This window comes from Chenopodium album, chromosome 26 (genome assembly GCF_948465745.1).
Source record: "Chenopodium album chromosome 26, dcCheAlbu1.1, whole genome shotgun sequence".
In the NCBI taxonomy this organism is placed as follows: Eukaryota; Viridiplantae; Streptophyta; class Magnoliopsida; order Caryophyllales; family Amaranthaceae; genus Chenopodium; species Chenopodium album.
In genome coordinates, this window is record NC_137859.1 from 5,165,834 (window position 1) to 5,307,668 (window position 141,835).

Consider the following 141,835-nt stretch of genomic DNA (forward strand, 5'->3'; position numbering starts at 1 on the left):
ACACAGCAGGAATCATCGCAGCTAGTTTTGGAATGGCTAACTTATTTTCCCGCCCCTTGGGAGGGCTAGCTTCCGACTACAGTGCACGTTACTTCGGTATGAGAGGCCGACTTTGGACCCTTTGGACCTTCCAAACCTTGGGTGGTCTCTTCTGCGTGTGGCTAGGCTTAGCCACAACCCTACCCACTGCCATCGTAGCACTAGTCCTTTTCTCACTAGGGGCTCAAGCCGCGTGTGGGGCAACCTATGGGGTCGTCCCCTTCATTTCTCGACGATCCCTAGGGATCATATCCGGCCTCACGGGTGCAGGAGGCAACATTGGATCCGGAGTGACTCAATTTATTTTTTTCACAATGGACAATTTTAGCACCCATGAAGGTCTTATGTACATGGGAGTCATGACTATTGCGTGCACATTGCCCGTGGCCTTGGTGCATTTCCCTCAATGGGGTAGTATGTTCTTTCCACCTTCTAAGAGTGCTAATGAGGAGGCTTACTACATTTCCGAGTACGACGAAAATGAGAAGAGCAAGGGAATGCATGAAGGAAGTGTCAAGTTTGCTGAAAGTGCCCGGTCTGAGCGTGGAAGGAAGTCTGCTACACCAAGTCCCAACCCTAACAATATTTAATAAGTTACATACTTTCGTTTTTTATTTGCTTTTGCCTTAAACAACGATGATATGATGAACTCCTATAGTAAATTATTCGAAGTTCTTTATTTACTTTTGGATTTTTGGCTCATGAGTTATGGAGATAACCTTGTAGCAAGTGAATTTTGCTTGCCTTAACTTACATACATGTATACTATTGCTTTTGTATCTTCAACAGTTCTTGCTTGTTTTAATTTGGTTTCTATCTTGCACAAATTTTTTTTGCAAAATTCATTTGTCTTGTAAGATTAGGAACACATGACTACACAATTGAATTTAATAATACATTATTTGTGTTTCGCTATGCAACCTTATTGCAAAAGTGCTGGCTGTGTCTGTTTCACCGTGAGCCCACCATTCAAAAAGTAATATTAATATCTAATAGATAGCTTGATACAATTGCTTCAAAAAAAAAAAAAAAAAGATAGCTTGATACAATTTGCTAAAAAAAAAATTTAAAAAAAAAAAAGCTTTATATAAAATTTGCAACTTGTCAACATACATCCATTTCATCATAGTGAGTCTAAACTCACACAATACATTCTCTTTTTTTATCTGAAAGTATTTAATATAGTTAATGAGTAATTATTGGTTGTGCTACGGAGTACAAAGGATATACAATGGTTGTACGATATATTTCGTCTCTTCAATTTGCATAAACTAAAATTCATCTAAGAAAGTGTAACGGGTTGGCGCACTAAAACTGATAAAAGGAGATCTAGTTGACACTTGATCTATTACCGTCTTTTCCTCAAGAAACCATATATAAAATAAAAAATCTCCAATTTATCATAATAAACGAAAATGTTTATCCATGCCTCTAAATAAATTGATATCCTCGTACAAATCCAATAAAATTCGATTTCTTTCAAAAAAAAAAAAAAAAAAAAATCCAATAAAATTCGATAATTAAAATAGAAAAATAAAAACCTTCTTGTAATGACTAATGAGTAACCATTAGTCATGGTTTCAAAAAAAAAAAAAGTAACCATTAGTCATCCTCCCTCGTCTTCATCAATATAATAAAATTGGGTAAAAAATCAAGTCACTCGCAGTCGCACTGATGGAGTCAACAGCAGCTTCAAAGACCAGTGGAGCTAATTCAGAATCTTTAGTACCTCGTATTATCTCTCAGGTCAGATCGATCCTGCATTAATTTCTGGGATTTTATTTGTTCATTATGAAAATCAAAATCCTCCATTTATGATTTTTGTACATTAATCTGAGTAAATAGATTCAAACAAAATAAATTTTGCAGTTTAAAATAGCTCTATGTCAATTAATGGTAACTACTGATAAAGATACAAACTTGGATCGCGCTCGAAACATGCTCGAGGAAGCTGCTGATAAGGGTGCTAAGCTTCTTGTTTTACCTGTAACTTTCTTCACTCTCACTTAATTTCATTTTTGTTCTTGTTATTGTATTAAAGAAAGCCACTAAAATAATGATATAGATGAAATTCGATTTAATCAGTTATAAGCTTATTTATTGCACTTCTACTGCTTGATGAAATGCTGCAGATTTTTTTTTTTTTTTTTTTTTTTTTTTTTTTTTTTTTTTTTTTTTTTTTTTTTTTTTGTGTGTGTGTGTGAAAAGGGTGGAAAATGAATTTCTTTGTTGAAGAATAAAACTCGTTTAGTTTAGTATATTTTCCTTGAAACCAATATAGCACAGTCTAAGGTCTGTTCTCATACGATTATTTTCAATTCAACTCTAATAACTTAAGTTCAGTTCAATTTAGCTCCTAATTTCCTTTTCTTATATAATATTCATTTCAGTGTAGTTCAGCTCATTTCAGTCAATGAGAAGAGGTCCTAAGATTAATCATGTTGAATTCATTGTTAATACTTGTTGGTCATGAATATATAGGAAATGTGGGTGTGCCCCTATTCACATGAGTACTTTGCAAAGTGTGCTGAAGAGCTTGATAAAGAGGAATCATCACAGGCTTTTCGTATGTTATCGAAAGTTGCTAGCAGTCGTAAGATCACAATAGTTGGGGGGTCAATTCCAGAGAGGAAAAATGGTAAAATGTATAACACATGTTGTGTGTTTGGACCGGATGGAATGCTCAAAGCTAAGCATAGTAAAGTAAGCCCTCTTGTAATGATCATAATAATTAGCTAGGTGAACTGGTAGTTAAATGTGAATTTCTGTTGGTTTTGAATGTGCATTTGCAGTTGCACTTGTTTGATTATTACGAACCTGGATCTTTGTTTAAGGAGTCGGATTCCTTCACTGCTGGAGACACACCTACAGTTGTGGACACAGGTAGTATTGCAGTGTTAATTCGCTACTTGAGTAAAGGCTCAGATTGAGAATATAGCTCCTGATATTGAACAGAAGTTCCAGTGTATATCCAAATTTGATCCTACAGTAACATTAAAGTAATACTGTAATATCTGTTCTGAATGTTAATTGGTTACCCTATCAAATAACAAATGTTTTTTCTTGTAGGATTTCATGTGTTGCTACTGATGTATTCTGTAATACATTTCGCTTCTTCTTTAGGGTGTGATTGATCTATGCTGTTTATCATCAATGTTGTTTGAGCTAGCCTAGCAAGTAACATAAGTTGGATGATTGAGTATCCATTAAATTCCTTTTACATATGCTACTAAAATATTGAATTGTGTCAAAGAAAAGCATGTATACTTCTTGAAGACTTGTGATTCTGAATTCTGATGCATTTTAAGCTGAACAGCATGTATTAATATTGTATAAATGCCTGCAGATGTAGGCCGCATAGGGATTGGTATCTGTCATGACATACGCTTCCCAGAGCTTGCTATGATGTACAGAGCAAAAGGTTCTTATATTATGTCTCGTTTTGAAAGTGGCACTACTCAACTTAAAATATATATACATTATCCCGAAATACAGAGAGAATCAAATGATTCTGTTGATACATTCGAGTAAGTAATTATGTATGCAATGCCAGGTGCTGACTTGATTATTTATCCTGGTGCATTCAATATGAGCACTGGAAAAATGCTCTGGGAACTAGAAACAAAAGCCAGGCAAGTACTTAGCTAACACATCGAATTGAAATTCTGCCTTAGCAAATGTGTTTGATAATTATTGACCTTGAAAAAGCATTGATGACATTAAATTTGGAGCAAGGGGACTAATTTATACTAAAATCTAGTCATTTGTGTTGGAAGATGTTTGCACTTTATGCTTGTCTCATGATTGAAATTGTTGGTCATGTTGATCTATCTCCTAAATCTGTGATTTCGGGTTCTTTGACATGTACACCGTTTCATCAGGGCAATTGATAACCAGGTAGCATTACTAACTCTCTTCAATTCCTGCCTAGTCTCTTGTGTAATCGGTGTAAAAAGATGACAGTAAGAATGAATGTTTTTTGTTTCTTGTAGGTGTTTGTTGCTGTTTGTTCACCATGCCGAGATTCAGCTGGATCTTACACAATTTGGGGTCATTCCATGATTGTTGGTCCAGTAATTACTAATGATCCTAGCATACTATGTTATGTTTTGATATCAAATTCGGACAATTTAAGGATTATACTGATGTAATATACTGATTTTTATATGCATGTCTGCATGACAGAGTGGTGAAATAAAAGGTAAAGCAGAACATGAAGAGAAAATTGTAATAGTTGAGATTGATTATGCAGAAAACCAGCTTCAGAGGTACTTATTACTTCCATTGTAAATTGAGGGGAAAAAATTCTCTAATTATTACATTTTGTTATCTTGATCTGAATGTTTGCATGCTTTATTCAGAGAGCTCTTCCCTCTGCTGAACCAACATAAGGAAGAAATATACAAATTTCTGGATACAGAACAGTCGAAATTCGCTAAATATGCTGAGTCTTGTAGTGCTTCATGACTTAGCTTGTGCAATCAATCAATCACCGCCTTAATCCCATAAGTAGGGTTTGCTACATGAACCAAAATGATTATTCCATGTAGTCATCCACAAAAATCTTCCTCCTCCGTCCCTTGCGATCAAATGCCTCATGCTCCTGTATAAGTAGAAGCTTATTATACTCCATGAGATATTGAGATGTATGCTGATGGCCTGATGCTGGTAAAATTTTAGCCTGCAGAAGAGTTGTACTACTTCTATATAAAAGTGCTGTAATTTCTTTACTTTTGAAACAAGTGCTGTAATTTCTTCTCCATAGTATAATGATGATGTAACATCTTATTTTGTCATGCGTTGATTGGTTTTGACTAAATCATTTACATCAAAGAGTAATGAAGTTTTACAGTAGAATAACGAGGAATTTTAAAGGGAGGAAAGTTAGGCATTTGTAAATGCCTAACATTGATTAATATATTTTTAAAACACATGATAGAGAGAGAAAAGAGGAGAGAGATAGGAAGAGAAAGGTCTGTTGGTGGACCCCACCTATTTTTTGGTCGGATTGTATCACGTGATGGGGTACCACATGTTGATTGTTCCACGTATAGTTTATACAGTACCATTGAATCCTCAGTGATACTATTTATGCATAAATTTTGTACCACTGAATGCATATATAATATCATTATGTGTATATATATAGTATCACTGTATATTCAGTGGTACCATTTGATCATCCAATGATACCAGAATATGCATTCGTTGATAGAGTATAAAACATATTCCTGGGCCTCAACCATCAGCTTAAGCTTTTGGTTGAGTTGGTCCTCTAACATGGTATCAGAGCCAGCGTGACACAAAGGTCACGGGTTCGAATCTCATCCACCCCTTCTTCAAAGTGGAATTAATTCGCAGCAGGTATGGGTGGGCCTGTGTTGTATCCACATTTCAAGCCCAAAGGGCCTTTCCTGTGAGGGGGAGTGATAGAGTATAAAACATATTCCTGGACATCAACCATCAGCTTAAGCTTTTGGTTGAGTTGGTCCTCTAACATTCGTTTGTGCATATGCCTAATTACATGAATACCCCTTGTTACCATTTCTAGTTTCTCGTAGAATAACTACAGTAAAGTGCTAATTTTGAAATTTTTCACTTATATAATATTGCATGTATATATATTTTAGAATTTTACATATATATTTTATAAGTGGATTTACAAAACTAGTTAATAATATTGTTCTTCTTTGATTCATTAATTCAGCAGGACTCATAATGTCTCGTATTTAGATTTACTTAAGAACATATACATGAATAGAGTAAAAACTCGATCCAATTTATCTTGTCTCGTTTTTACCCTTAGTTATTAGATCCCATTTTTAATTATGAACGAAAAATCGAAAATAATTGTTAAATCAACTAGGAGTAAAAAAAAAAAGTCAACTACTCTTCATATATTAGAGAGATTCGGCGAACGGAATGAATTGTCCTTTGTACTTTTGGTACCTAGGTAAGCCACCCTCTTCGTAGTTACTTACGTGCGGCGTAACGTTTATCATTATTTTTTCATTTTTATCTACTTAATCAACACTCTTCTAAATTATGACTTAATACACCCTTTAATAAATCACCCTTTATTTTTTTGACGAGTGGGTTGCATGATGATCCAATGTGCATTATTTAAACAAATAATGATACATTTGTATTAGAAAAATTAAACCAATTCTACATAAAATGAGAGTTTGACTACGTAATACAGTACATATTAAACAAGAAAAATTCATTTTTATTTTGATGATCTAGCAAACGAAATGAGTTACTCCGTACATATTTGTTATTTAAAAAAGATCCGTACCAAATTCAAATTAAAGATGATGATAGTCTTGATCTACTTGTTTGTTATTAACGATTGTAAAACTATCTCTAATTCTTACAACATAATATTAATATAGTTTACTGTTTTGAACTAAACTACTCTCTCTAATTCTTTAAATTCTTCTCATTTCGCTTTCATCTAGTTGCTAATGCGAATTGTAAATATCTAGAATTACACGTTAGTGAAAAAATATATATATATATATGTTTGCTAATCTAAAATTAGTTATCGAGAAGAATCAAACAATACCCCACTTAATTATATTTTACCTTATAATTTGAATAAACTATACAGTAAAAGTTTTTTTTTTTTTTTTTTTGAGACATAGAAGATTATATATTTTAAGTTACAAATAGTGTTTAGATTTTAAATGAAAAGAATATGACCAGAAGAAGTACATAATCAAATATTCGAAATTTGGAATTATAAAGTATTCGAAATTTCAAAGTAAAACTAAATGAAGCAAAGTAAAATAAATTTTAACAAATTACACAATGGAAAAGTGAGAAAAATTCAAGCACGGCCTAGTAAAAACCCTCTGATATACTAGAGTTGTGCCAAACTTTGTTTCGTACCAAGTATTTTACTTGCTTAACAAGTATCCAATTTGGCCACTACTCGTGTATACTAATAGATTCCGTCTGGATTCCATCAATTTTTTCGATTCTCCATTGACATTGTAAACAACCCTTTAAATGATACACTTTTTAAATACCAATAAGGCTAACAAACTATGTTTAAACTTAAATTTATTTGATTAAGTCTTATTGCCTATTCTAATCTTCAATCCTTAACTTCATTACATTGTCAATGTTAAGTATTATAAATAGTGGTGTCACTTAATTAGTTATCCTCATAAAAAAAAACCCAAACAAGTAATTAAGCAAATACTATTAGCTAGGTATACCGCCTTAGCTAAATACTTACAACCCCCCCCCCCCCCCCAAACAAAAAAAATCTAAAAAAAAAAAATTCATGGCCGGAAGTGAGCCAGGTCACTCGGCGGATGGGGTGAATGGGAAGGACCCGTCACACGCCTTCTCTGTCACCCCATCCCACACGGCCAAGTTTGCTCTGCCAGTCGATGCAGAGCACAAGGCCACAAAATTCAAAATCTTATCCCTAGCCAAACCCCACATGACTACATTCCACCTAAGTTGGATTTCCTTTTGTACGTGTTTCATATCCACTTTCGCGGCTGCACCCTTGGTCCCAATCATAAGGGACAACCTCAATCTCACCCAAGTAGACATTGGTAACGCAGGAGTAGCTTCCGTCTCAGGAAGTGTCTTCTCTAGGCTTGTCATGGGCACGCTTTGCGACCTCATGGGACCGAGGTACGCTTGTGCATTCCTAGTCATGTTGATAGCCCCTGCCGTGTTTTGCATGTCTTTGATAGAAGATGCATCAGGGTACGTGGCAGTGAGGTTCATGATAGGGTTTTGTCTAGCCACTTTCGTGTCGTGCCAATATTGGATGAGTACCATGTTTAACGGACAAATTATAGGGCTTGTGAATGGGACGGCTGCAGGATGGGGTAATGCCGGAGGTGGTGCAACCCAACTTCTTATGCCTGTGGTCTATGAGATCATTTGTCGTATCGGAGCCACGTCTTTTGTAGCTTGGAGGATTGCCTTCTTCATTCCAGGGTTGCTTCATATTATTATGGGGATTTTGGTTCTTACACTTGGTCAAGATTTGCCTGATGGTAACCTTGGTGCCTTACAAAAGAAGGGTGAGGTTGCTAAGGACAAACTCCCTAAGGTAATCTATCCTTGTAGTATTATTTTGTTACATTGATCGTCTCTAAATTTTAATCATGAAAAAGATGTCTAGCTATTAACTTATTACTATACATTAGACATACATACAGCGTATTAGTACATACTGCTCAATTAATGGTTCATCATTTATCGTCTTTTCAGAATATTATTATTTATATGGAATGTTTTATCAATCTCATTTACATCTGTAAATTGTAACAAACATGCATGCTTTTGTATGATTTTGTGTACACTCTAATTTTCTTAGTTATACGTTATTTTGTATATTTATTTGGGTTTATAAGAGTATAATACCAATAATTGACATATTTTTTGCTTGCCAATCTATTTCTCTAATTTAGGTGCTTTGGTATGCTGTCTCCAATTACCGGACATGGATCTTTGTACTCCTCTATGGCTACTCCTTAGGTGTGGAGTTGACTACTGATAACGTTATTGCAGAATACTTTTTTGATAGGTATTCTTATGATACTTTTTTAAAATAATTTTTTATGATTTCTTTCTTTATTGTCTGCATTAATTATATTTTTTTTTGTTTTAGAATTTATGAAACCAAATCCAACATACACAACATGTCTTTGAACTGCAAAAATTGTGTATACGTGAAGCAATATTACTTTAGTAGAGTAATAGCTTAAAAAAAATAGTAAAATATTAAGGTTGAAGAATAACTTTGATAAACACATATTGACATATATATATATATATATATATATATATATATATATATATATATATATATATATATATATATATACACCATAATTCATAAAATGATATAACTAACTGCAAGATTTGGCTAATAGTATTTTTCTCATAGTTTTATCACTTTATGATCTTATAAGCTACGACACAATTATAACTTTACCTAAAGGTTATTTGGCTAAAAATGTCTAATCGTTGCAAATAATATGTAACGGTGGTAGTATGTCATGAGAAGATCCATATATCATAAATTCATAATCAATAATGCTTGCAAGCTGTTAATAACATGAGGTTCCTTAATCAAGCTGGTTAATTAATTTAGTCTCCTTAAATAAGTTGATATAGTAATGATTAAGGAATCTCTTAATAAGTCACCTATTTCCTTATGTTTAATACGGAGAACTACATAGAATCTGAATTGATTCCACGACCCTGGGGCCTGGGCACGTTTTTAGATCCTATCAATTACTCTATTCGATCAAGTATTTTCTATTTTTTTTTTTCTTAAATTAAATGGTTTGACTTAATATAATATTGCTACATACCCTTTAGATATTCGTGAAAATTATAAACAGTTGATATCTTGAAGTTACATATACTCTAGACACTATAATATAGATAGTATATACTCCATTTTATTCCATACAGTATCTAATCTAATATTAGAGCTAAGTCAGGAAATATACTTATGTTTGTGATCATGTCAACAGGTTTAACCTAAACTTGCACGTAGCGGGAATCATAGCAGCCAGCTTTGGGCTAGCAAACTTCTTCTCCCGTCCATTGGGGGGGTTAGCCTCGGACTATAGCGCCCATTACTTTGGTATGAGGGGGCGGCTTTGGACCCTATGGATCCTCCAAACAGCTGGTGGATTGTTTTGCGTTTGGCTTGGATTGGCCAAAGACCTCACCACAGCCATTGTATCCTTAATCCTATTCTCCTTAGGAGCTCAAGCTGCTTGTGGAGCCACCTTTGGGATAGTGCCCTTCATCTCTCGACGATCCCTAGGGATCATCTCTGGGCTCACTGGTGCAGGAGGCAACGTGGGAGCGGCATTGACCCAGTTTATTTTCTTTTCTGGAAATCGCTTAAGCAAAGAAGACGGTCTTCTCTATATGGGTGTTATGGCCATTGCTTGTACCGTCCCAGTGGCCTTTGTGCATTTCCCACAATGGGGTAGTATGTTTTTCCCTCCATCCAAGACTGCTACCGAGGAGGATTACTATGTGGCTGAGTACAACAAAGACGAGCAGAGTAAGGGAATGCACGAAAGGAATATCAAGTTTGCTGAAAGTGCACGAACCGAGCGTGGGAATGGCTTCTGCTCCTCTTCTCCTCCTACCGACGCCTAGGTTTTGCATTCCTATCAGCATATAATCAAACTTGTACTAATATATTTCAGCTGTTAGTTTTTTAAAACATATACTGTATGTATCTTACAATTTTAAAGAGTGCAACTCTGTATGAGCCAAAATATCATGCGTACCCCTATTGGTACTTTTGGTGCGTGAGATGATGGAACTTGAATCATCAAATTGCTATTCCCGTTCGAGTGGCAAGTGAACTTCATTTGTGATGAGTACTTCATTTTGTGTTACTATATCATTTCTTATGATATATAATCCTATTTGTGATCAGAAATATACTTCATCTTGTGTTATTTTATGATATAAACGTCTTATACTAGCCTAATGATAAATTATGCTTACTCTTACCCACCCTAAACAAGATAGATGCTTACATTTACATAATGCAAATGAGCACATACATTAGGTAGTGTGCTGCTATATTGCTATGTAACAATGTAACATATACTATAGTAATTTCAGAGTAGTGTATTATCTATCAATGTAGAATAAAATGTCAATTTACATTACCAGAAGTCGACTAACTATAGCTTATAATCTGAAATGGAGAGTAAAAGCCACAAAAATGCAATGAAATCTACAGAAAATACTTAGTTCCGAGTAAAACTGAGTAAAACCGCATGCAGAATGAAATCTATAGAAAATTCTTTTCAAATAACTATAGATGTATGAGTCACAAAGTTACAACAAATGAAACTGTAAGACATAATCAAATACTAACTGATGCGGACAAAAATGGGTATAACCCAGTTGTATTTGACTGAAGACTTAGAAGAGGATCTTTAAAATACCTCTTTTCGACCATGAAAAAGACCTTACAACCTGATGGACTCAAAACACAACATCATCCACACCACGAGTCCTACTGTTTCAGTGGTGCCTTCTTTTCTCTGTCCGCTATTCTGGCAGGGGCATTTGAGTGTGATTTGAACCGCCCTCTCCCTCCTTCGTCTTTCTCCTGCAGAACACAATTTATTGATCATTCATCAGACTATCTTGTGGGAAGGAACAAAGGACATACAACACAAGTACTGAATGCAGCAAAAGTTTTTAACTTCCAATGATTCAAAAATTCAAATAGTACAAGAGGTAAATGAAGCGTTCATGAAATAGCAGTAATGATTTAAGAAACAGCGAAAACCCACCTTCTTTTTAACAATTTGGACCACATCCTCATCTTGAAGGGCATGTGAGAGTCCACAGTGCTGAGGATAATGCCTTGCACTCGTGCCCCAGACAAGTGCATACTTTAAATCCTTCACTAGAGTTCTGTGTATATGATTACAAAAATCTTCGACTGTGCAACCACCTCGATCCTAGACAGAACAACAAAGATATAAACATGACAGGAGAGTTGGAAGCAAATCTGATACATAAATAGCTCTAACAAGAATCTATTATTGAATACCCTGGACTCCTGAAGAGAGTGAGAACAGAACATAATATGATTCAAAATGACATACCGCAGAAAGTACCACAGGCTCAGAAAAATCTGGCTGCTGTCCTTGAGGCTTTGTATAAGCTCTAACTAGTCCCATCTCCTCCCACATTCTAGCCAGTAATCTGTCTAAATTAAGCTGTTCAAACATAAATTGAATACCAGGGCAATTTTATTAGAAGGTGTACACACTATTTGCAGAAGAATCATGATACTTTAGATCCAACATGTAAACAAAAACCAAAAACACTCTAGTCAAGTAAGTTTTTTTGTGGACAAATAGAAACAGTATAGTCAAATAAGAATGTTTTCGAGCAAAACTAAAAAGGAGCACAATCAGTAAGAAATTGTTTTCTAGTGTTATTTAAGTTTAAACACAAGATATACATTATTCTTCTATTTCTTTATTAAAATGCAGAGATGGGAAGGACATATAGAGCAATATAATGTCTTTAGAACATTAACATACAAAGACTGTCGGTGCATCAACATTCCAGCTATGAAATACTTCATAGGAGTGTTTTGGTCCTAGTCTGCTGCTTTACAGTTTAACATTACACCAACTTTTTTTTATCATACAATGACTAGATTAGTAGCAAACTAATCATAGCTATAACTAAATTAGCCAATGCCAAAAAAAGTACCTTCAGGTTGGCACTAATGACAATAGAGTTCGGCAATCTTGCTAGCCTGTCAACATCATCAATACCAACAACATCTATCTTGTTGTACACGTACACACATTTAATGTATTTACGATTCCCTTCAATTACATCAATCAGATCGTCAACAGTGGCATCCTCACGGAATAATACCTGCAACCAGAGGAAACAAAACACCGTTAATAGGATGCTAAAAACACTTCATTTTACTCCATATATAGTTAAATTCAAGCAGGTTTAGCATCAAAGCCATGAATTTTGCTAAGATTAAATATGATGCATCAACTCCTATGGTCCAAATGAATCTTCTATAAGAAAATAGGTAATCAATTATTATAGTCTAGGTTAAGTTACGGATTCCAAGTTTGCAACATACTAGTTTTATATTATGAATATACGAGTCAATATCATCACCTTAATGAAATAAAGTCAAGGGTGAGATCAAGCCAATTGTATAATTATAGGATATCCAAATTAAAGAACCATAGTAGTCCTTATTCCAGAAACATTTGACAAAAAGTTGACCAAATTACTCAGAGCATCTCCAATGGCAAGCTACAATACTTTGTAGCTTGCTTTTTCACATTAATTTTTAAGCTACAACACTTTTTAGCAACAAAGTGTTCCAATGGTAAGCTACAACATTTTTAGTTTGTAAAAAATAAATTTTAAAAGATAAATAAATAATTATACACATGTTACAATATTAGTGGAATATATTTGTCTCTTTTACAATCAAGCATGTAGCTTGTTTAGGCTACAATTGCTAGCATGTTGCTCAATTTTTTGTTCTCCAATGGTAAGCATGTAGCTTAAAATTTTATTTATATTGCAAGCAAGTCCTTACAATGAAACCATTGGAGATGCTCTCAACAAACATACAGAGAGTTTCTGAGAATTTTATTATATATTGACATAAACTTAAATTGAACACCAAGAAATATTTTAGAAATTAGCCTAGCCAATCAACTAGGGTGGCTGTCAAAAAGACTGGAAATGGGATTTAATCATTCACCAAAGAATAATGAATTTGCCCCATTGTCACGTAGTTATATGGTGGTACTGGAACTAAACACTGATGTACCCCTAAAGCAAGCTTCATTTAAGCCTCTGAATACATTCTGAAACAACCTATTTATACCCTAACTGATTGGCAAGAAATTGGACATATGGCTGAACATGTGATCACACAAAGTCACAGAGACGTATGCCAAATTAATCTCTCACAAAGGCAAAACTGTAAAAACAAGATTTGCAAGTACTTGCTATACCACTGCCACATGGACAAGCAAAGCAGCAATGGGATATGCAACAAGCTGCTTGGCCATATGCATATCACACCCCCACTTGCCTCCATTTCCCCAAATATAAATCATAACCCAAGCCTTCAGCTCGCCTTAACCAAGAAAAAACCTCTAGGTTTGACCCATTGAAAACAATTCCACATGAAAATTAAAACAAATCTTCACCAATTGAAACCTAGGTTTGAAAACGGATGCTCCTGGCCTCCTAATTCCCACATCACAAAGCTTGGATGGATTTAATCCCACTTACAATGTACAAACCGCCTTAGACCACAAAAATCCAGAGAAAGATACCCTTCTTTATTTTATCCCTTTTACATAAGCCCTCCAAACAAAACAATGTTCATATTCCCTTATAAATAGAAATGAAAAGAGACAAGGGAGTAAAAAGGATAGAAGACAAGAACACTTCCAGCACTCCATTATTCTCTTCTCAGTGCCAGTGTTTGAAAAGGTGCAGGCATTAGGGGTCATGAGCGTTTTGTGGTTTATGCTCAACGATTTTGGTACCCCAAGGCACATTGAGGCGCACCCCCGAGGCACACAACAGTTTTCTCATAAATTTCTTTGTATAGTTTAATATATGCGCCTTAGGAAATCAGAAAGGCCTTGGTGTGCCTTGAGCTTTTTATACGAAGTACATTACCCAGTGCTTAATTGTCTCTTGAGTTTTAAAAGTCCAAAAGAAAGAAGAAAATAAATTTCTCCACATCATTAAGGCTTCAACAACATTTGGCCACGAGGTCCAACCTAAAGGTGGCCGAACTGGACAAGATCTCAATCTTCTCAGAGAGAGAGAGAGAGAGAGAGAGAGAGAGAGAGGGAGGGGGGATTCCGATTTATCCTTGGTACCCCTCCCATCCTTACCTGATCCTTTTTTACTCTTCATGAAAAGATACAGAATACACTAAGGTGGGGAACTTATATGACATGTCCCATTTCAGCCAAAATTGGTAGATTCAAACTAGAATTTAAAAGCTGGTCACAAGCAAAAACAAATACTACCTCCGCTTCGCATTATCTGCAACAAAGGGGTATTATTTGTGAGATATAAAATATTCCTTTGTTGCAGATAATGCGAAACGGAGGTAGTATATATTAACAAATACCCAAGCAAAGGAATTTTAATCATAAACATAAAAATTTTAAAAATAATTTTTTTTAGGAAAAAAAAAAGGAACTATAAATAAAAAACAATGCATTGCAAAATGTCAACTGGTACATCTTCATTTCTTACAAACAGTATAATACTGTAGTGCAGAAGGGAGATCACGATTCAAACCAAGAAGACAGACAAAAGGACCAATTTCTTTTCGTTAATTTAGATTTAGACTAAAATGCAGCACAAGAACAAAAGAAAATATACATATCACCTTTTGGAGCTTATTACAGAGATGAAGCTAATACCTCTGCATTGTGAATCTTATACTCATGAAGAATTTGATAGCAAAGTTTCTCATCCACATGTGTCAACGGCATTGTACTGTTGAAAGAAATGCCCCCAGTCTTCTTCTTCTTAAAGTAGATCTATTAATAGCACAAAGTGAGAACCAAAGGCAATAGAAACTAATATGAAGAAGCATTAGTTCACAAGTGTGAGGCATCCATTAAACAAATTTTCCAAATAAGTGGGAAAAATTATATCCAAAGATACATTGGAAAGAAAGTGAAGACTGGATTCATAAAGGAGAGGCAAGAATGGAGATTGCAAGAATTTTTTTTCTCTTTTCTACAAAATTCTACACAATAAACCAAGTGCCTACAAAGCATATTAAATCAAGAAGTGGACAAGAAAGTTAAAAGTATCTAAGCAAGTATATATAATGGAAGTTTCAGGATAATATTCATCATTCCATCTTGTGACTCAAGCAAGACTGCAAACACTCAACAAAGACTTTTACTTTCACAGATAACAACATAAGCACATGAGCTGGAAGAGTAGCTAGTAAAGGATGGGAGCAAAATAGCAAATTAAAGATAGCTAGGCAACAGAAAATCCTAAAAAAGGTGACAGCGATAATGTAAGTGATTATCACAAAGTAAAAGTTTTCAATAGTATGCATAGAAATCCATATATTAAATCCACAAAAACATCACTTAGATTTGCTTTATCAAATAAAACCTTACATGTGGTGGTCTTTTGTTGAGACGTAATCCCACAGCTTCCAGTTCTCTAGTCAATATTTGCCGATGTCCCTCACTCTTAAGTATTTCCCAAAAAGTCAACATTCAACAACAAATGAATCAGCAAAACCAAAGGAAGTTGACCTAACTTGCAAATAAAACCACTGAAAGACAATTACACAATTTTCTAGAATACTAGATAAATAACACGCCTAATTGAATAGTTTCTCTAGCTAGCTACCTCCCAATAAAAATTTGCATTGATGTAAATGAAATAGACAAAGAATTGTTTGCATATCAAGACAAATATTACTTACTTTCGAGGCATCTAGAACCATTAGTACAAGATCTGATGATTTGGCCACAGCAATAACCTGATAAAGATATAATGTAATCAAAAATTCTAAGATATGTGTAAACACAGGTCCAAATTAGAATTTCAGAATAGGAATACCTCAATTATGATAATTATCGGCAGAAGCAACTAATGATCAAAAATCACAAAATCACAAATCACATTTTTAAGCAGTGGCATAATTTACCTGCCTTCCACGCCCCTTCCCCTCAGAAGCTCCCTCGATAATTCCAGGAAGATCAAGCAGTTGAATCTTTGTATCATTATAGTGTATAATTCCCGGGATACAGGTAAGTGTGGTAAACTCATATGAGGCAGCTTCTGAATGAGTTCCAGTAAGTGTGGTTAGGAGTGTTGACTTACCCACACTGCAGCAAGAGCATATAATGAGCATTATACCAGCTTAAACTGTTACTTTATAAAAGACAATACACTTTAACACTAACGACAAAATTTGGCTGTCAAATTGTCATCAACCACAACTTTCATATACAGCACCATGACATGCCATGAAAGATGAAATCTAACAAATTCTTTTCGAGAAGTTGCATATTGTTTTAGAGAAACTGCAAGCCGTAAAAAAATGTAACAGCCAACAAATAGGAAATAACAATTAAAACCAACAGCAAAAGATAGAGAAGATAGATAACCTTGGAAATCCAATAAGTGCAACACGTCCATGCCCAAACTTCGTGACTTCAAAACCATCTCCACCTCCACTAGAACCCTGATAGAGAGTTAAAATAACAATTAAGACCAATTCTATAGCAGGCAATCTGGAGAGTACAAAACCAATGAAGACGAGAGATGACTCGTATAGAAATCTACAAACTACAACAGCAACATTCCAGGAAAGACAACAAGCAGTGAAACAACCTTAGACAAACAGTCCCATTCCAGTGTACACCTCACCTAAGATTGAAATTCTACCAATATACAAACAAATTTGTCAATTCTACCCATATGCAAACAAAAATTTCAATTCTACCAATATACAAACAAATTTGTTCAGCATATGTTTACAATAGCCGTGCAGAAAGGCATGACAACTTACATCTCTCCCTTTAATATAAATAAGTTTGTTTGAGGTACAAGCAAAGTCATATATGACAAGAAAATCTGCCACCAAATAGCAACTTACATGTATTGTAGCTTACTTTGCCACATCAATAATTTAAGCTATATACTTTATAGCAGCTAAACATTCCAATGGATAGCTACACATTGTACCTTTCCAATAAAATAAAACATATTAAACACATGTTATATTGTAAGTGGAGCTTGCTTTTCTTTTCTTCAATCAAGCTTATAGCATGAGCTACAACAGCTTGCAAGCTAAGCTACACAATTTATTTTAATTGTAAGCAGGTCCTTATTTATAATGTGAGTTGCTCTAATACTCAAGGAGCATTGTAGGATTTGGTAATGAATTCATCCTCATAGAATAAATTAACCAAATTAAATAAAAATTACACCAATCTCCTTAAAAGTTCAGATTTTGCTTGCAAAATTTGGTAAGAATTGGTAATGAGAAGACAATTTTACAAGATATCCAGGATCAGTCAAGTATCAGAAAAGGAAGAACTTCTCAAGAGATTACGTACTTTAGGAGGCTCTAATAGCTGTGTCCTGAGCTTTGCTATCTTTGCTTTCAATTGACCAAGATGATACTCTGAAAAAAATAACATATAAAATGCTCTTAGTACAACGAACACCACAAATAATCAACTCCAACTTCCCTAGAGCCTTATCAGGAAACTTTGTCGAAATATTTAGGACAGAAAATTAGAATTTGCAAGCAACATTGTACAATGAAACGCAACATAAAATCCATTTACACTTAACACTTAGGCAATTACTTCTTCTACTTTCCATGTATTGACTCATGACTAATTACCCAATCTCTACTTGGAAATGAAAAAAAACCCATCAAATGTAATGCATGTCCTCTACTTCAATCTATAATCCCTCTCAAAAGGTTATAACACACACCTGTAGCCTTGTTCTTCTGTGTCCGAGCCATCTCGGCTTCGATTTCCTTAATCCTTTCAATGATCCCCATGGTTCCTGAACTTCAATCACTGATAGGAACAGGAAATAAAAATTAAATAAAACTGGCATAGTGGCATCTTAACAATCGAATTCCAACTAAAACCACGGATGTTCAGCAATCAGCATAACCTTTTTTTTTTTTAATTCCAAATGTCGTAAAAGCACAAAAACTCCATTAAAATCATCCATAAGTTGAAATTAACCTTATGACTTTATGAGTGAGCAATTCATCCAGCTAAATTACGAAAATTGACATAATCGCCATTGATAATCAATTAACACCGGTGCAAATTTAGCATAAGCTCCCAAAATCTTTCAAAAGAGATGTGAAAGATTAAAACTTTATATAATTTAACCCATAAAAATTATAATAAGCATCAAAATCACCATCTATACAAGTGCACAGATAATAAAAGTAAACAATTACAGAAATCCAAACGGTGGGTAACCAAATTTGTTCTAACACTGATTAAGAAGTGAATAACACTAATCAAATATCTTCAAACGAATAATCAAATTCTCATTTTTATAGGGTAGACCAAAATTCCAAAATTTTCCATAAGCTACATAAATTGCAATAATTGATTATACTCAAATCAAATTTTAAAAAATGAAGAATTTTCCATGAAATCGTAAAACGAACAAGACAATGGATAAAGAGAGAGAGAGAAACCTGATGAGTGTGAATTGAATCGAATTGCAGAAGAAATGAGAGTGTCGGATGAAGATGTGAGGAATCAAAGGTAGTTCTAGGGTTTACCAGAATTATTTCCTCACCTTTTTTCCTCACAACTCAAAGTAACATTGGTAAATTTTCAGTAAGAAAGCAAAAAAGGGAGAGGATGAGGAAATTGTTTTTTTTTATTTAATTTTTTTTTTCTTTTAATTGATTTTCAAGTGGAATTACTCGATTTTTTTTAATGTACTCGTATGAGTGTATGACATATTTCAATGTTTGAAAACATATTCAATATAATTATGTCGTGTTTGAAACTATACCTAAACCGTTACACGAGTTAATTTACAACTTCATAAATTTATAAAACCCCTATTTGCTCGTCAAAATGAAAATGTAATTTTAGAGAAGTAAAGCTTCATAAACTAAAAATTGACCATTTGATGATGAGTTTTGTTTTTTTTAATCTGCTCAAGAAAAGGACTGTATGATGTAAGTTTTTCTTTGAATTTACTATGTCTTTCTAGTTCTAAATTATTAAGATAGTAACTCCTTGCGATCCTGAGTAACTTTCTCTTCCTTTAATTCGATACAAGCATAAGAAGCTTAACTAAAAATTGAACTCATACTAAATTGGCAGGTATACAGTAACGACAACATTCAGCCCACAGGCCACACCAAGAGACTAACCCCTCGAAAGCTGAGAGGCAGCTATGTGATCCTTCCACGGGTTTTACCAAGTGCCTGTATCCCCCTTTTTAACAAGTGTTTGATTCAGAACAGCTACTGTGATCATCAATATTCAATAATTTACAAGCTTCATGACAAATATACCAAACTATTGAACCATTTCTCAAAATAAGCTACATTTTCTTTCCCTTCTACTCAAAAACATGGAGCTGAAAGTACAGTAGATAACTCAAGGACAAAGACCTTGAACTAGCATAAATCGCAAAAGTTGTCATTTTACTGACATTCAGGTATATAATACAGAGACTGCAAGGCAGTCGCAAGGTGAGCACTCAGCACCATTATTTTTCTCTATATAACCTAGGTGGTGAAAGTATTTACAAACGATGTCACAAGTATCCTGATTTATTTTCATTTACACTTGACCCACTATTTTTGTTGCTACCGGCTTTCAAGACTTGGGGGGCCTGACCATTGAGTTCTGCAAGCTCCCGCACTTTCACCAGAATTGTTGCAGGAATTGGTAACGGTGCATTCTTACGAGGATTCACCTGCAACAATTAGTACAATTCAGCCAATTTTAATTTCACGACTAAGCTTTATACTTTATCTAGCAATGGCAGGTAACCATCTCTATATTAAAAATAAAATTGCTTACCCCTTTATCTGCTTGAGAATTAGCAAAACTAGCCTTCAAAAGGTTTCTCCACTTATCCTGCAAGATTAACTCTAGTCTTTCAGCAAAGATCTACTGTTGAATTTCATTGCAAACCCACAATATGTAGTTTTGTACTTTGAGCCCATAAATGCAATAATTACAGTTCCATACCTTCAGGTCAACAGAGGTGCGATGGGCATACGATGAAAAAGAAAGCCTTTTAATTTCAGACCAACGTCCAGCTCCAAACATAGCAACACCATCAACAAGCTTTGTAACTTCAGTTAAACTCCAAGCGCGATGGTGCTTTCTTCTCACTCCACCCTTTACAGTGGGAACAGTAGCTACATGATCATCAGAGTTGTTGCCGGATGCATTCTCTAGTTGAGTACTATCCACTGAATCCACACTTTTTGGCTCCCTAGTTTGAAAAATAGTATCTGACATACTAGTCAAGCATCGTTTATCTCTCTCTTCTTCTGAGGCAACCTGCAAAGAAGCATCCACAGGGAATGACCATATTTCACATATTTTTGCAATAAAGGTGTTTCAAATGCAGACCTGAATAACATCAATCCAGTTCATTCAAGGGTCACCAAACTATCTATCACTGAAAAAAATAGATTGATCAAACATTTTAGATTAATGGTCTGAAGAAAACATTCTCTGTGATTTTCAAAAAGAAAGACTGCCCAAATCCCCCACCCTGCTCTGGAAATGAGCTGCTCTAAATACATTTGAGGTAATGTTGATGATAAAATTTATTCAACGCCCATGCTAACTATGCTTGTAACACGTGAAATGACAAAGTTCCATCTATGTTCCTTATCCTCTAAACCAGTTGTCATGTATAGATTCAGGTTTTATGGCAGTTCCTGGACTTCCTGCTGGCCAAAACTTCCTCTGTTCCCATGATATTGCAACATGGCAGTATTGCACGGATTTTAAGATGAGGAGAGAGATAGTGTGAAATAAAGATAGAGACCCATGTGCTAAGAGATAAAGAGAAACCATGTACAAATTAGGAGATTCTAAAAATTTGTGAAACTTTTTAAAATGGTAGTTGCAATATTAGGGGAAGAGGAAACGTTTCAGGTTACTTGTTCCGTTTATTCAACATAGTATTAAACCATAACACAGTTACCACAACAGAAAATATACATCACAATAAAGGAAGAAAAGGACAGTAGAGTTTTTATATTGATATGTTATATCTCACATAATTAATGTTTGCTTACCGGCTCTTCAAATGGAATAAGCTTAGTCTCCATAAGTTTACCCCTACTATGAAAATCAGGCTGCAGCTTACTCACTGCAGCAGAACTCTCAACAGTTTTCCTATTCAACGCACCATCACTTGAATTGAACTTCTGCAAAACAGCACCGCAAAGATTATGAGAAACAGATGATAAAAAGAGACAGAGAAGTATGACAAACAGTTCAAACCTGTATTCCCTATCAAATTTTAATACCAAGAACACTGTTACACAAGAAATGTGCACTCCTATCATCCTATGCGAGCTCAAAATTCTAGTCCAAAAAATAAATTTTGCGGGAAAAAAAAAAAAAAAAAAAAAAAAAAAAAAAAAACACGGGAAGATAAATATGCATCCATGCAAACATTACTAATACCAGTAATGTAATATATCAGAAGTAGAGTCACACTGGTATTGTGGACAGCCTACAAGAGAAAACACAGCAGTACCAAGTAATCTAAGACAGGATATCAGTACACTGGCGATAAAAAAGAATTCCCCGATCACTCTGTTGAAGTAATATAGTCCTACATCAGAATTGTAAGCAGTTCTAATCTAACTGACAAATGTAAGGAGTTCAAACCTAAATGAAAAATGCAAGCTCAATGTTCTACTTTGAAACTTTTTCGTACCGTAAGGGCCATTATACTTTTTCTGGGACGGCATCTTCGAATCCGAGAGACGTATGGGACCTGAACACCAGATCCTCCAATGGAATCAGGTCTAGTGATAAAATCACCTGAATGAACACCCCATGCAGGTTTGACTGCTTCCTTGCAAGAAGCTTTATCCTGTCCAAAATGCTTGGATGGAGAGATTGACTTTCCACCAAAGTCTTTTTCTGTATCAGATGATTCTTCTATATATCGCTTTGTAGGCTTCCTGGCTCGTTTTGCAGCTCTGTGATCAAGATGGTCATCACTTCTACAACCAGACTCAGTAAAAGAATTCCCCAATTCAACATCTAAGGTATCCTCCCTTACATTTGGAGCAACTAAGTTCACTGGCTCACCATTCCCAGCACTGCAGACCTCTCCAGCTACTGAATTTCCACAATCCATATTTCTACCAAGTTCCTCTTTCTTCAGAAGCTTCCCATCATTGATTATAAAACTTGTCACAGTTACATCACAAGAATTAGTCAATCCCATTGCAATTCTTCGTTTTAGCCACATCTTGTCTTTGACAGAAGTTCTGCGCCCAAATGTAGCTCTGAATGTTTCATGAAGTTCTTTAGTAGTTAATTTGTCCAAATCGATCTCACCCTTTATCAAAGAAAAGTCAGGTTTGGAACCAGAAGATCCATTTTTGTTTAGTCCATCATGAGGGCTACAGCTTGACTCCTCTCCGTTGTTCACAGAACCCTCTACAAGTCTGTCTTTAGAACTTGATGCAGATTTAGGTAGAGAGTCCTGCTAGAAGTTCCAGATAGATGGAATTGGTAAAAAAAATATTTTCTCATAGGTTAGAACCATGCAAACACAGCAAACAGATGAGCTATATGCTAACTAGTCAGTAACAAAACAGAACCCACTACAAAAGAGGGTGTACACCATATAAGCACACATATCCCAGTTCGATTTCAATAGTTTTTTTATTAAAATTGAAGAAAACTACAAAACTTTCATTTGTTCCCTGTCTAATAGCACAAAAATTTAGAGATCCAAAGCAAGGTGCAGAATGAATACTGCAGATAGGTAACACATTTATCACTTCTGATTAGTTTCAATTACAAAAGACCAAAAAAAGATTAAAAACTCCTTATATTCCATTTCAAATGGCACAAAGTAATAAAGGAAACACAAAGGAGAAGAAGATACAAAAAAAAAAAACCACATATACTTTATACTCCATACTTTGGACACGGCAACCAAAAATGAATGTCAACAGTATGATGGTGAGAAACTGAGAATCAAGCCCAGTGATTAGGAATTTCATGAAAGAGAAAAGGAACTGACAAACTTCATTCGGGCCAATTGACCAAATTTATAAACTGAAAAAAAAAAAAAAAAAAAATAAAACTCCTCAAAATGCCCACTGTAATTGGTATTTGTGTGTTTTAAAATTTATTATTCCCATTTTATTACATATATCAGCAACAAAGCCTAGGTCCAAGTTTGTTATATTGCCCAATTGTTTTGTGTGTATCCAGTGTTTATACCAAACGACCCCATATTTTCTTCCATCTTCAGTAATAAAAGTCCGTTTTTAATAGTCAACTCTTGCAGACATTGTAGTGGAGTCTAGTACCATTTCTAACTTAGCTCTCTGTGGTTCTTTCTGTGATAGGGAGAATTCTTAAATGATTGTTTTGTCGATAGAATTCTCAAGGCTCAGCATAGTATTATTTTTTTAAAAAAAATTAAATAAAAAAAGAAGTCTACAAGTCCCTTAAAGAAAAGAAAGAGAAGGAAAAAAAAAAAAAACTTTTCTAAAATTCTTTCATTATGTATCGTAAAACCAACATCTAGACAGCACTAACTATATCAATTCATCATTTCATCGATCTAATGAAATGAAAAAATACATCAGCCAGCAATACAAAATCTCTACATGAAATGCCACAGCCAATGAAAGATCAAAAGCAAGGCAGCCTAGAATAAGTCACCTGACAACTTGTTTGGTACAAATTAAGAATTTGGGGAAATGTTAATGATAGTGTTCTACCATGTAATTTCTGCTTTTTGGTTCCAAACCACATCATTTTCGTAATACTTCGGATTAGCATAATACCAAACCTCATGCTAAAATAAGAAATTCAATGCCTTCGCATTTTTTAAGTGTTGCAAATAAGGCATATTGTAACTCAACAAATAAAAGAATACCTCAGCCTGAGCTCTTAAGTTCTCTTCATCAACTTTGGTGAGCTTGATTTCTGACAAACCTAACAAATCATGATTTCAGGATCAGACGCATAAAAAATAAATATACTTCCAAATTGAACCAACCTTATTATAACAACATGATTATCGTTATTGGATTGGGATAGAAGATAGGGATAGCCATGACAATCATTATTCTTGAAGATATATATTTCAAACTACAACTCAATGAGGTAGTCATTAGCAACAATTCTGCATTTTAGTTGCAACAGAAATGCAAAAATAATGGCAAAATAACCAAAAAGATTTTATTGCCAAGCTGAAAACAATTAGCTAAGATTGTGACACGGCAAAAATATTAAGTGGGTAAAATCTAACCTTCATGCTTCTCTAAGTCCGGCTTCTCAAATGATTCATCTAACTCAACTTTATCTGCAATTTGTGCTACTGTCTCTACAGCATCAGGTATAGAAAGCATATCACTCTTTTCCAACTCCAACAAATCCTCAACCTCCATAAGCTCATCATCAGTAGCAGGAACAAACCTTCCATCAAAATCAACCTATACAGCAGAGACAAAATAATTCGTTCATCTACAGAAAGGATTGTTGCTTTAAAATAAACAGGTTAGAGAAGAGCCAACAAATGAAGACACCAGCACACAAGCAAGTTAATATTGAGTATCGATTCAAAACAGTATTATAACTTGCAGTATTCAAGTGGATTGTTAAAAATTGGATAAGCATCAATCTACATACATCCCAACAATTGAACATTAACATAAGAACCAAAACATGATAATGACCTTAGAACTATTATAACCAAGTCAGGAAACACAGGCTAAAAAATTCATTGCATGTGAATATCGCTGATCATTTTGAAACAAAAAAAGATTTTCTATCTCATACTGATAAGGAAAAAAATTCTTCAAAACCTTTAAAAACACACAGTTGCATCCAGAATTGAACAGTGAAGTTCACCCTACAAACAAAAGGAGGAGGATAAAAATTTATGAAGTTTTTGAGCATAAATCTATCCAAAAGAAACTTTTAACAGCTAGAACAAGGTCGAGAATTTATATTGTGCCCTGGATGTGGCAGAGACTTAATTACTCAGAAAAGAAGCAATTTCAAATCAGAGTTTCAGCTCAGCTATAACCCGCTCATTCTGCAGATTTTTGAAAACCTGAAGATAGTATCAAATCCTCAAAAACATACGCGGATATGCCTAACCAAATAATTACACTTGAGCATCACAAAAGATAAGATAATCTAACTAATAGCTACCCGTTAGAAGCTCCCAAAAGATAAACAGCAACTTCCACCTCCGCATACAATCAATCTTTAGATAATTGCCTAATAATCAGCAAGAATCTGCAGGATTCTTCAAAAAGTTGATCAGCTGATACAGAGTCCGGGAATCAAATCAAAAAGTTGATCAGCTGATACAGAGTCCAGGAATTAAAGTACGACAGACCAAGGCTAAAATGACAGGCAATCCTAGAGAATCAATGCTACCACAAGCACTTAGTGACACAATTGTCAGCCAGAAATGCCATCTCACAAATATTACATTGTATTACTGACATTAAAAACTGTTATTATCTGCGTTCAGTATTTACATTCAGTCCATTGAACAAAAAACAATTGGAAAGACAGCAATGAACAACAAATATGACTAAAAATAGATTTGTGTTAAGACATTTACCCGAACAAGCTTATAAACAATAGGATCAGCTTCTTGCTTCAATGGAGCTAAGCCAGAACTAAGTTTGACAGCTGCACCATCCTCGATAACACCTTCCTCATTTCCCTTAATCCCAACCACCATTTTCATGGAACCTCACCACAGCCAACTCAAGATAACCTTGCTGAAAGCCACACAAGCAAACACAAAAAACCAGATTTGGCTTTTAAATAAAATGTTTCCTATTAAAAAAACTGAATTCAACAGTTAAAAACACGGAAACTGAGAACCGTGAATAAATTGAACGAGCTCTGTATGAATTATAAGCTCATAAAATTACAATTTCTATGGAAATAAGTCTATTTTGTTATTTTGTTTAAGTGCATGAAGAAATGAAGCACTGATATCAATAAAAACACACAAAACTATGAAATTCAATAAATAACAATCGAAATCACCCAAAATAAAGGCCTAATTCTTGTCAACCCAAAAATTTATAAGTTCAACCGTCAATAAAATGATCTGGGCATCAAAATTTCAGAAATAACACAGATTTCCACAACACACATAATTTGCAACCAAATGTTGATAAAACAGTAATTCAACAAATCAGCCAATTAAACACAAAAGGAAGCAAATTAAATTCAATACAATAGATAATGTGATCATGGTGATTAATGTTCAATTATAATTTCTCTAGAAATAAATACATCAAAGCCACCCAATATTCAATTTTTTCCCATATATAGCAAACAATAATTCAACAAAAAAGTTAATTTGAAAACTTCACTCAACCCCAATTTCTCCCAAATTCATGCCTTTTTTCAATACACTGAAAACCCAATTCTTCAATTGAATAACACACTACATTAAAAAAGGGAAAAGGGGAAAACAAAACTCCAATTAAATGTACAAATAATATCAACAAATAAACAATAAATACCAAAAAAATAAAAAAGGCAAATTTGATGAAAAATAACCCATAAAAGAGAAAAACAAAACTAACCCATATGAAAATTAAGGCCAAATTTGCAAACCCACTTCATAATCTGCGATTTTACCCGGAAAATTGATCAAAGGCTTCACAGTACAGTACAGAAAACAAAGAGAGAGAAAGTAGAGAGAGAAAAAAAAAAGGGTGGAATTAGCGGCAAAAATAGAAAAATGAAAGTGAAAGAAAAGGACTTTTTTTAATTATTGTAACAAAGAAATGAGAAATTTACTGGGTTTGTTGTTTTGTTGAAGCTTCGCAAGCAAGAAAATTTTAATCGAGCCAAGAAGAAAGAGGAGAGAGAAAGAAGAGAGAGAAACAAAGAGCTTTTTGACTACACTGCTCAAAGTCTTTTTCTGGCTTTACAGTTTCCCGGATTTCAAATTGATTTTGTTAGCTGGATTTAATTAATTTGGTGTAAATTCCGAGATATTGTGGAATTTTTTTAATTTTTTTTGCTTTTTTTGGGATTCAAATTATTTGTTGCCAAATGTAAATTTGATTCTAGTAGTTGTGACTTTGTGAGTTGTAATGGGTTTATGGGCTTTTGGCCTAAAATCTTTGTAATTACTATTGCTTCTTGAATTGGGAAAGGTTGTGATTTTAGCTCATAGATGGTTGGAGGAATAGATGAAGTGTGATGGAGAATTGACATAATGATAAGTTATCGATAATGATGCATTAACCGTGTCGTTTGGTTGAATAAAGGAAGTTTATATTTTAGGTAGTTTTCATCACATGTAATTTCAATTTCCAAGGTGTAAAACGTCATTTCTTTGGTTGATTATGGGAGATAAAACTCTCCACAAGTTTCTCGTGTATAACCGTGAGCCTACCCAGATTAATCTCCGATATTAACATTCAAGTTTATCTCATCTCACAATTTTATGCACTTGTTTTCGTGTATCACTTTAAAAATTATAGAAAAATATCAAATTGTGAGAGGAGATATATTTATAAGTTTATTTCAAATATTAACTTGAAATTTCATTTAAAACATTGAGAAGTAAACCATTCATTATTTATCATGGTTCAAGCGAAAATCACCCAATTATCCTCTGTATTGTGAATTTGTGATGGGATTAACAAAAATTTACTATAATTGCCTAATTTATATGAATATGATTTGATACAAAGTACATGCCAAAAGAAGATGATCAATAAATTTGACAAATTTTTTTATTTTATTATCTCAATTCAAGTATACAACAAATCTAATTAGACAATTTAAAAGACCTTTCAATGAACAACTACTTATATTTGAAAAACTACTTATATTTGAAAAAGAAAAAAAAATAGAAAAGTGGGATTCTCCCAACAACCATAAAATTTGGGGGAAAAAAGAAACGACTTCCAACAAATAGATATCAAGAAAAACTAGTGTTTATCCAAAATCCAAGTTCATGGCTCGTGTTATCCCCTCAACTTTCTCTCTTTACAGCTCTTCCACTCCCTCATTTTTCCCACGAAATCCAACTAAAACTTCTGTTTCTTACAATCTTATTCATAAATCTTCTCTTTGGCTTTGCAATGCCAGCAAGAAACCCGGCTTCTTCGATCAAATTCTCGACTATATTGAAGGTATAAGCTAAGTCCGAGGTTTATAGTCGCGTTGATAGTGTTATTTGAACTAGTAACGTAACAACTAAACTCGTGATTTTATTATGATGTTCAAACTTCATTTTATGTAGGTGGGCCTAAATTAAGAAAATGGTATGGAGCACCTGATCTCCTCCCAAAGGATGGATCAATAGCAGAAGATTATAAGGGTGATGATGCTGGTATACTACACTTGTATTACATTGCTAATTAATTAATTAACTTGCTTTGAATTATTCCTTTAAACTTGTATTAAGACTATTATCTTGCCTGAAACAGAGGTAGAAGAGGCCAGAGATGCAGTTCTAGTCACTGATGGCGATAGCGAAATCGGCCAGGTATGATATAACAAATGCTAACCTTAACTCCATAATCTTTAGTTTTAATATGTGACTGTTAATTAACATCATAGTTTTGTAATGTAGTTTAAATTAAGTTCTTATCGCGCAGACTGGCTGTGTATATGTTAAGTTTAGTTTAGCTTAGCTTGGGATGAATGAATACTGAACCTCTTGATTTCTAGCTTACTATATAGATGGTGATTTTATCCTTGATTGTAAAACGGACCCGAGTGAAAGCACTGGTTAAAGATAGGCGTGCTGCTCTAGAAGCCTTTGGAACCTATGTCGAGGTATATAATCTAGATCTTCTTGTATGCCTGCTGTCAGTTTGGCATCACCATTCTTCTGAGCTATATCTACCTTCCTATTAACATAATTTGTGGTGGTTTCGCGAAAAGTCATTAGCAGGAGATGCAACTAATACAGCCTTTTTGAAGAAGGCCTTGAAGGGTGTTCGTGCGATTATATGCCCAACTGTATGTACACTAGACCTATGTCTTCTTGGTTGCCTTTTTTTTCCAGTAAAGCAGCTTCTAAGCCTGCTGATTTTACACAGGAAGGTTTCCTGTCCAAAGTTGGGAACTTGCAAGGAGTCCAACATGTTGTTCTCTTATCTCAGGTACATATATCATTCTGACCTATGTAGCCCTGTAAATTGTCAGAAACTCTGAAGTACCAGTTCACATAGAATTGAACTCGAACTCGAACAAAACTCTTAAGTAATCTGGATTGCTGCTACAACGCTACGTTATCTGAAGTTACATGCTCCCAAGTATCATGGAGAAGAAGCCCTTTTTACGTCATTTTTGTTTGACTAGATTGCAGTTATCTGTGTACAAAGGTGCTGATGGTATTCAAGCTCTTATGACAAGCAATGCAAAAAAGTTGGCTGAACAAGATGAATCAACCCTTATGGCTTCAGGAATCCCCTATACTATTATCAGAACTGGCACTCTGCAAAATACTCCCGGCGGAACACAAGGATTTAGCTTTCAAGAGGTAGACAGACAATCTTACACTGCATACTGTTTTTTCATGCCAGAAAGATATTACAATCCATCAGCCATCTTTCAAGAGGAAAAGATAATCGTTGAGTTGTTGACAGGGTAGTGCAACAAAGGGAAGTCTCAGCAAGGAAGATGCCGCATTTGTATGTGTTGAGGCACTCGGCATAGTACCAGAGAATGGATTCATAGTTGAGGTCAGTCCAACAGATCATGATATACACAATTGATTCAATTTCCTCTTAAATACAGTTGTCACACATGTATGGCACATTTCTAATAAAACTTTTCCGGCTCCACCACCACTGCTATCATAGGTAGTCAACGGAGAGGAGAAGGTTTCAGACTGGAAGCAGCAACTCAGAGAGTTAATGGAGAAGAAGGGCAAAGGTCAAGGATGATGGCTAACCAATTCATGACATTTTAAGAATCAACCAGAACCTCAGAGAAAGGATGAAAATTTATTATATGATCAATTAAGTTGTATTAAATTATTTGACTTATTGCTGGTTTTATTCTATGTTAAAATTGCTAATGAATATACATCAATTACAAATTTGCTTGTACCATTCCCGAAAGCACACCATCATGTTGTTGTTCACCCCTGGCAGGCTATGATCCTTGCCGAAGGACGAAGAAAAAAAAAAAAAAAAAGACAAAAAAAGACAACCTTCTTGTACTTGTATATTTTTAAAATATGTAAAACATTGAGGTAGTTGATTTACAGGGAGAAAAAAAAGTAAAAGGCATTCTTTGAATTGCATAAATATTTTTGTGATCTCTCATCAATGTAAAAAAAATAAAAACCCTTTTCTTTGCAGAAAAAGGGACTCAAACTTCCTCCTCCCCCCTTCTCTCTTTCCGCCAAACTTCTAATTTATCCTTTTCCTCTTATGCCTGATGTTAGCATCACTAATACAGTTCCTAGCATTTGCTACTGTACAACATACATAAACACCATCGACGAAAAACAAATATGGACATGGCCAAAGAAGTCTATAGAAAACACAAAACTGTCCGCAAAGTACGATAATGGGTTAGTCAAAGCATTAACCTCCCCTTTTCTGCTATCTCCAAGCCTCATGCAAGTACTTCTGTATCCTCATCGCACAAATTCTTCTGCGTGCTATTTTGCTTGCACCAGCACAAAAACTCAGGAAGTGGACCCTCTTCCCCAATAACCCACGGATGCTCAGCGACCATATTTAATGTCAGCCGTTGATCAGGATCTGTCAATAAAGGATTTTTTTTGTAGTGAGAATAAATTGTATTTAGAATCTATACAGGTATTCACATATCATCAACCGGTCCGACCGTCCGATTACTCAAAAGAGCCAAGTCAAATTATTGATTTACTGTCAAACACTGAAAACAGTATAATATACGAAATCCCTCAGCCTAAACAAGCAAGCATCAATAAGAAAATTTAGAACACTAAACAGAAGAGATCAGAATGCTCAAGAGTAAAGCCCCAGGGTTAATAATATTAAATGAGTTGTAGTAACTTGCAGATGCAAATAAAAAAAGAGAGCAACATTTCAACCCCCCTATACCTCAACATCAACAACAACAACAACAACAACAACAACAACAAAGCCTTAGTCCCAGAAAAAATTGGTGTGCTAAAATGCCAAAATTTCTCACAAGACATGTAAACTAACATAGTACAAAGGTGAGCTAATTAAAAAATGGAATTGTAACAGTTCGCTCACCTTTGCACAGAAGCCCCTCTAACAAATTCCTGAGTTGCGGATTAATATTTTCCGGGAGATCAATGGGATCATTAACAATCTGGGGCATCAAAACAGTTATCAGAATAGAAAAGAAACAAACCCTGAACATTAAATACTCATTTTAAACTTTAAAGCATGTAGCTGATAGTGGATAAAAAACCAACGCACCTTGTCATAGGTTTCTTGTAGTGTCTCTCCGATAAAGGGAAACTTGCCCATTATCATACAGTACAAGGTGATACCCACAGCCCATGTATCAGCAGCTTTGCCACGATAAGTAAGACCTGTGACACAAAATCCCCAAGGATGAAGACCATGAAGGAATATTTCAACAGTCTCTCATATTGAAAAAACTATCGTAGAGGGTCATTTCCAGCACTATACTAACCTAAGCAACACTCAGGCGCAGTTATAACAGGTGTCCCAGGAGAACGGCGAAGCTCATCATTATCTTCCTGCAAATAAGATGATTGAAATAAAGGGAATAACATCAGGCATGAGATAAAAGAAATACACAGTTTACTTAGAACACAAAAATGAAAAATCAAAAGCACTCTGATAGAATGCAAATCTATCTTGAGTTTATGGCATCCAGCACACATCTCCTGGCTGAGTTCCTTATTGTAAATGCTGACAAATCAAGCAAGATTACATAGGTCATAGTTCAATTAATCCAGCCCCTTTCCTATGCATTAAATTATAACAGCTCCACTTGAAAAGATATAGCTTTTCAAAAAGAGCCTATTGACAGAAAATAGATGATAACAAGCTGAGCAGAAACTACAGAGCTCTTTTCATGCACAGTGAACAAAAAAATTAGGGGGTCTCAGCAGCATACAATTTCCGTGTAATAACACAGAAATTCCATGGATTAAAAGAGGCCATTAATTTTGCATGCCTTTATGACTTTACAACACAAACGGCAACTTGAGTCACTCAAACTCCTGACCAAAGGCTAAACTGAAGGTATAACTAAATCCAATAATTCTCATCCAGCGAAAGGTGAGAACATCCACAACATAATGGTCACACTCTGGCAATATTGAACTAGTTTAGAGCATTGGGTGATTATCACAGTTTCTTACTCATACTAGTAATGGCTTGTTTGGGAACACAGATTTCATTTGAAAATTTGGAAATGGCCCAAATATCATGTTTGGCAAACCAAGAATTTTAATTCTGGATTTGGGCCAAATTCCAACCCATCTAAAAAAAAGTCAAAAATCAGAATTTCAAAATGACACCTCAAACCAAGTCATTTCAAATTCTGAACTAAACTTCCACACTTCTTTCTCTTCGACAACCTCATCCTCCATGGTTTCTCTCTCCTCATCCATGGTTTCTCTCTCCTCTTCTATTTGACTACCCATCAACCGCCACCGCCGTCGCCACCGTCGACCCCCCAAAACACATCATTGTTTGAACAATTGTGATACAAATCTTGTTGTTTACAAGATTATTTTGCTCAATTGAAGCAAGATTCAGATTTTATAAAGCTGTAGTTTCATCTAAATTAAGCTATGTTTTCATTAATTTGGAAGGTAAAATATCATGATTTTCATTCTAATAATCAAATTTGGGGAAAAAATTAGGGTTTAATTTACAATCTTAAGTAAAAGCTTTGATTATGGTTACATAAAACAATCAAACTGTAATTATACGGAGTAATAAAAAAAGTAGAACACTATTACTGGAGTATTAAAATTAAATAGCATAATTTTTTTATTTTTTTTAAAATTGACGATATTTTGAAATCCAGAAATTGAAATTCTACTATTTCCCAAACAAATAATTTGGAATTGAATTATAAGAATTCAAATTCTGAAATGAAATCTTTCATTTGAAATGAATTCTGTATATCCAAACACAACCTAAAGGTATTTGCAGTTTAATTCAGCACATACCCTTGACACATTTTAGTTTCTACTATCGTTATAAGCAATTTCTAAATTTCAATTTCTCCAACGCATAAAAGTCTAACCAAAGGCACAGCATAAGTTATGCATGCATCACTTGCTATAGAATATATGAAACATACTATGGTTTTCTAAGCACTTCTATTCAAAGCCATTGGCAGCACCACTAAAGTGACTAATCAAATTCATTGCAGAGCCATTTTTTTGAACTTGTATTTGTTTTCAGACAGTGAATCTCCACTGTGCAAGACCTGAGGATTTCATCCTATGTATAACCAATCAGTATAAGAAATTCATTCTTCAACGCATCCTCATAATGCAACAAATGCAGGTAGTAGATGCTAAAAGATATGAAAGAATTGTATTTTCTTGTGCAAAACTTGGAAGCATAACATATTACACCATTACCCTAACACCCCTAATTAATAGATGCTTGAGAGATCAATCATTCAATCAAAGCCTTAATCCCATAAGTGGGGTCAGCTAACATGAACCAAATTTGATTATTTCGTGTAGTCATCGACATAAAGGTAAAAGTTAATTATAGGTTGTTTAAGGATACTTTGTTTGTAGTTAAAATTTTAATTTTCAGCAGAAAAACCATACTCATAATTGACAGTGTACTCAATGTGAACATGCTCCACCCCACACCCCCCAAAAAAAAAGGAAAGGGGGATGTTGAATTGATTACAGAAACTTAAATAACGTGCATAGAAGTTATGAGAATAATCTTCTAAAGCACAATTATCATTGAAAAGATTGAGCATGTTAAATCTCCTTCCCATATCTTCTGTCCACTGCATCTAGGTGTTAACATCTAATCTCTCTACAAATGCTACAATATAAATGCACATAAAACATAATCATCATAAGATTATAATTTGTATCCTCGAGCACAATTTTTATGGAACTCATCACATAGATATGGCTTCAAGAGCAAAATGAAGTTGATTTTTAACATTATGAGATACAATTCCGTTACCTCAAATACTTGGCTGACACTGAAGTCTGCAATCTTGACAGTGCCATTACGCGAAACCAAAAGATTTTGAGGCTTTATGTCCATGTGTACTATATTCTGTTGCTCAAAGAAAACAAAATCACTAAGATTCAGTAAATGCCAATCACCACGCGGAAAAAAAGATTTAACACGGAATGCCTCAAACACAAAATTAGAGAGATTATAAGTCTTGCTAGTCTAAAATCATTGTCTCATAAACACCTTTTCGCAAAAATACGCCTCGATGAAGAAAATGGGTATAACCAAAAGACCTCTCCAAAAAAAAATATGTGCGGAATAACAGAACTAGTTAGGCATAAAATTTAGCTGTCAATTCCATCGGTCTCCTTACTCCGGCATTTCCTTATGGAAAAGTATTTTAAATACATTTGTAAATAAATTAAACAAATCTTGGTCAGCTGTTATACTCATGTCTCACTCCTCGGTGCTTCTAGTGGTATCTATCATAGTTCATAGACTTGTGTTTCTAATGGATTGATTTTATTTTCTACTGCTTCAAATTATATTGCAAAATTATAAATAAGACGTGAATTCACAGCACATCTGTCTTATTGTAAAGTAGGAAACTGTAATTTTGCAAATAGAAAACATGGAGCCTGGGCCAACAAATTTTGAAATGGCACTAAAGTGACCTTACATGTGAATGAAGATACATCAGCCCAGAAACAATATCTCGCAAGTACTTTCTCGCTATAGCTTCCCCTAAGCCACCAGGTGGCCCAGCACCCTCGCAATCCCATTTGCCTTCAACGTACTCAAGAACTGAATTGAGAAAATTATAGATAAATTATGGAGTCCATTACATATATCACTAAAAGAATGAAAAAAAAAATAAAAAATCCAGGTCCCATTTAGCATCCTGTAGATATAAATTCAGGTATGGAGTGCGATAACATGAAGTAAAACAAAAAGGCAGTGCAGTAATACCCATATAGAAATGATCTGTGTCTGGGTCATTTATCACCTCAACAAGATTAACTATGTTGGGATGGCTCACTATTTTCATTATCAGTACCTGCAAGTAATAAATATAAAATTCAAACATTGCAATGAATGGCTGATATGCACTGCCAAACAATTTACAGTAAAAACTGCCAGGATTAACTTAGATCAATATGTAGACAATAAACCCAAATCAGTCCAAAAAGCAGTCTCCAATATACTATATAATCATCTTAGTCAAGAATTTAGATAGAATTTGTCATTGCCTCTCAAATTAAGCCTTGACAAGCTTTGGTTTTCTTAGAATTAAAATCTAAAACAAATTGTTGCACTCAACATAATGGTTATATTTGACATAAACTTCCAGATGTCCAGCTCAAAGATTATTAAGTCAAGCAATTTTATGAAAAAACTTAAACCTGAAGAGTGAATTTAAAGCTTACTTCCCCCGTCCCAAAATAATTGACACAGTTCCCATTTTCGTCCATCCCAAAATAATTGACACATTACTAACTATAGCATGGGACCACTAATTATAAGTTATTTTCCTATACTCTTCCATGACCCACTGATTTTTTGGAAACATTTTCAGCCACATAAAAAATAAAAAGGAATCTTTTTACATTAAACAAATGTATTAAATGGTCTCACTCAAAGTATTCTTAAACTATGTGCCCATCCCAACGTCCTAGATATTCTGGGCAGAGGGAGTACATAAAATTAGTCATGCAGCGGATATTTTACTAAAAAAATCTAAAAGGTTTAAGAAAAATCAGTACTATGCTAAATAGGATGCAAAGCATTAATATTAGCACAATAAACAAATTTGAACGTAGTACATACCTCGCGAAGAACATCTGTCATAGCAGTCTCAGAAGGTGCAACTCGTTGCTTCAACAAATGGGACTTGTGAAATGCCTACACAGAAAAAACCAGACATATCCCAATATAAGTGAGACATTTGGAATTAGCAAGCTTAGAGAGGAATGACATAAAGCGATGTAAACACACATAATGCAGAGTTGTAGAACAACACCATAGAGTAGTGTAATCACAAATAAACTTGACAAAAGAAAACATACTCCGTATTTCATTTATTTTCAAGTGCAAATAAGGTATAAAAACAATTAAAGAGAAATCATAGTACAATTAGCTGGTCTACATTATGTGGGAAGAAATTATGCTAACCATGTGTCATAAATCACATCAAGATTCCTTTTCAGAAAATATTTAGCTAGATATGTCCAAGCCCTATTCCAATAACAGACTTAGCAGCATACACAGACAAGATTCTTTCTGAAACTTCATGACCCGAAAAGCTAGTGTAAGTGTTGGTGTTGGCTTTAAGACGAGTGTTTGCAAGGCATACAAGTAGTCGCGTAGACATCCAATCACCATTAGTTACTTCTTGAATAAAGAAGTAAAAGTCTGAAGTGTCAAATGAATATATGAACTATGAAGTACACTATCAGCAGATAAAACAAGAGATTGGCCTCTTAGGCTCTTAGAGAAAACACCCTGATTGTTTACATTTTTTGAATTCTGAAACTCACAATTGTAGATCACAAATCCCAAAGTTTACAGACAATGTAGCTCACAGGACCAAACGAGGTATAGAAACAAACAATTACAACCCCCAAACCCCGAAAAACAAAAATCCCCCTTTTCTTATCCTTCAAATGTTTTCTTCTTTACTAGTAACTTCTAGCAATGAACTTTGAAGTTCTAAATTCTTCTATACAATAAAAATTTGCTTGAAAAACTTGATTCTTTTCACTGACCCCAATTCACATAAAACATAATTAACGGATGCCGACAAAGCATGATAATGATGTGTATTCTAACATATGCATGCAAGGAAAAATGGTGATAAAAAAAGAACAACCTTTATTGCATAATGATTTCCATCAATGCTGTTCCGGTATAGAACCTGTCATATTACAAGCTACACATCAGAGAGAAATCAAATCATATCATCATCAATCAGGAGTGTATTTGCAAAATGCTTACCACTTTTGCGTAACTTCCAGACCCAATTTTAAATTCGCGAATATACTCGTTTATCTTCTTGATCCCAAATTCATCCTAGTGATACAAAACAGGAATTATTATCTTGAACAGCGAAAAACAATAAATAAATAAAAAATTAAAATAAGGCAGTCATCGGGACGATCAGAAGTTGACTTGCATTTGACAAGATTAACAAAAAACACACCAGCATGGATTCAACATGTCAAGATTGCATGATTTGCATCTTTGTACGAAAATTATTAAACAACGGATGCTCACAATGTTATCTTCACCAAGTATATAAACCTTACAACAAACAAAATGAATATTTAACAAATAAATCCCAAAGCATCAAGCATATAAGTTGCAGCAAATTTAAACTCCATACAACAACAACAACAACTATAAGCAATCCTAAATGCAGTATCATTCTCATATTGCTCACCTCCGAACGCACGAGTTTGTGAGTTTCTTTGACCTCAAATTGCCTACAAATCAACCCATTTCTAATCTTATAATTAATAATCTCTTCAGCTCGTTGCGCCCCGCTAGTCACCTCAGTTTCATCATAGCCTTGTGTCATACTAGTATCTTCCCCATTATAAGAACCATCAACATCAACATCGTCATCATCATCTTCTGCATCATCTAGCAAAGGTTTATGAGAAGTAACAGTCGTAAACCCATCAATTCGAAACTTTGGCCTTGCAATCGATTTTTGCCTCCTCGAGAACCCAAAGCACCCACAGCAGCCCATCTCCATCAGTCTGAAAGTATAATTACAAGCATTGTTTAATCTCATACCATTGACTAATCCAAAAACATGATCAAATCAATTCAATTCTACTTAATTTCATTCAATTTTTCAATATAACATGACATTCCACAATAAAATCATAAAAACAAGATTTAATCTGCTAATCAAAGTACATACTATAGAAGTACAATTACAAGCAATGTATAATCCCATACCATTGACTAATCCAAAAACATGATCAAATCAATTCAATTCTAGTCAAAATCATTCAATCTTCAAGTACAACAACAACAAATTCACCCAATTCAATCACAAAAACAAGATTTAATCAGCTAAAACTGAAAAATAAAGAGAGAAAAAATTAAAGTACCTGCTATAAAAGTGGCATTACTTGCAATTGAATTGGGAAAAACAGCATCAAAATCTTGGTTTTATAACTGGAAAAGACAACCAGATATGGAAAGAAATCAAAGAATATAGGAAATAATCCTGATTTCTATAATTGTAGTTCGTCAATTTAGGGTTTGGGAAGATCAGATGAGAGAGAAGAAAGGCTGGAGTGCTCAACGACTCAACGTTATACTTTTTGACAAATAATAAACGAGATAGTGAGTGAACGTTTTGTCAAATTGAAGAGTCCTTGGCTAAAATCAATGGAACAATAATACTCGTATTTACCGATTTACGTCAATAATAGTGAAAGGGAGTTTTAGGCGATAATTTCATTTTCTCCTAAATACCCCTTTTATTTATATAAATAATACTCTTAATTGGAAAATGTTTCTCCATTTGTTTCAATTTTGGTAAGGCTACTGACAATGTTATTACGACCATCAAAGTTGATCTTGGAAAGACGAATTCATGTGTTAGGATGATCGTGTTGATATTATAGAGAATGATAAAGGGAATCAAATGACGTCGTATTTTGTAGCTTTCACTTATACTAAGCGTGGATTCGTATTGTTACTAAAAAGGTAAGAAAAAGGTCGCCATGAGTCCTACTAACATTGTTTTTGGTATGATTTCTATTCTTCTCTTTGTAATTAATTTAACTAAGGGCATGTTCTCATTGACTGAACTGAACTGAAGTGAACTGAATTGAGCTGAACTGAACTGAGCTTAACTGAACTGAACTTATTAATTAGTGATTTTTAACTATGGATTAGTGATCTTTGATTATATATTGATTATTTATTATTATACATATGTGTATATACAAATATACATATTAAAATATTTAAGAAAAATATACTATTGTTATTATTATTATTTATTGATTATTATTAATACTATTATTATTGTCGTCGTTGTAATAAGAGCTTAAAAGAATGAAATTTGGCTTTATATCATTAGCAATATCATTAGACATGAACTGAACTGAACTGAGCTGAGCTGAACTGAATTGAACTGAACTGAGCTGAAGTGAACTGAACTGAATTTCAACGTATGAGAACAAGCCCTAAGTCCTACTAACATTGTTTTTGGTATGATTTCTATTCTTCTACGACCACGCATTTAATTACTCTGTATCATGTTAGGGATATTGTTGCATTGGTTATTATGTGTTGATTATATGATTAATTATGATTTTTATAAGTTAATCAAGTGTATGAGAATCTATAGAAAATTACAGATTTAAAATTGTTTTGTTGCATAATAAAATAATCTTCCATTTGTGGATCAGTGGTAAGAAGTAGAAAACTCATAGGGAGGTCATAAATTCGAAACATCAAAATATGTTAATCGTTCATTTTTTCCTTAGAATCACCATTATAATGGTAAAAAATAGCAAAATGAGTAAGTTCAAATTGAATCTTTTGATGTATCTTTCATACATCATATTAATGATATTTTTTTCTTTTTATTAGTTATTTACGTACATGAATCATTTATATTTTCATGTTTGTTACTATATTATTTAAATTATATATTATCATATTTAGTTATCAACAAGTAAAATTATATTTAGAAAGATTTGATATTATATCTCAAGATATACATGGAAACAAATATAATAAAACATCACATCATTTTTTTTCAATATATCATCAAATTTAATTAATCCATGTAAATAAAATATACATTAAAGCACGAAAAGAAAACAGATTTTATTTTAGTTCAATGTTATTCTAATTATAGAGGACCCTTATGTCTTCTTTTGCCTAGAAACGAGCCTAATATGTGCCATATTGTTTTCACGTTATCAGGAATACTGTGTCACTTTAAATAACAATTAATGGCGAACCTAATATTTTTTTTAAGTAGGTTTATATAACATAATAAAGTTATATAGATTTTATTCAGTACGTGGGGTCAATTGACCCATAACTTTGACTTTAGTTCCTCTCCTGACAAACATCACATTAATTTAAAATATTATAATCAATTTTAAGCACGCAACTTAACTTTGGAATAAAAACTTGGTTAAAAATTCTGACTATTATAAATCAGAACTTATGGTATACGAACTTTTTGTACAAATTATAAATTCAGATTGGATGATCATATAATGTACAACAACAAAACTTCAATTAGATGCCATCTTTTTTTAAAATTAAAAATTAATTTATTTTGATAATTAGAAATTATACAAATAATCTTTTACCATTACCATTATGAGTCTTCTTCTAAAGGGGTTTCCCACATGAATTTAGGTTTGTTCGATGAGTCTAAATCGTGTGAGTCCTCACTTTCTAATTCATTCTCTTTGTCTAAATCAGAATCCTCACTTTCTGTATCATCCTCTGCAACATTCATTGTATCATTCTCTCCGTCACTCTTTGCAACATCCACTATATTAATAACAATTCTATAAAACAAACCATCAACCTTTGCTTCATCCAATAAATCTCTAATCACACCTTCATCTTTTCATGCTTGCAATTTCATATATTCAGTAAATTTAAAGCTATCCACCAGTACCCGTCAAAAAAAAAAAAAAAAAAAGCTATCCACCAGTAACTTACCAACCAAGTAATCTCCAAAATATCTCACTTCTAGTTCTTTTACATCATCTATTTCATGTGTTGGTTATGTTACAATAAGCAATATGTGTAGGAAAGAGTAGTGTAGAATAGGAATACCAAGTGACTTATATTTTTTAAGTGATTTGACATCGCGTGCTTGTTTTCAGAGTAAACGCTTGACCCTTTCAGTATTCTTGTTTGTTTATTTGTATTTGATCTTCGTTACAGCAATGATTGCATGGTTCCTCCTTGCCTTCTCCTCTATGATTGACGTATAATTATAATGGTAATTGTTGAGATCTATAATGAATTGTAATATATACTCAAGTGGGAAATCAACATATTTTATGGCGTTGTTTCTTTTGTCCAACTTTGTAGAAATAGATGTACATACAATTGTTGTGTGACATTCGGATCCATTCAAATTTTCACGAGCACCCAAATTTAATTATTTCCTACAAAATGCACGTAATCTTTACAAGACCAAAATTACATAAAAACAATTTACATGACCAGAATTACATAATAACAATTTATATGACCAAAATTACATACAAACTACGTGTTTATATATATCATAATTCTAGATTGAATGATCATATAATGTGCAACAACTAAACACTCCAAATTATGTGTTCATTATCTTCTATATTATACCTGCTCATTATCTTCAATGCTGCAATTTTTTTTTTTTGTAATTCCTCCGTAGCTTCTCCGCTTTGACTAATACATGATACTGGTGATGATGCATCATCGTACTTATATTTTCAAGTGTGAACTCCACTGGGAAATCAGTCATGTCCTTGGCGGCATTAAGTATAGCATTCAATCCTCGGAATATTGCTTTATAACTCAAATTATTAATCCTAAACGTTGCTCCTTATTGCTGGTATTGTTGGTGTTGCTGATACCACTGTACTGTTCAACAGTTGGCATATGGCACCTTGTGGTTGCCGATGCCTACTTGCAATATGAGTTTGATTTGCTATAGCTCAGCTTTGTAGATGCTCTTGCATTAGGCAATGTACAATTAAAACACCACATCTGTTGCATAGACGTGGTGACTCCTCAAGTGAACATTTAGGGTTTGTTCTGATACTGAACTGAACTGAACTGATTGAAGCGGAACCGAACTGAATATTTTATGAGAGAAGGAAATTAGAAAATGGACCGAACTGAACTTATCTGATTGGAGCTAAACTGAACTGAACTGAACATAAGCTGAAGAGAACAGACCCTTAGAGCAACGAAATATGCTACCAGATAAAGGATCTTGCCATGTATATCCAACCTTATTGTAAAGACAAATAACTTGTAAATTTCCGAGGAAATTTTGTCTGATAACACCTTTAAAACAGTTTTCTTATGAAGAACCACCATATATTTTTATTTTTTTTGTTGTTAAAACACACCTTAAACCAGATAACTTTTGTAAAAACAAACTTAAGGGCGATTTTTTTACTCGATATTACGACGTTGACTATTACGTGTGAGTCACGTGTTCGGTTTACCGGTTTACCCCTCCCTTTTAATTTATTTTACCCTTTTTTCCCCTCTAATTCAATTTTCTCTCCAAACCTCCAATTCTCAAAATCTAAGCATTACTTTATTATTTTCCTCAAAAAAAAAAAAAAAAACACATTACTTTATTATTAGGCAAAAGCTAATGAACATCCTGAGGGTGTTAGATAAGCTAGCTAAAAGTCGAATGATTAAATTAAAATTAACATTAATTACCGCAATCGACGCGTGTTTTTGTCATGCTTTCCCAAATTAATATCATATTAGGTAATATTTTAAATGCTTATCCAACGCTCCGAGACGTTCATTAGCAAGATTTTATAATTATGATTTTTATATGTTTTTGCAATAACTTTTAAATAACTTGTACTTTTTTTTTTATTTTTTTATTTATATTGCGGAGTAGAATAGAATAGATATACAGTAGATATATTGATCGAAGCTTCTTTCCCATGGCTTCCGAATCCCCCAGTGCCGTTCGAAAGGGTCACCATTTTCCTCAATTATTTGGATATTCTTTCTCATATTATTTTGATTAATTTGCTGTTTCTAATTTTTATTGGGTGTTTTTGTATATTGCAGTTGTTATTCACTTGAGGGCTACTGGTGATGCTCCCATTCTCAAGCAACAAAAATTCAAGGTCTTCCCTTTTTTCTTTTGGGTTTTTGAACTCCACTTTTAAATTTTCTTGTTAATTTTTTTGTTATAATTCCTCTGAATACCTAGAATTTGCGAAATCTGTGAATTGATGAAAAGGGTATTTATTTTTCTTTAATCCTCAAGTTTTGATGAATGGAAGTGTGACAATTAATAGAGTTTATTGTATTATGATTATGAATTTATTTAATTGGGGTGATCAAGATTTTGCTGAGTATGGTTATGAATTATGACCATTTGTGTATTTCTTAGGAGTTAGGACTAGGGGCAGGTTTATTAATGGTAGGAAGAGAGATTAGGTGCTGCAAAGCGTTTTACCAAATTCGTTGTTGTGATCACATTGTCGTTGAAAATGAGCTGATTGGGATGGGTTAGGGCTTCTCAATCATGATTATAAGGGCAAAGAACGGCATAATTAAAAAATCTTTTGGCATAACTGATTCCGTTTAGGATGTAGATTCGATCAAGATTGTATGGAAAGTGGATTATATGGGAGTACAATGGCAAAAGGAGTCTCGTGTAAGGGCGAAGAGCAAAGATAGCATTGTGTGTGAAGTATCAATGTAGCGTGTCTAGCCGAAGATGAAGGAAGATTATGTTAATTTATAGGAGTATGTTGTTGATGAGATACAATTCAAGTAAAAATTTGTTAACCTGTCTTTGAGAGACTTTGATATTCATTATTTCATTTACCTCTACCAGCGTTAAGAAATGGCGGATTACAGTTTACTTGTATTATTGTGTATATGATATGGTGATGAGTTGATGACTAGGGTATGAGTATGCTAGAGTATAACCTGAACAATGGCCTTAGTCCTGGGGATAACAACACAACAAAAGTTTGCTGGCAAAGTGTACTCAAGGAATCACCACACTAAGTCTTTGATTTTGGCTGAGTGATCATTATAAATTGTGGAGACTTCCTATTAATCAATTGTCATTGACAGTTGCCCTCAAAGACAACAATTGAGCGATATAGCATATATTGGGATCCCTGAAACCCTTAAATAGAACAATTAGACTGAGGGATGAAAGTGGACTTTTATTAATAGATTTCCACAAAATATCACTTGTCTATCAACTATGGTATTTTAGTGAGGTTGTATTTAAGTTAAAGGGGGAAGAAGTTGCAATTGGTGTCAGTTTATGACTGTGGTGGGTCGGTAGCAGTTTCTGTGTAGCAGAACATCAAATATTCTGGGCTGTCATAAGGAGCCTTTTCTGTTGCCACAACTTTTAAGTGAGACAATGCTACTAACAATCTTACATAATCAGATTGCTTGATTGGGCAAGGCGCAACACTAGACACTTTTAATTTAACTTAGTGTGAATGCAGGCTACGATCATCTAACTTATTAGTTCAAAAGATGGCTTGGTATTATTCATTAGCTCTAGTAAAGATCGAATTTTAAGTTCTTTAGTGTAACTGATGCTATGTGTAATTTGATTGAATGTATAGAAATATAACAGACCAGTTTACATAGTTTCTCTACCTGTTTTTTTTGGATGCTATATGTGAAAAGCTGACAGACAAAGTATTGTTGACAAGATTACATGTTTGCAGTTGTAACCAAATATGAAAATTTAAAAAGCCAATGCTCTCTTTCATGGTTTTTATAACTGGTTTCACTTTCTATCATAGCAATATCATACATGTATAATTGTTGTCACTTTCTGTCATAGCAGCTTTTGATGACTTCTCTGTTTCTCTCTATGTCTACCTTTGTATGAGATATCCTTCATTCCTGTATCTATTTATGTGGAATAACTTGTCAATCCGATATTGTATCTGAAATGTAGACAAGTGCTGCACTAATGGGAAATAATTGTTGTGCCCGCTGAATATTAAAGATGGTTTATTTTTTTTTGTTCTAAGAAATCATCTTTTACAATTTTTTGTGTGTTTTATCTGCTTGGTTGTTGATTAGTTTTTTGCAATAAAGAATGAGAAACAGTTTATTATATTTGTTCTTCACTCGAGAACTCTTTGTTCTCTGTTCTTTTTCCTAAACATTGTTTACTTCTTTCAGGTTTCTGGCACCGATAAATTTGCTAGTGTTATTGATTTTTTACGTCGTCAACTTCACAAAGATACCTTGGTAGGTGGCTTTTAAGTCTATATTTTTCCATGCCTGAAATTAATAATTAATCTTTTTTCCTTTTCCTTTTGGGTGTCTGTGTACAGTTTGTTTACATCAACAGTGCCTTTTCTCCAAATCCAGATGAATCGGTAATAGATCTCTACAATGTAAGTTGTGTTTTGCTTGATGGGAGAAAATGAGTTTAAGATCTTGATAGGATTAGAGATTGTTGGATATTTATTGCTCTATGGCTTCCTGTGCATTGAAGGTTTGATAAATATGTTTGCATTAGATTTCACTATTACTACAGTTTGGGAAAGAAAATTTAGCTTTAGATTATATAATTTCTACAAGAAATTAGAGTAGAAGATGTTTGTAATACTCTCTTGCTATTACCATGAAAAATGTAAGATGTTTTACTGCTTGCTTAAATCTTTCAAACTTTATTAGATATTGGTTTGAAATAATGTGAAGCTGAGTCCATTTCGATAATTAGGTCTTGTTCCCAAAATCCCAAGATCACCAACCTTATTTAGTGTTTACAATTTTGTAATCCTCTCCATTGGAATACTTTATGGGTGCCATTGTTTCAGTGTGTCTTAGGATTGTAATACAGGGAGTTGGTTTGATCTCATTAGCTTCTACATAATATTATAATAATTCACTTATGTCTGGTTATGTAGAAATGAGCTCTTGTATAGTGAGTAGCCTGTGGAGTTGACCTGACCTAATTGGTCAATTAGTGTGTCAACTCAATTTGCTGTCAAATTGGCAGGCCTCAATATTGAATGCCTTTGGTGTGTGTGTGTCCTTAGTGTTCTGTGTGGAAAGCGCACATGAGCTGAATGCCTGAATTCTGAGGGTTAGCTTAGTGCTCTTAAAAGTTTGATAGAATTTTGTTCCATGAAATTCTTAAGTTTATGGTCTCCAGGAGTCTATGTTGCCTGATCAGCTTGTAGATTGCATACAGAGTTTATATCACATGTGAACTTCTTTTGAAGCTCCTTGACAGTGTAGAGAGACCACCTGTAGAACAAATTTCTAATTCCCCCAACCTATTTGTGAAATCTTATGTCACGGTAAGGTAATTCAGGTATCTTTAGTTTTACTTAGCAACTATATCGAACAGTTGCGTGCACATCTTAGAAATTGATCAGGTGAGGCCAAGAGGGGTTTGTGGTGTTTGAGATAGTTTCGGGTGACTGATAATTAGCTGAATGATACTACATATTCAATCATACAAATACTGCTGAGTTTGATGGTATTAGGACCTCTGTAATGTGGTGTTTTTTTCTGTATCACTATGCCAATCTTCTGGGCTAGCTACCACTGCCTGTACCCGACTCTATCCCCTTCACCACCTGAAGAGGAGGGGGGGGGGGGGGGGGGATTAAGATGATTAAGAATTTGCTGTATTGAAGCAACTTATAAACAGCTAATTCTTGATATCATTGCAGAACTTCGGAATTGATGGTAAGCTGGTTGTCAATTATGCTTGTTCCATGGCTTGGGGCTGACTCTGGTGGTGATGTCTGATTGTTGTTACGGCTATATCATATTACCAGTAAGTTTAGATTCTCCATTATTATTTTCTAGAAATGAACCATGAAAGATAATTCAGTTCAACGTTACATGTATATTTATCATGAATATCTTGAATTGATCAGAAATGTACATTCAGCTTGCTTAATGAAGTTCTTCGCTGCTATATGGGGACACTGCAGATGGTAAAAATGTCAAGGTGATGGTTTAGCTGATAGATTTTGATTTGTTTCTTTCTGAAGCATGCTGGTTCTCTCTGTCTACCTTAAGTGTGTCATGTTGCAGCAATACACATTATTTTTTCTCTTGATTTCACTTGTAAAGTTGACATGATTTTTGTTAATGTTGGTTAAAAGGCAAAAATTTAGTTTTGTAAAAACTTCAGTCCTGCATCTTGTTCATTTTCCTTCTTCTTTCTTTATTTAAAATTAAATAAATGTCTGTAAAAAGCCAATTAGTTTGCTTTGTAAAAACTTCAGTTGTGCGTCGTGTTCGTTTTCCCTCTTCTTTCCTGATTTAAAACTCTCCAGTAAAGGTGTGCCCTTTTCAATTACTTGGATTCAACTAATAATCTGGCAGAATCTAATTTAACTGCACTATAATTGCAAATGAATGCAATTCAATTAAATTGATGTTGTCTCTGACTCTGGCCAAGGCAACAATTTAGGCAATGTTTATGCTAATAAGTTTTGTGAAATTGAACCAACCACCCACTTCTAAGCCTGAGATAACTCGATTCATGTCTTTTACAGTTCTGGCTTGGATAGTTGGATTCGGGTAGGCCTATACCAAGTTGAGTGACCCATTTGGCTAGAGAAGAACTATAGCTTTGAGTCCAAGTTAACTGACCCATTTGGCTATTTTTGAAGAGTCTGAGAGAAGAACTATAGCTTTGAGTCCATGATATATGAGGTGAAAAACACCAATTACCATATTATTAATTAGGCTGTTTATATTTAAATTGTTAAACGGGTGAACATTTAGGAACTATATTGAATTGAGAATTGAACTCACTTAATCAGTCATAGCTTTGCTATTGTCTATCTAAACCTTCATATCAATCATTTTGGTGTATCAATTATCATTGGGTTCTGACTAATTTCATATCAAGTTCAGTTTGTTTGGATTTCATTTAAATCCGGACCCCTAATTCAGAAAATTCAATTCAAATAATCGTGCTACATACTACCTTATACGTTAATAACACATGATATGATTTATTGAGTTGTATACCTTTTATGGAATTGGCAATTGGGTCGTTCAAATCGGGCTGTTCTCAGGTAAAACTAGTTCGGATTGAGTTTAAGTTATGTATCGGATCTTTGAGTATGGCTGAGAACAGTCCTCCCATGCCGAATTAAGTCCGAGTAGTTAATTCTATAATAGTAAGACCGAGTCCAATGACTAGAGGAGGCAACTCACCTCCCAAACCCATGTGTGGGTGTGGGTTAAGGTGATCCCCACACCATCCAACACCAAATTGCAACTCTCCATTGGTGCCTTCTTTTCCTCTCTTCTAACTTCCAAGGACTAGTAGTCGTAGTAGTAACCTACGTTTTCCCTTCCCTTTTTGGCTTCTTCCCATTTATTAATTTTATCATATCTTAATTTATGATAAAGTAGTGTGAATATTGGACCATCAAAATTATACAAGCACATATTTATTTGACTTCCTCAATAATATCTTATACTACATTATTAAAATTGATAAATTAAATTCGACGGTTTATACAAAAGAAGTGTTTCCTGCTTGATCATGGATCACCTATGTTTCATCTATTGTTTTTACACTTGACACCACCATAGTATATATATACTTATCAACCGTTGATTTATATGATATGATTTATTTGGATGGTCTAGATTTGAGGTGACAATAAGCTAAAAATAGATGCAAACACAGTGGATAAAATCCTCCAAGTCGCTCTGATCTTTGTTATTTGTTGCTGTCTGTATTAAGGCTACCCCTGCAACGACTGAAAGGGGGGAAGGGAGAGGGATATTTCATTCATTCAAGGAACGATACCCAAGAATATTTTTAATCTTGTTATTACTCCATTTTGTAGTATGATTTTCTTATTGGTTAACAAATTGGACATCCACTTCTTTTTTTTTTTTTTTTTTTTTTTTTTGAAGGAATTGGATCCACTTTGTGTAACATAGTTAATGACTTTTTCTCAGTATAAGAAGTCTATAATAATTAGCAAGTACACGTACTTGTATCAAACATTTTTGTGTAAATCAACTAATACAATTAGTTAACCACTAATTACTAATGTAATCAATTTACATGAACAAGAAAACAATTACTTCGTATTTAATCATCACTCGAAAAACCTATTAATACTTATTATCTCTTTACTTGTATAGTAATACAAATGCTTTACTTCATCTTTCGCAACTAAAGGTCTGTTCACATTTACTTAATTTCAGTTCAGTTCAGTTTAGCTTCCATCAGTTCAGTTCAGTTTAGTTCAGCTCCAATCAGTTCAGTTCAGTTTAGTTCAGCCTAATTCAGTAAATGTGAACAGGCCCTAAATTGTGAGGGCTCCGGTATAAGTTTATACCATATTCAAACTTTAAAGTAAATGATAAATCTTATAAATTGTATGTATGTACTCGACTAGTAAGTAGTACGAGTAATATAAACCAATTCACAAATAAGCTTATTCCCAAAGAAGGTTAGTATGAAAAAGTTATAAGAAAAAACGTCAGATAAATTGAAAGGTAGTAAGGACCAAGTTTGAATTTAATTTGTCTTTCATATTGTCTAACACTAGATTTATTAGTCCTGATGACAGAGTGAGTTGTGGGTCGGTTTCCCCTATTTCTCATTTCTTAGAACTTTGAGCTTCTTCCTATATACACTACTTGCACATTTTACTACCTACACAAACATAAACAACAACAACAACAAAAAAATGAGCAATTGGTTAGGATTTTCTCTCACTCCACACCCTCACCTTCATCACCATTTAGTTGATGATAATGGTTCTCATAACTCACAACACCAAGTGCAAGAGTTTGATCAAGGGAATTCGACACCGTCTTCGCCGCCACTCTGTAACAACAACGCTACTTCCTTCATGCCTCTTCGCTCCGATGGCTCCCTCTTTGCTACCGCACTTAACGATGGTCTTCACGACCTTCCCTTTACTACCTCCCACCCTCAACTTCAAGGTTCGTTCTTTTTTACTTGCAACACTTTTTTCGGATAAGTTTACATATGTCTATGTTTAAATCTTGTACACAAATCTTATGTTCGTTGTCTATTTTCATCGTTAAATAATTACCCATGTTAACCTTTGTAAAAATTGCCCTACCTAAATTTTTAGTAGTCTTATTTAATTCTATATATTGCATACTTACATGCTCATACATATGCATTATTTTTGGTACAATAAAAAAGTAAATTTTAAAAAAAAATATCATGGAGATTTATTTATTAATGATTTTATATTTTGGAAATTCTAGAGTGGAAGTATGAAAATGATGAGCAACCAAAGCTAGAAGATTTTATGGGATGTTGTTACTCAACTTCTCAAGACCAAGAAAACAAAATGGTTATCAACGTAAATGCACTTCCCCAAGACCAATTCTCCTCAAATAATAATCCGCTCTCAATCCAAGCATGCCCTTATCCCCCGGACCCTCAAGGCGTTTTAAAATACTCATCATCCCCTTTTGACGGGGCTGCCATCTCTCAATTCAAATCTTGGTTAAGGCAAACCCCGCCAACGGTTGGACACCCTACGACCGCCACTCATTTTAATGGCATCGACAATGGTGTTCAACCCCAACCACTATCACTATCCGTTAGTCCAATGGTAGGGCTCGAAGAGGTGACCGATGTCAAGAAACGAGGGCAAGCTAAGTTGCTTAATGGTGGTAGAGAACTCGTCCCTAGAAAATCTCTTGACACATTCGGTCATAGGACTTCTCAGTACCGTGGAGTTACTAAGTACGTTTTTTTTCAACATTCTCCGTCTCAAAAAATAATGTCACTAAATTTTTTTTATTTATTTTTATTGCGCTCATTTTAACACGAAAATATATATTGGACAGGCATAGGTGGACAGGAAGATATGAGGCCCATTTATGGGATAATAGCTGTAGAAAAGAAGGACAAACTAGGAAAGGAAGGCAAGGTAAGAATTTTAATTTTTTTTTTTTTCTCCAATTAAAACAATTTAATTGAGAATTTTATTGATTGGTGAAGGGTTTTATACGTTTCTTATGCAATTTCACGTGAAACTAACTGGTTTTTTTTTTTTCTTCTCACATTTCTTACTTTGTGGAATTTGGAATTATGCAATATTGCAGTTTACCTCGGTATGTGAAACTTCCTTAACTTTATTTTGACTTACTTTCTTCTGAAATTAGTACAGTACTAAAAGCTTAATTTTCATTTATTAGTGAATAATGTGTACTTTTTTCATTTTTATTCTGCTGATATTCAAATTGCATGCATTGAAATAATGAAAAGTTGGTTATAAACCAATGGTTTTAAATAATTTTGATATTTATAATCATAGTTGATCTTAAATTTACACTGTTGAAAGGGGTTATTGTAAAAGTCTATAAGAATCACATCATGGCATCAGAGACTTGGATTTGATACTTTTGCATCACATCTATTAGTCTTTCCTCTCTTGACTTCTTTTGTAAGCAGCATGGTTTAAATTCTTGTGCTCCATGACATTAATTAGTACGAGTACTCTTTTGTTCGGATTTAATTGTCATATTCGTTGTGATTTGGACTACTTTGTACTCGTAAGAACTAATTCCAAAGAAACATAAAGATATACGTGTTGATAAAATCTACTAGTCCGTATTGATTGTATAGGAAGTGAATTCTATGAGATAAGAGTAGTCCTCATGTAGACTGTAGAGTATATGAATGGTATAGAGAGTATTACTCGCACTTTTCTTCAAAAAAAAAAAAAAAAAGTATTACTCGTACTCATGTATTTATACACCATCATTACTTGTACTAATACTATTAGAATCATTGTCATATAAAGACGAGTTATTAATGGTTCATCTCCGTATATGACAAAATTACACGTCGTTCAATGGTGTTAAACTATGACTACTCGATCTAACACTATATTGATATGGAGGTAATGTTTGTATACATCAGGTGGTTATGACAAAGAAGAAAAGGCAGCTAGAGCTTATGATTTAGCAGCACTGAAATACTGGGGTCCAACTACTCATATAAATTTCCCTGTAAGTTCGTTGTTTAAGTCAAAACTCCTTAATTAAGCAAATGTACTGATTTTACTGTAATCATAGTTGACTTTTAACTTTTGATCTTTACTCCCTAACTAGCTAACTGATTATGAGAAAGAACTTGAAGATATGAAGAACATGAATAGACAAGAATTTGTTGCACATCTAAGGAGGTACGCTACTCATCTTAGCGTCATGTTTTACTAGTTTAAATTACATCATCAACGTACGTGACTATTAGTCTCGGACAAAGAGATCGAGTACTTAAAATGGTTATGACGTTTTTGACACAGGCAAAGCAGTGGATTTTCAAGAGGAGCATCAATGTACCGAGGAGTAACAAGGTATGTATGTGTGACAGGAGGACAATTTAAAGGCTTGTACAATAAGAGTAAAAGTCAATAATTATACTTAATAATAGTGCAAAGTTGGCAGCTTTTATTATCAATCATAAAATTCAATAATTGGGAAAAATGAATAATACATTGGATATTATTTGCATGTGACTATTGCATTGGACTTACATTTTTGGTAAATAAAATTTAAAATAAAAATTGATGTATCTCAAATTTGCTGTTATTTGCTAAGTTTATTTTTTGGTCGTTACTTTCAGACATCATCAACATGGAAGATGGCAGGCACGAATTGGAAGGGTAGCAGGCAACAAGGACTTATACCTTGGCACTTTTAGTAATTTTTTCTACTCCTTTTATTTTTCTATTATTTTTTCTTTATAACTTATTGGATATTTACTTCTTGACCTTGCACACTTCTCGGTATAGACTTAGAAAGAGACACGTGTTAAAATAGTGTAGACGAGGTTTAATTCCATTTTTTGGGTGTATGATCACCTCCTTAATTTAACTAATTGCTAATATCTTAGACTTTTCGCATTTTACTTTGTTAAGATACATACGTGTCTCTATTGTGCATCTTCGTGATCACAGTGTGCTTGTTTCATTAATACTTTCATGTGCATATGTTAGGCACACAAGAGGAGGCAGCAGAGGCGTATGATATAGCAGCCATCAAGTTTAGAGGCACAAGTGCAGTCACCAATTTCGACATAAGCAGGTACGATGTCAAGAGAATATGCTCGAGCTCAACTCTCGATCTCCTTGGAGGTGATCAAGTTAAGCGGCCATCACCAAATAAGGACTCATCAACTCCACCTCCCGCGATCAGCCTAGAAGACAACAACAATGCTAGTTCTCAACCACTTGCTATAACAAATGGCAATGAAAATGCCTCAAATGATGACTTGCCTAGTATGATGTGGAATCCTCAAGGTAATGATCAGACTCGATCTCAAGATTGCCCTAACACAATGTCATTGGTTTTACCTTCGAGTAATATCAATGAGAGCAACTCCTCTCCAATGTACTTGTCATCACAAGGTCAGAAATATGAAGAATGCGCGATTAGTAGTGATGGTGGTGGTGATCGGCTTAGTAAACATAATTTGGGTGTTGTTCCTCAGATTCCAATCTTTGCTTTGTGGAATGAATGAATGTGCATGTAACAAGGTTTTACAGCATTTTGGTAGAGGATCATATATTAACATATAGGAAGCTAAGCTAGTACTCAATAGTTTTTGGTGGAATTAAGTTAGCTACAGAAGTTGTCAATTACTGTGTAGGAATTGATAGTGCTGGATTGTAGGGCTAATTCAACTAAATCGGCTAATTCAACTAAATTGGCTAAATGCATGTTAGGTTTTGTATTTTGTTATAACAATTGGTGCTTTGGTAGTCTTGACATTGTCTTACATGAATCGGATGGTTGTAATGTGTAAACTCGTACGGACTATATATATATATATATATTCTGTTTTGATAAGTCTTTTATACAAGTGTATGTTAGTATATGTTATATGCTTTATATATGGGTTAAAATCAACTCTTCATTATTTGGAATGGAGGGAATAATGTCTTTCATAAAAAGAAGTTTTATAGCACTAATATAATCAGATTTTGATAGTTCATTATCCTACTTTAGGTAACATACTATTATAAATTGAAATATTTTAGCAAGCTACAATAAGGGATAACAAATTAACAATAACCATTTGTTGACTTATTACATTGTTTTCAATTCCAAACAAAACTGGAAAAAAAGAATTGAAAAAAAGGTGATATCTGACCAACTGAGGAAAATCTATTGATGGTCTCCTACTCTCATCCACATAATAAGACAAAGAAGACAAATAAAGATATCAAATACTGAGGCTTGGAATCAGAATTCAAAGTTGATAGTCACATTCATTTGTCTTTTTTGGAGGAGTAAAATTTCTATAAAGACAAGAAAATTTTGTTAGTACAAAGGATAATGTTTAGGCAAAATTGTACACATTAACATGAATTTAAGCCAAAACTACCACCATTAACAAAACTTGTTTATAGTATAATCAATTTGACATGAACTTCGTTGTTAAAGGGTTCAATCACATTACCTTAACTTAATAATGTCACTGAAATACTCTTTAATGACCAAATTTATTTCATATAGTGTACTTTATTTAGTAGTGACAAGCTCAAAATACTAGTGTATGCATGTCTTTAGTTGCAGTATACAATACATACAAATTCATTTAATGGCTATAATTTGGTTATAATTCATGTTAATAAGTGTAATTCTCTCTAATACTTATACAATCACTCATTAAACGACTAGTATTACTATCCATTCTGTTACACGATTTGCCTCTTAATTATTATGTCGATGCTCTAGCATGAGTAACAATGCATGGACCGTCCAAGGTGTGTGTTTTTAGTGTGAAAGGCTAGTACAGGGTTAATTGAGGTTGGCACATAGTGGCTCGAAAACCAAGCTAATTCTGGTGGCTAGTGAGCTAAAGTCCAACAGATTGATTTGATAGAACAATACTGGAGAAAGGAAGAGCTGTACCTCTTTTTGCAGATACAAAATTTAAATAACAAGGCAGAGAATAGAGCTAGAGAACACTTAAATAACGCTGCTCCTTTCATTTTTCCTTTTGCCTGCAATTGGAACTTTAATTTATTTATGCTTATCTTTAAAGTTGTGTATAAACCTTGTTCACCAATATCTTTGTCCTTGTACTCTCACTTCTATTGGTTCATTTCCACCAATACCATTTTACTAATTTTGAACTTTTACTTTGTTGTATTTTTTAACTTGAAAATATTTTACTCATTTAAGACCTGTTCACATTTACTGAATTAAGCTGAAGTGAACTGAACTGAGCTGAAATGAATATTTTATGAGAGAGGGAAATTAGGAGCTGAACTGAACTAAACTGAACTGATTGGAGCTGAACTGAATTGAACTGAAATTAAGTAAATGTGAACGGGCCCTTAGACTTATTTCCGAAAATAAGTGAAAATAAATTAAACAGTGCAAGTTACTTAATCGTGTGAGGTTAACAAAATTTAAAAGTGGGACACACTTCTTTATTAGTGTCAATTAGATAATTAGAAGATGTCTTCGCTAGACTTTTGGGTTGGTTATCTTTTTGAGTTTATCCTACCCGGTTCACCGTAATTTAGTTCCTACTACATCCGGATCCAACTCGGGTTGCACATCTTGGCTTTATGTTGGGTGAATTTCCCGATAAGAATTTTGGGCGTTCTACGAGGCTCGAACTCGAAACCTCCCTTAAACGACATCAAATTGCTTACCATTTGAACTAACTCTTGTTGGTGGGTTGGTAATCATTTATACCAACAACACACTATTTAACGCCAATAAGAGTCACGTGCACCCATTTTTAGACTTCTTTTTAAATAAAAAAATAAAAAAATAAAAAAATAAAAAATAAAATTGCATAGCTATTAGTATAGCGTCATTGATTTGTAATATTAGAAAGAATTGTTTCACTTTTAATTATCTTCACAATCAATGTTTAAATTGCAATTTAAAAAGCTTGAAGGCAAATTTGATAGGCTACTTAGGCCCTGTTCTTTAGAGTTGCTCTGCCCTGATCTACTCCGCAGTGTGTGGAAGCCTAGCCGTACGCGACTCTGCTCTGCTCTGCCCAAAGGCTCAAAAGAACAGGGCCTTAGACAATTAGGGAAAAATTCAAATTCAACCATCGCCACTTTGAAAAAAAGGTTTAAACAAATTATTTTTTACTTGGAGGTTGAAAAAGTTACTTATTTGTTAATTTGTTATACATTTAGTCGACTGTTGGTTACTTTAAAGTCTGTATATAAAGTTTTATAACCTTATATCAGTCATACTCCTACCAAGATCCCTAAGTCGTGTTGTTATAATAACTCATAAGACCCTTGACTTAAACCAATTATCTATGCAAGTGATAATCATGTTAATAATTTGGTGGGGTAACATGCAAAACCTTTTATAACCTCAAACCAAATAATTGATGAATTTAATTCTAGTTACATCTAAAGACTAAAGGCCTGATCTGATTAACTGAACTGAGCTGAACTAAACGGAACTGAACTGAATTTATTGGAACTGAAATAAACTGAATTGAACTAAATATTTTATAAGAGAAGAAAATTAAGAATTGAACTGAATTGAACTTAATGGAGCTGAATTGAACTGAACTGAAAATAGTCTGAAGAGAACATGCCCTAACCTATGTTCCGTTATCGTAATGTACAGGTCCAAGTATGCGTTATTCCCTCCTTTAAACAACTTGGCTATTGTGTAATCATTCCATTAGATCAACATTTTAAGTAAATCTCAATTCTAAAAATAAATAAGGTTTATGGTAAAAGATGGACCATAACAGTCTATGTCAAAAAAATAAAAAGTTATCTCCAAGAAAAAAGGGAAAATGTTATGAAATATATAGAAATTAGAGGATTAAGAGAAGAAGGTAATAAGAGAAGTATTACTACTTTTATGTATTACTCTTGGTAATATTTTTGTGCATCATACAAGTGAAATTACATGGCTATTTATAGTAGTAAGAACCACTATTACATTGTGGGCTATAACCTTAGAGGGTGGCAATTAGAGTTGGCTACTACATTAAATGCAATGAAGAAATTGGAGTGTGGACATTCACACCTTGACTAAATTAATTAACTCTTAACACTCCCCCTTGAATGTCCATACAGAATAGGGTATATGTTGCCTCGTTAAAACCTTGCTAGGTAAAACCCTTTAGGATAAAAGCCATAGCTAAGGGAAAAGAGTACAACAATATATTACTATATGCTTTAGTGTACTGCCTCATTAAAAACCTTGTCCGGAAAAACCCATTGGGATAAAAACCTGATCGAAGGGAAAAAGAGTGCAGTGCATATAATGCTCCCCCTGATTTTAACATAGTTTATGAAGACAACGCATCCCAATCTTGTGGACCAACCGCTCAACACTCTTCGAAGGTAGGGACTTTGTAAACAAGTCTGCAAGATTATCAGATGATTGGATCTGTTGGACATTTATCTTCCCTTCCTTCTGCAAATCGTGTGTAAAGAACAGTTTTGGGGATATATGTTTAGTCCTATCACCTTTAATATATCCTTCAGTTACTTGTGCGATACATGCAGTATTATCTTCGTAAATGATGGTTGGACTTTCAGTTACTTCTTTCATCCCACATTCTTCTTGGATATTGCCGATCATTGACCTTAGCCATACACACTCACGTCCTGCTTCATAAAGGGCAATCAACTCAGCATGATTTGATGATGTCGCAGTTAAGGTTTGCTTTGTTGATTTCCAAGAAATTGCAGTTCCACCATAGGTGAACAGATATCCAGTTTGTGACTTGGCGTTTTGTGGGTCTGATAGATATCCAGCATCTGCATATCCGATGAGGGTGGCATCTTGCCTTGATTGATAAAACAAACTAAGATCTTTTGTTCCTCGTAGATATCGTAGTAAGTGTCTTACTCCTTTCCAGTGTCTCTTCGTTGGTGCGTTGCTAAACCTAGCTAACAAATTCACAGAAAAAGCTATGTCTGGTCTAGTATTGTTAGCTAGATACATTAGAGCCCCAATTGCACTTAGATATGGTACTTCAGGACCAAGGACATCCTCGTTTTCCTCTCGAGGTCTAAATGGATCATATTTCATAGTCAAAGACCGAACAATCATCGGGGTGTTTGTTGGGGTCGCTTTGTCCATGAAAAAACGTTTTAACACTCTTTCGGTGTAGTTAGACTGATGGACGAAAATACCATTATTTAAGTGCTCAATTTGCAATCCAAGGCAAAATTTAGTTTGTCCAAGGTCTTTCATCTCAAATTCTTTCATCAAGTATTTTGCAGCTCTTTCAAGTTCATTTGGGGTTCCAATGATATTCAAGTCGTCAACATAAACTGCAACAATTGCAAACCCTGATTGTGATCTCTTAATGAAAACACAAGGACTGATTTGATTATTCTTGAACCCTTCTTTCATAAGGTATTCACTAAGACGATTATACCACATCCTCCCAGACTGTTTCAATCCATAAAGTGACCTTTTTAATTTTATGGAAAGTAAATGTCTAGGCTTGTGGTTTTCTGGTAATTTTAATCCATCTGGGACTTTCATATAAATATCTGTATCGAGTGACCCATATAAATATGCGGTTACTACATCCATTAATCGCATCTTTAGTCCTTCTGAGACTGTCAAGCTTACCAGAAATCTTAACGTAGTTGCATCAACTACGGGAGAATATGTCTCCTCATAATCAATCCCTGGAATTTGAGAAAAACCTTGGGCTACAAGTCTTGCCTTGTATCTAACAATTTCATTTTTCTCATTTCGTTTTCTCACAAATACCCACTTGTATCCAACTGGCTTTACACCTTCTGGTGTAAGGGTTATTTTTCCAAACACTTCTCGTTTTTCGAGTGACTTTAACTCTGTCTGCATTGCCTCTTTCCATTTTGGCCAATCATGCCTGCAACGACATTCTTCCACTGTTCTTGGTTCACTATCATTTTCGTCAGATGCCATTTCAATTGCAATGGAATATGCAAATATTTCATTTACGATAACATCATTTCTATTCCAATAATTCCTGGTAGAAACAAAATTTATTGAAGTTTCATTGTTATCGATGTTATGGTCATCTTGTTCATCCCCTTTCGGATTATCATCTTTTTCTCTATTCTCATCTGTACTTTGTCTTTCTTGACCTTCTGTAAGGGGAATATTGTTGATCTCATCAGGTCTTTTTAATTTTCTTGGTTTAGAGTCTTTTGAACCAAGTGGTCTTCCACGCTTTCGGCGTGCTAGAGATTCATTTTTAATGATCTTATCACCAGATGGAATTTCAATTCGTGCAGGGGCATTTTCAGCTGGTATATGTGATTTTGTCACTTTCTTTGCATCTATAAATGCATCAGGCAGCTGATTTGCAATGCTTTGTAAATGAACAATTTTCTGAACTTCTTGTTCACACATATTTGTTCGTGGATCAAACATTGACAATTGTGTTGCATTCCAAATGATTTCTATTTCTTTCTTTCGTGGGTCCACTTTCTCTCCCCCTAAGGCTGGGAATATTGTCTCATTGAAATGACAGTCGGCAAATCTGGCCGTAAATAAATCACCGGTCATTGGTTCAAGATATTTAATTATGGAGGGTGATTCAAACCCAACATAAATTCCCAGCCTTCTTTGTGGACCCATCTTTGTTCGTTGGGGTGGAGCAATAGGAACATACACCGCACAACCAAAAATTTTTAGATGTGAGACATTAGGTTCTCGACCAAAAACTAATTGTAGTGGTGAGAACTTATGATAAGCAGTTGGTCTCAACCTAATTAGCGTTGCCGCATGTATTATGGCATGACCCCAAGCAGATGAAGGCAATTTTGATCTCATCAATAATGGCCTTGCAATCAATTGTAGTCTCTTAATTAATGACTCAGCAAGTCCATTTTGTGTATGAACATGAGCTACTGGATGTTCTACAACAATTCCAATCGACATACAATAATCATTAAATGTTTGGGATGTAAATTCCCCTGCATTGTCAAGCCTTATTCTTTTTATTGTATGGTCTGGAAATTGTGCTCTTAGTTTAATAATTTGAGCAAGGAGTTTTGCAAAAGCAACATTTCTACTGGATAAGAGACTTACATGTGACCATCGAGTTGAGGCATCAATTAATACCATAAAATATCGGAATGGTCCACATGAAGGATTAATTGGTCCACAAATGTCTCCTTGAATCCTCTCTAAAAATGTTGGAGATTCAGTAGCAATTTTGTTCATAGATGGCCTTATTATTAATTTGCCAAGTGAACATGCAGAGCATGTTAATTCATCTGATCGAGGGATTTTAACATTCCTAATTGAATGTCCTACTGAATTTGCTATAATCTTGTGCATCATTCCTGTACCAGGATGACCCAAACGATCATGCCATAAATTTAGCAGATTCTTATTATCTAACTTCTGGTTAGATATCGAATTTATTTCAACTGGTCGTATATCTATATGATATAACCCTGAAGAATATGCTGGCAATTTCTCATACACATGTTTCTTGCCATGTTTTTCTGCCGTGAGGCATAAATATTCCTTTTGATCCACTATCATTGTTTCTAAATGAAAACCATTTTGACGCACATCTTTAAAACTTATAAGATTTCTTCGAGATTTACTCGAATATAAAGCGTCATTAATGATTAATTTTGTTCCATTTGGGAGTATTATGCAAGCTTTTCCAGAACCTTCTATTAGCTTGGCTGACCCAGAAATGGTATTAACATTTGCTTGAAATAATTTTAACTTTAAAAAATATTTTCTATCCTTCAGAATAGTGTGTGTTGTTCCACTGTCCAAAAGGCATTGAAATTTGGAACCAACTTCGGGCAGATCCATATCTTCATAAAATAATAAGTATAAGATTAGTTTAAGATAATTAAACTGGACTTACTTTATTAATGATGAAAAATTAAGAGTACATAACTTGAACATGAAAAAAAAAAAACATACAAGAAAAGTACATAATGAAAACATAATACATATCATAGTAATTGATGAATTATCTAAACATGATTATTCTCTCCAAAGATAAATTCACCACCAGCTTCACCATTGTCTATGTGGAAATCAGACACATCAAGGCTAATTCCAGGGACATTTTCTTCATTAACATAATTTGTTTCGGCATGTTTTTCTTTCCCTTTAATGGAAGCCTGGTATAGTTCTACTAGATGTTTGGCCGTACGACAAGTACGTCCCCAATGTCCAGTCATGCCACATCTATAACATGTGTCTTTTCCTTTTGTGGTGGCTTGATTTTTGTTTCCTTGTTGATGCCCCCTTTGAGTGTTGTTTCTAGGGGGAAATTGGCCTCTACCACGGCCATAACCACGTCCATGGCCACGTCCGCGGAAATTTCCACGACCTCTGCCACGATTATTATATTTTCCACGTCCACCTCTATGAGCAACATTTGTCTCGGGTGGATTTGAGCTTTCTACAGCATTTGTTTCATTGAATGCTTGGGACCCAGTTGGTCTTAGGTTGTGATTCTTCAACAGAAGATCATTATTCTTTTCAGCAACCAATAATGTAGAAATAAGCTCAGAATATTTTGCAAAACCTCTTTCACGGTATTGCTGTTGCAATACAATGTTGTTAGCATGGAATGTAGAGAGTGTTTTCTCTATCATTTGCACTTCAGTGACTGGTTGATCACAATATCTCAATATTGATACGATTTTATATAGTGATGAATTATAATCACTGACAGATTTAAAGTCCTGAAATCTCAGGTTTGTCCACTCAAATTGTGCTGAAGGAAGGAGTACCCTTTTATGGTGGTCATATCTTCCTTTCAAGCTATCCCATAGTTCTCTGGGATTTTCCACCATTAAATACTCAGTTTTCAAACTGTTATGTAAATGATGCCTTAAGAGAACTATAGCTTTTGCTTTCTCTTGATCAGTTGGAACTTTAACTTGAGCAGGGGCATCTTTTTCGTTTCCTGGGATGGTAATTTCTTTGATTGTATGTTCCAATCCCTGAGCCTTCAAATTCATTTGGGCATCAGCTGTCCATTCAAGATAATTATGTCCGGACAAGTCTAATACGTCAAATTGTCTTTTCATCAAGTCTCCCATTTTAACTACAATCAAATAGGTAATTATTATTAAGCCAATTAAGCAAGTGATAATTAAAGTAATCAAATTGTAATCATAATAATAATCCATTTAAAAACATATTTGCTTCTCCCCCTTGGGTTATTATTATGATTTACATAAAGTTAAGCTAAAATTAAACATGATAATTACTTTAGGTAAACAACGACAACAACAAATATAACAATAACAATGATAATAATAACAATAACAATAAATACTACTACTATTACTATATCACCGACAACAACAACAACAATAATAATAATAATAATAATATTAATGACATACATTAATGATAAGACAAAAGGAACATTTATTATAACAAAATGCACTTATAATCTACCTAGAAGACAAAAAAAACTTGAAGTACTACGGAGATTACATGCATGAATTCCCTTTGTCGAAAAACCGAGCGTTACTTATGTAAAATGATGAAAATCATCATTGCCATTAATAAAACTACTAGGGCCATAATTAAAACTAAATATAGTTTTAATTTCCTTAAATCTTCTTCAAAGGTAAAGGGGTGTGGTGGTTGTCGGTTGTCGACGGGGAACATGGTGTGTGACCGGTGTAAATGGAGGAAGAAGAAGAGGAGATAATTTGGGTAAAGTTTAAGGAGGGGATAAGGTTTGTATGGTGAAATAAGGGGGTGTAATCCGCCTTTTATAGGGGGGTAAATTATCCGTTTCAGCTTTACACTACTGTAAAAATATCATACAATGTTCTAGTAGACTGGTAAAATAATCGTAATCAAACTATAAATATTTACAAACGTAAATAAGTATCACACTGGGATGCAAGCCGTAGTGGTCCGAGAACCCTAATCTATTCATGAGGTCAAGGGTTCGAAAACTGAAAGAAACATAAAAGTGTGTAATCTAAAAATTAAATAAATATAAAGGCTGCATCATTTTTTTTTTCATTTTAGTAATTATGCACAAGTAAGTAAGTATAAACATGATTTGTGTGACCATGAAATTTACTCTATTAACATGCATACAACAAATATTTCCACATGCAAAAGTAATTATATATTACTTTCTATAACCATGCATGAGAGTTACCAAACTAAGTATCATAAATAAGGTATGTATTGATATCCTCATTTTTAATCAACATGGCTAATTATGTGGAGTAATTTTGTGGAGAAATATATTGTGAGTTTCTGGTATAGAGGATCCCATATGGGCAACTATAGAGCATACTCCTCAAAATATATTTTGTGAAAGAAATTGAATCTTTGTAAAAATTGGATAATCGGTATAAGTATACCTGATTGAAGATGGTGCTGATAACGTGTTATGAAATATATAGAAATTAGAGGATTAAGAGAAGAAGGTAATAAGAGAAGTATTACTACTTTTATGTATTACTCTTGGTAATATTTTTGTGCATCATACAAGTGAAATTACATGGCTATTTATAGTAGTAAGAACCACTATTACATTGTGGGCTATAACCTTAGAGGGTGGCAATTAGAGTTGGCTACTACATTAAATGCAATGAAGAAATTGGAGTGTGGACATTCACACCTTGACTAAATTAATTAACTCTTAACAGAAAAAAAAAAATGCTACGATCACTCAAAAAAAATAAAATAATACTGTAACAAAGGTTGGGCCCTTTCCCAAAACAAATCTTAAAAGCAAGGTTAATGAAAAATCTGGACCACATATATGACATTTGGGCTAACCTTAAACTTAAGCTACTACTATTATGATTTATCTGATGGGCTTTCTTTGCCAAATTGGTGTATCTTACAAGAACCCAAAATACTGTCTTCCTCTTTTTTCTTATTTTTGTTTTGTTTTCTTGTTTTCTTGGGTGTGTGTGAAAAAAAAAAAGGCTTTTAGCAATGCCCTCTCAACTAAAAAAGTAAATAAATAGGAATCCTTATCATGCAAATATTTTAAGATTCATTTGATTATGTGAATAGATATACGACAATATAAAATAATACTATAAGAAAATTCTCATGTCATACGTGAACGAGAAAGAGGATATATTATAAACTTGTAAGGAATGTTAGATACTTACATGTGGGCATTTATGTTACATTATTGCCAATGTGTGCATGTATATAATACTTTGTATGACATAATTTGAATCTAATCAGAGACCTTATAAGAAAATTTGAGGAATGAATTGTTGATTCGATTTTCGACCCAATTTCAAAATAACTTAATGGAATTTTATTCGAAAGTCAAAAATTAACTTACGCTCCGTGCTAGTTGGACATGATCAAGTAATATCATAATCCGTGATTCCATTTGCGAACAGTATAAGGGCCTGTTCACTTCAGCTTTATTTCAGTCTAGTTCAGTTAAGCTCCAATTAGTTCAATTCAGTTCAATTCAGCTCCAATCTGTTCAGTTCAGTTCAATTCAATTCAGCTCCTAATTTTCTAGCTTCTCTCATAAAAAATTCATTTCAGCTCAATTCAGTTCAGTTTAGCTCCAATCAGTTTAGTTCAGATCAGTTCAACTCAATTCACTAAATGTGAACATGCCCTAAGTGTAACCACTATGAAACCATATAACATTTTCTCGGTACAAAAAACAATTTGCAACTATTTAAGGTTGTGTGGACTTTTTGGGAGTATTTGCTGTATTTTCTTTTACAACATACCACAACACAATAATTAATCATCTTTTTTAGTACTCATAAATTATGCTTTAAGATTTTTTAAAATTTTTTTTTATTTTTAAAAAAACATGAAAAAAAAAAAAGAAAAGCAGAAAAAAAAAAAAGTCGTTCAATTTCCTTGTAGTTGCAGTCTCTCTCTTTCTGTTTCTCTCTCTAAAAGACAGCGTGTAATACTCTGTCTGTGGAAGCAGATCAAATCCATTCCCCAAAACCCATTTTTATTAATTTTATTACGTAGTATTATTATTTTTACCCCTTTCTTCTTCGTTGTTGCTGTTTTTGAAGAATTTCAGATTGACAACTCTTCTTCCTCAAATCTTCAATGGAAAGCTCTTATCTTTCAGATTAAACCCAATTCCCCAATTTCTTTGATTATTCAGAAACAAGAGCAAATTGATGAGTGGCAAATTCCTGAAACCCAGAAATTGTATTCATGCCCTAACCCTAGATTCCTCTTTTGATTTTCAGGGTTTGCTTATTTTTCCCGATTATCGAGCTGGAAATCAAGGGATTAACAAATTGGATACAAATTAGAGCTACCAATTTCGTCGATTTTCCGGAAATTGGTTTATGTTGTTGGATTTGAGAAGAGTATAAGATCAAGGTGATTGAAATTTTTTCAATTGGAAGCAAAATCGAGGTGCCCAATTCGTTGATTTTACAAATTTTGATTGAATTGGGGGAAAACCCATTTGATTGAAAATGGTGGGTATGTAAGAAATCTATGAAATTTTGAGAATTTTTTTCTTAAAAGATCTTGCAATGGAGCTCAGACCGCCATTAATGAAGCTGCTGAAATTGGGGCTTTTATTAACTTTCTTCATCATTGTTGTTGAATCTCAACAACAACAACAATCTTCCCAACAACAATCTCAACCATCACAGGCTGTGCAAGATACAATTGATCGACCACAACCACCACCACAAACACCGCCACCATTCGTTCTATCTCCTCCTCCACCACCAACACCATTGCTTTCGCCTCCGCCACCGCCTCGAGTGCCACCACCTCCTCCTCCTCCAATTTCTCCACCTCCTTCGCCTCCGCCGCCTCCTCGAATGCCTCCTCCTCCGCCTCCACCACCATTGCCGCCTCCACCATCGCCACACCATCGCCCGCATCGTGTGTCGAATTCGAATTCGGAAGCAAACGCTAGGAAAAGCAATAAACACAAGTCTAATTTGAATGTTGGTAAGAAAGTTGGGTTATTGTTTGCTGGAATTGCTGTGATCTTGCAAATTGGAGTGGTGAGTTTCCTAGCTTTTAAAAGGAGACAGCTTTATAAGATGCGTGACTAATATGATTGCCTTATGATGATGATCAAATAGTTTTAATTTTTTTTTTTTACCTTTTTTTGTTTCATGTATTCACTTGTTATTCATTACAGTACTAAATTGTTTAGGAGTTATAGTGATTCTTTTTTCGCGGTTGAGGCATAAAAGGAGGCGATTTGTCGTCGATTCGGTTTGGATTGGATTGGATTTGATTAAGTTGGTGGGTATAGCTGGTGAATGTGGTGAAGATGAGTGATAGGATTAATCAGTTTTCGGATGATTCGATGTCGAAATGGAGGTACTAGTTGAGGGATTGGAATTGGAATTTGAGCAATTGAGGATTAGTGATTTGGGGTTCTCCTGGATAATCTACTTTTCTGTAAATGGGGGTAAATCTTTGATTGTTTTTCTTTTTTCTTTCCTTGTTAAAATTTGTGTTGAGATTCATATATCTTGTTTGCAATACATTGACTTTACAGTTCATACTTGGGAATATGGAGATTTTTCTACTCTGTATTCATGTATTGGTTTTATACATTTTACTGACTTTGATCTAGACGGCTAACATTGTACTAATGACTGTAAGTAAGAGGAGTTATGGTATTTATCCTATTCAAATGGTTCCATTTATTGTTATTGTGTTAACTATATGTTGATTATACATTGATTATAACTCCGAATTTTCTTATTCATTGCAAATTTGCGATGATGGATGGATTGTGTGTATTGTTGAGCAATTTTCAGCGCTTTTTCCATTGTTGTTGATAGTTTTACTACATTTAAGTTATTGGATATCACAATTCACCACTCACGTCTTTCACACTCTCTTCATTGTTAAGCAAGAGTTTCAGAATTCACCGGTGCTTGAAAGAAATTAAGCTTACTACTTGGTTTAGGCAGTAATCACAGCAAAAGCATTTTCAACTGTTTCTGTCTATTTGCAATTGACGTTGGAACAAAGGCCTCTGCTTTCTTTATGTTGAAGAGCCATTTTGTTTGATATTAGTGTCACGGTGATTATTTCTTGGCTGCTGTTGCTTTCTTTTTGTGTTGATATGGATCTAATTTGCCATCTTCTTTCGTACGAGTAACGAGTCTGTAATCAGGTAGTGTACAATTAGCATCTCAAAACAGCACACTGAGTGCTAGTTTCTACATATGGTCTGTGACAATCTTATAGCTTATGTTGTAGCCTCATGGGACTTGGACTGTCTTATAGCTCAGATTAATGTTGCCCATTTTAGAATCTATTGTTTGGGTATCAGTTCTTAGAGGAAGTTGCTATGTAAGCATCAAGGCAACTTTGTTCGTGAAGGAAAATATTATCAACCATTCCTTGTCTTTGATAAAACTTCATGCTCTTTGCTTTCATGAGAAGAGCCAAACCCGTGTCAAGCTTTCTGTTTCATATGACGGGGCACGATGGATGGACGTGTAATGTTTTGGATGTATGCTTGATATGTGACTAGGGAAGTTGAAACTTTGGAGTAAGACAGTTCAACTTGTGATAGTACTGTCTGAAATTTGAGGAATACTAGTTGAAGGGTGATGCACAATTGTGGAACATCTTCATGTGGAAACTTTGGCTGATCTGTCCTTAATTTGCTTAGTAATTAAGGCTTACTGTATTAAGATTGTGAATTGAGTAATAGTTACTGTGACTTTTGTGTCTTCTTGGAACAAAGTGAAAAATAAAATAAAAAACTAGTCGTTGTTTTGTGGCATGTGCAGTGGTTGCTATTAAATAGACTTTTGGGTTTGCCTTTTAGATAGATCATCCTTTTGCCTTTTTGTTTTAATCATATACCAGATGTAAGACCATCCTTTAAGGTTTACAACGGGTAAAGGTGAGTCTGAGGTGGCAATCTGGTCATTTAGATCGGGCAAGTCTTTCTTGTGCAAGACTCGTTTGGGCAGATTTTGGGTTCAGGTTGGTTCTGTTGCCAATATTTGAAACATTGAATATCAAGTAAAGTATGGGTCACGGAGAAAGAATGATATCGGGTAGAGTTCAGGTCTTGGGTATGGGTTAGTTTTGCCAGGTCTGTAGTGGATGTCAATTTTTGCTTCTCGTATTCAATCCGGTTTAACGAGTATACAAACTACAGAATATCTCTGGTTTAACAAGATTGGATGTGATGGTGCTACTGGATTCGGTTTCTTGCTTTCGACTCTTGGATTAATTTTTGGCATGTTAGCTCACTACTTTCATAAATTTGCACCTTAGACAAGTCTGATATGTAAATAGACAGTCAGAGATGCAAAGATCCCCTAACCTAATATCTAAATATCCAACTGACTTGTTTGACGTCTTCAATTTGTGGAACCATTCTTAGAATTTGCAAAAGATATTGTTCTTAATAGATAATATCATTTATTATGGACGAATTACGCGTTATTCTCACTACTTTATAGCAAAGGGTCAAAGTCTCAAGAATTCAAGATAGATGTTGTTGCCCTCCAAAATAGCAACCTGGGCATTTAAGTATTGCTTGTACTTTGAAGTAACAACTTCATCTTTTACACCAAGTTAGGATTATTTCTGGTCTGAAAAGTTAACGAATTTGAGATGAAATTGAATGGTATTCATATGTACATTGAAGTAACGAACTTGATCTCTGCGTTCATCAAATGATGCTAATTGAGCTGGGATAACCCAACTATATTTTGTAGCAAAAGATTTGATGACATTCTTTAATGGTCAAATCGTTGAACAAAAGCAACAAACTATATGCTAGGCCTTGGCTGGGCATTGGCGTGAAAATAGAGTACTACCCCCGTTTCTTATTATTTGCAACAAACGGGTGTTATTTATGAGACATAAATTATTTATTTGTTGCAAATGAAAAGAAAGAGGAAGTATTAAAATTATAAAATCAAAAATATGACATCGTAAATGGACTAAATGAAGTCGCATGTAAAACCCAACGCCCAAAATTTCTAGTCGTTGAACAAAATTGTAATGTCCGAGACTCCAAGTAGCAATGGTAACTCGGCCACTAGTGCCAGCCATGGCCCATTTTTTGTGTCATGGGTCTAGTGTTTCTAGGTTCCAATCCAAACTCACAAGTTACCACCCACAGCCTACCCACAAAAAGCATCGTCCGTTGCCCGTTATGGGCCGTTCTGACCTCCAGGAGGGATCAGCACGGTGCAATGCACACTGTCAAGTATATGCAAGTGGTTATGTATCGTTAACGTACTTTTGGAAAACCTTGATTAATGAAATAACAATTGAGAAGAATGATCTAAAGAATTTAGTAAGCATGTACATCAAATAACACTGTTATAAACGCTATATACTCAATTCATTTACAAAGATGAGACTGAATATAGTGACATAAGCTAATACATTGATAATTTGCATCCTTATGTGGCTAAATAATCTAATCAGTGAGGGAATTGAAGTCGAGTCCACCAATGCCTGTCTTCTAATTCTACTATACCAAGTGCTATCTATGACATTGTCTGTCCTACTGTCGTTTCTGCCTGCTTCGACAACAGCTGCAATGGCCATGAGTCAGCTGGTGTGGGATATCTAGCATGAGGCTTGCTTACAGTTCTCGGTAGATTCGAAGCTGCATCAGCCTTTTGAAAATTTTGCAGGTCAGGATTGATGGGAATGACGTAGAGTGGGCCAAGAATTGGCTGTTGCTGTGAAGATGGATCAGTGGTCGCCAATGGTGGTAACTGGCCTTCCATGAAGTGTGAAGGTGTTTCTGCATGCCAACATTCAAGAGAAGGGCTTACGTTTAGGTCAGGCTTAGATTGGCCTAGTTTCTCTTCCACTTCGTTTCGCATTTTTCTTATCTGTACTTCAAGTGCAGAATTCTCCTCTTTAAGCTCGTTCTTCTCTGCTGTCATCTAGCCAGACAAGAAAGAAGTCAGGAAATACTGTTTATGGAAGAAGGGGACGATCACAAAGCCAAAGCAGTCATTCGGATTTTGTTGCTGAGTCATAGCAAGCATCCAGATAGTGTTTTTTTTCCCTTCCCAAATAAGTATTAACAGCACACAGTAGACATAGATGATATGCATAAACAGTACAACGGCCACATCAAGTACTCTAAATTGTTCGGAGAATGTAGCAATTCAATTTTGGTTCAAAAATGATTTCCAATATATTATCCCTTCTTCCTAAGTTTAGGCAATCAATCTGATGATACCAACAGGAAAGGCAGAGAAGAACTATCAGCAGTCAAACATTTTTAGTTTCTGCAATCACTTCAAAGTTCAAACAATTGTCTCCCTTTACATAATAGTATCTGTTTATCCCAGGACTAACAGATGTTAGGATAAGCATATGAGCGAGGTCATTGACTTTCTTGTTTGAAATTACATCACAATTTTGAAAGTTATGACCAGATATAAAAAAGTGGACGCCTCATATAAAAATCCATTTCAACCATCAATGATGAAGGCCAGAATCATTGCTAAAACAGAATGCCTAATTTCATGATCTTTAACCCTATAGCAAATATTAAACACAATGGATAGAAGTTAAAGAGCTTACATATTGAGATTCTGACAGCAGAGTTGCATTCTCCTTTCTGAGGCTTTGAATATGAGAAACCATATATTTCATGAGCTTAATTGTCTCGTTCAGTACACAGGCTTTCCCGTTGTTCTCTTGGTTTAAATCTGCATGGATTTTTAAGAATGAGTCTTTGGCCTTAGATATATCTATGTTCATGAGTCCAACAAAGCCAGAAAGTGAAATTACCGAGAACACCAGCCAGTTTATCGAAAAGCACATTCAGTTGTTCACGCTTCAATCTCTCTCTCTCTGCCTTCATAATTTTTTTTGGTAATTTACCGCGCTTTCTTTTGTTGGAGTGAGGACTGCAAATAAAACAACCACTTTAAGTAAAACATGCTTTTAATCACAAATAAAATTCCCATACAATTCAAATAATTGAAATGGATAGGAGGTAGGAGCTTGTTCATAATCCATGCAAACTCAAGCATAACCAAGCCCTCTATTCTGGTTCTAATTAAGGTAATTCATAATCCAAGCAAACTTAGAAAGAATATTTAAGTCTCATTTTCGTGATAATAACTCTTCTCACTATTAAGTTTTCCATTGTAATAGTTACATATTGTATATATGCTCCACCATCTATTTTATCTTCCTCATTACTGTCTACCTTTCCTGCTCTCTAAAAACATCGCAATATTCACGCAACATTTGCACTTGAACAGAACAAGAGTACCCGATCTCAGTTTAAATTAGTAAGTGGCAATGACATCTAGTATGAGCTGGGCATTTAGTCCCCCCAAAAAGACAAATCTTTCATGAAATGAACCACTACATAATACTAAAAAATCCCATGATGTTATAGCAATCCAGGAAACATAGTTGTAAACTTGTAAAACTCATACAAAGATAAGTACGATTCTCTTTTTCGCCGGAATTTAAATGAAATAGGAAAACTATTATGTATAATCACTAATCAGACTATGAAAGACAATAATCAATAACCATATAATACTGCAAAATGTTTCTACCACACTATCATAAGCTCAATCAGATTACTTACTCATCCACTACATCCTCCAAAGCATCGCTTTCCTCATTAACAACGGGATCATCGATAACATCCGAACCCATTTGTTTCTAGTCACCAATTACCAACCTTCCTCTTTAAAATTAGGGTTTGCTGAAAGTTTTCTACCCTGAGAAACAAAACCAATTTCAACCCAAATATCAAATTTAAACTATAAAGATTCAATTTGATCAAAATGCAATCTTTATCAATGGCTTCAATTCCATGTACTAACAGCTTGAAGCAGCAATTACCAAAAATTTGAACATACAACCACATAATCACGCAGTATAATTTAGCATAATCTTCCAACTTCAATGAAGAAACGTATCAATAATTTGCAAATTTTTGCCGTTCAATCAACACAACTCAATTAATCCGAAATACAAATTTTAAAACTAGACAAATTCAAGAAAATTGAACCCATAAACATCAAATTATATACCCTATTCATAATTAATTGCTTTCCAATCCTTCAATTCAAACATAAAATCACACAATTACCCACAAATTAAACAATAAAACCATGAGAATAAAAATCAAATCACCAGAATAAAATTAAAAAAAATCCAATCTTTGAACATAAAAAATCAAAACCCAATTCAAATACCCAACAAATTTGCAAACCCAACTAATTAATAATCAAATTTACCTTGAATTCAATTTCAACAAAGAACAAGCAAACAATTGGTGGGGTTAATCTTTTCTTGCTCCTCCAAAAATGAAATTGAAGGGGATTAAATTGTAGAAATTGTGTAGAAGTTCATCAACTTTTTTATTGTTTAATTTCAGGGAAGTTTGGGTTTTTTTTTTGTGAAGAAATAAATTTCCAATCCAAATTATAAAAGCAAATACTAAAAATTGTGATTGCATAGTTCCACGTGAAATTGGGCAACCTCCCACTAGTAGAATGTAAAGAAGCATACGCCAAACACACGCCTTGGTCATGCATAATGCTTGAAATCCAACGTGTAATTTCAACACCACGCAATCCACCATTATATAAAGTGTGCTTGTCATAATTCGTGTGTTCTCCATAAGTATTAGAAAAGGACAACTTTTGACACAATTTTTTATTCAATAAAAAGGGTTTTCAATTCTAAAAATGTTTGGTGGATAGAGCAATAATAATAATATGGTAGTTTTATTAAAATGTTATTTGTTAATAAGAAAAAAAGTCTAATTATAAGCGAACTTTTTTAGGTAACTTGATTTTATAGTGGTCATAGACTCATAGCTAGACATATATCACATAATATGATTGATAAAATAAAAAATAAATATGAAGTATATATTTTTAAAGTTGACCAAAAAATATTTAGCTAAGCTATTACTTAAATTATGCATAATGTAGTCTGTGCAGATTTTTTGTAGTAATTAAAATTTTATTATATTTTAGAAATATCAAGTTTGAGATATCTAATTTGTTAGTGTAATGACATGATCAACCTAAATTTGGATCATTACACCTCAATTTCGTCCGTAACATGAAATTAAGTATCAAATAGAGATGATGAAAGAATAGAAAGTTAAATGTTTTAAAAGACTAAGAGACCCACTCGAGAAATGGATTTTCTTTTTTTTTCTTTTTTTTTTTTTTTTTTTTTTGGGGGGGGGGGGGGGGGGGGTCTAAGGCTCCTATTTTGTGACTTTAAAGTAAAACAAATACTATTTGTACATCATTGGATACAAACCAGATGCATTAGCCTTTGGTACATTATGCAGTAATTTTGGGGCCATGAATCCATGATGCTGTGTCCAACTTAACGGGTCGAATTTAAAGTTTATAGCATGATGCTCTGCCCAACCCAATGGGCCAAATCTAAAGTTTTTGAATTATGTCAAATCAAACTTATACTATTGTATTAAGAGTGCTTAAATGTACCAATTCGCATGATGTATGTTCTATGTAGAATTAAAGAGTATGAAGGATTGTAGTTGAAAATTGGAAAAAGTAGCATTCTTGTTCTAATAGAGATTATGAACATGATCAAACTTGTACAAAATTATCGTGATTTCAAATTACTATGGATCGGAGTGCCAAATCTACACCATTAATTAAACTTGTACACTCCATAAGTGTTGAAATTGTATGAAGGCGCGCACTAGGTCATCGAATAAGGATTATTGACAAAACATGGAACATAAAAAGTGGTTGCTGCATAGGCTAGATTGAAAGCATCTACATACAAGAACGTACAGTGTCACAAGATCAAAAATGTTCTACTTGTGAAGTTGTGATGCATGCTTATAAGGTTATTACTTCGTATAAACTAAAGATGATCATTTGTTCCTTTTTTTTGTCCTCCTTTATCAGATGAGGATTTTCATTACTAGTCGCGATCTCTAGTTAGTTAGTCACGAACAATCACCTAGGAAGTGATGGGATAGCTTATGAGTCCATCCTCCCTACGATGTCTTCGTTCGTACAATTGATCTTGAGATGGACACCATTTGTTTCCCTAATTGCTTCTTTCATCTACAAGTACCTGCAGCATAAGAAATCGATGTTTACTATCATAAAATTATTAATCAAAACATGTTGCAATAAAAAGTAATTATTCTTGTGTATGTGTGTGCTACAAAAGTAAATAATGCCCCCAAAAATTGCATTTTTTTACTAATAACCACACATGAGAAAACAATCTTAAAAAATAAATTATTTTTAGCCCTAGATGATTTCCTTAATAGTGAGTGACCTCTCAAGATAATTTTGCCACCCTAACACCATCAAAACGAAAGAATTTGGATTAGTTTATCTATCAATCTAGTGTGCTCTTTCCACCTAAAATTCCGACCTATCCAAATTTACTAATTTCATCGATTCATCAAAACTTATTTGAACTTTTTATTCCTCGAACTAATTAATTTCTTTTTTATATATAGAAACAAACATAGAAAACTCGAAAAGAGCCTATCTACTCGAAGCAAATGTACAAGAATGAAGTGAAGTAAAAGTCAAACCTCATTTCTTTCTTAGGGTGATCATAAGATTCAGAGTCCAAAAGCCAGTGAGGGGCAGTAAAATTTTGTGTTGACTGAGTAAAATTAGGAGAATCAGATTGAGAAGACATAAAGGGGTAAAAAGTTGTGGGTTGATAAGAGTGAGCTTGAGTTTTTTGACCCATAATATAAGGATAAGTTGTAGCAATATCATTATTAGATGAAGAAATTGAGCAAGAAATTGCAGGGGAATTTGGGATACAAGTTTTTAGATTAATTTTGGGTGATGATGTTGAAAAAGTTGGGTCATTTGTTGATGATTTTGGTGTTGTATTGGAAAAAACTTGTTGAATTTGTTTCTTAGTTTTGTTCTTTCCTCTATGCATGTGCTTCTCACAGTACTTTGAATCTGAGCATGCTTCTTTTGAACACCTCCATTTTTTACCATCTGTTCTTCTACATCTTCCTGGCTCTGGGTCTATTTTTCTTCCATATCCCATTTGAAAACAACCCCATCCAACTGCAGCATGCCACAAAGATTTCAACAAACGTGTTAGCGAATAATGGCACCGGCTATGTACAATCCCCAGGTCGTGGGGAAAACTATGTAACTTTCAGTAACCGACGTAACAAATGTATGTGATGCACACACTGATAGATGCACGTTATCCTATCTTTTATGATCCTATCCATCTACTCTTACAATAATTTCATAAGAATTCAATGAATACTTTTGAAGATAAGGTTTGACCGGATTAATATAGATCTCTAAATCTCTAATATTGAACCCAATCAAAAATGTTGTACCACAAGACACAATAATGTTGGCCTAGGCCAAGGCATGACCCTTCATTGTCTCCATAACACTTCACAATTGATTTATTGAACAACAAAATTGAGCCCACCACCAATAAACGTTGACCCAAATCATAAGCATATAAACCAAAACATTAAAATCATAAACTAGAATATGTTTAGCCTAATTAGGGTTGGTGACAAAGATTTTCAAGTGAAGTGATATTTCCTATTTTTAGCCCAACATCAATTAAACCAATAAATAGTGTCTAACCACATCTATAATAAAAATACACATGTCCAAGATACTTGTATAGATACATCAAAATATATTTACACATATCAACGTTATAAAAGACATGTACCCGTTGTATACAAGACCTATTATCGGAAAAACAAGATAATAAAAGGGTGAGAAAAAAGCTAACTTACATGGAATAGATTGTTGATTAGAGAAGAGGGCAGAAGAAGAGGATGTAAATGGGTTTCTGATAACAGTAGAGAAGAGTTGAGGTGGGACAGGAATTCCTGACATAATATATTTGAAAGTAAGAAGTTGCTGCTCTAATTCTTGCCATTGACTTGCTGTGAAAGGGAAAGGAGATTTATGGTTATTTCTTCCAGATATCATCATCTTTTCTCTTTTTCTTAAGGAGAGAATTTTATAGTTTGAAGATATATAGTCTTTTTTTTGAGAGAAGCATATAAATAGTGGGACTGAATTGAATGATTTCTGAAAGTTCTTTTTTATCAGTGGAATTTTTGCAGAAAAGAATTATTTGGTTTACTTTTTTTTTGCAGATATTATTTTTGAGTGAATGATGAATTGTTATGAAGATGTATGTAATAATAATATTTGATGTTACTAGTATAATATAGGTAGCTGGCTGGCTGTGTACTACTAGACCTCAGAAATATAAGATGTCTGCATTCTGCAGTCTGTTCTTATATTTATGATGAATTTTTTTTTATTTTTTTTTTCATGTACCACTATTAGGTTTAGGGACCGGGGATGGATTTACTTGGGATAAAATATTTAAATGTTTCGTGGAGATAAAGATATAAATTTAATTTATGCTTAATTAATTTCTAGAGGAAAAATATTTGATTATTATAAATTTCTATGTTATAATTAGAAGGTGTCGTGGTTTTGGCTTGTGGGGTGGTGATGTGTTCCGCCCCTTATCCATATTATCAAGGGATTAACGAACCAATCTTAGAGATAAACAAGTATATAGGAAGGACATTTTGGATATTTCAAATTCAAGACGAGGTCATTAGGACTCATTATTGCCCCTATCTATGAAAATATACCTTACATACAACACATATGATAAACGTTACCCAAACTAGCTAGACCTAGAAGCCTCTGGTGCCTCAGCAATTTATTCCCTTCACTTTTTATTGTTATCATGCATTTTTTTTTTTTTCTTTTTATGTTCCAATACTTATCCTCTCCTCCCCTATCTTGTCTTCTAAAATTGCTTTTCACAAATGTACACAAAGTACAACGTTTACATTATTGTGCAGATGAATGGAGGTAACAAAGCTATAAAAATAAATCTACAACACTTAAATAATTTGATGATTTTATGATAAAATTACGACATATACTTTAAATTAAATCATAATACATAGAATTGAATTATATATTTATATTATAGACATATATAAAAACTAGAATCATATAGGTTCAATGGTTTTAATACAATACAGCCAGTAACTTAACCTACCATATCAAATAATCAATTATGCATGTTACCACTTGTAACATAGATGATGGACCTTGTACGTTATCTAGATTGATGCAAAGTACTTAGTTTCCATAGTAGAGGATAGCAACTCCATACAACATTAATTAGTAAACCACGTCGTCCATTTGATCATCACTTACATTCTTTCTAATGATTCTATCACCAATTCACCATCGATCACTTAATATAAGTAATGACACGAGTTTATATACAATTGTTTTCCAAAACGTTAAATTTATTTTACGTAACTATTAATTTCGAACGCAGTATGTTTAAGACAACTTAGTGACACAAATAAAAATGTTAGGTTACATACAATAATAACCACATGCAGAATATATGAATGGATGGAGAAAGGAGGACAATAGTTGGTGCGAGAAAAATCACTTTCACGGAGTTAAGAAGAAGAAAAAGAACAAAAGCAGGACTGTAGAATTGCATGGGACTACTTAGAAAAGGGTGCCCTTTCTGATAATGATATGTTTGTTTCAGCAAAATTAACACCAGAGATTATTCATTATTATTGGTACATTTTCTTTCTTTCTTTCTTACTTCTTCCCAATCTCATTATACCATTCTTACACTTGGAAGATAGAGCATATACCACACTGACTCACCCCCATTATCATTGTCGCTACGTGTCCACTCCCGGTTGTGAGATGTAAAGGCTACGCCGGCCCAGGTGGTAAATTCGTCATTTAATTCAGTTCAATTCATCAAATTCGACTTACATCAAACAAAATGACATACTATGTACTTTTTATCACTTTGGGTTTAAAGTGTGAATATCGCATGGGATTTGAACCATGACATTTATCACACTGTTCTTAATACCATGTAATAAGAGATTAAGTTAATCAAAATTTTAATAATTAGAGTCTCGAAATTGGTTTTATACTCTATCACGAGCACCGCCTCAAGACTTTATCTAAGGAGCTAAGATTAGTCCTTGGTAGTACAACTTGGTTACCACTTTGATATAGCAAAACAAAGGATACTTTCGCATCTTATCTAACTTTGCATTTCCTTCTGCAATCTCTTTAGATTCGATGCTCTGCCATCACTAATAAAAAATAAGAAAAAACAACATTCAAAAATAATAAAAATAGTTGCTGTTTACCAATGAATATGATTGAGCTAGTAATATAAAATCACATCTAATCAAAACATTGCCAAAAATTAAGAGGTTGGAATTGAAATGCAAAGTTAAAGTAATACCAAAAAAAATTGTACACAACATTATAGTGAATTGTACAATATGACACGATACTACCATGTATGTTTTGTCACCGCATGTTTATGTCGGTAGATGTCTTAATATACATTTCAATACACTTTTGCATTGGGAAAGTAAGTTCGATATTATTCACATTTTTGGATATGTGATTGAGAGTAATTGTGAGTATCTGTAAATGAATTATGTTATGGTTCATCTGTATTTAGGTTTGGTTTAATTATTGTCATAAAAGAATTTTAATTCAAGATGCATGTAATAGTTAAGAGTAAAAGTACCCTAAAAACAATAATGTAATATATTGATTATTAAAGATGTAATTCATTTTGCGCAATCTCTAGGATGACACCTACGAATGTATGTCAAGGAATTGTGATTTTATTTAGTTAAGAAAGGAGAATAAAATAATGAATGGGTTTAAACTTCGTAAATCTTTTCTTTTCTTACCCTCATTTACATAAGAGTTTCGTTCCTACACCTTTTTCTAATCATTTAAACTTCTTCTTTATGTATTGGTTTTTAAAAAAACTATTTTTAATTAACACGTTTTTCTTTTGAGTAAGTTTAATTTCTTAATGTATAATCCTTATTTATCCTTACTAAAGACTTTAAATTGATTTGTAACTTAATTAGTTTGGTGGATAAGGGGTATATATTTTTTGTCTTTTAACATCTTTTCACACGCCTAATTTAAATTTGTATCTAAATTAAGTGTGTCAACTAATAAAATATAACGGATGAAATGTTTTTATGGATGGAGACCCTAAAAGCTGTGTGAATTACTATACCCACATACAAGCTTAGAAAAAGACTATAAGGTGATGTTTGCGTTACGTTGTGTAAGAAAATATTAGAATTTCTTATATTTGCAAGATGTTTTTGAAACACGGGAAAAGGTATTAAATATTTAAACGTACTCAAACTTGCATGTGTCTCAATTCTTTGGTACTTCTAAACTTCTAGTTTAAATATTTTCGAGTTAATATACTATTTTTATTGGTAAGCATCTTCGTACTCGATAATAAATGGCCCCTCCTTTGTTACTTTTGCTTAGGTAAATTAGTATGTATTTCCATGTGATGTGGTCAAGTATTGCGACAAATAGTGCTGTCAAATTTCAAACCGAAACCGATTAACTGTCCGAAACCGACCGACCCAAATGAGAACCGAACCGATTAAAAACCAATTTCTTTGAAACCGAAAACCGACCCGAACCGTATTTTAGTAAACCCGAAACCGAATCGACCCGAATAATGTTAAACCGTATAAGAACCGAACCCGTTAACAAACCGAACCAAATATAAACCGAACTGCATGAAAACCGAACCGAAAAAGAACCGCACCGTATCTAACCCGAAACCGGTTCCAACCCGAAACCGTTTAAACTGGCAAAAAAACCGCTTACACCGAACCGTTAGCAAACTGCTACCCGTTTGCACCGAACCATTTAAAAACCGAACTGATTGTAAACCGAACTGGTTATAAATCGAACCGTTTATGAACCAAACCGCTTCTAAATCGAATCGTTTACAAAAATTTTTATATAATTAAATGGATTTTTTTTTTGGTTTTTTTTTTTTTTTGACGGGATATAATTAAATGGATTAAATATTAGAAATCTTAGAATATTTTTTTAAAAATAGCAAGGCAACACTACTACAAAATTAGCCAAAGAGACCCGTCCAAATTAGCCAAAGAGACTACCTTACCGGCGGTCTCTAACTAAGAGAAAGAGACTGCTTGACTAGAGGCAGTCTCTAGATTCAGAAAACTAAGACCACCTATTAAAGATAGGCGGTCTCTTTTTTGTGAAAAACTAAGACTACCTACTAGAGATAGGCAGTCTCTTTTTTAAAAAATTTGAGACCGCTTATTAAGCTCAACAGGTCTCTCGAGTCCCATTTAAAATAAAAAAAAAAAAAAATCTTATTTCATTTTACATTTACATTTATAACAGTTTATCGATATTACTTATTTTTTTTATTTTTTTTGCAATATTAAATACTCCTACGAAATACAAAAATATTTCTTAAATGTCATACTTGTATATCTCAAGTGTTACAAATATAATACAAATAGCAATAATGATACACAAAGCAAAAAAAAAAAATTGTAAATGATATCTTCTAGATCTTCAATTACAAATTTCTCCACTCCAAACTTAGCTTGTAGACATCTTTACCTGTAATAAAAACAAATATAGACATAGTAAAAAAAAAACAAAATTAGTCTATAGAAATATAAATCAGAAATTATAGTAACAGATATAAAAGATTAAAAAAAAAATCAACCGAACGACGAAATAAAAAGATAAATTTACAAACGAGCATAATAACGAACTGGCAGGAAAAGCAAAAGAATAAATATTAAAAACGAAAAAAAGTACCAGAACAAAATTTTGAAGAACTAAAAAAGGATATTGAGAATAATGAAAATAGAAATAAAATACATCAACATTTCAGATCTGACTATCACATAAGAAGTGAAAAAAAAAGAGAATAATGAAAATTAATTAAAAAAAACGAAGTGATCGAAAATAAACTAAACTAATTATAAACTAGATCTGGCTTCAAAAAAAAAATTATAAACTAGATCTAACTCTATAAAAGAACTAAAGTTAAAAAAAATGTATAACAAAAAGGGAATAATATTAAAAAGAAAAATCGATTTCAAAAAAGCTCAAAACAAAATCGGAAACACATAAGATTCAAACCTCATAAACAAATTTTGAAGAAAATAAGTTTAACTCCAAGTTCACCTAGAATACCACGATATTCAGCAGCAACATTGTTAATACCACGTTATTAACAAGAAAACTAAATAAAAAATTCAATTATCATAACTAAAAGAAAATTCGAACAAAGTTTTTCAAAAAAAAAAACAAAATTTATATACAATTATAAGAAAATAAATTTTCATTAAGGAAAAACGAAAATTTGAAAATTAGCCCTTTAATACGGAAAAACAAAAATACAAACTCACCTTGACAATAGATCTTGAATTATGAGAAAAGATCAGTACTTGAAATTTAGAGAAACATGAAGGAAATTAATGGGATGAGAAGGAAAGAGAAAAGGAGGAGGGAGAAAGAGATGAGTACTCTCAATAGATTGAAATGAGAGGAGGGAGTTATCAGGAATGAGGCGGAATTATCAACAGCAAAAAAAAAAAAAAAAAAAGCTTTACCCTATCTCAACACCAGTATGAGGAGGACCGTTGATTTTTTTTAATCTATGGTTAAGAGTGGTGATCCGTGTGTGTTGTGGGAGAAAGCATCTAACCATTGATTTTTTAATCTATGGTTGAGAGTGGTGATCCGTGTGTGCTTGTGTGTTGCACATTCATCTACAAAAATATTAATCCCTCAAATCTATAGTATTTTTTTGCTCCATTTGATCGGGATCAGTGCCCAAGACACGTATTAAAACATCTACTAAACTACTAGTATATCTTTATTTTCATACACGTAAAAATTATAAAAACGTTATATTAATGAAATGTATAAATAGATAAATTTAAAAAGATCACTAATGAAGTAACGAGTCTATAACTTTGTACTAATACATACGAATAACGATGATACGAATATTTAACTATGAGATGGTTAGATGCCATGTGTTAATAATGTGTACATATGATCGATTGAACTAATCAATATTACCTTGTTAATCAGTCATTAGCGTTTTCTTTCATTATACAAATCAAAGCACTTTGTAATATCTTCATGATTTCATGAAAAATTGAAAATATATAATGATAAACGAGTCATAATTATCAGTCTTGTTGACTAATCAAGTATCGAATTACCAAATTACAAATTTCCATTTCACAAGAACTCATCAAATCATGATTATGATACTATGCGTAGTATATAAATGATTAAATAAGAAGCATATAATAAACTAATTGTAAAACAATAATACATTAATAGTTTAATACACTAACTCTTATAATCTACTTCGTAATAAACTAGTAAGATCAGTATGACTAAACTTGAAATTGAACATAATATGTATTTATAAAATCAATGAGAATTTGTTTATAATATGATGCCTGAATATGAAATGATTCGCGGCTTTATATAAAACTTGTGAACGCAAAAGGTTAGCAAGTACTATCAAATTTCAAACCAAAACCATTTAACTGCCCGAATCCAAACAACTCGATAAACAATTTATTTTTTGAAATGAAAACCGACCCGAACCGTAATTTAGTAAACTTGAAATGGAACCGATATGAATAACGTTAAAGTGGTTAAACAATCGAAGAACCGAACTAGTTATAAACTGAACCGAAAAAGAACCGAACCAGTTAAAAACTGAACCGAAAAAGAACCGAACCAGTTATAAACTGAACCAAAAAAGAACCGAACTGTTTCTAACCCGAAACCGTTTCCAACCCAAACTGTTTGAACCGGAATAAAAATCGTTTACACCGCACCGTTAACAAACCGCAACCCGTCTGCACCGAACCGTTTACTACCCGGACTGTTTACAACCCGAACCGAATTAAAACCGCTTAAGAATAAACTGAAACCGAATCAAACCGAAAACTATTTAAACCGAACCAAAACCGCCCCGTGAGTCAATTAAACCGATTCTAAACCGACCCGATTAAATGCCGAACCGATTTCAAACCGAACCGAAACCGAACTGTCAAACCGTTTTGACAGTGCTAGCGACAAAACATCATGTACAATAATAGTAATGCACGGCTATTCTAGCTAAGTACTCCAATTGCACGGCTATATTGGTTAAATCATGATTGAGAGAATATGACAAATTGACAAAGTATGGCATTTCAATTACACGTAGCTAGTAGTTTGGTAGGAACTAGCCATTGAGTTAGTTTTACTGGTACTCATAAATTCATTGAAATGCAACGATAAATCCTTTATTTATTGTCTTGTTATGTACTAAATGCACATAATCCCTACAAATTGTCTTGTTATGTATCAAGTTGTTTGATTCCACTTTAGACCAAGACTTGCCATCTACTAAAGTCTCAAGGTGATCATTGGTCGGGCACGTTTTGGCCAAACAAAAATTGGTCATTAAAGGAGAAGACTAAAAAAATGTGAAAAAACACGAAACTATAACATTGGAGAAGTGATAAGTTAGATCAATACATTTTTAATTAAGTAATTGTCATTGATAAGTTAGATGGACATAATCATCACATGAATAAATCTACATGAATAAATTAAAAAAGCATTAACCATAAAGTTAAAATTTTACAAGTACTCTATCTCTGTTATTCATACTTTTATTGATCTAATGAAGAAGAAAAAGAGAATTAATAGTCTAATTTCTCATAATGAAAAAGTATGCTAAATAAGATTAGTAAATAATAGTATGCATGGTAACTAAAAATGTCCATTCATAAATACTCCGTACGTACTTCGTATATTGTTGTTGTCAAGCATGCAAAATCCTCTGTTCACTTTGACGCCCTATATAACACAAAATCGAACAAAAAAAAAAGAAACAACAACAACAATCATATTAACACAATTTGTACGTACATAGCATGATATGATATTAATAACCAACATAATATGAAATTAACATTATGTAACAGATAGATTCTACTAACGTCAACCCTAGTACTAATTTGAATTGTACTCACTAATCAAGGTAGTAGCTAGCTAGATCAGAAACAATCAAACAATTATTACTACCTCTGTCACATATTATTTGCAACGATTAGACATTTTCCCTCTATATAAGTTTGTCAAACATTGCTAATACACCATGCATGACTCCTATAAGTTCTACGGATTGTATACAATTTGTATGTAGAGTCATCAGTAGAGAAGTGAATAATACCTTAAGGCAATGCGTAGTAAAAGAGCACCAACGGCGAAACCAGCTAAACCAACTGACCAATTCGAGAGTGTTTCCGACCAGTCTGTTGCATTCTCTAACTGAGCAGATAATTCCGCAACCAACTCCTTTTTGCTCTTGGATGTACTACAGTGCAAGATCGAAAAAAACCCGTCTTAATTTCATTACATATTTCTTACTTATATCATAGAAATAACGTGGAAAAAGAGCTGAGAATTTGCTTACAGAAAATATGGAAGTTCTTTATAAGGTTTAATATTTGGAACCCCATTTTCCAAGCTAAAGATGCCAACAGCACTAATAACATCACCCACTGGAAGGATTTTTTCTTCAGTAATCTCATCAACTTGTAGTTTAAAGCCCTGTAACACACGACAATTTAATGTACGCATACGTGTATATTGTCAAATAATAATCAAGATAGTACCTCCATTTTTTAGTTGACATCTTTCTTTTATCACGTTAATCAATGCAAAATTTTAATTATTAATATCTCTGGCTAATTATATATTAACATTGTAAAATTATAAAAAGTGTATAATAAAAGTTACACGTGAGTTATTCAAACATCTCATCACATGATTGTATTTTATTGTAGTTATTAATCACAAAAAAAGCAGGTCAAAGTGTGTCAACTAAAAAAACGGAGAAAGTATATATTATAGGATTATGATTATAGTTATTTAGATAAATTTGAAGATGAAAAATAATTATGTAACATTTGTACAACTACTTACATTATTGTCACTGTGATTAAAAATTTCTCTCTTATCAGAAGAGACTTTTTGTAGAGGAATTTGAACATCGGTATCCTCTAAGTTGATCACAACGTATTTGCCGCTTGGTATTGATATATTGTAATTTGTGTTCTCTGCAATGATGAAGGGAACCTGTGGGAAGAGAAGATCGAGCATTTCATAGACATGTAGATAAGGGACGGAGGGAGTTCCATATTATATGGATTAAATAAATTCTACTATAAATGTTGTGAAGATCGAGATCTTAATGACTCAAGTAAACATATATAAATTTAGGATAGCTTAACTGGTTTTCAAAGTAAGCTTAATAAGTAACAACTCAAGTTCGAGTTGATGAGCTCGAGTCATGATAAACACAAACAAAATAAGTTACGATACTATGTTCGACTTTTTGCTAATGTTTTGATATACTACCTCTGTTAACTTTTAGTTGCAACTTTGGGGTATTATTTGAGAGACATATAAAATATTCCAAAGTTGCAACTAAATATTAACGGAGGTAGTATATCCTCACAAACTAGGGCTAGCTTAGGTTCGCTTTCAAAGTTCTATTGTCAAGACGAAAATAGAATTGAGTTAGCTTGAATACATTGTAGAGTATACAATATGAAGATCATGAGCATGGCAATTACCTGTCTTCGTTCCTTGGAGACAACTTTCTTTCCCTCTTGTTTCTTGTTGATGAAGCCCAAAAAATTAGATTTTTCATTATATCCGTGCTTCAATATTAAAAATAAATAAATAAATAAAATAAAATCAGTCAAATTTGAAAAACTTGTGCAAAAAATTATGGTCAATATTGTTTAATTTTCAATTAGGATCAAAATAACTTACTAGCTACAAAACATTAGGAAGTTTGAGGCTAACCAACAATTCACATGAATACTATTGCGTCAAAATATACACTCATATTAATAATAAAAAAATGAATTAATCATATATAATTATCATTAAACTTTAACAACTTCATTCAAACAATTTATTAAGCAAATATAATTAAAATTCATGACATAATTTAGAAAGATTAAGAAATATAATCACAACCCTAACATAAAACCCTAATATAATTATAATAATGATATATTTTATCTAAGAAAGAAACTAGGAAGGTCATACTCACAATGATACTTCTCTCAACCACAACAGCTTGCTGATGGGTCTTAGGGGACTGAAGAATATTCACCGATGACTCCGATTCCGGTACACCTTGGACCGTATCAGACGCATGAGACGGTGATGAGCCCTGGTTTCCATCACTAGTTACATTATTAAGTAAGGAACTCGGCAAAACAACACCGCGAAGGAAGACAATTTTTTTGATATCATGGTGAGGAAGACTGCTTATGAGTGTTTGTAAGCCGGTCACATGATATTCCGGTATACCGCGAAGGGTTTCAACTGTGTCATAAGCTTTCTGAGTCTTAGCCTTTTCTAATGATGCAAAATAGGCTAAGGCAGCCGAGGAGATGGTTGATAATATCACTGACATTGTTCTTGTTTTGTGTTTTTTTATTTTAATGGTAGACAACTGAATATGAAGGGAGAATGAAGTGAAATTATGGTGAGTTTATTAGATGACTTTTTGGTCAAGAAATTGAGAAAATATAGGAAGTATAGATGATAAGATATACTTGTATACGTTTCTTTTATTATCTTTTTTAATTTTAATAATTTTTCTAGGGTATAATTTTCAAGGGATTAGTTGAATATATCCTGTGATTTTCATTTTTATTTTTTTAAAGATTTTTTATACTATTAAACTTTCATCCTCTCCAAAAGATGAAAAAAATGGATGTGCTTGCATAATACTATGATAACTAAGCAAATCAAAACATGTTTCTGAATTTGTGTTGAATCGAAATTCTGATACCACAATGGCACAATGAACAAGGTCTAGAAGTATGTTGTAGTGTTATAGTGAACATTCAAAAAAATGATCCAAATTGTTAGGAAAGACAAAGAGAAGGAATTCTATAGCACTATATCAAATAAATTTGATATTTGAAATAAGAGAGTAGAGAGCTATGTACATGGTGAAAACCTGCTCCCGCATTAGCATATAAAGACATCATTGACATTACAGTGGAGTGAACATATATAGAAGGGAAGCAAAGAGTCACGTGGTGTCAGTTTCCCCGATGCCCTGGCACAGCATGTCCCTAGACAGCACGTGACAGAAGGCTTCAGACGATTGCTATCGTCCTTTATTGCCCTCTAAAATTGAAGTGTTTTTCAGCGATTATGATGTTTATGAGGCATATTCACAAAAGTTTCCTCTCCCTATACCGCTACTTCTAACAATATATATTTGTTGGGTACCTCAAGTATCATATATCCTGACAGATCCACGAATAACTTGCCGACAAACAGGACATTTTGGTGCTAAATCTCGTTCAACTGAAAACGCGCATCTTTGGCAACAAACCAGATGTCCACACGGTACAAATGCAGACCTTCGTCTCCTCATAAGACAGATTACACACAACTGCCCATCAGGAACATCTCCGACTTCATCTTCAACTTCCGAATCGGGACTGCTGCTGCCACTTTCAGCATTAACTCCAGGATGATTTTGTTGCTGCGCCCTCCTTTGCTCCCGCCATTGCTTCCACTTATTCCAGTTCCTGCAGAAAATCATAGGACAAGCAACTGAAATTAGGCAAAAAATCTAGAGTAATAAATCCATCTCAAATTAAAAAAAAAAAAGTTAAATCACTATCAGGATTAAAAAAAAAAAAATTGTGGTTTAAAAGAGTTTCTGATTAAGAATTTAGTCAAATGCCTTTGCCTACTCTCAACAATGTTCCATTCTTTCCATCTTCTATCAAAAAGAACATCAAAACATACAAAATTATATGTAAATCTTAACAAAAAAACATACAATTCATAATCAGTTGGGCCTTGGGCGCCTGGTTTTTATAAAATGAAAGAATAAAAGGAAACCATCTCTCAATCACACAGCAGGACAAGAAAATAAGAATGTGACTTTCCATTCAATAATTCAACAAATCTGTATGTTTAACTTAGCTATATAAATAAAATGCTTTCAATCAATCTTACAACTCATCAGCTTTTAATAATAGCATTGGATTAAAATTATGGCATCAATGGTCAAAGGCACATAAATATTCAAATACACAACCTCATGTTCATGTTAGAGTCAAAATCATTATCAATCTATGCTATTTACAGAAAGAAGCAACCACATAAGTTAAAGGAAAGAACAACAGTAATAATACCTAAAAATCGCATAACCAAGTACGCCAATCGAGACTGAACCAATAACAATGCCACTCCAGAGTAACATTTTCGTCCTGAAAGAGAGTTGCACTAATATTTGATCCTTAGTCAGTTCAGACCTGCAGAAAGATAAAGCATAAAAGCACTTCAAAAAATAACATAGTCCAGACAATATCCAAACACAAGTATACAACATTCCTAAAACTAACTAAGAATCTGCATATGTAAATTATCAATACAAAACTACATACGGCAATAGAGCTGTTGGCCTTACAGAAAGCAAGGAAGATCTCTGCATGATTTAATCTCAAGAGCCCCACTCTTTGAGGAACAAACTCCAACTGCTGTGACTTCCTTTCCGAGAGGAAGAATTTTTTCCTCATCAAGCACACCAACCTGCAACCGAATATCATTTTTCATTAGCATAATAAAGAGGGTCAGTTTATTAAATTTAAAATAGGAGGGCCGGGAGTGGGGGAGTTGATAAAAAGTTGAAGAATGGGAGAAAGAAAAGGGAAAATAAAGGTATAATCAAGTGAACAGCAAAATTAGCAACTTACAGGGTATTCATGCCCAAAAAGTGCCTGGAGAAAGGTATATGGAGAAGCCTGAATTGGTTCCATATGATGGTAAACTGTAGTTAAAGGCAGAGGATGATTTGAATCATCCAAGTCAACCACAACATAATCAGAGTGTGACTGTTGACGGCCATCAACTAGAACAAAAGGGATCTGAAAAAAAGAACAATGAAAAACTTCATTTGTATGTAGTCGGTAGGATATACTCAACAGAGTCATATTCTTCAGTCAATAAAGATGTAACATTCTTACAAAGATAAGATAGGCAAACAATTCAGGTTGCTGCACAGATGTATCAAGAAAACATTATTGAATTTTCATTAGCGCCCACACTATTGGGCATTGTCTCACTTTTTACACTCTGTCAATTAATCTCTGTTTCACAGCTAATAATATTATACTCTGTCACTTTTTACCCATAATGCCCCTCCCTTAGGTCAGTTCATTACATTACTATGAAATATTTACTTCTTTCCACTCCCTCTTACTTTATCTAACTTTTTCTAACACCTGCCCACCATTTTACTCCATCTTGCTACTTTATCGACATTTTTCTTACATCCATTTACTTTATTAGAAATTTTGTTACTCTATGCATCTAAAAATAGAGCAAAAGAAATAAACCAGAAAAGGCTAACAAGGAATTCATAGATCCTAGCTATGGTTCAAATTTGACCTTTTAGATAAATACAGAACAAAAATGCATGAAGAAGCATGCTTGCTATATTCCTGAAAAAGGTCACTAAATATCCTAAAATTTGCATTTCGATAATTCGATTTACTGTGTTAGCAGTTTTTGTCATGGTAAGGCTTGATTTAAAAATTCACCATAGTTAGCTAATCAATTAGTTCATCCTGCTGCATACTTAATACTCAAAACAAACCAATACAAAACCTAAACAAAGTTACAACTTACAAACACTATTGCAAAACCAAAAAAAAAAAAAAAAAAAAAAAAAAAAAAAAAAAAAAAACACTAATCATGAAGCAAAATTCCTGTTTTGGCCAAGACTGAGATTCCCAATCTAAACATATCAACATGAGAAAGAAAGCAGAGAAAAAGTTAGCCTATATAGGAATCACAGGATCAACTGAAAATTACCGTTCTTGTGGATGTCGTGCCCGGTTCTCTCCAGGCTTTGGCCAAGACTGCACGTAAATCAGGATACCATCCAAAAAATCCTCTCCATTCGTTGTATATACACTTCACATCACAGTAATGACCAAATTAGATACAACACGAAAAGGTAAAAAATACTAGATTAAAGAGAAATCTCACAAATTAGTTTCTTTCCATCATATCATAAGGTGATACTCATAGGCATAACCAATAATTATATTAACTTTGCACGATGTCAAGAAAATATAGTATATAGCTGCATCATCAAACATACAAGTCACTGATGCCAAATAGCTAACTGGAAGTATCAGCATGTGACTTGCACATAACTCTGTAAAAGCCAATTCCTCTCAAGCTTTAATAAAGGGACCCAGACATGATACCCCCTCCCCCCTCCTTTTCTTATCCAATGAGACGAATAAAAAGAATCTTCATTAAACCACAGCTACTGGGAAATTCTTCAGTCTACAGTAGCTTTAAGCATATAACAAGCATTACAGCAGCTCTGACATAATTAGATTGAACTCCTACAGTGGCAAGCACATAAAGGATTACATGTGTGCTTCATTTTACTGTAAAAAAAAAAAAAAAAAAAAAAAAAAAAAAAAAAAAAAAACAGCATCGCAACATTCGCAAAAAACTAAACTAAAACAGAATTAAAGATCCTTGAGGGATCAATTTCCTTAGTTTGCAACATTTCTTTCAATAAGCAACAGAAAAAACCACTTATGCATGCCTACCTCAAAAGAAGTAAAGAAGAACATTCACTCCGTATCAATCTTCAATATTTCAGTAGAACAGTATCATTCACTTCTTATGGCACAGGTTATATTAGCATATAACTTCACATTAGTATATCAAAAAAAACAATCAATCAAAAGGATCAAATAATAAACAAACTTATAGCACAGGTTTGCAGAGATATTAGATCTTATTTTTAGAGGTAAGATATCAAAACTGCATAAGCTGGATAATGTAGCACACGCTATGGGCCTTATATATGGGCAATATGGCTGTAAATACCAGGAAAAAATTAAGTCCTAGTTGGATATAAGTAACTAGCTACTAGAGCAAGGAAAGATACTGTCAATTACATACTAGAAAAGAAAAGAGAAATTAAAACTTAAGGCTTCCCAAATACCACAAGTACAAACTACATAGTTAGGACAATTGTGGGCTTCAGGCTTGAATCTGGTACTTCATGCAAGGCCAAAGTAATTCTTCACTGGAATCATATAGTTCACACACTTATTGCACCAATCTAATGCCCACACAATGCCTATATGCCCGTGCAAGTGTCTGCCTCACCAATGACAAGACACAACAAGCTACTGCCTCACCAATGCTAAGGCACGACAGTAATTGCTGCCTGCGCAATGTCATCCTACTGTAGCCTAACTAAACTAAGATTCATTACTCTATGCACACCTTCTCCATAAAACAACCCTATGAAATGGCCACGATCACATCCAAGAATAGCAAAATCATACTATGATGACAAAAAGATACTACCTCTTCGTCAATTGCATAATCCACTTGGCTCTCTAAAAGTCTAAAGCTCCATAACACAAACTCAAATCATTACAAGCACCAATAGCACTGATTGATACTGACCAGTGACCACCTTTAAAGAAGTGCAATGAACAAGATAGTACACATTATACCTAAGGTTAGTAAGTTACCAAGGGAACTACATACACTTAATTAATGTCCGCTTCATTTCCATCTTTTCAATTTAAAATCTGTAACAGATTGCACATCAAAATTGCAGCAACAAGTAACAGTACTATCCCTGCTTACCTCTAGTCTCTATTAGTTCGGAATCACCATGAGCAGGGGGCCAACACAACCCTTGACAATATTCCCCAGCAGTAGGTCCTAAGTCTTATACTGTTAGTGACTGACTAAAACATCTGCTGAAGGCTGAAGATTAACTATAATGCAATGGGAGCAAGACAAGCATCAGCAGAAAGCTCAGAGTTTTATGGGCCTCACCTCCAAAAAATCTTTATTAGATAAAGTCATACGTCTAAACAAGGATCTGAATGGTGTAACATACATACAAACTAGCGGTATTGAAGTTGTTGTGGTAACTAGTTTCCATATACTCCCTTAAACTCTCTCTTGCCTTGCCTCGTAAACACCCCATCACAGCAATCATGATTCCTGAATGCATTATGGTCTCTTAATCCTCTTCTTTGTACAATCATGATTCCCAAAGTCATCCTCCCTCTTCTCTGTACACTCATGATTCCCAAACCCATCCTCCAATCTATCTTCCTAATCCAACTTTTCATTTAGTGATACTTCAAAATGACTATCCCACATCCAACATACTTGTCACACTTAGCACACGGGTCATGGTCGAATAGAATAATACCACTTATCAGTCATTTCTAGGAATTCTAACAATCCAAACAAGGTAAGTACTCCCTCCATTCCTAGAATAGTCGATTGCTCTTTTAATTCAAACCAAACAGTAACATCACAACCGTAATCTAAACTAACTAAAAATCCAACATCCTATTTCATTTTCAAGTGATTATCACTATATACAGTCCCTAATTCATAATAACAGTTCATCCTACAGAAAAAACACCCAAAAAACCAATCATACTCTAAAATCATCAAAGCATACATAATCAACCATTTCACAATTTCAATTTCCAACGCAAATCACACTAACTTTCCAAAAATTCTTCGACTAAAATTAACAACTTTAAAATTCAAAAACGTTCCAGAAAATAACGAATTATACCTTCTGAGATCGCTGAAGAACAACACCACGATCACCAGATTCATGAGAAACAAGAACATCACGCCAAAAACTCTTCCAACTCCCATTAACCGCCGATTTCGACGCCACTAAACCTCGTACAACCACCAAAACCTCGGAACTTCTCTCTCCTTCACCGGCATCATCCTTAATCAAGGACCGAAGATCCGACACTTGTACGGAAGGTGCTTCCCGTATTTTCCGGAACGCCGATGACGTGGCGGCGAACTTGGTGAGACTTCGAACTGCCACGTAACCTAGGGCTAAACCTAGACACGCGCCGTCTCCGGCGAGAAGTAGTTGCGCCGCAATCGCCGCCGCTGCTTGGTCTCCCGCCGACATTGTTGGTTGATTTGGGATGAGTGAAATGGCGGTTTGTTGTCGGAGATAAATATGTATCGGTCGGCGGTTAGGGTAGTTTCGTAATTTTGGTAAGTGGATAATTTGATTGATAATAATGGGCTAAAGTTTGGATCAAATTGAGAGAAATGAAAGTATGACAATTTATTTTTATTGTAGTACATACAAAATATAACTTGGTCCAAGTAAATGATTTGCTTGGTCCAAGTAAATATGATTTGCTTGGTCCAATTTTCAAATGCTAAGGCTTAGTTTTTAAAGCCCAATAGCCAATAAAATAAAAATAAAAATTCTCTTTGAGTTGATCAAACAAATCTCTATATTTCGTTAATTCGTAATGATGATTTAGCTAACTTTCAACCACGAATTTTCAAAACAATAGTCTTTAATTTCTATGTACACTTCTTTTGTTATGCAATAACCTGTACAAGATAAAAATAAAATCACATAACTTAAGGCCTTGTTTGGCATCATTTTTGGTTTTTATTTTCCTGTTTTTTTTAAAACTAAAAACCAAAAACAGGAAACAAGAGGTATTTCCACTTTTTTGTTGTCAGTTTTTAAAATTATCATGATTTTAATTAGTCTAAATATTTTTTTGATTCATTACGTGACATGTATAATATATTTTTTTAAAAACGGAAAACCAAAAAACCTCAGTAATGCCAAACGAACCCTTAAATTTTTATGTTGCTTTCTTTATAGACATGTAATTTATTAAGTGCGCTAGTAATCTAGTATGGGTGAATAACAAGTGTATACATAATTAAGGTTAAGGAGAAGGGACTTTTTTATTTTTTATTTTTTATTTTTTATTTTTTAAGAAAGATGTTTGTATTGAACAACTCAATATCATATTGAGAAATGGCTAATTAAAAATTAATCATTGCAAATGCATAAATAGTTGAGTAGAAATTGCCTAATCAATTCACTAATCAGCAGCTGATTTCTGCTATTTGTGTAATAAATTGACCAAATACAAATGTTTTGATTAACTCATTCAATTCATTTGGTGAATCCATGTTTACTCCATGCCCGGTTTCCTTAATCATCATTAACCTTGCTTTAGGCCCCAATTTCCTGCAAATTTTACATTCATAGTTTACCATTAGCCTATATATAATCGTGATAAAAAAAAAAAAAAAAAAATATATTCATTAGTCTTCTATAAAATTCTTGAATTACTATTATAACTCAATGGGGGTTTAGTGATTGACCTTTGTAGCTGATGAGCTATGTCTTTGGGAAAAAAGTAGTCTTGGTCGCCCCATACGAGAAGTGTTTCCTATAATATAATATTATTAAACAAATACGGTTACTCAAAGGGTACTCGACAAACATACAATACATATGTTGCACCAGATTCCATTATTTCAATAATGTATGTTGATGTGATGAATTCTAACACGAAAACTTAAGATGAAAAGAAGAGTACGAACAAATAGAACATTAATTTTTTATTCCGATTTATCTACCTGTGGCAAAGCAGAAACCATGGAGTCTACTTCTCCTGAAATTAAACTTCTTAGAAGCTCTTCTTTTTCCTCCCTGTTCTTATGCTCTGTTACCTGAAATACTACAAATTTAATAACTACGTGTGTAACCAAAATCAAAGAAAATCACAATATTCACATATATGATTATAATACTATTATCATTTCCAACATGACCTAATTGAATGGTTGCACCAATTCTCTTCTAATAGTTAAATTTGAAAATTTTGACCCATAAATTCTCGCTATTATATAAAAGAAGATCCTTAATAGAAGGGTCTCAATACGTATGTTCTAAATAGTAATTTTTTATGATTTTAATATTTAACCGTGCATAGGTAAAACGTGTACCGAAGACGGTAAAAAGCAAATGGTGCAATTATTTAGTTAAAGATGACGAAGTATATGGTTAATAAAATATAACTGACCTTAATGAACTCCCAAAGTATAAAATCAGGAACAAAACGTGTAGGATCATATTTGTATATAGATTTTTCAACCAACAATCTAATTGCATCAGGGTCCTTTGGTACAACCGTTTTAATCACTTCCTCAGGGTCCTTCCCAACCCTAATTAGCTGCGCAACCTTCTGATCATCGGTCGTTCCTACGCCGGAGCTAACGATCACGTTCTTCTCTATTATGTTAGGGTACATCTCAGCCATGAAGTAGCCCACCCAACCTCCATAACTAATTGAGTAAACTGTGCACTTCTTTACACCAAACCCTTTCTTTAGCCCTTCCATCACACACTTGGCTTGAAAACGAGGCGTTCGGTCCATGTTTTTGGTGTATGATTTTCCATAGAATAGCAAATCTGGTATGTATATGTTGAATAATTTGGATAGTTCTCCTATCTGCTCAAACATAATTTGGAAAGATATTACTACATTATTAAATCAAGTTCGGAACAAAAAACTTCAATTTTCATACGTGTTTAATTTACATAATAAGGTAACACAAGTTTAAATTCTAGGTAATCAAATTTCAAAATATAATTGAGCCAAACTTGTACATTCATTTAACAAATTTGTCCAAGTCAGAGTATTTATATTACCTTTTAAGTGAATACGTGGGTTTTTTTTGTAGGATCAATCATAAAATTGAATTCAAGATTAATTAGACGAAATAAGGTGTATAGTTTAACATAAAAACCTGAAGGCAAAACTGCCACCGCGCTTCTCCACCACAACCATGGACGAGGACTAAGTTAGGGCGGTCATGACGTCTATAATTCGAAATCCAAAAATGCATGGTAGTTTCATCATCTAAATCAACCATGCATGGAGAGAGACCGCAATAATGGTAGTACTTAGAGAGTAAAAAAAGGCCTGTGGGATAAAATATTGGCGGTTTATTAAGCTTTATTACATTGTAGATAACATTTTTTATAACTATGAACAAGTTGATGAGATATTGGCCAAAAACCTTTGCATAACCCATTCTTACTACTCTCCAACCTTTTAGTATCTTTTCTTGATTCAATGATTCTAATATAGTCCAATTTGTTTGTTACATATATATATAATGAAAAAACCTTATATTATAAAAATATAATACTATTATATGATTAAGGAATATAATCAGTTGATCACATGAAATAAGCTTAAGGTGAGAGTTTGTAACTTCTTAAGCGAGGTTTAAGCTTATGTTGGGAATTATTTAGATTAAATTGAGGTGTATTGTGTAAGCAAGTATCTTCTTTTATAAACTAAAGTCACAAACATTAAATTAAAGGCATAAACATGACGGTTGTATGTGTAGTTTTGTAGCTTTAACGTCCAAAAAGCGATAACTTTTATGTAGTACATGCATGTGACTTTGTAAGTGTTGTATTCTGTTTAGTTTGTTAATTGCTTTTGGCATAATATTACGCGGAGTATTAAACTACTATTATTACATTGGAAGTTTTGGAACCGTAGTATCACTATATTAGTTTTCAATATGTAAAAGCAGGGTAAAAGAAACAATGATATGGATAAACAGATGGATCTATGTATATTTTAAATTCGAATTGAAGTTCTGAAAATTTTAAGGTTGATGGTAATCTAATATAGGAGGACAACATAACAATTTATTACTTTATTGAGATTACATTGTACGTTACTACGTTGTCCTCAATCAATCACCATAGCGATAATTAACTGTGACATTTTGATAGAGTTTACATATGTTAAAAGCTAAGAGTTGATACTACAGTTAAAGTCCAAATTTGATTTAGGTACTCTATCAAAAATTATAAGCATAGCAATATAAAGCTTCCATTAGTCTCATCTTGTATGCTCCTAATTTAAGTTTTAGTTTATTGAACATAAATAATTGAACTTATTAGGTATAGGCGTTTAGCAACCCCCTCTATAGTTAATTTTTAAATTCCGGTTTTGTGGCTAGAGAAAGCTTAACATGTAACTTAAGGATAATATAAAGAAGGAAATATATTTGGTAAATTTAAATTATATACTTGTTTACGTTTACAAAGATTATAATAATTTGTCACGGTTAGATGATGTTGTATGAGCAAATCTACGGTATATAAGATGTAATCCAAACAACCAGTAAAAGAATCTCGTTGTGGGTTTGCACTGTATAAGAGTTTACTTGTATGTGAAAGCAAGAAATCTAGAATCTACTAAAGTGAAGTATATACCTTACCTCCAAAAACTTCTCTAATTCAAATCCTTCTCACATCCCAATGTCAATCAATATGTTCGTTACCTTTCCCTCCTTTTCCAACTTTATGGACGGCTACTTTATGTCTTTTTTTCCACCCAAAACACCATACTTTACAGCCATATTCCTTCGTCTAATACCCCCTCTCTTCCCTTATATAAACCCCTCTTCACTTTTCTTAATCTCCTCCACTCTTTCATCATTCAATTCATCTCTTGGTGTTTCTTACGCGTTAAGAACCACCAAATATGGCTAGCACAAGTACCACCTACGCGTATTCAAGCCAAATGTCATCCCAAAGACCGATAGCCATGGCATTGGCATTGGTTTCAGCTGTGGTACTATCCCCATTGTACAATACAAAGAGCAACGATACACGATATGACATAAGATGGAACTCTGGCTTTGTTCTGCCTATGGTTCTAGCAGGACTAATAATCGCGATAAAAACTACCTCATCACCATCATCCTCGTCAGTGACAGGATTGCGAAGAACAATCCTGTCATCAGATCCTTCGTCGGTGTTTAGGGTTGGGGGTTCGTCGTGGGGACTTGCTGGGGTTCTAGTCATGCTGATGCTTGTATTGTCCTGGCAAGACTCTGTTCAACATTTTCTTTGGAAATGAGAGGAAACACTACTGTACTGTGGCTAACTGTCTGAGTGCCTGCTACACTTGTGTTTTCTGTTTCAGATCAATAAATCTGTCTATGTTAGTGACTTCATAATGTAATTCTAAGTTTATAAAGGTTCAGTAATATACAGTTTTCTTTTGCAGAATTATGGAAATTGATCATGCTCATTTTGATTCTTATCAGAATTCAGAAGCCGATAAATATTTCAGTGATCAGATCATCTGAAAGAGAATTATGATTTGTAGCTAATACAGAGTTTAACTCGAAAGACAAAATTTTATCGATCATGGAATTAGTGAACAACTCTCCTCAGCTGACATGCATATGGGGGTTTCAGTAACTACTAGCCAACATAACAATTTCAAGAGTTATACCAATAAGAATTTCTGATTCGTTACAATAAGGTCAATACTAAGCCCAGTATGGGCGTCAATACTCAATACCCATGTTTATACACTTCTATTTATAGTAAATACTCACGATCTCGGTCATTAGTTAGACGTTTATATCTAACTGACCATATAATCAGATAGCAATTTCCTCTCAGCAGCTGACTAGCATACCCTGTGATGTAGTATTCAAGTCTGGAAGAGGGTCACTGAGTTATCCAAGTCACCAAACAAACTGTAACAATAACCGAATCATATAGAGGAAATGAATAATAAAGACAATGCCATGCAATGTGTGGGAATATAATTTCTTTTTTCAATCTTTTCATTTCTTCAATTAATCAGATTCAGTTAGACACAATTTTATATACCCACAACACAAATTAAAGAACATAAATTTTTTTCTGTACAGATGATATATTTACATGAACAGATTGTGTTATTCAACCGTAGTCCTACTAGTCTACAACTAAAGATACATCAGCATTCATCGTCAACTACTCCAGCCAACTACACTGGCACTTGTGACAGCAGAGGCAGGTTTTGATACCGATAGACCTCGATTGTACATGCGCTGAATCTCTTCCCTGTACTCAACCAGAGACTTGTCAGGAATTGCTGGAGTTAGCTCAATCACATCTCCCATCTTCAGTTTGCACGTCGGATCACTAACAGGATGATGGTTCAGCCGAGGCCTCAACTCTTCCTTCATGGGGAAACCATAAGTCAAACGGGGGCTACCATGGCCTGTCTTTTCTAATAGATCCATCATGGTGGAGTTTGGGGGGAATTCGCGAACAGACATCTGAAATGAAGAAACATGCCAAACTCATAAATGCACAGACCTGAGAACTAACAGAGAAATTGCGATATTTCATGCAGTTACTGCAATGGCAGTAAAGGAAGCTTAATCCGAATAACAGTTTCAATTATACACATCCTATACAGCTATGCCATTCTTAACGCACTAAGTTAGCATCACTCCTATAAACAGCTTCCCGTCTCTACCTGGATATTTGGTTGTATTGATTGATCACTCTATAAACAACTAGAGAAGCATACCATCAATCAATACAACCAAATATCCAGGTAGCTTATCAAAATTACCAACTCTTTATTTAGGTTCAACCTCGACTGGGATTCGAGTATCCCAAACAAATAGGAAACACACACAGAAGTAACATGGAAAAGCTACATTTTGCCCATAGGCCCCATGTAATGTAGAGAGAAGACAGGGGAATTTTAAGTGAACCGATATCAGCTTAGAATCCCATTCTAAACCAAATTAAGTCTTCCTTCAAATGGTTCAGACCACACACTAAAATAACTACTAAGATGACACATGATATGGAAAGCTATATTCGGCTATAGGCTCAATGCAATGTAGAGGGAGGACAGGGAGTTTTGATTGTGCCAATAAAGCTTAGAATCCCATTCCAAACCATATGACTACCCCTTACAGTCTCCTTCAAATTTTCAGACCACACCATTACATACGAAATTAATCACAAACATGGGAAACATATGACATTGTTTTCCAAACTAGAAAAGATAGAAGGTGGAATATCAAAAGACAAACCTTTTCATTCTCTATCAAGATAACAAATACAGGTCCATCTTCATTAGACTGAGCATTGTAGGAATATGGGCACCCTTCAGCATGAGTTGGGAATTTACAGGGTGGCTTGAGGGAATCAGCATAGTCGATTGATGGTTTGTCCTTGTTCATTGTCTCACACTGCCAATTGACCACCCATCTAGCCCACTCCACCATTTGAAGCACAAATGAGGAGTGTTGAGATTCACCCTCCTTATACCTCCAGTGCGCAGCAAATCCATACTCTGCTTGTAGATGCATTTCCCTAGTCCGTATTTGAACTTCAAGTGGAACCATTCCTTCACCGACCACAACTGTATGAAGTGATTTGTATCTACAGACAACAAAGAATGTAAATTAAGAAAAGAATCAGCAAAAATAATATTTACCTTGTCATACTCATACATTTAACAAATAGCTTATGTTGCTTACCCATTGCATTTTGGACAATGAATATAGTCCTTGAACTTTCCAGGCACTTCAGACCACAACTGATGAACAACTTTTAGTGCTCTAAAACAGTCTTCCTCATTCTCAACAATCAAACGCAGCCCGTGAATATCATGAATCTGGTCCATAGTCAGCTTCTTCCTACACATCATTGTACATACAGTTAGCCAAATAGAGCATATATAAAGGACACATGCCCATCATGCCAGATTAGGTAAAAGGTCTGGATGACTGGCACAGAGAAAACTCCAAAAACAACATAAAAGGATTAGAGAGCATACTTTGACATTTTGCGATGAATACTGTATAAGCTTTTGTGACGACCAGACAAGTCATGGTAAGATATATCTTCACCCTTGAGAGCTTCTTCAAGTTTCCCGATCTCTGATTCGATCATTGCTTGATCAAATGACTTCATACGCTTAGAGGACAATTCATTATATTGATTTGGATATAGATGCTTGAAACACAAGTCTTCTATTTGTTCTTTCCAAGTAGAGATACCGAGTCTGTTAGCCAGTGGTGCAAATATCTCCAATGTCTCTTTCGCAAACCTCTGCTGCTTGTGAGATGGCAATGCATCGAGTGTCATCATATTATGCAATCTATCTGCCAATTTAATCAAGACTGCCCTAGCATCAGCCATAGCAAGAAACATTGTATGCAACCGATCTGCTTCAATGGTTTTATTTGCTGTATTATTTTCACGTGCAAGCTTGCTCAAATGGCTTAGTTTTGACACCTGAAACAATGGCATCCACAATTTATAAGCCATCAATAGAACTAAGTGTAGCAAATCCCTATGCCTACTGCCTAGTTGGTCACATTTCACGTATTCAAATGGCATGTGCAGTGTGCACGAGTGCAGATAAAAATGTCAAAGCATCCACCTTATTGCTTTAAATAAAACACAACTGTCCTGCAACTGTACACCACGCATGAAAAAACGAATACATCCTTCTCAATTATAGTATTTCACAAAGTTCAGATGCTTAGGCATACATCACCTAAGCTAATCATGGAGAACATTGTATACAGCAAGGTTCAACACACTTTCTAAGCACAGAAGGGATGAATACAGAGAGTGCCACTCAAGAGCACTTTTCCGAACAAAGGAAAAAAAAATCAGGCAACTGAGGCAAGTAATTCACAGCTCACAAAAATGGATACAACAAGTACAAGTACGCAATTTAGAAACAAACAGAATTATCACAGATTTACAGCTGATAAAGCACAGTATTAAATTTGAATCTCTGAAGTCTTACCCCATGAACCAAATCAGCCACCCCAGCTCCAAAGATGCTTAAAATATAGTCATAAGTAACAAAAGAATCATCAATTGTGTCATGCAATAAACCAGCAGCAACAACAGTTGAATTCGCCCCAATGTTCGCCAAAAGCACTGCAGTTTCCAAGCAGTGATGCAAATATGGATGTCCACTTGCTCTCACCTACACAAACAAAAGCCAAAACATAAATTTCATTAACAAATATGACCAACATTACTTTCTAATTTGCTATAATCATGTTAAACTTACACAAAAAGAAAAACTCGAACAATCAAATAGATTATATATGATCCAATACTAGAAATTTAGTTTTTAAAAAATGACAATGCATTTCATATATTACTAAAAATAGAAACTTTTCATCATCTTTCACACTACTCAAATTAGTTTCTTCATCAGTTCATCCTCAAATATCAAATATAACAATCATACAAATTCACATAAAAGCATCAAAAAAAACGACTGCAGATTAACATTCAGTTTATCTCATTGAATTTAAACAGAGAAATATACGAATTTAGTAACACAATTATACATCAAAAAAAGGGGGGTGAATTACCTGCCCTCTATGAGCCTTTTCAGCCTCATAAAACGCCTTGATCACAAAATCTTCATAGAAAATTTTATTCCTGATTTGAGCACTTGCTAACAATTCCTCAATACTACCACCAAACACAAAATGATCTTCCATATTAAACGTAAGTTCCTCCACATCACGATCCAAACACGACCCCAACGAATTCCTCACAAACCCATTTAACAACCCATTCGTCGTGTTATTAACCCGAAACGAACCCGAACCCGAAAACGACCCCGAAGCAACGCTATTACAGCTACTTGAAACCGAAACCGGACCCTGAAACACCGAAACAGGGCTCTGAAGATCTCTCTTCAACGAAGAACTCAACGACGAGCAATTCGAATACCGAAATGAGCTGCTCAAATTGTTGTATTGATGATGATGATGAAGATGATGATCATCCAATCCTACTTTCTGAAAATCCTCGTTTACTGAAGTAGGAGAGTGTTTCAGAAGACATGATAAACCGCCGATTATCGGCCGTTGAGAGCTTGATGATGATGATTGCGAGCTCGTTGAAGGAGATCTACCGCTGAGATCGAAATCATAAGAAGATGAATGAGAATTGATTGAACATGGATGCGGTGTAGAACACACGCTACTCGGTGGACTCGCATACAGCGCAATCGTTGAAACCGCCATTAATGGAGCTCAAAAAAAATCAATTGAAACCGAAATTTGAGCTGAAATTCAAAGATTTTTCTACTAATTTTCAGATTTTTGAGCTTAATATATACAATGAAACGATTGAAATTAGGTAGATCTAAGATGACTAATTTTTTGGAATTAGGGTAAAAACAAATGAAGAAGAAGAAGAACAATCAAAGTCAAATTATAACAACTAAAATGGAAATTTACAGTTTTCCGAATAGAAATTTCAGTATGAATCTAATTTTATTTAGCGGCGATTGAAATTGAAGTTCAAATTTGAAGAAAAATCGATGTAAATTGGGGGAAATTGAGAACAAACCCTAAACCTAGAATTTTAGGAGAGAGAAAATTAGAGAGAAGAAATGGCGTATGTGTGGAGAAGAAGATTTGCTTTTAATGAGGGGGGTTTTTTATTTCATTTAACTTTTTAAAATTATTTATTATTATTAATTTATTTAAATATAATAATATTTAAATGAATAATAATGGTTTCTACTATGTTCAGATACTTTGCTTGCTTGTTTAATCTTCATCCTCTTTTATTTTGGTTGATAGCCAGGAGGACGGAGACAGTGTAAAGACCAAATTACCCTTGGATAATACCGTATTTTACGGTTGATTTGATAAAGATATTGATTTATTATTACAAATAAAAATACTCTTTGTATTTGCAATGATTAGATTAAGAATTGATTAGTGTCCAATTAGGCAAATTAATAGATAAATTATTTGTCTATCTCTTCAGCCATTTTTTACATTAGTTTTATATTAGAGTGGATAAGGGATAAGTTTGCTCATTATAATAATGGAGGAGGTAGTGGATAAGTTACCCCCAACGAGCTAGTACTCAATGCTATTATTTCATTAGTTGAATTTGACCTCCGTTTTTTTAAAGGCAAAAATTAGCGAGTATCTTTGGGGCATTAGATAATAAAATTAAAAGTGGAATATCTTTGATCTCATCCAAGAAAATAAGTCATTCATAAAAAAGAAGTTATCAAACTATTGAAAAAATTTATCAAGTTAAATGAGTGGGATCATAGAGGGGTTCAACGAGGAGAGGGAGATCGAAAATGATTTGGTTGGAAAAAATTAGGAAGGATATCAAATACATAGATATGCATGAGCATTAAGCATTTAATCGACAATCATAAGGGATGGAAGAGGTAGATTTTTGCGGGTGACTATACAAATTAATTTTTTTTTTTTTAAGTAGCTAACTCCATTTATGGAATTAAGATTTTGATTAATTGATTTATCAAATTAAACAATAGCCCATGATGATGATGCTTACTATCTTTTTTAGAAGTTGACATATGACTCATATTTTAAGAATATTTGCTTTTGGATGGAATGCTAAGAGTCCGTTGTTCTTTTAAAAAAATTACATGTGGTTAAGTAAAAGTAAGAATATGCTAACCATAATTAGTTAATAACACTGCAAAAATTGATATTGGTAGATTTTATTTACAAACCACTACCAACATTTAAACTTAAAAGTCACATCGTTTGATTCGTTTTACTACTTTGATGAACACTAATCATTCATTATTATTTCACTTTTCACGTTACTTATCACTTGTAAATTGAATAATAAATTCTAGTTAGTTCTTGATCTTTTAAAGGGTCCTTGATGACTTAATCTTTCTAGGATTTTAAAAAAAAAAAAAAATCAACATATGGTACAGAAATATATAAGAGAACATCATTAACATGTTTAATCGTCGATAAAAACTTCATCCTTTCAACACAATTACGAAAACTATGAGTTGAAATTGACATGATGCGAGAGTCTTGTATAGTTATATAATTAAAATACAATAAGTGTCGTAATATGTAAAATCACGTATGTTATAATAAATACACTTTTGACTATCGATTGAGTTAATTAACACCTATATCATACTTCGTTTAACGTTTTTATTGTGTACTATAACAAAATATACGAGATTTTGCACGTCATGTGTATATAAAAGCAGGTACATATTTTGACGTATAACTAAACATGTTATTATGGAAATTCGATCAAAGCAAGATAGTACTTAATTTTTTTTTTTTTTTTTTTTTTTTTTGAAGCCAAGATAGTACTTAATTGGTACCCTTTTTATTATGGAAGATGCATGGTAGTCCATACTCCAATTGCCAAATTGGCGGCAATCAAGTTGTAAGGGCATATGCATATGGGACCAACTATATTTGTCTAAGTTTATGATTTGTGACAAAAGAAGATTCTCCTAATTGCGAGGGAAACAAAGAAGAATCCCTTCAAAGATAAAGTATCCAACCAAAAATACCACTACTATTGGGATTGTTGTCGATTTAGCTGATTTCTTTAGAAAAATCTAGGATTTTCATGCTAATTGCTGCCGTGCTGGCTAATGCGTGGCTACTAGCTAGCTTAAGTGTCGCTTTTAGTAGAGTGTGTGATTTTCTTTTGGCTCTTTTATTAATTATCATGCTCAAATTTATTGGCTAGCCAATGAGGCAAGGTAATGTTTCGGGTGAGACGGACTCACGTGAGTCCACTATCATATTTTTGGTGTTGCGAGCCTCGCGATCGGGTTTAATTAGCCCGCGCCTTTTTATTGGACTTTTGTTATTGAGCCCGGTCTCACACAAAACCTTTTGATTGGTCAAATATGTTTTCTAAATTTCTACTAATTACCTTTGTAATATATACTCCCTCCGTTTCAGAAAGATGTTCCTATTTCGTTAATCGATGCAAATTTTTACCCAATTTTGACCGCAAATATCTTTAATTTCACACTAGCAAATATTATAAAAGTTAGATATTGATAATTTACTCACCAAGACGAATCAAACTAGATCCCACATGACTATATTTATTCTAATAGATTAAGAAAATTTTTAAGATTCTCTCTTTTTTAAAAAAGTCAAAGATTCCAAACAAGAACATCATTGTGGAACAGAGGGAGTACAAAATACTACACGTTAATTAATTAATTACGGAGTAATTATTATACGGAGCATGTTTGTTCAAAAAAATTATATGAAGTATGTAAATTTGTCAAAAGAGGTATATGTTATTTCACATATGGAGTACTACTTACAATTTTTAAAATTCTCAAATTATTAGCTTGATTATTGGAGTTAAAATTGAAATTAGTTTCACGACTTGACAAAACGATTAAGATGGTAGCCAAGTATTTATTGTCATTAGTTACATGTGGATTGTCTCAAAAAAAATAAGTATTGACAATGTGGAACATGTTTAATGAGATTAGTTACAAGTATCCATTACAATATAGTGATATACTGATATATCAATGCCTTGTTCAATTCACCTTTTAAAATAAGAACTTGTTCTCGTCAACCTATTTTAAATACTTGCTTATTCCTTGTTCAATTCACCTTTTAAAATAAGAACTTGTTCTCGTCAACCTATTTTAAATACTTGCTTATTCCTGTCAAATTCAATTAAGATTAGATTAGATCAATCTATATCACAAGTTATAATTTTCACTCGTTAACTTGTTGCTATATATATTTTAATTTCGTCTATTTTTAAGTGAAGAGAACAAATACTAACTCGATGTAAGGGTTAATAGATCATACTTGTTACTTTGTTAGTACTCCATAGTTGTTTGGTTGTTAATTCCACTCGTTACGCGATGTCCTCTAGAATTGGAAGGACGAGCTTGAAATAAAGAATGAATAAAGACACTTGTCCTTAATCCCTTCCCCCTGATTACGGCTTCCTACTTAAACCCACCCCTCCAAATCTCTCTTGAAATAATTTCTAAACGAAACACGTGAATTGCACGTGTCACTCTCAGTCGAAACCCACTCGATGCCACGTACTCCTACTAGTCTACTACCAACAACACACGTATTCAACTTTAGCCGCCAACAATAACACAAAAATAAAAAAGATTTTTTTTTTTTTTTTTTTTTTTTTTGAGTAAAAATAAAATAGAAGTTAATGCTTAGCAATTGCTCATAAATTGAAGGTGGGACATTGATCACAACAAAACAATAAGTGCCCCACAATGTATGGAAGTAAATCAGATTAATCAACAGTACTAAGCCACGTAAGACGGGATATAATGATCGTCCAAATAGTTGATAGATTCCATGTATCATGTATGTGTATTATGTCGACTGTTGTCGATATGTTAGATCGTGATTTGTGAGGGTGCATGCATATTCCTCATTTTTTTGGTCAATTTACTTCTAATTACAATGGTTGAAGTCAAATCAATTGCAACTTGCTTAACCTAAAACACTATTCTATTAACACTTGGATCTTTTATTTAAGGTTGGTACCAAGAGTTACAAGTTAGAACCATTCTAGTCTTTGAGGGTAGACTTTTATGTTTTTTTCCTTTCTAATCATATATCAAATCAAATACAGGCGCATTAATGAATGATTTTATGATTGGTGTAAATATCTACCTTTAAAAGATGCTTTTAGCGATGATTCATATACTTTTAAGCACTCGTATTTTTTTAGAAGAGTCAAGAGCAAGCTATTAATAATTTTCAAGTATATATTTTTTTATTATTGAAAAGTACTTGTTAGACAAAGATATTACAACATCTAATTGCTATTATTAGAAGCTTACATTGTCATTAACCAACCATTTTATTAATTATACTTTGTATTAATTATTAAGTTTGTTGCACGTGGAAAACTACTGAAGTTTTTAGATTAATCCTTACAATTTTGGGATGACACTTTAGTGCTCTTTGGGGGTGTGAATATATCTGACCCTTTCTATCTCCCTTTTACCCTCTAAGGGGTTTGTCTACTTAATTAATTTGCTCGTCCGAATTAAAATTTTCCGTTACAAGGTTGTGGTTGATAATAAATTTCTTTTGACTATATAATATTAATACATTTAGATTAAAGATATACCTAATTTATTTATTTAAAAAAAAATGATTAAGTACTGATAATTGATAAATACTCGAATATACTAATAAGCTAAGAGTATTAGTTAAATAAAAACGGATTTTATTATATCATCTATCTATCAATACTATTCTTATAACAGAGACAAACAAAAGTTGATCTAATCCTTAACAAACGTTCAATATAAATAATACTCTAATTTTCGTATAAAGAAATACTTATCAGCAAGATTTGAATTCACAACCTCTGAAGTTGATCAACAATGATCTGAACTGCGTTCTAACAAGCCATGATAAACAAAAGTGTAACTAGTCAAGGTGTATGTAAAATGGACCTCTAAAAACAAGGGAATGAAAGAAAGGTGCTTGGTGCTTGGACCAAGAGGCAAAATAAATTGCGTGGCGTAGCAGAGTAAGAAGTCCGTACTAGTAACATAAATAGCGTGCAAGCAACAAGGAAGCCGCGTGCATGCAATGAGTTGGACAATTAGTAAGCAGTCCGCACACGCCTTTGCTACAATTTCCACTGGCTCACTCTCTTCCTCTGTCTTTTAACGTTTTTAACATGTCTTTAAAAGTTGTTGATGGTAATTACCAAAAACAAAATGCCAAAACTATTGTCACAACAATACAACTGATTTTGCTTCAAGAGTTTATGTTTCTCACTTCTATATATTTGACGATTCCGTTTTCTTCATTTCTTTTTATTCAATCTAACTTCTACGCATAGCTTTGACAATTTCATATGGTTATTGTCTTATTGAGCAAAGGTTATTTTCTAAATGAACACATGGAGAATTTGATAAAAGAATAATGGAAACTTTACAATATTAGTTTGATATGCACTCGGGTGTATCATGAACGACTGATTGTGAAGACAATCCTCACAGTTTATTTTAATAACTTCATAAGGGTCTGTTCACATTTACTGAACTGAGCTGAACTGAACTGATTGGAGCTGAACTGAACTGAACTGATTAGAGCTGAACTTAACTGAACTGAATTGAGCTGATATGAATATTTTATGAGAGAGGAAAATTAGGAGCTAAACTGAACTGAAATTAAGTAAATATGAACAGACCCGAACTTTTATAATGCAAAGGTTCACTAATCAAGAGTAAAATGAAATTTTATATAAATTGTCATTAACTTTTTCACTAAAACTAAATTATTTTGTACACCTATGTTGACAATTTGCTCATATGTAGAGTTGACGATGAAATGAGGCAGGTATGTCCAAAGAAATCAACCATACTTGAATACAAATTTGTAACTCATGAAGAACTAGTCACATTAAAAACTCACAAATAACATGTACAAGCTCCCTAAGACCCCAACTAGTACGAACATGAATTGGTCTCTACAAATAATAATATTTTCCAATACTTCTCCATATTATAATAGTAGGACATCCAATTTAAAACTTCAAATACAACCATATTTACCAAGTTTTGGGAATTATAATAGCTTACTAGTATAAATTTTCAAATTATACAAAATTCAACATTTCCCCAAAAGTTGAACTTTGCATGTAATGGTAATGATAGGCTGATAGGATTAAATAAGAGACTATCAATAAGGCGTGGAGGAAGTAGAATAAAGTTAGAAATTTATAACTAAATCATGCACAACTTAGGGCATGTTCTTATATGTTGAAATTCAGTTCAGCTCAGTTCAGTTCAGTTCTTTCCTTCTCTTATAAAATATTAATTTCAGTTCAACTCAGTTCAATCAATGAGAACAGACTCTTAGTGTAATTAATATGTATTTATCCTTAATACAGAGCATTAACTCTTCATTTAAAGAGCTATATTTACTACTCGTATTTTCCTTAATTCATACGAGTATTTCGTGATTTGTAATAATTTGCATTAAACATTGCATCGAGGTACTCCACAAGTTCTGATTTCTACATCTAAATGCCTCTGTGCCTCAACTTTTTCTAACATGATAGCATGCTCTGGCATGATAATGTTTCGCTATAATATCAGCCAACTTGCAAAATCCAAAAGGCATAAAATTTATATTGGACTGGATTTCGTACGGGTGTCTATTATTTAGTATTCACAAGGCCCAATTAATCAATACCTGGGCTTGAGAGTTTTTATTGATAACATATTAACATCCAACTAGTAGGCCTGATAAAATGTTGATACTGGGCTCTCTCTAAACTGTCCATGTAAATTCACAAAGAGTATATAAGTGTATTATTATTACAATTATAAGGCCCATAAACTATATAACAAAGCTATGACAAAGATAAGTGTTTGCACACATACAATGACACAAATTTCTCAATATGGTGAAAATAAGTTATGATATGATGAATATTTCATACCTGTATAAGTTTCAATTACATAAATGCAGTCTAATAAAACAGAACAATGTTAGCTTGCAAAATTTTCTCTAAGGGAAGAGTGACAATACTTTGCAATTTAGCTCAACCTTACATTCAATGTATTGGGTATTAATATACATTTATGCTTTACCATTATAAGAAATTCAATCACTTTATAAAATTTTCTTCCTTAAAAGGTATACTAAAGAGATACCCATCAATTATTTCACATACTATCTCAAATATTCGGATAACCCATTAATTATTTTGATATTCATACTCTTAAGGATTCACGCCATATATAAATATAAACAAGTAAATTCCTTCAAGTGATATAATCTTAAAATTTTATGCCATAATCGTCCATCGTCTAACAAAGTTTGCTACTTATAGACTACCCACACAAAAACCATCTGGTATTCTTCTAACTTTCTAAGGATTTTTTTTTTGGTGTTTAAAGAACCACAAGGGCGGGGATGAGAATCGATCCCAAGGTCTCTTGAAATCGGGAGAAAAGGTCTAACCACTTGAGCTATCCCTCACTCTCACTTTTTAAGGATTCTACGAAGTAAGTATTTTGCATGATAACATATTCTTCGTACTTAAACAAATACACCTCGCTTTATAAAATACAGTTAGATTATAATCGAGGCATAGATTGCGCTTTAAAAAACACACCTAGGTTACATGAATAACATGACACCTTATAAATCGCAAAACCCAGCTCATAGACGATATCCATCAGCAAGAACCCTATAAATTCACAAAAATTATCAATTTTCATCACAATTACGCTATTTTCGTGATTAAAAAACACACTTAAAAACCCAATATTCTCTTCTCCTTCAAACCTCCTCTACCTTCACTCTCACCAATGGAACGCTAATAAATACCCAACAAGAACACATCTTTCTCTCTCCTCTGTCTCTCAAAAATACCCTCAACAAACCCAATAAATTTCCTCAAATTTCCCAGCATTTATAAACCCTAATCAGGTTAGTTTCGTACTTCACCAGATCCCTTTCTCACCCCTCAATTTCACACTAAAAAGTTGAAATTTTGTTAATTTTTTTATTAATACAGTTTGAATTTGATGATAAAAACTCGGAACTTAGGGTTTAAGATTGGTTATTTTTTGTAGGGTTTTATTGTGATGAATTTGTTGATTAATCGAGAAATGGATGACCTAGAAAGAGCGATTTTGATTACTTTTGATGAATCTGGGACTATTGATTCTGTGTTAAAGTCTCAAGCAATTGAGTATTGTCAACGAATTAAGGAAACCCAGAACATTTCTTGCATTTGTGCTCAACATTTGTTTACCAGTAACTTTGCGCAAGTTCAGTTCTGGTGCTTGCAATGCTTGCACGATGCCGTTCGAGTTCGTTACTCGTCGTCGATGAGTGTTGAAGAGAAGGAGTTTATCCGTAAATCGGTTTTCGCAATGGCTACTTATGATGGTGTTGATGTTAATAGTAAGAATTTTGTTAGGGTTTTAGATAGTCCTGCTTTTATTAAGAATAAGCTTGCACAAGTTTTGGTTAATTTGATTTATTATGAGTACCCTTTAATTTGGCCTACTGTTTTTGAGGATTTTATTAATCGTTTGAATAGAGGGGCAGTAGTTATTGATATGTTCTGTAGATTGTTGATTGCATTAGATGATGAATTGATTAGTTTGGACTATCCCCGCAATGCCGATGAAGTGGCGGTTGCGGGCCGAGTTAAGGATACAATGAGGGAACAATGTGTTATTCAGATAGTGAGAACTTGGTATGAAATTATTATGGCGTATAAGAATTCGGATGCTGAGCTTTGTGCTAGTGTGTTGGATTCGATGAGGAGGTATATTTCGTGGATTGATATAGGTTTGATTGCTAATGAAGCGTTTATTCCGTTGTTGTTTGAGTTAATCTTGGTTGATGGGTTGCCTGAGCAGCTCAGGAGTGCTGCCGCGGGTTGTGTGTTGGCTGTGGTGATGAAACGGATGGATTCACAAGCGAAACTTAATCTGTTAAAGAGTTTGCAGATTAATCGTGTATTTGGTTTGATAAATGAGGAGACTGATGTTGAGCTGTTGTCTAGCATTGCCACTTTGCTTACTGGTTATGCAGCTGAGGTTTTGGAATGTGCAAAAAGATTGAACTCTGAGGAAGGAAAGCGAGTTTCGTCTGAGCTTTTGGAAGAGGTATTGCCGTCTGTGTTTTATGTAATGCAAAGGTCTGAAGTGGATGCAACATTCAATACAGTGCAGTTTCTTTCTGGTTATGTAGCTACAATGAAGAATCTGTCTCCACTGACTGAGAAGCAGCTGGTTCATGTGAGTCAGATTTTAGAAGTGATTAGGGCACAGATTTGCTATGATCCCATTTACCGTCATCACCTTGATGTGTTGGATAAAATCGGGATGGAAGAAGAGGACAGGATGCTTGAATATAGGAAGGATTTACTGGTTCAGTTCCGTAGTGTGGGGCGTGTAGCTCCCGAAGTTACTCATTCATTTATCCAAAATTCACTTGGTAAAGCTGTTGATCCTACTTCTGAGAGAAATGTGGAGGAGGTAGAAGCTGCACTTTCGCTTCTGTATGCGCTTGGGGAGTCTCTGAGTGATGAGGCAATGAAACCAGGGAGCGGGCTTTTAGGAGTAGTGCTCATGCTTTTATCAACAAGGTTCCCATGCCATTCTAATAGGCTGGTTGCTCTTACTTACTTGGAGACTATTACGAGGTATATGAAGTATGTTCAGGAGAAAGAAAAATCTATACCCGAGGCCCTGGAAGCTTTTCTTGATGAAAGAGGTATACGTCACCCCAATATTATTGTGAGTCGGAGAGCAAGCTATCTCTTTATGAGGATTGTGAAATTGCTGAAATCAAAGCTAGCTCCTTTTATTGAGACGATTTTACAGGTGACATTGCCTTCTAATGAACTGAGTTTATCATGTGGATAGGATCCGTTATTTTTCCTTTGTTTGCCTAATTTTCCGTCTGAATTAACCCACAGAAATTGCATGATGTCGTTGTTCGATTTACAAGCATGAGTTTTTCAGATAAGGTGATGATTGAAGCTGAAGATGGAAGTCACATATTTGAGGTTGTTAATGCTATATGTTGTTGTGATTGTAAAACCACTACATCTTTTTTCTTTTTGCTCCTGAATTGAAGACTGTATTTCTTTCTTTATGTTTCATAGGCAATTGGCATTCTGATTGGGATGGACTCGGTGCCCCATCAAAAGCAAACTCATTACCTCAATTCATTACTCACGCCCTTATGTCAGCAGGTTAAGTTTTGTGGTCATGATGTCTAAATAAATCACTATTGCTGTTTATGTGCTTTTTTGATGCGTTGATTAAGTGCTAAATTTTATAAATAGTATTTAATGTTTTTTTTTGGAAATATTACGTGTGCAGGTGAAGATATTAATAGAAAATCCAGAAGATTCTGCAACAAATGTTTTAATCATTCAGCAAATCGTTGTGGCAATAAATGCACTCAGCAAGGTTTGCCCCTCTGATGCATGCATATGTTGTAATACTGACGTATTAGGGAAGTTCATCAAATAAGTACTTAGTGCTGTGAATGTGTTTGTTTTAGTCTAAATTTTCTAGAGCTAATCTAGTGAATTTCGGCAGGGAATAGTATGCTTGAAAAGCCTAGGTTTTGCTAGTTGTAAGCTTGTAACTGTGTTTTTGTCTTGTACATAGATGTAATATGTGTAATTATATCTAATCTTTGAGCTTAAGTGATTTGGCCCTCTGGACTCCCCTGTATATAGTGTTATTGATCTGATTTCATCTTAATTTTTGCATGCAGGGTTTTAATGAACGTCTTGTAACTTCCACCCGTCCAGACATTGGTTACATGTTCAAAGAGGTTTATTATTTTTATTATTGTTTACTAATTTACTTTATTGCATGTTTTACACTATGAATATAGATTTATGTGTTGGAGTATGTGAAGTTAGAATTCAGAGAGTGCTTAATTAAATAACAGCCACACTTGATATTGACATATTTTTGTTTACTTAATGCTTCTTTAATTAACCTACACTGGAATACTAACTGTCTGTTGAGTCCATGTTGAGGATTTTGAAATTTCTCAACACATCTTTGTATCTGGCTCTTGGCTACTTGATCTGTAATTAAATCTCTGTGATATTGACTGGCTGTGATGTCTATAAAAGAAATTTAAATGCCTCTTCATTTAACCATTGTAGTCTGTGTTCCCTGTCTTTTCCTTAAATACCTGGATTATGCTTTATGCTGTTGACACCCGTTTTCTCCAAGACAAATGCTTTTGGTTTTAAAAATACTTCCCCTTTGAGTGTTCGCTTTGTCAAATTATGTAACTAGATTTTTATTTTCCTTGTGGTACAGACATTAGATATACTACTCCAAATCCTTGTTGTCTATCCGAAAGTGGAGTCCTTGCGCAGTAAGGTATGATTATTCTGTCAAGGTGTTATTTATTTGTTGTTTGCCAAATCTTGCCTTTTATTTTTATTTTTATTTTCAATAGGTAACATCATTTATCCATCGCATGGTTGAAACTTTGGGCGAGTCTGTATTTCCTTACTTGCCAAAGGCATTGGAGCAGCTGCTTGCAGAGATTGAGGTAAACATGTAAATTAATACTCTCTCTTGCTTCCTTAAGTTGTACTGAGATGGCTCTCATTCTTCAAACTTGAGGTTTGTATAATGATATGGATAAATGGATTGCTCTAGGATAGTACTGTTTTTTTCTGGATTGAGAATGATCAGGTTATCGTATGCTAATGGACATGCATTTTTGTTCTTTGCATTCTTACCCTTTTATTTTTGAATCCTGATTTTCCTGGTGCTCTTAATTTCAATATAGAGAATGATTTTTATTTGCATTTTCTGCAGTGCACTTAATTATATGATTACAAGTTCCTAGAATGTTACCTTTTCTAACTTAGGCTACTAGAAGAAATTAATCAACACATCAAACATTAATTCAAGCATTCATAGTTGAATAAGGATGCCGAGTGTCGACCACTTTGCTGAGATGGGGATGATGATGAAACAAAAGCTTTTTTTGCCACTCGCATGTTAACGAGTTGGAAGTATTTGGTCTTTTAGAAATTTCATAATTTATGTATAAATTGCTTGTCTGGCTTCCTTCAAGAGTTGGAGATGGCTCTTGTGGTGGGAAGTGGAAGGGCATTCTCTTTGCCTTTCAATGTTACCTTTAAAAAAAAATTAAAAAATATTGTTTTTTGTTGTATTGGTTACTGTGCACTGCTTTGAGTAAGTTAGCAAAAGGAATAAAGGACTGATCCATTGTGTATTTGTATGACATTTTTCTTTTTTGGTGAAGTGATTTCATACTACGTGTAATGGATGTTGTTTTATGCATTTGTATAGCAGCCATTAAGTTTCCTTTGATTATTTGACTAACTTTACTACGTATTTGTGGCAGCCAAAGGAGCTGGTTGGAGTTATTGTGTTACTGAATCAACTTATATGCAAATTCAACACTAAGGTTCTTGACATTTTGGATGGAGTATTTCCAACTATTATTGAGAGGGTATTTTCTGCTCTTCCGTCAGAGGAAATTTCTTGTGGACCAGGTAGCATTACAGAGGTATGTTCACAATGATGTGGTCCTTTTAAATCTCACCCCATAGTCATGGTAAAAAGCGATTGTTAAATTACTATAATGCCTGCGGATGGCAAACTAGGTTTGTAACTTTGTATACGGAAAATGTTACCATATCAAGTTGCTTAGTGCTATGGATTGCATGCGATATCGTGTTATTTATTTTTGCTCTACAACCCAATAAAGAATGCTTTGAAGACTATATTTATATCCTTTATAATTTATTTCTTTTAATGGCAGGAAGCTCGTGAACAGCAGGAACTTCAGAGAACATTATTCACATTTCTCAATGTCATAGCCACACATGAATTGTCTTCAGTTTTCATCTCTTCTAATGCTAGAGTGTATTTTGATCGAATAATGCACTTGCTATTGTATTCCTCTTGTAACCATAAGGATATTACTGTGAGAAAGGTGTGTTCTTCTCTCTACTCTAGTTCAACTGTTTTTTCTTACTGATTGCACTTACTTGCTGTGTGGTAACTTAGTATGATCTAAACCAAGCTTCTGCCAATCAGGCATGTGTACAGATATTTATCCAACTGATCAAAGACTGGTGCACTGGTTCATACGGAGTAGAGAAGGTTAGTTTTTAAATATCCTTTATGTAGTGCTATTTTATTAAAGATCTTTATTAAGCTGCTGTTTTCCAGGTACATGGCTTTCAGACTTATATAGTGCAAACCTTTGCAGTAAATTGCTGCCTTAACAGCGTGTTGGATAAGTCTTTTGAGTTTCGAGATGCAAATTCTGTGAGTTGATATACTATGGTCTATTTAATGCTTTAGTTACACTATTTCTTACCAAATATCTGATTACTTTATATTTCTTTTTTTTTGTTCTATCAACGGTTCATTCTCATATTATGATGATGCTTAGTGCGTTATTTACTTTGTTTGGCTATTTCCCTCCAACTTTATTGTCATTGACTCATTGTAGTAAAGTAAGCATTTTACTAAACAATTTCTACCCATTTTGTTCTGAGCTCGACGATCTCAGCTTTTATATCTGTATGCTTTGTTGTATTTTCCGCTGTCTTTGTGTTTTTTGTGTAATCCTTGTGCATGCAGTATTTAATGCTTGAATTTGTTCACTTTGTTAAATTTTAGGTATCTTGGTATTTTGTTGATTTCCTTGTGCTACAACATTTTTTGCAATTTTGCAGTCTTCCTTATTTTTAATATCTATGTGATATAACACCGGTTTTCTGTTATTCAGTTGGTTTCTTATGAGTTATGACCCTTTTTTAAACAGTGTCCGCTGAAGTACCGGGTATATTGGTATTCGGTTGATTTCCTTGTGCTGCAACATTTTTTGCGATTTTGCAGTCTATATTTTTTCTCAGTATCTATGTATAACACTGGTTTTCAGTTGTTTTCTCATGAGTTATTACCCTTTTTTAGACAGTGTCTGCAAATGTACTGAAGTGGGGAGTTTAGCCAGACATTTTATTATCATAATAGTAATCTCTTGTAGCAGTAGGCAATGCCAAACATGAGGTGATTGGCATTTTTTTTGGGAGAGAGCGGTGCATTGCTGCATTGTTGTTTTTTTACATCAAATTCCTTTAATTGGTGATGGGAGGGTGACAGGCTTACTTTTCGTATGTGTGCTATATAATCAATTGCGTCACTTTGTTTATCTAAATGATGTGGAGAGAAGGAGAGAGGAGGGAAAATGGGTTCCATTTTCTATTGATTAAATATATAATTTGGAAAGGGATACATAAGGATTTGAAATTGTTAAGCAAAGATATTTTAGTAAATGCTAGTGCCACAGTTACAACAGCTGGAAAGGCTGATGAGATGCTGAGCATTGTTAACCAGTCACCTAAACGCTTCTTGACCTAATCACCATTTTCTAAGTAATGTAGTCTGTCTCTAGTTATCCTCACCAGTCCATTACTACACCCATACTTACCATGACATGTATTTGTTCACTCAACTTACAGAATTGGCAATAGTTCTAAAGCTGGATGAACCCTAGTAGCAAATATCCAAGACACGCAAGTAAGAAGGTCATCCAGCCATTTGTGCTATCTCTTCCATGTCCTCAGTTCCTCACTAGTTTCTTGTAGGAATTTTGCTATTGAAAGGACATATGCCTAAACAAAACATGGGCCTTAAGTTCCCTTCCAAATCATTCCAATATTGGAATAATTGGAAAGAATTTGCTCATCATGGAAGAAAAGTGTATTACTTATAATGATTTTCCTTGCCAAAACCTATATTTGTCCAATGGTAAATGGCCCCTTCCTCTCTTCCCATTTCCCTTGAGTACTTCTCCTTCCCTCTCGTTACCTGCCTCCCTTTCCTTCCTAAATTCCTATCCAAACAAACTATGATATTACGGTCTCAGACAATCCACGATATTGCTAGTAAGTTGGCAGCTTTATCCTTCTAAAAGTTTCTGGAGAGTATGATTTGCTGAAAATTCAATGTTAATCAATCATCTTGATAATAGAGATTTGGGTTGGCTGTTTCAGGGCGGTCTAGTTATACCACTCCTGTGGTCATCTCTGTTTCGAGGGGATCCTGTTAAATTTTCAATTCAGATATGGTCATACGAATAGAATTATAAGTATCAACTCTAGAGAATCTTGCCAGTGTTCATCTCTGTTTCTAGGGATTCCTTGACTTAACCTGATATGATCTCACATGAATAGGATTGGGACAATTATAAGCATGTACTCCAGAGATTTTTAAGTGGTATATTACTTATGTTTACCATTTCAGTTATTAAAATTGTCGCATAGGCAGATAGGCTTCTATTCTCCCTTGTTAAAGGTCTCACTCACTAGTGCACTTGGAATTAACCATAACTGTCTGGAGGCTCGCTGAAGTTTCCATCAGGTAATGGATGCCAATTACTTTAATTCCTTGAAGTCTCAGGAATGATACCCATGGGATCAATCCCCTGTTTACACCATTGCTCAATTGTCCTTTGTGTCTCTCTTTAGTCTTTACACCCTTAAAAAAGTTCCCATCTAGCAAAGAGAGAATGGAAAGTCTTGATACCAGCTTTTATTGAAGATGGAGAGAGCTTTACTTTGCTATGAGATCCAACATTTGTGGTGAAGGACAATAATATGTCATTAACTTTATGCCATTTCTTTAGTGTTGCATAACAACTTGCTCAAATTTAGAGGAGCATTGAAAAAGCTGGCCCATTGTTCTGTGAAGCCTGAGGGCTTTTTAATACTACAAATTTATTCTCGAATCTTCCAGTTGTACATTTACGTGTGTGTGCTTTATTTCAAGAGGATTTTAAGTGTCAATGCTGTCTCCATTCGTGATTTATTGATGTAATTAATAAGTATTTCCATAGGTTTGTAAAGATAGATATGTTTTGTAAATGACCAAAAGAAAGCTTTCAATTGTTCCTCAACTGATTGTATTTTTATCTAGATCTTTATTCCTGTTTTGTAACAGTACTTTCTTTTTTTTATTTGCCAGCATGCATTGTTGGGCGAAATTATAACAGCCCAGAAGGTCATATATGAGAAGTTTGGTGATAACTTTCTTTCTGAGTTTTCCAAGGGTTTACAAGATAAACACTGCTCCCAAGAATTGGCTGAGCAGTATTTTCAGAAATTGCAGGTTTGGATAAAACTCTGCTACTATTATCTTTTCAAACCTTACAGCTTTTGTATATTGCGTAGACTTATGAACTTTGTTGATAGTTGAATTGGAAGTTCTACTTAGTCAAGTAGGCATTGTTTCTAATGGTGTCCTAGACAACATTATTTTGCATTTTGGTTTTCATTGAGTTGGCAATTACTTTAATGTGTTATGCCTGTGTTGGTGACTTTAATTCACAGAGCAACGAATCCAAAGCTCTTAAATCGTTCTACCAGTCCCTCATAGAGAATTTAAGACAGCATCAGAATGGAAGTCTTGTTTTCAGATAGCATTTTCGAAGGATGATATGACTATTGATGTTTCTTATCTCATTTTATCACCAATTATAGCTCCTCCTTTTGTCCGTACAGGTAAGCTGCTTTCCGAATCTGGTTATGTTTGGTCATTTTTGTCTGATTTTCATTTTGATAAATACTCCGTATCCTTTTACACCTCTTGATCTTTTTTTCATGTTGCAGGTTTTTGTGCACATTGTATATATTTATGGTATTTGTTCACTGGATCATGAGGTAAGTTGACATTAATTTTTGTCAAGCAAATAGCCAATTATCACTCTTGTAATGTATAAGTACCAGGTCTTTAAAAATTAGAATATATGACTTAGTTTAGATATTTCTCTTCACCAGGTGTAAATTCCGGGAAGCAGTTTTGTTGTTTTAATATGGAAAGCGTGAAGCTCATTGTAAGTGAAAGTGGCATTTTATGGCTTATTCTTTCTACTTGCGCTTCTGAAGTTTCGTCCCAAGCTGAATCAACCTATCATATAGCCATCAGTGTGAGTTAGCAAGAACTCAATAATTTGGTTAGCTAGGTTGGGTGTTTTGTTTATATGTCTTCAATATGTTGTGCCAAGCTATCATATGGGCGTTGAAAGAAAAAGGAATATAAAAGTAATAATTAAAAAAATAAAAAAAAAGGGCAAGCAATATATTTCAGCTTTAGTTCTTCTGGGTTAGTAGGATCTGTGTATTCATCTGATGAGAATTTAATGTGCAAAATAGCGTTGTAGAAGGCATTCTTTGTATTTGTGGGATATGTGATCCCATAAAAAAAATTTTGTTCATTACATTAGACTATTAATAGTAATGTAGTATAGTTGAATTAATCTTATGTTTAACCTTTCTTTATTTTTCATCTCTATCTTTATTTCCATTCTTATTGCATGCATCTTAGTACCATGCTTATAAAGAGAATAAAGAGAATTCCCTATGCATAAATGTTGGAAGACATTTAACGTACCGAACCAAGTGACATTTTAACCCTTGCACGATGGATAGACGTATGAAAAAAAGTGAGAATTTTGGTATATGACTTCCTATTTCACACTGTTAGCCAATTACCCTTGCACATTATGCCCCTTGCCTTAGTTGCCTACAAGCTTCGGTCCAAGTATGGGTAACCCTCTCTTTGTGTCTAGGTTCTGTAATGGATTGAACAAGGCGCTAGCATGCTGTATTGCCTGTATAGCAGGTGGCCATCATGCCAAAGACGAAACATCATTGACATTCTCTTCTTCACTCTGTTTTACATCGCATTTTTCTAACAGTTCTGTATTTTTCTACCCATTGTCTTTAGAAAATGTGCTGTTGTTTGTTGTGTAGAGATTCAACGAAGACATTCATATAGCATAGAATGTTAAGGGTATATGCCATTTATCAATGCGTGTTGACCTTCTTGCTGCTAGCCGTAATTGATTGAATTTGTCTTAGGTTTAGATTGTACATCATTTTTCTCTTTCTGGGAGATCGTTATATTCTCTTATAAAGTGGTGAGGACAAAAAAATGTCGTCTTTCTTCGACTAGTGTTTCCACTGCTCCCTTGCTGAGTGATGGTACGATAATGTCTAAATTTATAATTGTGATATGTTTATAGGCGAGTAATAATCATTATGATAGAATTTTCTGCAATCACTTTTGAAAAATAGAATTCGAGAGCTTAAGAGTGGTGTCCATAACTCAATTTGCTTGTGCTAATTTCTTTTCTAAGATTGGAGAAAAGAGTTGAATTTATAACTTAAGTGTTATGGATGAGGCATGGCCTCCTCTCTCCAACAGTCCAACCCTTGATTGTTTTAGGTTCAAATTTCATTAGACGCCTTGCTGCTATTTGGACCTTGTTTTGCCTTCGTTACATGTTTGCTTCTCAAAAATGTTTTTTGGTTTAGTCGAGAAAACCTTTGTGGGCTCTATACACGATAGAAATATAAACAAGTGTTTAATTTTAATACGAAGATAGATTTATCACCGTCCTAGTATCCTCCACTCGGCCATTGGCCATTGGCCATTGCGTTACCTTGATACGCATGTGGAACATACCCACATTCTTTGTTAAAACATTGCTTTCAAAATCGCCCCTACAGGATCTATGGTCTAAGGATGCAATTTTTCTTCATTAGAATTCTATGGATCAAAATAGAAGATATGCATTATGCATATACTATTCTATTCTCAAAGAATAATGGAAAAGTATGTGTTACACTTTTACGCATTTCAACAGAATGTCTTTTCAACAATGTCATCAAAGCTTTCAATTTTGTGGTTGTAGTTGTGGTGGGCTAATATCTTTTCTAAGTATATCCATCTATCATACTTGTGTTTGTCATCATCCTCGTGTTCAAGTGCATTTGATTAAGGGTTTGGTTAAAATTAGACATAGTCTTTTGAAAACTACTTGTGTTTAGCAGGTGGTCCACGATGACTGAGATTTAAGGAAATTAGGTGAATTTCGCTTCCCTACCAAATCTAACATTGCTTAACATTTTCTAACATGCATTATGTACACCGTGATGCTAAATTATTTCTTCCGTTCTTTTTTTAAATCACAAGATACTCGGTATATCTTTTTGGAAAGTTGTAAAGTCAATTGCAACAATATTATAGTTGGCTAATGATTCTCTCTATCTCTATACTTGATCGTACTGCCCTTTTTTTGTCTTTATTACACTCCTCGATCTCCCTAAATACAGAGTACTTACTACTAGATACTAGGAACCAGGATGTCACTAATCAAGTAATTAAGTTACTAGACGGTTTCAAATGAAGGAGTTGTTAGACACACTACATAGTCAACAACTCAACATCCTTTCTCATAAGGCATTTTTTGTTGCTGAAATTAATGCTAAGTAGTTTTGTTGAAGCCACCTATCAAGCTATCACCCCCACTCTATTAGCTGAAGTAGGATCATTTGACTAAGCAAACATTAACATTTATGTGTAAAAAATGACCCCATTATTATTAATTTAAATAAGAAAGTTGTTAATTTAAGTAGCTTAGAGTAGTGTGCCCAGATCCTAAATCTTCGAGTGTTTAGTATATAAACGACTTGTATTGTGGTAGAGGTGTGAAAATATTAATTTTGAGTAGGAAAAGATAAAAAATCTAGTGTCTTAGGAGTCTTGGCGGTGGTATTTTGTACATTTAAATAGTGAAAGAGCACCATTGTCTATTGTTATGCACAAAGTACAAGTGGAAGGCTGGAAGCCAACAAGACGACTAGTTTCATTGGTCAAAGGTTTAGAAGGGAGATGATACCTAAAATTCGTGATCAAATTTTGTTTACATTATATGTCTTAAGTAACCCCGCATAGGAACCAAAAAAAAGGATAGGTTGATGAAAGTGATAAAGTGTTGGTATATACTTTGCCTATCCAAATACTTCCTTTGTTTCCGTTTTATAACCTCATATTTCTCTTTGAGGTGACCCTTTGAGATAGACCAATATTATACTACTATACAAGGGCCTCCACTTGCAAACCAATTCGTGTGCAGTGTGTTTACCTAACCCTAAATAAAGTGAACTTTGCTCTATAGAGCAATAAAAAAGAAACTGAGCGAGTATTAGATTTGAATGACAATTGTTGAATTTGTGTGAAGACTGGTGTATGATAAAGCCTTAGAAATGAAAGGGTGTAGTTTTTTCAATAAATGCAACAGTCCAAGAGAGCACAACGCACACAATAATCAAGCTAGCATCAAATCAACTTTGGCATGGTAGCACAATTATATGTTTTGAACACATGCAATGACCTAATTGTTAGATTTTGCACTTAGTTGCATCGATGAAATAGGACTTCTTGGGGATCTTTGTATCTTTTATCCCTTAGCAAGGACGTTTGGTGTAGGACCATTACCCTCCCACTTTCCCATTACATGTTTGCCTTTTTTTTTTGGTGTTGGATGTGCAAGGAAAAGCCACGACTCCTACAACATTGACTACTACTAGCTAGCTAGTTTACTACTCATGTGACTCATGCATGTACATTAGTACATGTATGTCTTGAATCTTGATAGATAAAGGGTGTAGAGTATCACTAACAATAACCTACAACTCAACCACAATATTCATTTTATTATTTAGTGTATTTGATATCGGATTGCTACAAATTATTGGTATCTCTCAATAAGTTAACCAACTAAATTAAAATACATACACCCAAAAAGTTTAGCGCACCTATTGTTAACTCTAGTACTTTAGTAGGGGAAAAAAGCAATTTTTAGGCGTGGGCTCTCAAAGCTACTTTCTTATGAACACTTAACAACATTATTGGCAATTTCTAGTCTTAACAGCATTTCATGGGATTGGCTATATAATGAAACACCCAAACTTAACACCTTTATAACATAATATTTTTACTTTATTATAATGAAAAGCTTATAATGGGCAAGCTTACATAAAGTTCCATTAGAAGGTAACATAAAAGGATGTGTTTGCTTTGGTAGGAAAACTAATCATTTACTTAACTTTAGGTGTATACGGAGTATCTACTTCCATTTATGTGTTTTTTAAAGTTAGAAGTGATGACATTATATTAAAATTGCTCATAATATAATTATTTCTAGTCTTTTACTTAGATAATGATTATGGTATTTATCCAATTAATTAATGCTTGTAGATAGTAATTCTTGCTGTAAACCACCCTAATTGACAAAATGAAGATGTAAATTGACTAACTAATACACTAAAACCTTCTCTTGGTAGGTAAGGAGGCACAAATTTGTCGCTTCTTACTTCTTAGTTAAGTTTAATTAATTTTTGGTGCACAACTTTGAATGTTCTATAGCTTTGAAAACTTTAGATTATTGAAAATTATAGTTAGAATATATATATATATATATATATATATATATATATATATATATATATATATATATATATTATTGTACAATTACAAAGCCATGCATAATTAGGTTGACTAAGCTAGTGACCTTAATGGATATTTCATTGTACTCGACTGGTTTACTATATGTAACACAACTTTTTTAATTTTACGCTAAAGAAAAAGGTTTCAAGAAAAATCCTTTCAAATACATACAATCAATAAGTTTAAATAAGTGCAGTTAGGTGTAGACTAATAAGGTCTAGCTAAGGCTGCCAACTACTTAAGTTTTATATCATTCTGCTTATGCACACTTTCATCTTATGCATGAAGAACAACTTTGAGATTGAGGTAGTGGAGTGGTGACATTGCTCAGTCCGCTTCACATATCCTTGTGGTCTAAGGGTCATATCTCTTAGGCCTCATTTGCGGTATTTTTCTTATAATTTTGCCCTCTCAAGTGATGATGCAGATTTGGGACTATTTGTGTTAGAGACATCATTAATGAAGAGTTGTATCAAAGACCGATAGATAATTTTGGAAAGGGATTCTCAAAATGCAATCACTTAGGCAGGAAAAGATGCCTTGCCCTTAATGCATAAGATTATTAGAAAACCAACTCCACAATTATAATTGTACAAACATATTAAGAAATATTTCAAATATATATATAATAGGTTATTGAGAGTTTGTAGACTCACTAGTAAATATGGTGCACAAGAGGATAGTATGTACTCGTAATCAATTGGGGGAAAGTGATCGGTTATAGATGTTTCTTTGTCATCTTATATGAGTAATTGTTATAGATACGGTAAGATGTTTGCTTTCAAAATAGGCTATAAGCGTTATAAAATTTCTTAATCATTAGAAAAAAGTCAATAAATTGCATTGTTGGATTAGCTACACAAGTAGCTATTAAAATAACTTATTAATTGCTCCAAGATCTGTCCTTATCTAATGAATACTCTAATGATTTGAGTAAACTTACAACTGATGAAACTTAAAAATATCATTAACAAACAAAAAATTATTTTGTACACTTGCTGTAATTCAAACACAATTAGAACACAAATTTAAAACTCCTATCGAACTTGACAAAGAGCTGAATCAGATTTGACTGCCCTAGATCTCTGTGACCTTCTTTGCTGTCCATTATTTTGTTTTTCTTCACTATTTTCTTCTCTTTCAACCTCCTTTTCTTGCACTATTTCAACTTTTACCACTTCATTTATTCCATCATTAACATTATTATTAATGTTATCCTCTTTTTTAGCATCACACAATAATGATTGCTCTTTATTATTGGTTATTTCCTGACCTTCTTTAGGCACAACATACACAAATGGTCCTCCAAATGGCATGTCATTGAGTTCCAAAAGTGGCTCCAACACCTTGATCACTACACTCATTTTAGGCCTTGTTTTAGGATGCTTGTTTAGGCATTGGTATGCCAACATTGCCGCGATTTTTGATCCCTCGATCGAGTATTGCCCGTCTAGTCTTGGGTCCATTATGCCTTCGATTTTTCGAGGATCTTTTAGTAGTGGCCTTCCCCATTCTACCAAACTCTGCTCTTTTTTCGGGCGCTTCTTGTCCATGCATCTTCTTCCTGTTAGTAACTCTAATAGGACTACCCCGTAACTGTAAACATCGCTCATAGTTGTCAAATGACCTGTTTTTTTTTTTTTTTTTTATTCAAGCAATCAATAGATGTGTTATTTTATGCAATTTGCTTCAAAACATATATGCCTAAAATGTGGCTAATGCCTAACTTTTAGTTTTATTTAGTAATACGTAATACTAAAAGTTACTAGTAAAAACGACATATAATCCATGAAGTAGTAAAAATTATTTTATTCAGTAAAAATCAGGTAAAGTGAACAAGTGCGCAATGTAACAGTGTAACACTAAGGGAACCGAGAATCATTGTCTTGAAGAATACTTTAAATCAATTACCTGTCATAATGTACTCTGGGGCAGCATACCCTTTAGTGCCCACTATGTTTTTGGTAGAAACATGAGTCTTATCTTCATCTGGTCCATCTCTAGCAAACCCAAAATCTGAAAGTTTAGCTGTATAATCCTACACAAACAAGATCAAATCTTAAGTGACTAGAATTGAGAAACGTACAAACTTTAGGCATTACGTGACAATTAATGTAATTTGAACTAACAACGTGACAATTAAAATTAGACAACGGCCTTATGATTTGGTATAAACTTACAGCATCTAAGAGTATGTTTGCAGCCTTGAAATCTCTAAAAATGACTGGTGTATTGAGTTCATGAAGAAAAGCTAAGCCTTTTGCAGTGTCTAATGCAATTTTGATTCTTGTCAACCATGGCAACGGAATTGAACGTCCTATATTCACATTATCAAAATAACAAGCCGAAATAAATTAATTAGCTTAATTCGGTAGGTCCAAAATTAGAATATATATAAACAATAAAGATAGAATATAAAAAACAAACAATCTAACATAAAATTTTATTCCTCAATTTTTAAATTCAAAATGAAAAAAAGAGGGATATACTTACTGCTAAAAAGTTGCTTGTCCAAATTACCCCTAGCCATGTATTCATACACAAGGAGTCTTTGGTCATTTTCACAAGAATACCCAATTAGCTTCACCAAATTAGGGTCCCTTAATTGTCCAAGATATATCACTTCAGCCTAGAAAAATAAAATGAAATGTGCATAAATATCATTTTCACAAGCTAAGTAGTAATTTTTTTTTATTAATTTTCTGTTGATTGATTAATAAAATCGATCATGTGTTTAAGCTGATGGTTGAAACCCATGATTATAATATAAAGTTTCACGATGATGTTAATTATTGTAATAAACTTGTATGAAGAATAACTTACCAACCACTCTTTATGACCTTGTGTACCTTCCAAATCCAAGACCTTAACAGCAACAGCTTGAGCCTCTAAACCAGGCCTAAGACTATCATGTATGAAACCTTTATACACCGCGCCGAATCCACCTTCACCAAGGAAGTTACTCAAAGAGAAGTTATTAGTGATCAACCTAAGCTCATCATGGCTAAAAACATGAAGGTTTGATCCAGGGATCGAGTTCGAAAGCTCGTTGATCGAGATTTCCGAGCTAATGCTAAATTTATTGGTTATACCTAAATGGGAGACTCTATGAGGAGAAGGTGAAGGTGTTTGTTTAGGATGAACAAGTTCATCATTTGTGTCAAGAGTATTGGTAAAACAACATATGACCATTTTTAGTGCCATATTTTTGTTATTTTTGGTTTTGTGATTTGGGTGTTTTTTTGGTGTATTGATTGATTGAATCTCCTCCAATTTATGGGAGGAGCTTGAAGATTAAGCAAAATAGTATAATTGATGTGAATGGAAAAGATAAGTGGAAAAATGGGTTTGTGGTTTTGGAAGAGTACCCATTTTTTAAAGGGTTACTTAAAGTAGGGAAGACCGACCAAAAAAAATGAAAGGCAAGTGTTGTTCATGCTAAGTTTATCAAACTTGTGATTCTAATTTTTTTTTTTTTTTTTTTAATAAACTAGTTTGTTGTTCTATGTCAATATGTCATGCATTAGTTATTTTTTTATTATCATTATAAAGTGAAATCATATTCCAATTTTCATACTAATATAAAGAAAGAGATATGATTATTTAGGAAAGATTATTATTTTTATAAAAATTGTTTTATGTAGATGTGGATGATATGACGTATACATGGTTTTCTTTAATTAAAATACCATATAATTAATTAATTTAAGAGTGGTTTAGCTGTTTATAATTTCACTCCTTAATTTTTCGACTGTATTAAATTTTGTTAGGTTGAACAAAAAAAGCACAATTTCTTAATATTTCTTTATAAGCAAAATTGCTCATAAAGTCAACACTATTCCATATAACATTATATTTTACGTATACTCTAATCATATATTAATTATCATTTAATAAACAAAATTGTAGTGTAATCAACTTTACATGCACACATAAAAAATTTAATAATATTAGATTATATAGTCAATTTTCTAATCATATAAAATTAGATATAATTGTTAGGTTTGATTGAGCTTATAGTAACTAAAGTAGCTACTACTTCGCATAAAAAATAAAAATAAAGTACTATCATCTTATGTTTCTAGAACATAAAGAGACGGAGAATAATACGAAGTAATATTCTAAAAAATGGTGAGCCCCAATAGTCTGCGCCCATTAGAGCTTTTGGCTGGGCTTGGGCCCACATCAACGTTAGTGGGTTTTAACAGTGACACTTTTTTAGAGTGGGCCACATGTCACTTTGCTGAAACTCAGTGCTATTTTTTGTTTTCTTTTTGTTTTATTACATGATTGTAAAAACAAACAAATTTTGCCCAAAATTTCATCTTTAAAAGTTGAAAAGTTTGCTCATTTTGAAATTTCTCACAAATTTCATGTCACATGAAAATAATAAAAAGGATAAATTTTGCTTATATACTCCTTCCTACTTGGTACTCCGTATTATATTTTCAAAGCCGCGTTACATAGTCATCAATCATCAGCAGTTAACTTTGCTAAATCCAATGTCCAAATCTCCTATTTTGTTGCTAGTGAATAGTGTGATATGGAGAATTGATTTCAAGTTGTTCATTGAGTAGAGTTGATTCATGATCCGCATTTCACATGTGTGTATTTGATTGCGTAAAGATTCTTTTATAGTGTAGCTTATAATCTCCTGATTGGCTGATCACATTTTAAGTTAAGATAAATTTATAAAATAAGTAAAAAAAAAAATAAAATTGATAAGTACAAATTGGTAGCTTATAATCTTCTGTTCACTATTTAAGTTAAGATAAATTTATAAAATAAGTAAAAAAATTAATAGGTACAAATTCGAAGTAAATTCAGGTAAGTTAAGTTTCAAAACTAATAGATTTATGTTGTATGAGTTTTGGATATTAATTTCATATTTAAGAAGTTTTAGGCTTATAAATTTCGATAACATAAGTTTGAGATTAACAAGTGTAGATGTGACAAGCTAATGGCGTAAATGGATCATTTTAAGAACCATGTGATAAATACGAGTATAAGATAAGTCATACTTAGATTAAATGATTGACCATGTTAGTTTTGAAACTCGACAACAAAAATCTTAATGTGATGCTTAAAATTTCGCAATGACAATGAACCATTTTACATGTCTTTACTATGCAAATAATCGGGTTGAAATAGAAAGGTGTAATGTTTGGTGATTGATTTGATGGAGAACACATTGAAGTTTCAGAAGATGAAGGTTTGAAGATTATTAGCAAAAACTATCGATACCTTCAACTTCACAATTCACATCAATAGATTGTCTCAAAAAAAGAAAAAAAATTCACATCGATAGAAGTGGGCCAAGAAATTGGACTTAATCAGTGTGTAATAATTAAAATTCAAACAACTGGGCAATCAGAAACAAAATGCTAAGGCCCTAGACTATTGAAAGCTATTCAGCCCACTAATATCACATTACAAATATACAAGTCCTGAACTACTTGTATTAATTACAGAGGTAGACGTTTTTTGGATGTATATACTAGTATTAGGTTATGATGTAAATATACCGATAGAGTATAAAATAAGCCGATGGTTGAGACCAAAGATTATGTTTTATACTCTATCACATACTTCTATAATTTCAAATATTAGGTATCATTTCAAAAGCTTTATGAAATACAGAGAATACTAATTGTTATTATCCCGGTCAATTTAGATCTTATGAACGGTAAAATTAAAATCTACTCATACCTATAATTATTTTCATAAATGTTTATTTTTGTCAATACATCCTAAATTGATTTACATAATTGTTAATTTCAGATAGAAAATCAGATAAAAATTTCTTAAAGAACGTATATTTATTAAAATCCCACTTCGTAACTAATTGATGAATCATTATTTAGTTGCAAAAGACGAATCTCATTAGGGAATTACGGATTTGTCCAGCAAATAATGATGATAAGGATGGAGGTGAGGACGTTAGGTTCCTCAAGGAATCGAAGAAGGTATAACATCGTTATCTTCCATTGAACTAAAATTTTCAACATTATATTGCATGTTATCTTCCATTGAACTAAAATTTTCAACATTACATTGCATGGAAATTTCTTGTCATTTTTTTTTTCTTTCATTTTTTTTGACATTGTTATAGAACAAATTGCCTCATTTATATTTTCTTAGTAGTTAAGTTATAACGCTACTAACCAATGCACCATATATACTTATAAATTTATAATAGCTTCCCGAAGTTTTGATCTAGAATTATAAGTCCATTTTGTTGAAATTGCGGAAACAACATTAGATCATACTCTTGAATTCTTCATAGTAATTTACAGTTGCATTTATGCTTCCACGTACTATATAAAAACATTTAAGAGCTAAACTCTTATTAGTCACATGATTACTTTTCTGATAGAGACTATTATGAACAAATTAAGAAATGATGCATCGAATAATATGATTCCAATCACTTTTAACTACCCTCCCAATTCGAAAATAATCTTAGTGTATTATCATCAATTCATCATCCTCTCAAAAGTCACACTATTTTTTTTTTTTTTTTTTTTTTTTGAAATTGCTAACCACCTATTGTAGGTGGGTCTCAAAAGTCACATTATGATACATGCATGACAAAATTTAACTTGAATCTTCAAACGTCATTCTTCTTACTCATTTAAGACACCATGTTTTTTGGTGTTAGTCAATCAATTTACATGTAAATAGTTATTATAGAGGCCCCATAGTAACTATTTTTATTTCGTGACATTTTAAAATAGACCGAGAAGATTGACTTTTGCGAGGAGGAAAAAGTCAATGGAGAGTGGAGACGCCGTGAAAGTCTACTCGGCCCCTTAAGAGAGGGAAGATAGACGATATTGGACAGTTATAGCGGCTGTCGGATTTGCATGGCTTAGTAAGTTCACAAAATCTACGCTAAGTTGGTGAAAATTGGAATTTTGTAAGCCCACGTTACTATTTATTTTGTATTATCATTATAATTAATGGAACATTCTTTTTGAGAGAACAAATAATTTTATATTTCCTCATTAAGTGATGTATTTTTTCTTTGACTTTAATTAATTAGATTTGCAGCATTTGAAAGTTAATCAGCATATATAGAGATAAATGATGATATAATTATCTTTTAGGGTGTGTCATATGTACACGTAAAACGCGTATGCTAATTTAAATAGTCTTATTGAGGAAAAATAATGCACTTTTTATACATTTGGTTGCTAAAATTGGGCTTTAGTCCGCTTTACGCATTGTCTTGAAATTATGATCAACAAGGAATCCTATAAAGATCACTAACTTTATTTAAGGCAAAGAGATTAAATAATACTCCCTCCGTTTCAATTTGTTAGTCTCATATACTATTTTGGGCGTTTCAAAAAGTCCTATATTGAATGTATTCCACTTTTAACTTAATTTTTATTTCCTATTTTATTCATATTAAATTCTGATAGGTTAAATTCATTAATTGTGAATTGATGACATAACTCTAAGTAAAGAAATTACTCCCTTAAATTATGCAATTATGTTTGACAGTTTCCTAAAAAAATAAAAAAAAATAAATTAAAGAAGACAAAACTATTTATGAATTTTGACTTTAATGTTAGATTCCAAATATTTTTCTTTTCTTATTTTATGTGATTGATTCCATATGGGACTATCACATTGAAACGGAGGGAGTACTACGTATGTAGTGATTTGAGTAATTAATATACTTCATATGGAGTAATTAATTTCAATTTTTATATAAGATGAAGGAATTGGATATTTTGGCTACTATTCAAAAAATAGAGCTATGCATATCTATGATGAAGAGAGGGGTTACAAGGAATTTGCAAAAATTAATCAAAAATGAAGAGCTAAATTTTATAGTGGTCGTTAAATGCGAAGCAATTCTCAAGAAAATTCCTTGATTTTGACATAATAATGTATAAGAATTTTGATTTTTTTTTTTTTTTTAAAGTTTGACATATCTATAGTTTTGATTTATTAAAACTAACTAATTAATTCTCAAGAACATTATTAATTTTGCTAGACCTATGTATAACTCAATCAAGCTTACAATTACTTACTTATTATAACTACTTTTTAATAATGATAATTTCTACTTAATTATTACGCTGTATAAGTGATTTGTTAGAGTATATTGCTTAGCTTTCAGAGTTTTAGGGTAGTGTTTATGGTTCATGGCGATAAATTAACCAAATAATAAGAGTTTAATAACCTAAAAAGATGTCGTATGTAGAAATCCAGATAGATTGCTCATAGTATGTTGATCGACTAGCAGTTTTGCACTCCAATAAGTCGCCTCTGCTAGGCACTTTTTAGTACCCATACATGCATTGATAAATGCGGGCCTGGGCCACACCCGCAAACCAAAAGAGAGAGAGTCCACTTCACAAGTCCAAGGAGGTTCCATCCCAAAACCATATGGCAATAGGAGGAGTAGCCCCTTAGCCTTATAAAGTGATTAACTCTCTCATCTTAAACCAATGTGGGACTCTTACATGTGTTACTTGGTGGGATATACTTCAACACTCCCCTTCACATGTAAGGTCCCTTTTTAACTCAAAGATCACTTGATCCAACTCAATTTGGCCCAGAATACTTTGTAACACCCCAATAATTCTTCCTTTTTCAAACCACTTACTTTTTATAAAATAGTGGAGAACCATTGACATGTTACCGCCACGTGTTAAAACACTAAGGCTTTATCAAAGTATCGCAGCGGAAAATCAAACACAAGTCTTTAAAATAACATAGTTTAGGAAATTAATAAGTCAAAGCTTACAAATTGGAACCATGTAAGACCCTTATTTAAAACCAAACCAATAATCAAAGTCCAAAACATAAACGAAATAGCAAAGCATAAATAAGTTCAACACAAAGAACGAATACTCTCAATCACACCAATCCCTTGACAATGCGTATGTCAAATCCCCGAACTTCACATCATCAAGCTAACCTGTGCAATACTGCTCCCCAATAATACGAGTGTAATAATTGGATCATCACAGGGTCATTGAAAGGCGAAGGCCATGACCAAAAGAAGGACACACACACAAAAGCACGCAATCAGCAAAGCTGAGTACATACAAGCTTCAACGCACAAAACCTAGCATGCTCAACTAATTAAAGTAAATAAACATATAACACAAATTTATTTAATCAAGACTCCACACTTAAACAATTCAACTGACTCAACTTACTTACTAACTAATTCCAAATGATTGACTCTTTATATTTAATTTAATTAATTTAATTTGGAGTAAGCAATAGACCAGGTTGTCCAATCCACCAAATCATTTTGGTCCCAAATGACCATTTGAAATAAAAGTTTAGCGCGATGCAAGAATGGGCGCGACTCCATTCTCACAAAGTTAGTCTAGGATCCCATCTAACTTTCATTATAAAATAAAATGTAAATACCAAAAGAGAAGAGGACATGTTGATCAAACAAGCCTCGAAAAGCCACGGGCTACCACCGTGTACCCCAACCCATAATTGTCAATACTCTAGAAGTGCACGCTTTCCAGAGTTTTATTGCTCATTCGTGTTTCACTTTACGTGATTACAATTTTAATTAATAGCCGACTCAATCAAGAAGACCATACATAACAATCATACATCAATTCATTTTTTAATCTTATTTAGGACAATGGTGATCACATCACAAATTGACCTTTAATTCCAATTAAACTTCCAAATTATTCAAAATTGTTGAACATAGTCAACCCACCTAGCCATTTCGGCTTAATCCACCTTTACTCAACATACTAGAAAGTTATGATTGAGTAATAAATAAATAATAATAACCTTGTGGAATAATTAATAAATTCATTCCACTTAAACCATTCAATTCCAATCCTTTAATAATCCAAATGTGGTTAACAAACCAATCCAATAAAATATGTTTGTATCACATTCCATACAAACAATTAATCCAATATAATTCCACATACTTGCATCCATAATTCCATACAAGCATAATTAATTCACCAAAACATGCCTCATAAACATAAATACATGAATTAATTAAATATGTAACCAAACAATTTCCATCCAAGTGTTCTCTAATCATGAAACTAAGTTCTTTCCTTTTGGTACCTAAACATGATACTACTTACAACGAAGTAGACATGTACGTACCTCGTATAAACAATCCTTTGCGCCACTTTTAATTACTTAAAAGTCTCCAAAGTAATAATCACTTCCTAGAAAACAACCAACAATAATAAATTGACACTTACAAAAATTTCCAGCAATATAATCTAGATTAAAAGTCCTTAAAACTTCATTAAAAACATGTTTTTATGGTTAATTAGTCATTATAAATACAATAGGAACAAAAGCCCCAAATTAATTGCTCATTAGAACCCTAAAATCCCAATTTGATTAAATTAAAACCCTAGGTTTATAAATCATAAAATCTGAAAATTATAACATAAACAAAATTTGAAATTTATAAGTTTAAGCTATTAAAAATATGATTTTGATACTAAAAATATAATCTTTATACTATAAAATCAAAACCCAAACAAAATTAATTATTTTAAGCAAAATAAGAAGAACAAAGGGGAGAGAGGAAGGAGGCAGCCACGAGTGGTGGCTGGGCTGGTGGTCGCCGACGGCCGGCGGTGGTCGGCGCCGGTTTCCGGCGTGCAGTGGTGGCGGCAGCAAGTGGGCAGCAGTGAGAAGCATTCTCACGTGGAAGAGGAGGAGGAAAAGGGAAAGAAGGAAAAAGAAAAGAAAAAAAAGAAAAGGAAAAAGAAAAGAAAAAAAAGAAAAGGAAAAAGAAGAGGAAAAAAAAAATAAAGGAAAAAGAAAAATAAAGGAAAAATAAAATAAAGAAAATAAAGAGGAGGAAAAATAAGACTAACCTTTTGTGTGGGGAAAATTTGGGGATGTATGGGGTATTTATAGGAGAGAGAGTGGTGTAGGGTTAGTTTTAAGATTGAGCCTCATAAAATTAATGGGCCAATTAGATAAATGAAATGGGCTAGCTTTGTTTAATATGTATGGCATAAATTGTAGAGTGGACAATTAAAAATCCTTTTAGAACAAAATCAATTATCAACCCAAAAATAATTTGGAACTTTAAAACTTAAATCCCGGAAAACACACATAAATATTATAAATAAAATAAAATTCATTTATAATATATTTATAAATACGGGGGATTACAATCTACCCCTCTTAAAAGAAGTTTCGTCCCGAAACTTAGCACGAAATCCCTTAAGTTGCAAAACATTTGCATAAAACCTTTTCAAAATTATCAAAATTATGTTGCTGGAATTCCAATTGTGTCACAATATCGACACTAATATCTTATTACCATCCCAATTTACGCACTTCACAAGATGCGTAAACAAATAAAATTGCTATGAAAAGCATGAAAACACCATAAAATACCATAATATAGGGCAAAAAGCGCGAAATTATACGCATTCTACCCCCCTTAAAGAACAAGAGTTACGCCCTCGTAACTCACCTCATTAAATAACTTAGGTTATCTCTTATGTATCTTGGTACACCTCACAACCTTACCAGTAGGCAAACTAATAAGTAAGTCAATCAAATTGGTTCAACTAGTCCAAATGGTTTCACTACAACAGAACTAGAAATAAAAGAATAGGTGGCTCTAGAATCAAATAAAGCTTTAGCAGAAATAGAATGAATAGAAAAGTTACCAGTGTCAAAAGACCTTTCAGCTTCTGTTTTGCTCATCACAAACAAACGACCTTGAGTGACATTCTTTCCTTGATTCTCGGAGTTGTTGTTGCCAACATTTCCGTTCTTTCCATTCTTATTATGGTCATTCGGATTCCCTCCTTGGTTGCTTGTTGAAGTCAACTTGTTCCCATTCCTTTGTTGCTTTAATTTGGAGAAACACTCAACCTCCCTATGGCCCTTCTTATTACAGTATCTACACACAACCAAGTTCCCATCACAATCCTTTCCAGGATGATCCTTGCCACATCTCTTGCAGTTGTAATGCCTCTCAGCTTCGCCATTAGTTCTAGATGACCCTCCATTGTTCTGAACATTCCTATTCTGGAAATTCTCATTCCTTGGCTTCTTGGAGTTACCTTGGTCACTCGAATTCCCAAAATCCTTACGCTTTTCTCCAACACTTCCACTCTCAGGTGCACTCCTGGCATTCAGACCGTACAAGTGCGCTGCTCTCCCATAAACCTTATCTAGAGTCTTAAATGTCTTTCCAGCCAAGGCCTTCTGCAATTGTTTAGTCAAACCTTGCTCAAATCTTTGAGCCTTCAACTCCTCAGTAGGCACTACCTCAGGAGCAAACCTTGCCAAGTTCATAAACTTGTTATAGTACTCAGTAATCGACATATTGTTCATTTGGAGATTGATGAACTCTTGAGCCTTTTGTTTCCTTAAGAATGGTGGATAGAATTTCTCCCTAAGTTTGGTTTTGAAAGTCTCCCACCCAAAATTAGCCTCAGCACGAAGCACATCTCCATTATCCCTCCACCAAATATCTGCCTCTTCCTTCAAATACATGGCAGCTTGATCCACTCTCATATTCTCAGGGCAATTCAAAGCAGCAAAAATCTTATCAAACTCCCTAATCCAATTCTCTAGAAAAGTTGGGTCTCCACCTCCCTCAAAGTATGGTGGCTTGACTTGAGCAAGTTTCTTAAACATCTCACCCGCAGGATCGGGATTATCATTGCGGTTTTGGTTCAAGTTCTCAGCTAGTAGCCTAATAGCAGCAGCTAAAGCATCGTTGTTAGTCATCTTCCTTCTCTGCCTAGAAATGTAATACACTCTTAGGCCGACATCAACACGAAAGAACTCTACTTGTTCAATAAATCACATTCATGATCATCAAATATATATATTAAGGTAGAAAGGTGGACACGACCACACAATCGCCCCTAATAAGTCACTTTTAAAGGAAATGATTATTTAATTTTAATCATTCCAACGCACGCGAAAAATAAAATAAAATAAAATAAAGAGGAGGAAAAATAAGACTAACCTTTTGTGTGGAGAAAATTTGGGGATGTATGGGGGTATTTATAGGAGAGAGAGTGGTGTAGGGTTAGTTTTAAGATTGAGCCTCATAAAATTAATGGGCCAATTAGATAAATGAAATGGGCTAGCTTTGTTTAATATGTATGGCATAAATTGTAGAGTGGACAATTAAAAATCCTTTTAGAACAAAATCAATTATCAACCCAAAAATAATTTGGAACTTTAAAACTTAAATCCCGGAAAACACACATAAATATTATAAATAAAATAAAATTCATTTATAATATATTTATAAATACGGGGGATTACATACTTAATGTCATTAAAGGTCCCAAACTTGGGCCTTCACAATATACTCAAGCCATTAGAGGTCTCAAACCGTGGGCCTGGCTCTGATACCATGATAAACGCGAGCCTGGGCCACACCCACAAACCAAGAGAGAGAGTCCACTTCACAAGTCCAAGGAGGTTCCACCCCAAAACCATATGCCAATAGGAGGAGTAGCCCCTTAGCCTTATAAAGTGATTAACTCTCTCATCTTAACCCAATGTGGGACTCTTACATAGTTACATGTGTTACTTGGTGGGATATACTTCAACATGCATACTTTTTGTTTGTCGCTCCTTCACATACACCTCCACTATCGTATTTGTTTTGATTAATAAATTGTCATTGGACTCAACTAGTACGTCCACGTACGTAGAAAGATTTTGAACCACATAGATGTATGAAATCATTGAAGTCTAGCATGATTTTATCATAAAACTAATAGGTACATATATACGTGAGTATTAAGTGATGATGTATCGTATAAAATTTGTATGTTAGTTAATCATCCTCCTTTTTCGTTTTCATCGTTAAACAACTAATCTCAAATCATTTCTGGATTTTCCTCAACAAGAATCTGCAAGCATTTACTACTTCCAAACTAATTAATATCTTTCCAATCAAACAATGACATCACAATTGCGCTTTCAAGAGGCTTACTTATCCTTGACTTCTAGCCCTATTAAGATCATCTCTTAAATTGATAGGAAAAAGAAAGCTAAGAATAGTTCAATTATATGTAGTAGGCAACACTATTGAAAAGATCTTTATATGTAGACCAAATTGGAAAGCATAAACATCATTTTCATTTAAAGAAATTAGAATGTCATCTAAAATAAAATTAAAAAGATCTAATGCATGAGTGGGACCTACCTAGGTAGACTTGCGCGGTGTACTTGGAAAAAAACTACGAGTATGATTAAATTCACACTTATATACTTCGCGTACTTGGTATAGATGTTGTAAAGTGGGTCGTCTTTACTCTTTAGATGGATTAATTGAAGTGAAACATAATTTTCATGTGGTACCAAAGTGAGTCGAAGTTGATTTAGGTCAATACTCAATTATCACCATCTTTGCAATTTTGCTTGGAAATTGCCTTCTTACTTTATCGGGAATGATATATTGAAGTGAAATATTTTCATGTGGTAAGTAGAATTATTATTACTATGCATGTCTAAATCTCACATAAGGACTGGTTCTATATTCATTATTCAGTCTTGTTTGATTCATCTTATTTTTACTTATCAGAATTTATCTGATTTGATCTGGTCCGAGCTTATCTGGTCTGAGCTTATTGTCTGATTTGACTAAACTTTAACCTTAAATGTATGATAATCTATAAGGAAAAAATATATCGAGTGAGATCGTGTTAGATTCAGTGTATTTTATTAATATGTAATTTTCACAATTTTTTTAATTACAAAATTAAAGATAATTAGCGATTACAAACTGCACAAAAAACAATGATCTGATCTAAACTTTTTTTTTTCCTGATCTGAACTTTTTTTTTTCTAAAATAAGTAAAAAAAAAAAAAAGGAACATATGCAACTTTTTTTTTTTCTAAAATAAGTAATATATATATATATAAAAAAAATAAAAAAAAAAAAAAAAAAAAAAAAAAAAAAAAAAAAAAAAACTGATTTCACGATTAAACTTTTCATTTTGTGATACAAATTTTTTTATCTTAAGCCTTGTTTGACGCATAAAAACGAACATATGCAACTTAAGTAATAAAGTCACATATATACTAATATACTATGTGTTTCATGTAACAGTTTGACTTTTGTTTTTCAATTTATACATTAACTTTGATCACATTTTCTCATTAATTAAACTCAAATGTTAATGTATAATATACTGTTAGATTTGTTTTATTTTATATAATCCAATTATCAGTTTCTAATAATTTTATTAATACAGAATTGCATACACTACGGTCAAACTTATGCATTATTACTCGTGTCAATTAATTAATTCGTTACAAGTATTCTAAAATGGAGGCGTTATATATGCATAATACTTGTAAAAAGGAAGGAAAATATAATCTACGGTATGACTCTTAAGAGACTTATTGTGGACATTAATATCTTTTTTCCCGTAAAGTAGACCCTGACCAACCCTTACGGTTTTTTAGGTCCAATATTTGCGAGCAAACGTGGAAGTGATGGGGGAGGGTCAGAGGATTCGACCTTGTGACCTCAAGGTTACAAGGTGAATTTCTCACCAACACCAAGCCTTGCTTGCTAATAATCATTTGAGTTTGTTTATGATGGAGAAGAGTATGACCATATGCAAATCCATTTGATTGAGCTTATATAGTGAACTAATTGTGTTCAACGCTACTTATAAAACGCACGCCTCATCTGTTAACGTAATCTTTGTTGTTTTCCCCACGCCCTCTTCCTCATATGTTGATCAATAAATTTAAAAGTACTCCGTAGTACATAAATAAAAATAATGTGAAAGATCAATTTTCTCGTTTGCCTATATAAATCACAACGAACCTAGAAATCGGTTTGTTATCAAGTATCTAATCTATTTGATTAAGTATGAAATAAATATTGGACCATTTAGTTTGGTTTCCAAAATCATGTTTCACCTCTCTATAATTCGAACAGACTGGTGGATTTCCTAACGTGCATGTTAAAAATATGCGAGAATATTCTAAAACAATTATAACAATTTTTTTATGACTTGAAGTTCCACAATTTGGGATAAAAAATCAAAGTCCAACAACAAAAAGATAAAGTAAAGGACTAAAGGAAAACCAAAAAAGCATTAAATTGACAGTTTACATATACGAAGGTAAAAGTCATTATTTACTAACATCATTTGGTTAATTTGGTGTCCTTTCTCAACCATCCAAATCAAAAATTACCACTTTAAGAAACCAAGAAGAAAGATCATAAAATACATGGCTCACGAGTCACGAGTAATGAGTCATTTTGGACATACTAGTCCAATTTTTTTGGGATTTGCCCTAATTATTTCATGGAGGCCAAGTCAATGTGGAAAATATTGTCCTTCGATTGTCATACGAACCTCAATTAGACATCCTGGCCTCGATATCTAGTCAAGATCGAGTTAGCTAAGAGGAAAAAAACTATTTTATGCATTTAGTTTTATGTGCCACATATTTATAATTAAGTTTGTCTCAATTAATCACATTTCACTTTTAAAAAGTGGACCTGATATTAAAATTACATACGTACCCTGACCAATCAATAATTTTTTTTTTTTTTTTTTTAATTTTTATAATTTTTATAAATTTATTTTTTTTTACAAAAAAATAAAAAACCATGACTACCATCTAACCCTACTAAACTATCGATAATTACTCCCTCTATCGTTAAATAATACTTTGTACGTTGTATTATGTAAAAAGAGTGTCTAGTGATCATTTTTCTTTAAACACTACTAGTAATTAAAGACATATGACCACTAGTTTTTCACATATACGCTCGTGTGATCGTGAGTTAATTAATCAAAGGAAATGCTTACGTAATTAGAACAAGTTATAAAAGAGGTCAAATAGATGGTTACAATCACCCAAATGGAATCCTAGGGGCTAGGATATATATTACGCGGTTAATGGGAAGCACCTCAGCCTCTTTTCATTCCAGCCAGGCCGAAAAATTGAAAAATGTTTAAATTTGGAAGGTATAATAAATTAATAACCCATATTTTCGTACCAATTTCGAATTTTTTTTCCAAAATTATGTGGGTGTAAGGGGTGTTCTCTAGAGCGTTAAAAGGTGATTTAAAACCATAACATGCATATCGATCTATATCTAGGTCTATAAAATTTCAAAAATGAGTTTGGTACAATCTTTTATAACTATTTTGGAAATCTGTTGTAGGTGTTGTCAAGTGATACAAGAGATAGATCTTATCACAATAATCTAGCTAGACATCTTGGGATCCTATTAAAGTGTAGTTTAGAATCCTTTATTGGGTTATCAAACCTAAATCCAT

The 141,835-nt window shown here is 33.6% G+C and overlaps 15 protein-coding genes and 1 long non-coding RNA gene across 22 annotated transcripts in view; 7 read left to right on the plus strand and 9 right to left on the minus strand.

Annotated features, from left to right (window-relative positions):
* The window catches only part of LOC145617469 (high affinity nitrate transporter 2.4-like), a 2,774-nt gene extending 2,145 nt beyond the window's left edge, over positions 1–629 (plus strand). Inside the window, exon 3 of the mRNA XM_081672171.1 lies at positions 1–629. This exon is cut by the window's left edge and continues 17 nt beyond it. Within this exon, the coding sequence (XP_081528297.1) occupies positions 1–629 (629 nt within the window).
* An 833-nt stretch (positions 630–1,462) lies between these two features.
* On the plus strand, positions 1,463–4,837 carry LOC145617646 (omega-amidase, chloroplastic-like). Its single transcript, XM_081672368.1, has 10 exons — positions 1,463–1,785; positions 1,909–2,025; positions 2,521–2,742; positions 2,832–2,922; positions 3,386–3,460; positions 3,593–3,671; positions 3,921–3,936; positions 4,032–4,112; positions 4,225–4,307; positions 4,401–4,837. Exons 1-10 carry the CDS (start codon positions 1,714–1,716, stop codon positions 4,504–4,506), a joined length of 942 nt encoding a protein of 313 aa, XP_081528494.1. The 5' UTR covers positions 1,463–1,713; the 3' UTR covers positions 4,507–4,837.
* A 2,496-nt stretch (positions 4,838–7,333) lies between these two features.
* Positions 7,334–10,200, plus strand: LOC145616673 (high-affinity nitrate transporter 2.1-like). The gene is made up of 3 exons (XM_081671436.1): positions 7,334–8,122; positions 8,484–8,599; positions 9,558–10,200. The coding sequence occupies exons 1-3, from the start codon at positions 7,334–7,336 to the stop codon at positions 10,198–10,200; spliced, it is 1,548 nt and encodes a 515-aa protein (XP_081527562.1).
* Positions 10,201–10,843: 643 nt separating this feature from the next.
* LOC145616259 (developmentally-regulated G-protein 2) lies at positions 10,844–18,982 on the minus strand. Its single transcript, XM_081670955.1, has 12 exons — positions 18,824–18,982; positions 18,091–18,179; positions 17,703–17,770; positions 16,749–16,825; positions 16,286–16,466; positions 16,061–16,117; positions 15,747–15,821; positions 15,027–15,146; positions 12,298–12,468; positions 11,679–11,792; positions 11,361–11,531; positions 10,844–11,173 (listed from the first exon to the last, which is right to left on the minus strand). The coding sequence occupies exons 2-12, from the start codon at positions 18,158–18,160 to the stop codon at positions 11,078–11,080; spliced, it is 1,200 nt and encodes a 399-aa protein (XP_081527081.1). The 5' UTR covers positions 18,161–18,179; positions 18,824–18,982; the 3' UTR covers positions 10,844–11,077.
* A 685-nt stretch (positions 18,983–19,667) lies between these two features.
* On the minus strand, positions 19,668–27,218 carry LOC145618112 (uncharacterized). Of its 3 annotated transcripts, XM_081672901.1 has the most exons (10): positions 27,162–27,180; positions 26,945–26,987; positions 25,960–26,122; positions 24,631–24,814; positions 24,256–24,314; positions 22,063–22,845; positions 21,413–21,544; positions 20,346–20,663; positions 20,175–20,231; positions 19,668–20,067 (listed from the first exon to the last, which is right to left on the minus strand). In XM_081672901.1, the coding sequence occupies exons 3-10, from the start codon at positions 26,086–26,088 to the stop codon at positions 19,906–19,908; spliced, it is 1,824 nt and encodes a 607-aa protein (XP_081529027.1). In that variant the 5' UTR covers positions 26,089–26,122; positions 26,945–26,987; positions 27,162–27,180; the 3' UTR covers positions 19,668–19,905. The 3 variants fall into 3 exon arrangements, with proteins under 3 accessions (XP_081529027.1, XP_081529026.1, XP_081529028.1); XM_081672900.1 differs by having other exon boundaries at positions 26,945–27,218; XM_081672902.1 differs by having other exon boundaries at positions 19,669–20,067; positions 22,063–22,842; positions 26,945–27,217.
* Positions 27,219–28,230: 1,012 nt separating this feature from the next.
* Positions 28,231–30,442, plus strand: LOC145616339 (uncharacterized). The gene is made up of 9 exons (XM_081671043.1): positions 28,231–28,510; positions 28,621–28,710; positions 28,808–28,866; positions 29,064–29,159; positions 29,268–29,345; positions 29,426–29,488; positions 29,695–29,868; positions 29,975–30,070; positions 30,191–30,442. The coding sequence occupies exons 1-9, from the start codon at positions 28,333–28,335 to the stop codon at positions 30,272–30,274; spliced, it is 918 nt and encodes a 305-aa protein (XP_081527169.1). The 5' UTR covers positions 28,231–28,332; the 3' UTR covers positions 30,275–30,442.
* A 166-nt stretch (positions 30,443–30,608) lies between these two features.
* On the minus strand, positions 30,609–38,905 carry LOC145616338 (serine/threonine-protein kinase GRIK1-like). Its single transcript, XM_081671041.1, has 12 exons — positions 38,623–38,905; positions 37,941–38,262; positions 37,496–37,570; positions 37,371–37,415; positions 36,329–36,403; positions 35,471–35,558; positions 35,181–35,305; positions 34,505–34,600; positions 31,995–32,061; positions 31,775–31,890; positions 31,586–31,664; positions 30,609–31,102 (listed from the first exon to the last, which is right to left on the minus strand). The coding sequence occupies exons 2-12, from the start codon at positions 38,256–38,258 to the stop codon at positions 30,954–30,956; spliced, it is 1,233 nt and encodes a 410-aa protein (XP_081527167.1). The 5' UTR covers positions 38,259–38,262; positions 38,623–38,905; the 3' UTR covers positions 30,609–30,953.
* Positions 38,906–43,127: 4,222 nt separating this feature from the next.
* On the plus strand, positions 43,128–47,404 carry LOC145618103 (ubiquitin-like protein ATG12B). Of its 3 annotated transcripts, none has more exons than XM_081672892.1 (6): positions 43,128–43,225; positions 43,322–43,380; positions 45,428–45,496; positions 45,583–45,645; positions 46,936–47,042; positions 47,160–47,404. In XM_081672892.1, the coding sequence occupies exons 1-5, from the start codon at positions 43,192–43,194 to the stop codon at positions 46,993–46,995; spliced, it is 285 nt and encodes a 94-aa protein (XP_081529018.1). In that variant the 5' UTR covers positions 43,128–43,191; the 3' UTR covers positions 46,996–47,042; positions 47,160–47,404. The 3 variants fall into 3 exon arrangements, with proteins under 3 accessions (XP_081529018.1, XP_081529019.1, XP_081529016.1); XM_081672893.1 differs by having other exon boundaries at positions 47,203–47,404; XM_081672890.1 differs by having other exon boundaries at positions 43,129–43,225; positions 47,146–47,404.
* A 2,461-nt stretch (positions 47,405–49,865) lies between these two features.
* LOC145617946 (AP2-like ethylene-responsive transcription factor ANT) lies at positions 49,866–54,028 on the plus strand. Of its 2 annotated transcripts, XM_081672715.1 has the most exons (9): positions 49,866–50,200; positions 50,495–50,981; positions 51,086–51,168; positions 51,344–51,352; positions 52,164–52,252; positions 52,355–52,428; positions 52,549–52,599; positions 52,869–52,945; positions 53,242–54,028. In XM_081672715.1, the coding sequence occupies exons 1-9, from the start codon at positions 49,942–49,944 to the stop codon at positions 53,763–53,765; spliced, it is 1,653 nt and encodes a 550-aa protein (XP_081528841.1). In that variant the 5' UTR covers positions 49,866–49,941; the 3' UTR covers positions 53,766–54,028. The 2 variants fall into 2 exon arrangements, with proteins under 2 accessions (XP_081528841.1, XP_081528843.1); XM_081672717.1 differs by lacking the exon at positions 51,344–51,352.
* Positions 54,029–69,500: 15,472 nt separating this feature from the next.
* Positions 69,501–72,641, minus strand: LOC145617789 (transcription factor bHLH47-like). Its single transcript, XM_081672539.1, has 5 exons — positions 72,430–72,641; positions 71,772–71,907; positions 70,955–71,073; positions 70,745–70,872; positions 69,501–70,095 (listed from the first exon to the last, which is right to left on the minus strand). The coding sequence occupies exons 2-5, from the start codon at positions 71,840–71,842 to the stop codon at positions 69,688–69,690; spliced, it is 726 nt and encodes a 241-aa protein (XP_081528665.1). The 5' UTR covers positions 71,843–71,907; positions 72,430–72,641; the 3' UTR covers positions 69,501–69,687.
* Positions 72,642–80,528: 7,887 nt separating this feature from the next.
* Positions 80,529–81,712, minus strand: LOC145618366 (uncharacterized). The gene is made up of 2 exons (XR_014107906.1): positions 81,486–81,712; positions 80,529–80,685 (listed from the first exon to the last, which is right to left on the minus strand). It is a non-coding gene; the product is annotated as an uncharacterized LOC145618366 (long non-coding RNA).
* A 5,292-nt stretch (positions 81,713–87,004) lies between these two features.
* On the minus strand, positions 87,005–93,211 carry LOC145617940 (E3 ubiquitin-protein ligase SPL2-like). Its single transcript, XM_081672713.1, has 6 exons — positions 92,804–93,211; positions 90,028–90,129; positions 88,908–89,078; positions 88,622–88,743; positions 88,347–88,466; positions 87,005–87,731 (listed from the first exon to the last, which is right to left on the minus strand). The coding sequence occupies exons 1-6, from the start codon at positions 93,161–93,163 to the stop codon at positions 87,428–87,430; spliced, it is 1,179 nt and encodes a 392-aa protein (XP_081528839.1). The 5' UTR covers positions 93,164–93,211; the 3' UTR covers positions 87,005–87,427.
* Positions 93,212–93,984: 773 nt separating this feature from the next.
* On the minus strand, positions 93,985–96,117 carry LOC145618631 (uncharacterized). Its single transcript, XM_081673404.1, has 5 exons — positions 95,830–96,117; positions 95,103–95,531; positions 94,657–94,749; positions 94,399–94,466; positions 93,985–94,261 (listed from the first exon to the last, which is right to left on the minus strand). The coding sequence occupies exons 1-5, from the start codon at positions 96,115–96,117 to the stop codon at positions 94,117–94,119; spliced, it is 1,023 nt and encodes a 340-aa protein (XP_081529530.1). The 3' UTR covers positions 93,985–94,116.
* A 2,531-nt stretch (positions 96,118–98,648) lies between these two features.
* LOC145616242 (putative GTP diphosphokinase RSH2, chloroplastic) lies at positions 98,649–103,319 on the minus strand. Its single transcript, XM_081670936.1, has 6 exons — positions 102,262–103,319; positions 101,679–101,864; positions 100,695–101,155; positions 100,396–100,554; positions 99,946–100,297; positions 98,649–99,171 (listed from the first exon to the last, which is right to left on the minus strand). The coding sequence occupies exons 1-6, from the start codon at positions 102,922–102,924 to the stop codon at positions 98,860–98,862; spliced, it is 2,133 nt and encodes a 710-aa protein (XP_081527062.1). The 5' UTR covers positions 102,925–103,319; the 3' UTR covers positions 98,649–98,859.
* Positions 103,320–110,907: 7,588 nt separating this feature from the next.
* LOC145617953 (exportin-T-like) lies at positions 110,908–120,515 on the plus strand. 2 transcript variants are annotated; one of them, XM_081672723.1, is made up of 16 exons: positions 110,908–111,141; positions 111,288–113,054; positions 113,150–113,239; positions 113,339–113,428; positions 113,559–113,648; positions 113,962–114,021; positions 114,525–114,587; positions 114,667–114,762; positions 115,591–115,755; positions 116,011–116,184; positions 116,289–116,354; positions 116,424–116,522; positions 119,226–119,369; positions 119,591–119,761; positions 119,870–119,920; positions 120,038–120,515. In XM_081672723.1, exons 2-14 carry the CDS (start codon positions 111,300–111,302, stop codon positions 119,678–119,680), a joined length of 2,982 nt encoding a protein of 993 aa, XP_081528849.1. In that variant the 5' UTR covers positions 110,908–111,141; positions 111,288–111,299; the 3' UTR covers positions 119,681–119,761; positions 119,870–119,920; positions 120,038–120,515. The 2 variants fall into 2 exon arrangements, with proteins under 2 accessions (XP_081528849.1, XP_081528850.1); XM_081672724.1 differs by lacking the exons at positions 119,591–119,761; positions 119,870–119,920; positions 120,038–120,515 and having other exon boundaries at positions 110,908–113,054; positions 116,464–116,522; positions 119,226–119,280.
* A 4,984-nt stretch (positions 120,516–125,499) lies between these two features.
* LOC145616236 (EPD1-interacting receptor-like cytoplasmic serine/threonine-protein kinase) lies at positions 125,500–127,967 on the minus strand. The gene is made up of 5 exons (XM_081670930.1): positions 127,377–127,967; positions 127,047–127,182; positions 126,734–126,870; positions 126,465–126,591; positions 125,500–126,180 (listed from the first exon to the last, which is right to left on the minus strand). Exons 1-5 carry the CDS (start codon positions 127,755–127,757, stop codon positions 125,591–125,593), a joined length of 1,371 nt encoding a protein of 456 aa, XP_081527056.1. The 5' UTR covers positions 127,758–127,967; the 3' UTR covers positions 125,500–125,590.
* Between the last annotated feature and the right edge of the window lie 13,868 nt (positions 127,968–141,835).

Excerpts from the sequence above, each read along its gene's own strand:
- LOC145618112 (XM_081672900.1), bottom strand. The coding sequence starts at position 26,088 with ATGAAAATGGTGGTTGGGATTAAGGGAAATGAGGAAGGTGTTATCGAG. Across the intron at positions 24,815-25,959 it reads TTGTTTATAAGCTTGTTCGG|GTTGATTTTGATGGAAGGTT; the intron begins GTAAATGTCTTA and ends TCTGCTGTATAG. Across the intron at positions 20,232-20,345 it reads GCACCTCTGTTGACCTGAAG|GATAAGTGGAGAAACCTTTT; the intron begins GTATGGAACTGT and ends TTAATCTTGCAG.
- LOC145617940 (XM_081672713.1), bottom strand. The coding sequence starts at position 93,163 with ATGTCGGCGGGAGACCAAGCAGCGGCGGCGATTGCGGCGCAACTACTT. Across the intron at positions 88,744-88,907 it reads TTTTTGGGCATGAATACCCT|GTTGGTGTGCTTGATGAGGA; the intron begins GTAAGTTGCTAA and ends ATTCGGTTGCAG. Across the intron at positions 87,732-88,346 it reads CTTGGTTATGCGATTTTTAG|GAACTGGAATAAGTGGAAGC; the intron begins GTATTATTACTG and ends GATTTTCTGCAG.
- LOC145617646 (XM_081672368.1), top strand. The coding sequence starts at position 1,714 with ATGGAGTCAACAGCAGCTTCAAAGACCAGTGGAGCTAATTCAGAATCT. Across the intron at positions 1,786-1,908 it reads TACCTCGTATTATCTCTCAG|TTTAAAATAGCTCTATGTCA; the intron begins GTCAGATCGATC and ends TAAATTTTGCAG. Across the intron at positions 2,026-2,520 it reads CTAAGCTTCTTGTTTTACCT|GAAATGTGGGTGTGCCCCTA; the intron begins GTAACTTTCTTC and ends ATGAATATATAG.
- LOC145616259 (XM_081670955.1), bottom strand. The coding sequence starts at position 18,160 with ATGGGGATCATTGAAAGGATTAAGGAAATCGAAGCCGAGATGGCTCGG. Across the intron at positions 16,826-17,702 it reads AGCTATTAGAGCCTCCTAAA|GGTTCTAGTGGAGGTGGAGA; the intron begins GTACGTAATCTC and ends ACTCTCTATCAG. Across the intron at positions 12,469-15,026 it reads ATAAGATTCACAATGCAGAG|GTATTATTCCGTGAGGATGC; the intron begins GTATTAGCTTCA and ends CTCTGGTTGCAG.
- LOC145617789 (XM_081672539.1), bottom strand. The coding sequence starts at position 71,842 with ATGGGTTCGGATGTTATCGATGATCCCGTTGTTAATGAGGAAAGCGAT. Across the intron at positions 71,074-71,771 it reads TTGGAGGATGTAGTGGATGA|TCCTCACTCCAACAAAAGAA; the intron begins GTAAGTAATCTG and ends TTTTATTTGCAG. Across the intron at positions 70,096-70,744 it reads TGCTGTCAGAATCTCAATAT|ATGACAGCAGAGAAGAACGA; the intron begins GTAAGCTCTTTA and ends TTGTCTGGCTAG.
- LOC145616242 (XM_081670936.1), bottom strand. The coding sequence starts at position 102,924 with ATGGCGGTTTCAACGATTGCGCTGTATGCGAGTCCACCGAGTAGCGTG. Across the intron at positions 101,156-101,678 it reads TGGCTGATTTGGTTCATGGG|GTGTCAAAACTAAGCCATTT; the intron begins GTAAGACTTCAG and ends CCATTGTTTCAG. Across the intron at positions 100,298-100,395 it reads CATTGTCCAAAATGCAATGG|ATACAAATCACTTCATACAG; the intron begins GTAAGCAACATA and ends TGTTGTCTGTAG.
- LOC145618631 (XM_081673404.1), bottom strand. The coding sequence starts at position 96,117 with ATGGGTTATGCAAAGGTTTTTGGCCAATATCTCATCAACTTGTTCATA. Across the intron at positions 95,532-95,829 it reads GGTGGCAGTTTTGCCTTCAG|ATAGGAGAACTATCCAAATT; the intron begins GTTTTTATGTTA and ends ATGTTTGAGCAG. Across the intron at positions 94,750-95,102 it reads TACTTTGGGAGTTCATTAAG|GTAACAGAGCATAAGAACAG; the intron begins GTCAGTTATATT and ends GTAGTATTTCAG.
- LOC145617953 (XM_081672723.1), top strand. The coding sequence starts at position 111,300 with ATGAATTTGTTGATTAATCGAGAAATGGATGACCTAGAAAGAGCGATT. Across the intron at positions 113,055-113,149 it reads TTATTGAGACGATTTTACAG|AAATTGCATGATGTCGTTGT; the intron begins GTGACATTGCCT and ends ATTAACCCACAG. Across the intron at positions 114,588-114,666 it reads TGGAGTCCTTGCGCAGTAAG|GTAACATCATTTATCCATCG; the intron begins GTATGATTATTC and ends TATTTTCAATAG.
- LOC145616673 (XM_081671436.1), top strand. The coding sequence starts at position 7,334 with ATGGCCGGAAGTGAGCCAGGTCACTCGGCGGATGGGGTGAATGGGAAG. Across the intron at positions 8,123-8,483 it reads CTAAGGACAAACTCCCTAAG|GTGCTTTGGTATGCTGTCTC; the intron begins GTAATCTATCCT and ends TCTCTAATTTAG. Across the intron at positions 8,600-9,557 it reads GCAGAATACTTTTTTGATAG|GTTTAACCTAAACTTGCACG; the intron begins GTATTCTTATGA and ends TCATGTCAACAG.
- LOC145616338 (XM_081671041.1), bottom strand. The coding sequence starts at position 38,258 with ATGGAGATGGGCTGCTGTGGGTGCTTTGGGTTCTCGAGGAGGCAAAAA. Across the intron at positions 37,416-37,495 it reads CTGGAAGTTACGCAAAAGTG|GTTCTATACCGGAACAGCAT; the intron begins GTAAGCATTTTG and ends GTAATATGACAG. Across the intron at positions 32,062-34,504 it reads GTGTCAGCCAAGTATTTGAG|GAAGATAATGATGAGCTTCG; the intron begins GTAACGGAATTG and ends TCTTATTTGCAG.
- LOC145617946 (XM_081672715.1), top strand. The coding sequence starts at position 49,942 with ATGAGCAATTGGTTAGGATTTTCTCTCACTCCACACCCTCACCTTCAT. Across the intron at positions 52,429-52,548 it reads TTTGTTGCACATCTAAGGAG|GCAAAGCAGTGGATTTTCAA; the intron begins GTACGCTACTCA and ends TTTTTGACACAG. Across the intron at positions 52,946-53,241 it reads CTTATACCTTGGCACTTTTA|GCACACAAGAGGAGGCAGCA; the intron begins GTAATTTTTTCT and ends TGCATATGTTAG.
- LOC145618103 (XM_081672892.1), top strand. The coding sequence starts at position 43,192 with ATGGCTTCCGAATCCCCCAGTGCCGTTCGAAAGG. Across the intron at positions 43,226-43,321 it reads CCCCAGTGCCGTTCGAAAGG|TTGTTATTCACTTGAGGGCT; the intron begins GTCACCATTTTC and ends TGTATATTGCAG. Across the intron at positions 45,497-45,582 it reads AACTTCACAAAGATACCTTG|TTTGTTTACATCAACAGTGC; the intron begins GTAGGTGGCTTT and ends GTCTGTGTACAG.
- LOC145616339 (XM_081671043.1), top strand. The coding sequence starts at position 28,333 with ATGGCTCGTGTTATCCCCTCAACTTTCTCTCTTTACAGCTCTTCCACT. Across the intron at positions 28,867-29,063 it reads GCGATAGCGAAATCGGCCAG|ATGGTGATTTTATCCTTGAT; the intron begins GTATGATATAAC and ends CTTACTATATAG. Across the intron at positions 29,160-29,267 it reads CCTTTGGAACCTATGTCGAG|TCATTAGCAGGAGATGCAAC; the intron begins GTATATAATCTA and ends TTTCGCGAAAAG.
- LOC145616236 (XM_081670930.1), bottom strand. The coding sequence starts at position 127,757 with ATGGCACTAAAAATGGTCATATGTTGTTTTACCAATACTCTTGACACA. Across the intron at positions 127,183-127,376 it reads AAGGTCATAAAGAGTGGTTG|GCTGAAGTGATATATCTTGG; the intron begins GTAAGTTATTCT and ends TTATTTTTCTAG. Across the intron at positions 126,592-126,733 it reads CAAACATACTCTTAGATGCT|GATTATACAGCTAAACTTTC; the intron begins GTAAGTTTATAC and ends TTGTTTGTGTAG.